Raw genomic sequence first — 144179 nt, 5'->3', positions numbered from 1 at the left:
TATATCCTCTTTCATTTCTTCCATTCTTGCTGCAAACAGTGAAAATGAAAATGTGGCTTTGATTGGGGTTTTTTTACCATTCCATGGGTTAAAATCTGCTAATCTCATAAATTCTCTTACAATGTCTTGTCCTTGTTCTCCTCCTTATAAGTCCGAGCTTCTCTGGCAAGACAGGTACCTGTGGCTCTGCTGAGTAAGAGAAAATGGACAAATCAAGACACTGGAGAAGGGCAGATAAATAAAAGGAAGAGTATAGTGAGGGACCTGAAGTAGAGAGAGAAGCTGGTAGAGATAGAGCTGATATAGAAATATATGTGAGATAGGGAGAGAAGTAAACTATATGGAGAAAGGTGAGGAGCCAGAAGGAAAGACAAAGAGAGGTAGAGAGAGGAAGATATATATAGAGAATGAAAGGTAGAGAAAGAGTTAAGGTTGTTAAGTGAGGTAGAGAGATATATTGATAGAGAGAAGGAAATGTGGTGTGATGCTAATGAGTACAGTATTCAAAGGGGGCGAGGGAGACACATCAGTAATGTAGGAAAATAGGTGGTTTAAAGAGAGGTAAAGGCAGTGATAAGTAGAGGAATACAGACACAGAAACTTGAGGAAAAGCAAAGCTAGAGAGAGCAAAATAAAAAGATGTATAGAAGAACAGGTCAGGAAAAGAGAGTGACTAGGAAGAGAGAAAGGTAGAGAGAGGAGTGATGGGTAGACAGAGAAATGTGGTGTATGTCAAAACCAGGATGTTGAGAAAGATGTGAAATACAGAAATAGAGGTGAGGTTGATGCAAAGGTAAACAGATTTGCGAGACAAAGAAAGTGTGATAGTGATAGTGCACCACACAGGTGGAGAAGTGTGGCTCAATGGTTAGAGCGGCAGACCCTGATGCAGAGGTCTGGCCTGGGACCAGGGTTCAATTCCCGCCTCGGCGGGTCTTGGGCTCAATTTCCTCGGACCTGATAATTCTCACCTCGGTGCCTATTCTAATCATGGGTCCCACTCTGCAACTCTGGGCAATAGCTTGCTAAATCTCCACAATGGCCCCAACAGCACTGGGATGCCTGGCTTCACCTTGGGGGTGCCCAGGAGTGGACATTTCACAGGGAAAAGCCAGGAAGGTTTCCACAGCGGTATGCGTTACAGCGCCACGACACCCATGGGTATTAGTGCGCTTTACAAGTACAAATTACATTTACATTTACATTTCATAAAAAAGTCAATAGGTAAAGATAGTTGCGGTGGAGTGTTGAAACAGAGAAAGAAATCCAGAGATATATATTTGTATATGTGTGCATGTAAGAGTAGCTACATTTACAGAAGAGATGAAGTGGAACAGGAGCAGAATGAGAGAAAGGGAAGCTGTAGAGGTGAGGCATTGGACGGATGATGAACTCAACTGAGGGGTTTGGTAGTCAAAGAGAGAGAAAGCCGTGGGGAAGAGAAAGGTGAGTTTATGTGGGAGATGTGAGGTACAAAGTGAAATGATACAGATAGGTAAGAGGCAGCTGAGAGGTAGACAAAGGGCTGAGAGAGGGGTAAGCTAGTACAGACATGGAGAGAGAGAAAGATAGAGACGTGAGTTATAGATAGAGACGGGGTTGTGTGAAATGTGAAGAAGATGGAGGAGAGATAGAAGGAGGCCAGATGGAAAAAAGTGGAACACAGAGAGTTGAGGTTGAGCAGTGGTTGGAGTGTGACAGCTATAGAGGTAGAGACTAATGTAAAGGCAAAGTCATGCAACAACAGTACAGAGAGATGAAGTCAGGTGAGGTACATTGGGTATATTGAGAAAGAGGTGGGGTAGACAAAAGAGAGTTAGAGAGATCTGAGATTGAGACAGTATGTAGCTTTAGAGAAAGAGAGAGCAGTTAGAGCGAGAGAGAGAGCAATGACACAGAAAGATTATTTTTCAACCTAATTTCCCTCAGCTGTCTGAGAATGCATGGGTTAATGCTGGGCAGGCCTAGCATGCACAATAAGGGCCAGATTTATCAACACTTTAAGTCTGTACAAAGTCACCAAAAGGGGCACAAACTTGTGTGCAGCGTAAGTTTGGGAATTACTTTCCAGCACAAAACTTGGTTTGCAATGGAAAGTTGCCTAAATGTGACATAAAGTAGTGCTATGCACTGCTTTGCATTGCTTTCAAAAAATGGAGCATTACTTGGGTCGCACATGGGCGTTCTCTCATTACCTCCCATTTTCCCGCAAAGCCCCATCTACTACATTGGGAAACTGCTTTTTCCAAAAAATGGCTACTCTTCCAGAACAAAACCTATGCTAGATGTATGCAAAAGGTAGCCTAATTGTGGGCCAACCCTTGGGAAGAGAACAGGTATTCCATATCTTAGTAGTTTAGTGTAGTTTGTTTAACAGTTTGATATCTTGCCAATAAGGCAATACAAACATTACACTAATATACATTACATTTTAAAGAACAACATGTTTCTTAAAACCTCCATTCATCGTAAGTACATTCCTTTGCACCTATATACATATACATCTATTATATACTGATCATAAATACAAAATATTCTAAATGCCACAAACAGGAATGACAAATTTCCTAGCTTTCGTAAGGGAAAGTTTCAATTCTATTAAGAACACGGAGGTGAGGATTAGGCCTTTTCTTTCCCCTCTATTTGACCAGCAGCCTTTTAATAACACATAAATAACACGAGGACTACACATCCCATGAGTCCTCAGTAAAATATCAAGTTCATGAACAACAGCAAATGTCCAATCAGGCTGCTCCTAACTCAATATCTAGGAATGGCCCTCACTGCCCCCCTCTTTCTTCCTGCGACAAGGTCGACAATGGAAGTTCAACCCTCTTGCTTCAAAGACTCTAAACCTATGAACAGAAAAAAAGGACCCATAAACACTGCTTGCGGCGACCGGCCAAAACATGGCATCTCTAAAGAATTTATAGCCTCTAAACAACTGTATAGATAATATAGCACCTTACATGAAACAGTCGAGAGACATGGAGAAAATCATTACTTACACCTCAACGTAGAATCCATCAACCCGGGTGGGGCATGAATTATCGTCGGAGGGCTAATCCGTCCCCTCTGTGTCCTTAATAGAATTGAAACTTTCCGTTACGAAAGCTAGGAGATTTTTCATTCTATTTCAGGACCCAGAGGCGAGGATTAGGCTAGTTTAAAGCTTGTCCCCTACTAGAGCCCCTATGGAGAAAACTGGCTTAAAGTAAAACCTCTTGAAGGTTGAGTCTGAAGATCAGTCAGCCACATTAAGGATATCCTCCAATCCTTCCTTACATCGGAGGAACAATTTCCAAAGGCTCGAATTGCATAGAAAGCGCCACTCCCAGTCTGCTATCTGATTGGCTACATCCGGAAGATGCTCCACTGTCACTGATACCTGGCGTTCCAGGCAGTACTCCCAGGAGTCCTTAGCTAGATCAGCCAGGGCCTTGGAACATGTTCCTCCCAGATGATTGATAAAGCAGACGGCCGCCACGTTGTCCATCTTTAGAAGGACACAAAATTGGGCCTGATCTTTGGTCCATCATCGAACTGTGAAGGTTCCTGCCATCACCTCCAGACAGTTGATATGCAGAGATCATTCTTCTGTGGACCAGATGCCACCTGTGATTAAGTCTCCACAGTGGGCAATCCAGTCCGAACCGCTGGCATCCAATTTGATTACCAGGTCTGGCTGTGAATCAAAGATGGCTCGACCGTACCAGGCCTCCAAGTGGGAAAGCCACCACTGCAACTCTTCCCTTGCTTCCTCAGAAAGGGGGACCTGTTGGGCAAACGTTAATCCCCTGGGAAGATCGCTTGAATCGAGGCCGACAAGAGGCTGACTACTCTAGCGATGCTGAGGAGCGAGGTTTGGAATTTCCATAAAATTTGCCGCACATCGTGGCAGATCTTGGCCATCTTCCTGGGAGGGAGAACCCTGATCCTCCAGTGGCGGAAGGTCTTGTGGGACTTCCGTCGGAGGGGCAGGGGGCTTGGCTCGTAAGAACGCCTGATTCCGCCTGTCGAAGGCGTCCTGGTCCACGCCATCTTGGTGGGGGCGTTTGCGGGGATTTGCTTCAGGGGGGAAGCGGTGGCCTGCTCTGGAGGTTTGGTGTCTGAGGGACCCAGAAGGTCTTCCCCCGGTGCAAGGGGTTGCAGGCATCTCCGCCACTGCCTCTGACACTGCCATGACAATGGATGCATCCACCTCATCACAGAACTCATCTGTGAGAAGGAAGTACCGCATGTCTTCCTCCTCCTCGTAGTAGTCATCAAAACTCTTCATAAGTATCTCAAGGGGTTTTGAGGCATGGAAGATGGTATCAGGTAAGATATTATAGGTGGCCACCCACAGGTAAGAGGGATCTGTGTGGCTTGGATTATCCAAAACGTTCAGGAAACCCCTTTGGGGGAAAGGTCAATATCTGTGGGATGTGGGAGGGGTAAGCCACTCTCTCGCTAAACCCCTGTATGGGGCTTATCAGGGCGATCACACTCCCAACCCCCCTGGGTGAAATGGCCTAGGCAGCCCAGGCAGACACATGACCTTTAAATCAATGGGCTTTAAACTTTAACCGCCTGGGAACCTCTGCAACTCGGCAGGGACAAATGCCCGTAATTTCCACCCCGCAGGGTGTAATAAAGATACCAGGCTGGCCAAGAAACTGAAACTTTCCTAGACGCGGATGAAGGAGCTCAGCACAGTCTTGAAGCTGACACACTTTCCATCCCGCTCTCGAGAGTAGTTGGAACATCCTAGAAAGGACAAAGGAGGCCCGCCATCTAGTGGACGGTCGACCACCGCGTACTCCGCTCGCTTTCTCAGACGCTAAGTCTGACTAGAGAAATAACGCCCACGTATGAGCGACAAAGCGCTCCCGTGCTTTCCAAACACGAAGCTGAAGCTTTTCGGCTGCAATGGAAAAAACCAAGTTAGACTTAGTCAAATATTCTATTATAGGCTATAAGGAACATCAAAGAGTCAGAGAGGCACTTATCTGATGCTGGCTGCCAGCAGCGAAGAAAGAGGGGATCCAGGGAGGGTCATTCCCAGATAATGAGGCAGGAGCCACCTGATTGGACATTTGCTGTTGTTCATGAACTTGATGTTTTACCGAGGACTCATGGGATGTGTAGTGCTCATGTTATTTATGTGTTATTAAAAGGCTGCTGGTCAAATAAGAAGAAAAAAATGCCTAATCCTCTCATCTGGGTCTTGACATAGAATACACCTACAGTATGGCAATATCCTTAGTCTTTGTGCAAAATACAATTGTTTTAGTGCAAAATACACAATTTTTTGTGCAAAATACAATTCTTTCGGTGCAAAAAATGCAAAACAAAATATTTTAAAAACCACAAACAGGAATTTACCTATAATATGACAACCCCCTTATTATTTGTAGGCCTGTGCAGTAAATTCCGCTCCACTCGTGGAATTTGTGGGCTTTTGGCAATTCCACGCTTCGTGGAGAACGTGGAATTGCCGAAAATTCTGCGATTCGTGGCGTAGTGGAATTTGTTCCTTGTTTGCGCTTTCAAATGCGTGTTCGCATGAGCAAGTTCGCAAGATATTTCCCCCGAGCACGCAAACAGTGTCCCCGAACAGGAAAGACGCATTGCGAACGGGCGGAACAAGCAATTCGGCGTGCCTGCGGAATTCTGCGTAGCTCCCGGAGATTTTCTACCGTTTCGCTGAACTTTGCATATCGCGACTACGCAAATTCGGCCCACCCCTAATTATTTGTGTACATTGGGCGACCGATGATGAACAAACCGGAGTCGCAACAAGGAGCATTACGGGAGCACAGAACAACCAAGCATCGACCAGCAAACGAGTAGCCTAGTGATAAACCTGACAGACCATATCCTGTCTCACACACAGATGGAAATCCTAGAGAAAGGTCTGGGTTTTGTACCCACTAGAAAACTAGACAGATTCAAACTATGCACAGAAGTGAATGAGTTCATCAGGAAGCGGAAACTAAGGGCATACTTCACCAACAGGGAACGAAATATCTGTGTGCAAGATGACACAGGATTATGACTGAAGTCAACATTCAAACCCCCAATGCTATCCTGCCAGTGGAAATCATAGCTTTCGAGAAGGCTGTGCTGAGGATCTAGTGGAAGTCAAACCAGAAGACGCCTGAGTGTTCCACAACACTACAAAGGAGCAGAAACGAGCAATCAAGGAGTTGGACAACAACAACAGAGATCTAATTATAAAATCAGCAGACAAAAGCGGGGCCATAGTCATTCAGTCAGCAGAAGCATACTGCCAAGAAAACATGAGACTCCTATGTGATAAAAGAAACTATGAGGCCCTGAGAGAGGACCCGACAAAAACAAAACGAATACATATTACCAGCATGGTAGAAGTGGCCCTCGCCCACGATTGGATCTCACAAAAAGAAGGGGAAATCTTCACAAACAAATCCACTGTTACACCATATTTCTATACAATACCAAAGATTCACAAGAATCTCACAGATCCACCAGGACGACCAATTGTATCAGGCATAGGGTCCATTTTGAAACCACTGTCAAAATTTACTGATGCCTTTCTGCACTCATAATCCAGAAGACAGATACTTTCCTGAAGGACACCAAATATGTCCCCAGACCTCTACAAGACAGACCATTCGACCCTGAAGCAGAATTCCTCAAGGGTTTAGATGTGGAGAGCTTATACACCAGTCCCCCCATGAAGAAACATTGACTATCATTGAAGACATACTGTTTGAAATCGATTGGGAATATTAAACTCTGATGAGGAACATCGTGATGGAGTGCTGAAAGCGGGCACTGACTAAAAACATTTTCCCGATTCGAGGACACCCTCTACCTCCAGAAACATGGGACCAGCATGAGGAGCACATTCGCCCCTAGTATTGCAGGACTATACGTACACCACTTGGAAAAACATAAGATTCAAATTCCTGACAACCCTTTCCTGTCCCACATCCGATTATGGAAGCATTTTATTGATTACGTCTTGGTAATATGAAATGGTAATGAGGAGACAGTACACCAATTCCTATCCTGGCTGAACTACCAGTTTATCCCAACCACGATGGCGGCACCGTGTGTTGTAGATTAAAGGATCATCACGTACAGCGGAGTGACCCTTGGAAAGTTGACAGCTTGTAGAAGAGACTAACTTGGATGTGAATGAAGACGCACCCCTGCCAGGGAGTCATAAGAAATAGTGATTGTACCCTAAATGATTGTTCTCCTGCCGCTGCCGGATTGAGCTTGCTTGTTGTTTATCGCCCTGTCCTGAAGATGCCAGACCTATTGGAAGACCGAAACACGACCGCGTCGACAGTTTCCATACGGAGGAGTCTTTATATGAAAATTAATTTTGGAGATTAATGCCTTGTGACACACTTTTGGATTTAGGTTCTGCAAATCTGTGCACTGAACCAGTGGTGTCGGACTACCTCCTAGTGCACCCCCTGGAGTTAATAGGAGGGCACTTAGCTGTTGCTACATTTGTTCTTTGAGGGTGAAAAACTATTTAGTTTTTTTGTTTTGCGTTTCATTTTTGACAAAATTGTTTGTGTTGTTTACTGTTGTACATAGGTGTGTATATAGATATGTATATAGTGTTGTATGATGTATTAAGCGTTGGCTAAACACTTCTTGTTTTGTAAGAGAAAAAAAGAGAATAAGAAATAAGAGAAAAATAATTTATGCTGATTACAAAAAAATAAAAAATAAAAATAAAATAAAAAAATAAAAAAATAAAAATGTGTAATCATGTCCCCGTGTATGAGTGATGAAGTACAGAATGTTTGATTAATTTCATAATGCACATTTGGCATAAAATGGGTGAATTAGTAGTCTCCTATTTTTAAAGAGCACCGTATGTGTTCCTCCTTTCTCAATTGTTCTTGTTTTTTGCAGGAGTGCTGAAAGTGGGCACTGACTAAAAACTTTTTTCCGATTCAAGGACACCCTCTACCTCCAGAAACATGGGACCAGCAGGAGGAGCACATTCGCCCCTAGTATTGCAGGACTATACGTACACCACTTGGAAATACATAAGATTCTAATTCCTGACAACCCTTTCCTGTCCCACATCCAATTATGGAAGCATTTTATTGATTACGTCTTGGTAATATGGAATGGTAATGAGGAGACACTACACCAATTCCTATCCTGGCTGAACTTCCAAAACGAGTATCTGAAATTCACGAACACCTTATCAAATAAGGAAGTGGTATCTCTGGATCTTAACATCTCCCCACATGGAAGAGAATTGAAAACAACAACCCACATCAAAGCTACTGCATACAACTGCCTATTGGTCTATGACAGTTTCCACCCTAGACATCTAAGGGAGAATCTCCCGTTTGGCCATTTCCGGCATTTAACGAGGAACTGCTCTAACCTTAAGGACTTTAAACAACAAGCTGGGGATTTACTTTACAAACTGATCAAAAGAAATTACTCCATTCAAGTCATAGACAAAGCAATGAAACAAGCCAAAAATAATAAAAGGGATGCCATATTGGTAGTGAGATCACAAAACAAAGAGATGAACAACCGATCTGTATAACCACCTACAACACAGCCTCTAACCAGGTGAGCAAGATAATCAATAGACACTGGCGGATTCTCAACTGCGGCCAGCTAGACTTCCCCAAGCCAATGTTTTCCCACACAAGAGGGAAAAGCCTAAGAGACATGATTATCCACACAAGACCACGTCAAATCAAGGACAATGGCATGACACAGACCTTTCTATCCCCCCTGACAGGGCACCACCCGTGCGCAAACTGATGTGTCTGCCATTTGACCGCCAACAGCAGTATTATTACATTCAACAATAATACCCATTGGTAACAACGGTGCTTCACAAATTGCAATTCAAAAAAGTTGATTTACATGATCACTTGTCCATGCAAACTATTTTACATTGGTATGACGACACGCATGGCCAGAACACACATCTGTGAGCATCGAAGCAACCTAAGATGTGGGAGGGCAACAACAAAAATGTCCGCACATTACATCGGAGAGGGACACACGATACAGGATCTGAAATGGACGATTTTAGAATACATCCCAAATGAATCCCAACTTTTTGAGAAGGAAGAGGGCTGGGTTTTTTATCTAGCGACTCACACAAAAGGTGTAAACCATGGTATACCATGAATCCCATTTGCCTAGAACTAAGATAAGCTACCACCAGTTCTGTAGGAGTCAATAGGCTGTTTTGGAGATATCAGTAATACCTAGTAATTGGAAATGAACAAGATTAGAGAATGGAGCCAGATGGGGCTTAGTAACAGCTTTAGTAGACCATGAGTAGGTCTCCCTACCCGTCACTATTTTTAGTCCTACTTATATATTTTTATTAGTTTTTTATTCTTTTCATTAATCGCTCCTTCTTTAAAAGTCTCTCTTTGGAAAATGTGGAGTAACACGTACCCAAAAATTCAGCATCCCTGCAAAAACAAAACAAAAATTTCAGTTCAAACAAAGAAATCTTTTTCAAACCTTCTGTCCTTCGTAAAAATATATATTGAACAAAATCAGTAGTATACCACAATATTTATGGTATACCTTGATGTGGTTTTCTAAAAAATACCAACTCTTCATAAAAACAATTTCATAAATACTGACTCATTTTTTTGTACCTTCATTTTTTTTGTAAGTTAAAAATGTTATCAGTCCAGCCAAGAGACAAGAACCGACTAAGGAGTAGCATTTCTCAAACAGGAAGCTGTGCCGCTGACGGACGGCCAGCTTGCTAGATACCGCAAACACGAGGACGCAAAAGAACGGAACCTCCTGGGGCCTCATTTATGAAGGCCTTGCGCCACTGGTACGTCACTTTTTCCCATTTTAAAAGTGACGCACCGGTGGCGCAAGACCTTCATAAATAAGGCCCCTGGGGCCTCATTTATGAGGCCTTGCGTGAGTTTTGCGCTTCCGATGCGTCACTTTTTGTCACGCATCGGCGGCGTAAAACATGCCTCCTGATGCGCACTATTTACAAAGTGACGCATCTAAGCAGATGCGTCACTTTGTAAACCCCTGCGCTACATTATACCTGCGTCAGGTATAATGTATGCAGAGGGGGGCGTTCACCCGCAAAAAGCCTCGTAATAGTGACGCAGTGTAATCTATGAGATTTCACTGCGTCACTTTTAGGACGCTGTTGCGTCAAAATCTTGCACCTGCCTCACAGCAGGCGTAAGACTGACGCAAGCCCTTTCACATGGGGCTTTCCCCATGTGAAAGGAAGCATTGCTGGAGTTGCGTCACTTTTGTGACACACTCCAGCAATGCGTCACTTTTGCGCCTACAGATACGTCAGAAATACTGACGTATCTGTAACTCCTTGCGACATGATGCGTCATATTATAAATATGATGCATCAATCATGTCGCAGGGAGAGCGCACTGAAAAGTGACGCATCGCTGTTTTCACGCAGCGATGCGTCACTTTTCATAAATGAGGCCCCTGATATTTAACAGGGCGGTTCCGGAATGTCAGCTGTCTTCCAAGCCGCAGGCAGGCTAAGTATACAGGCGAGGGTGCCGCTTTGACTAAGTTCGTACGGCATAGCCGATTCCTCCCTCCTTGACAACGAGCATTCGCCAGAAGGATTAACAATGATACTCATTCATTTTACCTTTACAAAAACATCTCGAACAATTTTGGCATTTTTCCTGTATCTTTCCATGTGTGACTACAAGCGTCCCTCTGCTCCCGTGAAGAGCTTATGGGGCATAAAGTAGATATTAATTATGCATGTTACACATAATGTATACCAACTACATTTTTAAAAAATCGGTAATTTATGCTAATCAAATCGCAATAGCTCAAAACATTGATGCATGCATTTAAGGAGTGTTTTTCTTCAGCTAAGAAAAACACCACAGAGTTTTTGATTTATGTTCTGTGTATTGTATTGTCTTGTTGGTTTCCTACAAGGGCAGCATGAGGCAGACTATTTTTATGGATCATCGTGCACTAGTGAAAAATATATCACTACAGTTTCCACAATTGGTGATGTGGTTTAACTCAATATAACTTTATTAACTGATTTAACAATGTGACAACATCCTATCTTTCCAGATCTTTTTCGAAGCAATATAACTATTAGATATCATATTGACATGAAAATTCTACACTCAACATTTTGCACTTGATTAAAAGTACCTTTGATAAGACCAATTTGGCGTTTTTGTTAGGAGTGGTGAAGGGATCAATTATTTTGGTCCTGACGAAAAGCCTTAGGGGATAGGCTTGAAACATGTAGACCAGGAGACATACACCCATTACATTGTATTTCTCCAGCTCTCCCCCTTTTAACAGTGGCGTCACTAGGGGGGTGCGGGGGGTGCGGCCCGCACCGGGTTACACCAACAAATGGGGTGACACCAATCTGCACTGCAGCCTCGCCTCTGCTCTCACCTTTACTGTCGCTCCCTGTGCAAGCTTGTTTCTCATGCTGTTCACACTCACCAGCGTATCGCAGGAGATCTGCAATGCTTGACTGCACTTTTCTTTGCTCACAAGGCAACTCTATAGCAGTCTAGCTCATCTGAGGGTGCATGGTTTCCTATTATTCAGTATCTTGCAGTCTTCAGTTTTCCAGTGAACCAGTTCCAAATTTCAGCTTGCTCTTCACTACAGTGCCACCTGTTGCTCGCACTCTTGTTTATACAAATCCAGGGAAGACAGATGGAGTAAGAGAGAGAGGGAGACAGAGGGAGCTAGAGGGAGTAATACAGAGAGAGGGAGCTAGAGAGAGCAAGACAGAGAGAGAGGGAGCAAGAGGGAGTAACAAAGGGAGAGAGGGAGCTAGAGAGAGCAAGACAGAGAGAGAGAGAGCTAGAGTGAGAAAGACAGAGAGAGAGGGAGCTAGAGTGAGAAAGACAGAGAGAGAGGGAGCTAGAGGGAGTAAGACAGAGAGAGGGAGACAGATGTAGCTAGAGGAAGTAAGACAGAAAGAGAGGGAGCTAGGCAGAGAGAGGGAGCTAGAGGGAGTAAGATAGAGAGAGGGAGCTAGAGGGAGCAAGACAGAGAGAGAGGGAATAAGAGAGAGGGAGCTATAGGGAGCAAGACAGAGAAAGAGGGAGCTAGAGGGAGTAAGACAGAGAGAGGGAGCTAGAGGGAAGAGGGAGCAAGAACGAGAGAGAGGGAGCTAGAGGGAATAAGAGAGAGGGAGCTAGAGGGAGCAAGACAGAGAGAGAGGGAGCTAGAGGGAGTAAGACAGAGAGAGGGAGCTAGAGAGAGCAAAACAGAGAGAGGGGGAGCTAGAGAGAGGGAGCTAGAGGGAGCTAGAGGGAGTAAGACAGAGAGAGAGGGAGACAGAGGGAGCTAGAGGGAGCAAGACAGAGAGAGAGGGAGCTAGACAGAGAGAGGGAGCTAGAGGGAGTAAGACAGAGAGAGGGAGCTAGAGAGAGCAAGACAGAGAGAGAGGGAGCTAGAGGGAGTAAGACAGAGAGAGGGAGCTAGAGAGAGCAAGACAGCAGAGAGAGAGGGAGCTAGAGGGAGCTAGACAGAGAGAGGGAGCTAGAGGGAGTAAGACAGAGAGAGGGAGACAGAGGTAGCTAGAGGAAGTAAGACAGAAAGAGAGGGAGCTAGGCAGAGAGAGGGAGCTAGAGGGAGTAAGATAGAGAGAGAGGCAGCTAGAGGGAGCAAGACAGAGAGAGAGGGAATAAGAGAGAGGGAGCTATAGGGAGCAAGACAGAGAAAGAGGGAGCTAGAGGGAGTAAGACAGAGAGAGGGAGCTAGAGGGAAGAGGGAGTAAGAACGAGAGAGAGGGAGCTAGAGGGAATAAGAGAGAGGGAGCTAGAGGGAGCAAGACAGAGAGAGAGGGAGCTAGAGGGAGTAAGACAGAGAGAGGGAGCTAGAGAGAGCAAGACAGAGAGAGAGGGATCTAGAGGGAGCTAGACAGAGAGAGGGAGCTAGAGGGAGTAAGACAGAGAGAGAGGGAGACAGAGGGAGCTAGAGGGAGCAAGACAGAGAAAGAGGGAGCTAGACAGAGAGAGGGAGCTAGAGGGAGTAAGATAGAGAGAGAGGGAGCTAGAGGGAGGAAGGCAGAGAGAGAGGGAGCTAGAGGGAGTAAGAGAGAGAGAGGGAGCTAGAGGGAGGACGACAGAGAGAGAGGGAGCTAGAGGGAGTACGACAGAGAGAGAGGGAGCTAGAGGGAGTAAGACAGAGAGAGTGAGACAGAGGGAGCTAGAGGGAGCAAGACAGAGAGAGAGGGAGCTAGAGGGAGTAAGACAGAGAGAGAGCTAGAGGGAGTACGACAGAGAGAGAGGAAGCTAGAGGGAGTACGTCAGAGAGAGGGAGACGGAGGGAGCTAGAGGGAGCAAGACAGAGAGAGAGGGAGCTAGACAGAGAGAGGGAGCTAGAGGGAGTAAGACAGAGAGAGAGTGAGCTAGAGGGCGCTAGACAGAGAGAGGGAGCTAGAGGGAGTAAGAGAGAGAGAGGGAGCTAGAGGGAGCAAGACAGAGTGAGAGGGAGCTAGAGGGGGTAAGTCAGAGAGAGAGAGCTAGAGGGAGCAAGACAGAGAGAGAGGGGGCTAGAGGGAGTAAGAGAGAGAGAGGGAGCTAGAGGGAGTAAGAGAGAGGGGGCTAGAGGGAGTAAGACAGAGAGAGAGGAAGCAGGAGGGAGTAAGACAGAGAGAGGGAGCTAGAGGGAGCAAGACAGAGAGAGGGAGCTAGAGGGAGTAAGAGAGAGAGAGGGAGCTAGAGGGAGCAAGACAGAGTGAGAGGGAGCTAGAGGGAGTAAGACAGAGAGAGAGAGCTAGAGGGAGCAAGACAGAGAGAGAGGGGGCTAGAGGGAGTAAGAGAGAGAGAGGGAGGTAGAGGGAGTAAGAGAGAGGGGGCTAGAGGGAGTAAGACAGAGAGAGAGGAAGCTAGAGGGAGTAAGACAGAGAGAGGGAGCTAGAGGGAGCAAGACAGAGAGAGGGAGCTAGAGGGAGCAAGACAGAGAGAGAGGGAGCTAGAGGGAGTAAGAGAGAGAGCGGGAGCTAGAGGGAGTAAGAGAGAGAGAGCGGGAGCTAGAGGGAGTAAGACAGAGAGAGGGAGTAAAACAGAGAGAGAGGGAGCTAGAAGGAGTAAGACAGAGAGAGAGAGAGAGCTAGAGGGAGTAAGACAGAGAGAGGGAGTAAGACAGAGAGAGAGGGAGCTAGAAGGAGTAAGACAGAGAGAGAGGGAGCTAGAAGGAGTAAGAGAGGGAGCTGGAGGGAACAAGACAGAGAGAGGGAGCTAGAGGGAGTAATACAGAGGGAGAGTGAGCTAGAGAGAGTAAGACAGAGAGAGAGGGAGCTAGAGGGAGTAAGACAGAGAGAGAGGGAACCAGAGGGAGCTAGAGGGAGTAAGACAGAGAGAGGGAGCTAGAGGGAGCTAGACAGAGAAAGGGAGCTAGAGGGAGTAAGACAGAGAGAGAGGGAGCTAGAGGGAGTAAGACAGAGAGAGAGAGGGAGCTAGAGGGAGTAAGACAGAGAGAGGGAGACAGAGGGCGCTAGAGGGAGCAAGATAGAGAGAGAGGGATCTAGACAGAGATAGGGAGCTAGAGGGAGTAAGACAGAGAGAGAGTGAGCTAGAGGGCACTAGACAGAGAGAGGGAGCTAGAGGGAGTAAAAGAGAGAGAGAGGGAGCTAGAGGGAGTAAGACAGAGAGAGGGAGACAGAGGGAGCTAGAGGGAGCAAGACAGAGAGGGAGCTAGACAGAGAGAGGGAGCTAGAGGGAGTAAGTCAGAGAGAGAGTGAGCTAGAGGGTGCTAGACAGAGAGAGGGCGCTAGAGGGAGTAAAAGAGAGAGAGAGGGAGCTAGAGGGAGCAACACAGAGTGAGAGGGAGCTAGAGGGAGTAAGACAGAGAGAGAGAGAGCTAGAGGGAGCAAGACAGAGAGAGAGGGGGCTAGAGGGAGTAAGAGAGAGAGAGGGAGCTAGAGGGAGTAAGAGAGAGGGGGCTAGAGGGAGTAAGGGAGAGAGAAAGGAAGCTAGAGGGAGTAAGACAGAGAGAAGGAGCTAGAGGGAGCAAGACAGAGAGAGAGGGAGCTAGAGGGAGTAAAAGAGAGAGGGAGCTAGAGGGAGCAAGACAGAGAGAGAGGGAGCTAGAGGGAGTAATAGAGAGAGGGAGCTAGAGGGAGTAAGACGGAGCTAGAGGGATTAAGACAGAGAGAGAGGGAGCTAGAGGGAGTAAGACAGAGAGAGAGAGGGAGCAAGAAGGAGTAAGAGACGGAGCTAGAGGGAGCAAGACAGAGAGAGGGAGCTAGAGGGAGTAAGACAGAGGGAGAGGGAGCTAGAGGGAGTAAGACAGAGAGAGAGGGAGCAAGAAGGAGTAAGAGAGGGAGCTAGAGGGAGCAAGACAGAGAGAGGGAGCTAGAGGGAGTAAGACAGAGGGAGAGGGAGCTAGAGGGAGTAAGACAGAGACAGAGGGAGCTAGAGGGAGTAAGACAGAGAAAGAGGGAACCAGAGGGAGCTAGAGGGAGTAAGACAGAGCGAGGGAGCTAGACAGAGAAAGGGAGCTAGAGGGAGTAAGACAGTACCTAGCGCCGTACATTTCCGACAGAGGTGGTCCATGCGGTAAGTCGTGAGGGGGTGACACCATGAGTTACCCGCACCGGGTGACACCAACCCCAGTGACGCCACTGCCTTTTAACAATACCAGCCACAGGATTTAATAAAGGTTAGGTTCCACATGGCCAGGTATTTTTTTAATGTAAATATAAATGTAAATGTAGTATACTTGTAAAGCGCACAGCTGCCCCAGCAACGGGGCGTCCCGGCGCTGTATAACTCTGGGGAACCCGTCCTGGCTTTCCCTGTGGGATGGTCCCTTGCTGGGAGTCCCCAAGGTGGAGTCAGGCATCCCCGGAATTGGTGGGGCCGTTGTGGAGATTAGGCAAGCTAATGCCCAGAGTTGCCGAGTGGAACCCCTGATTAGAGTAAGCACCGAAGCGAGAATTATCGAGTCCGCTGACCAAGGTCCACGACCCTGCCGCGTCGGGAATTGAACCCTGGTCCCAGGCTGACTTCTGCTCTCGGGCCTGCCGCCTCTAACCAGTGAGCCACACTACTCCACCAGTGAGCCACACTAATTCACATTCTGACCCTTCCACTCTCACATCACTATATAGCCCACACCTCACAAAGTGCTCCCACGTATTCGTTTGTCGTAGCACGCTCGTCCCGCAGTGGGGCGGGAAGAACCCGATGATGAAGCATACCACCAAGGGACCTTTTGGTGGGTGAGGGTTATTTTAAGAAACCCAGTGCTTCCCATAAATTAGTATCCTGAAAGGATAGTGAGAACAAACCTACAGGCAGACTTTCTTTGGTTATGTATATTTAGACAGGAGGTTGAGTCCACAGTAAACCTGACCTCTTCCTCCCCTTCTTTGTTTGTTTAGTAAAATACAATTACATCCCACAAGAGCAGTATTGGCTCTACCCGGCCGCACATGCGTTGTTTCCATAGTAAAAATACAATTGCACTCAACCTTCTACTTCTCAGAAACCATAAATTCACATAAACAAATATACGTAAAATGGGAGTGCTTAGGAAGTCCAACCATTTTTTTTATTTAAATTAACTTAATACAATGTCAGTCCAAATTCTTATTCCAATCTTGCAACTTCTTCTTTCAGGTCCGGTCAATGCACAATAATTGTTTGTTGAAGCCAAGTGAGTATTACTCTAAATTGGGCTTGATGTAGTGATCATTCAACTCCAATATTCTTCCCATAGATTTCAATATAATGCAGGAGCCAATGCATGATATTTCAAAGCAAACTTTTTCTTTATTATTTTCAAAATTCAATGGCAGCCCAGCCAATGCATTGCATCCCTAACAGGGACTTCATCAGGGCTGTAAACAAATAATACATATATGTATACACATACATACAACATCAAAATTGATATAAAAGCCAGCATGTGTAAATTTAAATTCACATAAAAACATACAATGGCTCACACTACCCACATAAAACATGAGTTGACACATATATTACAACAAAATGTTAAAACACCATTGGTGACCCTTTGCTGTTAGGAACTTATCCATTGAAACACCACACATCGCTTGTAACACTACATATTGACAATTGACAAAGATTTCAAGCACATATGATCATCCATCTTTAATACTTCCTTGTCGGAAAACTATGACCAAAGCAACCTTTGTTTCCTAGATAGTTAATATAAGGCATTCTATCCAAACATTACAAAATGGACAAAAGTAGTCAAACTATTAAGGTCCAATGTCAGAACCAAAAAGAGTTATCAGCTAACAACTCTCCCCAAAGTTTATTTAAGGCACCTAACAATTTATTTTCTTATTACTCACATTAGAAAAGTTATTGTTCTTCTCTCTTTTAGTAGCACTTTGCTGGCTTGAGATATCACGTACAAATGCAGGCGTAGAGTGAATGCATACCAGTGGGACCTGATGAGACCAGAAAACTGTATGTTCCAGCATAAGTTCCTATTTATATCTCATTCTAACATAGAGTACACATACCTCCAATCCAATATTGTGCTAAACTAAGGCACAGAAGTTTTGCAAATATTCTCTAACTATAAAACCTACTCAATTAGCAATGAGTATACTAATCTACACGGGTATGTTACAAAGATACCCTATTTGTGAAAGCCTTAATATATTAACAACAAGTATATTATTCCACAATAACATTAGCGATCGAATCTGGGTGCGACCCTGTCCGATACCTCTAAATTGAGGGATTTTCCGCCCTGTAGCATAGTTATTATTGGTGATAGGGGTATTCCTGGAGCCCGGGTGGCGGTGGGGCTGGGGGATAGACCGTCCTCCGGTACTTTATTGGGCGGTGTGCGGCTTGGCGGCCTGGATGGTTCGGCTGAACTTGTTACCAGGGGGCATAAGAAGCTTCTTATGTCTCTGTTTCCTGGGGAGACGTTGGCCCCGGGACGGGGAGGTAAGTTGACTGGGTTATAGCACCTCCCATCTTGCCCTGCTTGCGACGATGATGAGATCAATGTCAGCGCTGGGAATGCAGTTGGTAAACCTGGGGACGTTGGCGTTGCTCCGGTAGCACCAGGTGATCCCGAGAGTCCCCCCTCCGAAAGCCCAGGCCCGGGGTAGAAACCCCCCGCTCCCAGGGGGTAGAAAAGTTTTGCCTTCCGTCTCCTGGCTGATCTGTGGGGGCGAGGCTTTTCCTGTGCCTGCAGTAAGGTAGAGTTTCTAGTCCTCATTGTTTTTCCCTGTTTTCACTGTTGTTTTTTCCTGGTACGAAGTGTTCGCTGTGATGGTGTGGTAAGGGTTAGAGGGGTGGTGTATGGGCAGCCGTGAGCAGCGTGTTCTCCAATAAAAGGGGGGTCGCCGTGTAGAGCGGGTAAAGTTCCCCCTGCCGCTGTTACTTGACCCGCTGAGAAGCTGAAAAGCTGCCTGCTATCCCTGTCCCGTTAGGGCTGGCCAGGTGCTGGAGATCTGGCTTTGCGTGCACTCCCCCCCTGGCCCACGGCTGAGGCTTGCTGTCTTGCTAACTTGCTGTCTTGCGGCCTTGGTGTAGGCTCAATGGTGCCCAAGTCCACTTGCCCTCCGGCTCCTGCACCAGCACCTGTTCCTCGCTCCCCCCGGAGGTGGGCCGGCTCTCGGTTCTTCAGTTCGCTGACCTTGTTGCTTTTGGCTCCTTGTCGGCGAGGTGCTCGGAGGGCCAGCAAGGGTAGCTGAGGCGGTGTTGTGGCGGTATTGTTAATGCAGCGCTCGGGGCTCAGGGTGCAGCGCTCACACCTGCCAGTGGCGCATCAGCGGGGGGCAGTGAGGAGACCAAGGTGACTGCCCCACCTTTGGCGGTGGCGGTGTTGTTATCACAGCGCTTATGGCAACTTGTGGCAGTGCTGACACCGCCTACAGCACCTTGCTCCTTGCTTCTGCTCCTGTCCCGAGGCACGCGGGGGCGATGAGTGGTGGCGATGGTGGTGGCGATGCTGCTGACTCGGCGCTTGGGGGGTGCGCACACCTGCTCTCACGCCCGCCCGCCTGCCCCCTGCACCCTGCTCCTACCCCGCTCGTGGATTACCGTGTCTCCGAGCCGGCACGTAGGTCCAGTCACGGTCGCAGTCGGGCTAACAGCCGCGGTCGGACCAGCAGGCAGATTGAGGCGGATTAAGACCGGCTGCTGCCTCGTGCCCCTCGTGCCCTCGTGCTCCGGCAAGTCCGTGGGTCCGTGATCCGTAGTTCCATGCTCCTTGACTCCTTGACGAGCGCGGTGGGTAGGAGCGGCAGCCTCAGCGTCCGTCTCACTTCGGTAAAGATAGCGTTCTGGCGTTTCTGTCGCGACTCGTGAGCTCCCTCCAGTGGCTTGTTGGGGAAAACCAACAATAGATCCAATACTTCCAATATTGCTGTATCCTGAATATGTCTCACTGGGGAAGTGGGATATTCTCAATTGCAGCAATCTCCTGAAACTCCGCGCAAACTTTCCGGGTCTAGAAAAGATAAACACAACTGATATTGAGAGTGTGTCTTTTCTTACCTCAGGACCAAGTGAGATCAATGAGACAACAGAGCTAATCTTCACCAATCTGCCCATGGCAGAGGCCCTGAAAGGAAACAACAAGCAATTGGAAAACTGGGCATAAAAATCATGACCCAGCCTGAAATAAAATATCTACGATCTTGAAAATTAATGACCTTGTCATGTATTCCTATAGGTTCTGAATCGATCCCCCTATTCCTGACCCTATTCTGGTTAAACTAACTATCAAGTTAACTAACAGTCAGCCCATGAGGCAAGAAAAGCCCCCATGATGCAGATACCGTTATCTGACGCAGTCACACTACGGCACAGGAACGTGTTATCTGATTAGGTCATAACGCTTGAGATCTAATTAGACAAGCGACATTCCTCCAGCCCCTGATAAGGCATACAACGTTCTCATAACAAATCAAACCTATGACAACCTGGAAAATCCGTGCGGCCATTGTTTTGATTTCACAGAGAACTTCAGTAAAAGAATGTGCTAACGAGCAAGTCGTATGACATCTTTATTGACGTATCTATGTCCATCCTTACGTCAATCTCGGCACCTTTAAGGTATAAATATTGCCGATCTTGCCCTATGCAAACACACGCGTGGTGACGAGACGGAGCAGCCATACTTGCCGAAGCCCAGAAGCAGAGCAGACCCCGCTGGCAGCAGCCCCGCCTTCCTGACGCGCTGAGAGACGCGCTGCTATCTCTTGCCGAGAGACCCAGCACCGGCGCTTTCGGGCAGCCCTCGCAGGCAGCCTGGAATATCGAGACCAGAGAAAGAGATACCATTCCTCATTCATCCTAACTTCCAGGTACAGAACTGAATAACCCCTCACAGAGAATTCTTTAGTTATTCACTTGGCAAAAACAAACTTAACTTAAACTGTAACTTTCTATTCCCGCCCACGCATTAGACTTAGGTCAGGTACACGGGGTAGGCGTATTTAGAAACACCAGTTGAGTACGTTTAGTCAAATGTATATGTGTATGTAAATATATTTTAATCATTTTAAAACATCATATGGCTCAGAAACCATATCAATGTTTTTACAGTATTATTTTATACTATTACTTTTAATGTATGCACTTTACTTAACTATAAGTATTGCAATAATATCGATCAATTTCTCTTGTACGAGAAAAGAGACTGATCAATAAATAACACCTTTTTATTGAACACGCCCGTCTCTTCCTTTTCTCTACAATCTGATGAGACTAAGAATGCACGTACTGACTGAGTAAAATAATTGCCTTGTGCTCACACGACTCTGGAGATACACTCTTGATTAGGGGAGAGCAAAGTTGTCATGTTCTATGGTTGTCAGAAACTAAATCCCTTCTTGTCTAATCAGGGGAGTTAATTCTTTCCTGAACATTCGAGAAAGTTTCTAGCGAACTCTGAGCTACGCTGGCAAACCCAAAACTTAAGTCTAGTATCGACAGTAGTAGACCTAGTTAACGTCTGGCCTAGGCCTTTACTGCTGTAGGTATTATTCCAATGCGCAGAGCCTATTGGGAAGATAGGAACTACACTACATGGCGCCCAACGCGTTTGGAAAGGGTGATAAAACTAACGTAAGACATTTAGAGTAACTCAGTCGTGCTTTCTCACTCAGACCCCTTTTCCCAAATACTCCAAAGACGTCTGGAGTGGGTGAAAGGTAATATCCTCCAAGAACTCCTATGTAAGGTTCTTGGTTTAGTCAACGTTGAAGGATACACTGTTCCAAAATATTGTGCATCTAATCTTTGTTCCATAAGAAACCTGATCTGCAAACAAACAAAATAACCATCCTGACAGTAAAATGTCAGAAAGGGATGAAGAAAGAGAGGCAGTTAGATTAGCAGCTGAAATAGCAGCAGCAGATACTGCACTAAAGGATGCAGACGCGGATATAATACTCATTCCGGTCAGCAAAAGGAAATCTATAACCTTAAAACTTATAGAAAATGGACTGACACCTAGAGGTGGCACAGTCATATTCGTAATTGAGGCACACGAATATCGGCAGACAGAGGTATACTATACATGGATACATTTTCCAGCAGCAAATGCTGTAACAAAGTACTTCCACTATTACAAAATAGAGGTTCCACCCGACATTTACACTCCTTTCGAGGAGGTGGAAGTACCACTCAAATTCCAAGAGCATTTGCTCTTATTTGATGGCGCCCTAATACATAATAATCACATCACCAGGCTCGGTCCTTTAGGTAGACCAGGAGCAACGTGGCCGGTCTTAGCCGGATACACACCACACCCAGACATCGAAGGAATGTCTACTGGAGAGCTGTTAATACAGCTAAAACAATTACTAAAAATTCATAGACAATTAGTCCAGTATGTAATGCGGACTTCAACAATTCAGCCAGCGATTAAACTTCCACAGCTGACCCCTCACCAGGGGAACACAAATAAAATCACACCACAGAACATCCAATCCTGCCTAGGTAAAGTTCCGGCTAAACGGGAACAGATACCATTCTGGTTGGCACAGAAAATCACCCAAATAGAGGCGGTGTTTCCTGACACCACCCCGCTAGAAAAACACAGGATTCTGACTATATGTCTCCCAATGGGAATCGCACCACACATAGAGGACTGTGATACTTGGGGTACAGTCTTTGCTTCAATCTACACAAAAACGCACGGTGTTCCATCCATTTCGGTAATACCAGATGTGCTAAAACAAATTCAAGATGAATACGGTCCAGAACCAGCTTTAACTCTTGGTATGAAATTACTGAAAGACTTCAAGCAGGTCTCGGCTATATTATTAGCCAATATAAAAGGTGAAGCAGCAAACGTGGCGATCCGCCAGAGGTTAAAAGAGACAGATATAGCAGACCAACCAGCTGAAATTGCCAGAATCATAGAAAAATCTTATTAAGAACTAGGTAGAGATAGTTTAGGTGGAATACCAGTAAAACCGCAACTGACTGAAAGTCCAGAAAAAATATTTTGTAATAATAATTCACCAAAAAAGAACTGGGATGGAAACAAACAATCCAATCCAAAAGAAAAGAAATTCCAGTCCCGAGGAAGGTCTCCTAGGCGAAGGGAGAAATCTCCGAACCAGAGACACAGGTCACCCCAGAGTGACCCCTCTGGGAAAAGATATAACCTTAGAAATAGGGATAATATTAAAAAACCTGAAAGATATCAAGACATTGATACACGTCCCTCTCAATCTTTTCAGACTTCCTCGCAGAAATCGGAAAGAAGAGGACGATCAGAACAAAGAGAAGAGCACGCCAAGTCCAAAGACAAGGAACCTGCAATTTCCAAAAAAGAAGGTAGCCAGTATCAAGGTAGTTAACAATGCCGAGAATACTGAGGACACAACTGAAAAACGGAGAGTGGGCTCAGACAATGCTAGACAGCGCAGCAGAAGTGAGCATAGCTCGCAAAGTCCTTATGAATCATCTGGAGACAGTGGACACGAATGAATATCTTCAAGTGGAAACTGCAGACACCAGAGTTAGCAAACCCCACAAGATATACGAGATAACATTACGTATAGAGGGAGATAAGACTAGGAAAATAAGGGGACTATTTTGGGATTACCTCTCCAAGGGCTATGACATCCTTCTAGCTGAAAAAGACTGGCCACCAGAGTTTGTCAGGGAGTGCCCTCATGGCGAAGAAGTAATTATGCCTGCCTTCTCGAATCAAATCCCGATTCATAAAAAATACACACTTGCTAGAAAGTGGGCAGTGGCCTTAGCACCTGCTTTATATAAAAATCATGTAGGATGGGATGAGGATTCTCCTCCTCACAAAATCCAGTTAAAATCACAACCTACTGCACAAAGGCAGTACCCAATTAAGCAAGAAGCTAAAAAACAGGTAAATGAAATACTAGATCAGCTAGAATACCAGGGGGTGATTGAAACTTGCACCTCACAAATGAACAATCCTTTGTTTCCGGTCTCCAAACCAGACAATTCATATCGTCTAGTTTTGGATTACCGACACCTTAACACATGTTGCAAAACCTTTGCAGTGCAAAACTCACACAGTGCTGCACTAATGAATAACATAGTGTGCAAAAAATACAAAACAACCTTGGACATCTCCAATGGATTCTTTTGTCAAAACATAGCACCAGAGAGCAGATATTTAACTGCATTCTCAGTAAATGGCACTCAAAAGCAATTTTGTCGGTTAGCCCAGGGGTACAAGAACAGCCCGGGGGTATTCTCAGCGAGAGTAACAGAATTACTACAATTATATGATAATGAAGCATTATCTTATGTCGATGACATTTACTTAACAGATGATGACTTGGATACTCACTTGAAAAGAGTGAACACCATAATACTTGGGTTCGCAGCAGAGGGTTACAAATTCAACTTTAAAAAGTCCAGAATTGCCCATCTGACAGTCCTGTTCTTAGGATATGAGTTATCAAGTGAAGGTAAAAGCCTGGCAGACAATTTCCTAGAGAAATGTGCCGTAATCCAAGCTCCTAAAACACTAAAAAACCTACAGTCAATTCTAGGCTTCCTAAATTTCGGAAGAACATACATTGCAAATTACGCAGAAAGGGTCAAACCCCTTTATGATCTAATTAAACCAGACTTTAAAAGATCCAATTGGACTCAAACACACACAGAAATTTTGAGATCCTTACAAACAGACATGCTAATTAAAACAAAATTAGAAACACGTGATAACACACGCAATCTTGTGATTCGAGTCATCCCAGGGAGATGCGGATTCACATACCTGACCTCCAATGAGGGAGAAAAGGTACCAATTGCATTCAAATCACACTTGTACACTAAGGCTGAAATGAAATTTAGCCCAACGGAAAAAATTCTTACAGCAACACAGACAGCTATAGCAAAAGAACGAGCCCTGGCACAAGGTAAACGAATAGTAATCGTGACACCAATACCAGCCTTAGAGGCGGTAACAAAGGCAAGCATTCCAAATGCTAAAGCACTCCATCCGAGATGGATACAATGGGCTAACTCTCTTGCTGCAACAGACGTGGTGTACGAATTTGATCCTTACTTAAAAACACAAGAATTTCTCCAATATGAATTTGAATGTCCTCCGCCAACCGAAATTCTGCCTCTAGATCACTACGGCTGTATAATATATACAGACGGATCAGCACAACCCGCAGTAGGGGGTAAACAAGCTTACAGTGCTGCGTGCGCGATTGTTAAAGGTCGTTGGCACGAAGGGAAATTTAAACCAACCCTTACTAAAACACAATCCCTAGGAGATTGTACAGCTCAGCGAGCTGAACTACTAGCATTCAAGATGGCGCTTGAAAATACCGATCGAGAATTCCCCACACTCATAGTGTGTGATTCGTATTATTGCGTTCAGTCTTACAATGAATACTTGCAGATCTGGCTTCAGAACGGTTTCAAGGATGCGAAAGGTGGCACAATCAAGCATAAAATGCTATGGGAACAAGTAGTTCTTCTGCAAAAAGAACTACCAAAGACTCACGTGATACATACGCTGAGTCATCAACGTGATGGCGTTCACGTTGCAGGGAATTCATTGGCTGATGAGGCCGCGAAGGCAGCTGTGCAAACGGCTTCCGTAGCTGCCGTCACCCGGTCAAAAACAAAAATAGACAGCGAAATATTACAAGCTGTCAGCGCTTCAGAAAAGGATTCGATAGAACCACTCCCTAAAGGCTTTCCAGTAAAATACTCATACATAACTGATGCAAACAATGTTCCTTTTGCTCGAATCCCTGGAGTGGGGGATAGGGCAATTCCAAACATGAAACATAGGTTAGGACTAATGATAGCGGCACACGAAGGGCTTGCTTCTATTCATGCTGGCGTCTCAGCCACAGTATCATTATTAAAACAGAGATACTGGTGGCCACAAATGAGAAGACAAACGAGGAACTATGTTCTAGCATGTGAAATATGTCAAAAAATGAAAGTATCAACGGTGAGACGTCCAGCTCAGACGCCCCTTCTAATCTCGGATAAACCATTAGCCTGTGTTTATCTAGACCACTGCGGTCCCTTACAGAGGGATGGTAACTATAAATATATCTTGGTCGCAGTGGATTCATGCACGAGATTCATATGGACGTGGCCCCAGCCAACGGCTGACGCCAGAACTGTTATAAAAGATTTGCGAGTCTTTATCGGCACATACGCAATTGGCATGCTGCATTCGGACAATGGTCCTGCTTTTAGCTCTCGGGCTTATAAGGAGGCCATGGTCAGCATGGGCGTGCAATTGCGGTACTCTTGTCCATTTCACCCTGAGGGGAACGGAATTGTTGAAAGAAAAAACCGTGACATAAAGCAATCTATAACGGCAAAGATATTAGGTTCGGGAGCTGGGTGGGTCAAACATCTAATAAGTGTCCAACGTAGTCTAAATAACTTGCCAAGAAATTCTCTGAAGGGATTCAGTCCGTACGAATTATTATTTGGAACTAGAATGATTATCTCTGACCTCGACAGTCAGACTTCAGTGGTTAAAGAAAAAAGCTTTGATGTCAAAGACCGTTTGGCTATTTTGCAGGACTTAAACAAAACAAGAAAAGACCTGAGCAACATACAGTTGAAACAACAGCCAACAACCACTGAAGAATCACCACCTGTCCCAGCAAGACCTGTCTGGATTCCAAAAGTCGGGGATCTAGTCAGGGAGAAGATCGCGGTAAAGAAGGAATTTGGGCCTTCTTACAGAAAAGCAGTTCCTGTCTTGTCTGTCAACGGGACAAGATCAGTTGTACTACCGCCACTTGCTGGTAAAAAGGAGAACCGAGTTGTATCCATCGACCTGGTAAAACCACAACATGTGGCCGATAACAAACAGTAGGCCAAGTGGACTCTCAATAAGTAGCAGAACACCAAGGTTTGCTACCAGTACAGAGGTCCTAACAAAGAGGCTCATCACATTCGAAACGCCTACAGAAGAACAACAAGGACTATACAACGATGCAATAGAACTCAGACCTCTGAAAACCCAAATAAAAACATTTAGCAGAGACACACCAATCTATAATGAAGTACCAAGTGAAAATGCAAGAAACAAAATTCCTGAAGCAATTGGAACAATTGACAGAACTGCATCCGGCTACTTCATCAACTTCGATGATTCCTCTGAAAGCCTCAGTGAATCAAAGACACAGCCATCATCAAAATCCTTTAAAGACAAAGCTAAGGAACTTTTGAACCAACTGAAAGAAACATATCTGATTTCTCCATGGATTGAATTTTGGGTGGGTTTTGGTGCATTTATCCTCATAGTTTGGCTCATCATGGTATTAACTTTGGGACGCTTCATTGAGGGAAAATATGCTAAAATGGACACAGCAAGTCAGAACATCAACTTGGTCCTCAAACCACACACATCTTCACACGTCGAGAAAAGAGAACTTTCTTCAGCCAACTTCACAGCCAATCCTATACCTGGTGGGGTAGCCTGGGACAACACTGACTATGAAATTTATGGTCCGGTCGAGATCCTGAAATATCCACACCAAATCAAGATCTCCTTGAGTGACTTTGCAAAACCAAACTCATTTGCTGATGATTGGGACTTCGAAAGCATTAATAACATGATGTCTGACTTAGTAATGTCTGCTAAATTTACAAAACATGATTATTTGCAAGGTTCTACAAATTATGATAGTATGTATTGCTATAACCACTATGGTAACCATTTTTTACATAAATCTGCACAACCTAGAAATGTTTTAAATTATAATCAATGGGAACATTGTGCAACACCTCCAAAAGGGAGCTCAAGAACTGTTTACGACAAATATTCATATTTTTCAGGTTTTAACACAAGTAATGCTGAAACATTTTATTATAAATTGTCAAACAAGACAGGGATGAAAACCATGATAACCAACACAAAGTTGATATATTCAGATTCATTCTTCGAAGAAAAGAATACTTTAGGATTTAATTATTGGGACAAAACTGTTGATTTGAAAAGTGTTTGGGGTACAAAAGAATGGCAAGTACAGGGTTTAGAAGCTTTGTTTAGAGCTTGCATGATCCCAGAACAAATGATATTTTTAAATGACACTGTTCAACAAACCACCTGTCTTGGCCTAGCCAAAATCAAAGATTTAAATAAACCGTCTATTCCAAAGCCAACAATGTTTAGCAATAGCTCTGATACAGATGAAGAGATAGACGTAAACCATATATTAAACCAAAACAGAACACATCCTAATTGGAAACAATGGTTGATCTGGCCCACAGATACAAATAACTGTCAAGACAGATTCCTGAATAAAACACAGGGGTTCAAAATGACCAGGCCAGACCCTAGATATCCCCAAAGACATCACCCAGGGATAATAACAACCTACAGTGTGGGCAAATTATGCCTTCAGTGGCTACAAACTTCCACACTGCCTGAAATTAAGCAACACCTAACTTTACTTACTGATGGTGCTGACTTGCGTGATTTCATAATGGGACCACGCAAACAGCGTCAAAAGCGTTTCATAGCAGCCTCTGTATATGCAGCATACAATGAGGCCTGGAAGGTTAATCAAATTGAAACAGCAGAGAGAATACGGGAAATTGACCGTATTAATTTGGAAAAATCACTTTCTGTAGTGGACAATGGGTTAATGACTCTGTCCTCCAGAATTTTTTCTTTGGACAGCATTGTGTCGTCAGCAATCGATATATTATCGCAAGACTTACTGTTATTACAACATGGTCAGTCACAATTGCGTTCTATTGTACAGCTTGGCTGGACGTTACAAAATCTGCGTTCAGGCTATGTGCCTTGGCGTTTAATCAACACAACGTCACTATTCCAAATCTTTAACCTTACTGATAGACAAATCGGTATGGCGCAAAAGGGTGCTGATTATACAATCTTGAGCATTGAAAACCTAGAAAGATTACCAATGACAATGTCAGAACGACCTGTCAGTGAATGGATAATCCACGGAATCATAAATATTCCAATCTCAACCTTCAGGTTTCAATACTGCCAAAAATATATACAGGCTGGCATGTACGAGAAATTGGGAAAGGGGTACCTTAAAACAACTTGGAACCTGCCCTATTCGCATGCATGTGTCAGTAATAAAGGACAGAAAGTGTTTCTTAGTGGCAACAATTGTGCTATGTCACTAAGCGACACGCTTCTGTGTAACGGAATTAGTTTGCATGGAGCCTGTGAAGGGAATTCATACAACCTTTCATGTCACCAGCAAGGCGCACCTGCAACCGAAATAGAACCATTCTTTCAAAGACTCTATAATGGGAGTTACATTCTTATTGTAGACCGCAAATGTTGTAGTCTTATGCCCGGGACTCCTTATCTAGTCACTACGACTGCGAAGGTCAAGTGCTGTGGACGTTCTTTGTTCCCCAGCTCCTTTCCAGACAGGGAGGCAAGGGCATGGCCCAGTTTGAAAATTACTTCTATTCGAATAGATACTTTAAGCAGAATGAAAACAGTGCTTCTTCAGACGCCTACAAGGCTCACGTCATCAAAAGAAACGTATGATCTACAAGTCGCAAGGACGACTGCAGAGATACATACATTATTATCGACTAATTCCCCCGTACATTTCGCGGAAATCCTGAGCGAAATCTTAAATATTTCTGATACCACTGGGGTCTCAAAGGTATTTAAGACAGTATTTTCGATGGCATTAACACCATTCAAAGCCATACTGGGTATTTTTCCAGATTTCGTCCATTCGATTTTTGGCGGACTTCCCCTGATCCTGGGACTAATTGCAGGAATCCTATTCTTAGTCCTTATTTTTCATTATGGCAACCCATGTCACAGATCAAACTCTCGCGACAATGGAAGATACAATCCTAGCCATTGGATACCGGGACCGGATATCAAAAATCCTGGGACTATCCCGGCTTAGAGACCTGAACATGACTTGGTTTCTATCATTTCGACCAATGTGGCAAAGATGTGTTTTACCTGTATTGAGATGTCTGCTATGCGGAGAAGAATGCGTGTTAGACACCTGTCTGACGCTACAATCGGATGCACCAGTGGATGCAGATACATTGTTGGTTCCTACCAAGGTTCACGCTTTGTGCTGCCCTCAAAGGCTGCCAATCCTGATGACGGCATTCGTGGAGTCTTCACCACTACGATTGAAGAGTAGTGAAGTTCAAGATGAAAGCAGCATTAATCAGGTACGACCTTCTGTCAGCAATGCGAATCAGAATGTCAATGGAGACAATCATGCGCACGAATGCATGGTTACACCTATTTCCGACTTAGTGGAACTTTCCCATGAAGCTGTTGACAGTTTTTTCGAAAGCCTTAATGATATGATGTTCTCTCCAGAACAGAAATAGAGACTTTTGAGCAAGCTCGCACACGGCGTTCCCTGAATTCGGCCTTCAACTTTGAAAATAAAGTCACATGAACAATTTTTCCCACCAGTTTACGGACAACAATTTTTTAGCAGCCCCAAATTATTTTTTACAAAATTTTCGGGACACTTATCTTCTGCTTAAAGTAAGAAACTATTCCTAGAGAACTAAGATTTCTATTTTTAGATACTTTATAAACTTTAGTTGCCCGATGGTATGTTCACAAATATTTTATTATGTGATGAAATGGTCTCGACCTTTCTTTCTGTATAGCCATATTAAGAGCCATTTCATGTGTATTTCTCATATACCAAATAAGCAATAATGTCTACAAATGCGTGTTTACTTTAGCGTTTAATTCATAGCTTAAGTGCATACAATATATATGACTGCAATTTTTCAGTATATTTGAAAATTTCAAAATGCATTTATGTATTTTGGGGTGGTGAGGTATACACTATACTCTATAGTATGTTGTACTATGTTATACTATGCATAGATTAGTAAATATGACCATAGTTAGCGTGGAGTGGGTGTCATGTATTCCTATAGGTTCTGAATCGATCCCCCTATTCCTGACCCTATTCTGGTTAAACTAACTATCAAGTTAACTAACAGTCAGCCCATGAGGCAAGAAAAGCCCCCATGATGCAGATACCGTTATCTGACGCAGTCACACTACGGCACAGGAACGTGTTATCTGATTAGGTCATAACGCTTGAGATCTAATTAGACAAGCGACATTCCTCCAGTCCCTGATAAGGCATACGATGTTCTCATAACAAATCAAACCTATGACAACCTGGAAAATCCGTGCGGCCATTGTTTTGATTTCACAGAGAACTTCAGTAAAAGAATGTGCTAACGAGCAAGTCGTATGACATCTTTATTGACGTATCTATGTCCATCCTTACGTCAATCTCGGCACCTTTAAGGTATAAATATTGCCGATCTTGCCCTATGCAAACACACGCGTGGTGACGAGACGGAGCAGCCATACTTGCCGAAGCCCAGAAGCAGAGCAGACCCCGCTGGCAGCAGCCCCGCCTTCCTGACGCGCTGAGAGACGCGCTGCTATCTCTTGCCGAGAGACCCAGCACCGGCGCTTTCGGGCAGCCCTCGCAGGCAGCCTGGAATATCGAGACCAGAGAAAGAGATACCATTCCTCATTCATCCTAACTTCCAGGTACAGAACTGAATAACCCCTCACAGAGAATTCTTTAGTTATTCACTTGGCAAAAACAAACTTAACTTAAACTGTAACTTTCTATTCCCGCCCACGCATTAGACTTAGGTCAGGTACACGGGGTAGGCGTATTTAGAAACACCAGTTGAGTACGTTTAGTCAAATGTATATGTGTATGTAAATATATTTTAATCATTTTAAAACATCATATGGCTCAGAAACCATATCAATGTTTTTACAGTATTATTTTATACTATTGCTTTTAATGTATGCACTTTACTTAACTATAAGTATTGCAATAATATCGATCCATTTCTCTTGTACGAGAAAAGAGACTGATCAATAAATAACACCTTTTTATTGAACACGCCCGTCTCTTCCTTTTCTCTACAATCTGATGAGACTAAGAATGCACGTACTGACTGAGTAAAATAATTGCCTTGTGCTCACACGACTCTGGAGATACACTCTTGATTAGGGGAGAGCAAAGTTGTCATGTTCTATGGTTGTCAGAAACTAAATCCCTTCTTGTCTAATCAGGGGAGTTAATTCTTTCCTGAACATTCGAGAAAGTTTCTAGCGAACTCTGAGCTACGCTGGCAAACCCAAAACTTAAGTCTAGTATCGACAGTAGTAGACCTAGTTAACGTCTGGCCTAGGCCTTTACTGCTGTAGGTATTATTCCAATGCGCAGAGCCTATTGGGAAGATAGGAACTACACTACAACCTAAAGGAACTGCAAGGCCCCCAAGAACAGAATAACCAGAAAAAGCCATTTATGAATGACTTGATCCACTAAGTACCACCAGCTGAGTCCATCCTCCATGGTACCAAAGCGGCCCAAAAATAAATATTACTAACAATAGCTTAATTAAAATAACAACATGTTTGGGAGGGGGCATCCCCTCTTGCTCGATTAGAGGGAACATCAGCAAGGACTGGTCTTGGCTCCCACGGACCTTAAATCCCAGCCCCTAATACCAGCTCCCCTGTAAGCAAGGAGACCGTGTTATCTAAGGTTCAGCACCTTCCGAAAAACGGCTTGACCAAGTACAGAAATCCTATGGTCAACATTCAAAGATTAAATATCAAGACCTGGAACGTCGCAGGGATTTCAAAGCTCGTGCAAAACCCATTGACATTGGCATTTCTTGAACGTGCCCTCCTAATTTGCACTCAAGAAACATGGGCAAATAAACCTATACCAATAAGAGGTTACGCGGAATATTGTAAGCCAGCTATCAACAGCAATATATTCGGAAGACCTTCAGGCGGGATTTCTATATACATCAAGTACTCTCTGAAAATACACAGAAATAAAAACACCATCAAATATGTTTCTACGGGTACCCTGAAAGGCCTCTCCACGGTCAACGGCCCACTCTCAATCCTTTTAATTAACGTTTACTATAATTCCCATGGGCCGGGTGCCAAGGACAAGCTGACTCAGCTACTAAATCAGATAGAAACTCTGCTTTTACAGTTCACATCTATGGAATCTATTATCCTTGGGGATTTCAACACACACAATATAGGGGACACTGCAACACAAAGTAACCACTCCAGGCCCACAGGAATTTTTAATGCCCTTATGCAGACTTATAATATGACAACAGCACAATCTCTGTTTTTAAGGATCAAGCCAGGGGCACTCTTTGCTCCCACATACAATAATCAAACGACAATAGACTACATTTAATTAAGTAAGAGAATACAAAAACTCATGGTAAACTATACAGTGCACCCACGAAGTGAAAGTGATCATGCCGCCTTATTGATTCAGTTACACCTTACAGCAGATATACGTTACATTCTACGTTGCATTGGGACACCCAACAGGGAAGAACTGCATAAACCATTAAGATTAATCAAAAAGGGGCCAGCGCCAATTAACAAGTTCGATAATTGGGAAAAAACGTGGCAGGCTGGCAATTTGACGCAAACATCAGGGGAGTTATGGATGAATGGGGTCAGTTTGTCAACAAATTAGCCTCACTGCTTCGGAGATACACAATACACAGAACCCCCTAGATGCATCACACACTCTAGGATTCGTCCCAGCAATCAAGGAGAGTGCCAAACAAGTAAATGCCAAATTGAGGGCTTATCAGAAAACTGGATCAGCATCCGCCAAAAGGCTACTTAAAGAAGCTGCAAAAAGCCATTCGAAGCAGGTCTGGGCCGCAAAATGTGAATGCATAGAGGCGCAATGGCTGAAGATCTTCGATTTTCTGAGACCATGCTAATCCCAAGAGTTCTGGCGATACTTAAATAATTTAATCCAAGGAGCCACCAACAGAGAGTATTCACTTGATGCAGGTACCAGGGCCGCTCACGTGAAAACATTGTATAAAGAGGATCAAAGTACAACTTCTCTAAATAATTCCCTCAGTGCGAGGGAAGAAGCAGACAGTACTATAGTCGTACTGAAAACGTTGGATGACCGAGCTCCTCCAGGTAAAACCTTAGTTCGCACAATATTAAAAAAAGATTTGCCACAATGAGGCATCGGGTCCTAACGGCCTGCATGGCTCCCTTTTCAGGGCAGACACAGACTTCTGGACGGATAATCTGACCCAGCTATATGCCGAATGCAGGATTTTGGGTGACGTTACAGACTCCTGGAGAGGGTCATTGTTGCACCCAATATGTAAGAAAGGGCCAAAATCTGACCCAAAAAACTACTGTATGATTGCCCTACTGGACATCGAGGGCAAGGCCTACGCAAGCACCCTTCTGGCGGAACTATCAGATTGGGCCAGCACTGAAGGCCTTCTGCCCTTTTTTCAAACAGGGTTCAGACCTGGGGCATCAACGGTTGATAACATAATCGCCCTCTCAGGTTTCAGGTTTTAAAGTCTTTATTTCGATTTTTACATCATAAAAGACAACTAAAAGAATATAATAAAATACAGTTCTGAGTTTAAGAACATCATAATTACATAGTACAAATCATCATTAAGAAAGAATTAAACAATGTAATAAAGACCACATATACAAAAACTCATTAAAGAATTAAAAAATTAAACAAAACAAAAAATCAAGATGCCTGTAGCTGTTTTTCTCTAATAACCCATGCCCACCCCAGGAATTTAGCAACACCTACAACCACTGTCTCAGAGGTGGTGGTACGTAGTGCCCACAGCGACTCAACACTCCCTCGTACTTTGAGAAGGAGGCAGATGGGTCTAACCATTTGTTTCTTGGTGCATAATAGGCAGGGCATGCAAATAGAAAATGACCAACACTCTCCTTATGGTCGATACACCAAGGACAACGGTCATTAGAAAGGGCGGACCATTTCATAGTGAAAGACCTTAAAGGCAAGGACCCGACTCGAAAATGATGATACCGTTTTTTGTCTAATGTCTTGGTTATAAGGTCCCAATAGTTCTCAAGGAAAGGGTCTAATTTGTGGGACAGGAATCTACCAGTTAAACTGGTGGCATCTGAACTAGTAACAGACTCCTGTCGAACACAGGCCCAGTATAATGCTTTGTAGTCTTGCTTGGAGGGAAAGGTAGTAGACTGCGGAGAGACCCACAGCTGATTACAGCCCATGTCTTCTAAAATTGTTTTGACTTCACGCAACCAGGGTATGTTATCGGACCCCCAAGACGATCTCACTTTCTCTAATTCCCTAGCAAAGAGGCTTAAGTCTGGTGATGTCCACATGCGTCTCCACAGGGCTACTAACCGATATTGGGCCATCTCGTTGATTGGTGCACAACCCATATCCAAACAAAGTGGTTTTGTCGGAGTGGATTGGAGAAGTCCAACCAACTTTCGCAAAAATTTATTTTGAGCCCTAACCACAGATGATAAGTCCATAAACCCCCAGAGATCCGCCCCGTACAAAATTGCGGAGCTGATCTTAGTTTCATAGATCCTGAGGGCGGGTTTAACCCGTTTGGTTAGGGACCTTTTTTGCTCCTGCAGAAGAGAGCCAGTAAGACGTGCAAATCTTAGGTAAAGTGTGTCAACCTGTAGTTTCCAGCTGAGGCGGTGGTCCAAGGTTACTCCTAGATAGGTCATGACCTCTACTTGTCTAGACTTACTCCGTTCATGCTCACATAACTTTTAATTGGGCGACTTTTAGTTAGGACCATGAATTTGGTCTTGCTAACATTGATTTTCAAGTCGTTAACCAAGCAGAACTCCTCAAATCTATTTAATGCAGTTTGCAGGCCACTACGGGTCTTTGAGAGGAGCAGGGTGTCATCTGCAAAGATGAGCATGGGGAACTTACTCCCACCCAGTGAGGGGGCATCAGTGGGGGTATCGGCAAAGAACTTCACCACTTGGTCGATAAACAACAGAAAGAGCGTGGGTGCCAATACACACCCCTGGCAGATGCCTCGGGTTACGGGGAAGCAGTCCGTCACCTGCCCTTGACCTCCCCACCTTACCCTAGCGAAGTTGCCCTCATGTAATCTTACTACCAGGTCAAGCAATTCCGACGGCAGTCCCAGGTTTTTTAGGACAGCCCACAGTTTAATCCTAGGCACAAGGTCGAAGGCCGACTTCAGATCTACAAAGGCGGCATAGATGGATCCGCCGCCCAGCAGCACCACCTTCCAGTATATCAGAGTAAATCTGAATACTTGATCGATGGTGCTGGTGCCTGATCTGAAGCCGGCCTGCATAGGAGAAAGAATGCTTTCCATCTCCATCCAGCCCTGGACTCTAGCTAGGACCATCCTAGCGATGATTTTTTGAAGGGAGTCTATTAAGCTTATGGGGCGATAATTGCCCGGGACCGAACGGTCCCCTTTCTTAAAGATGGGAAGGATTTCCGCCCCCTTCCAGGAAGCTGGGATCCGTGCCCCCTTTGAGATAGCATTCGCTACTGATGTTATGTAAGGGACCCAGAGTTGGAGATTGATTTTAAATAAGTCAGCCGGGATGGAATCCATCCCTGGCGCTTTTCCACGCTGGACCAAGCGGATTGCAGACTCAGTTTCTAGGGGCGTAAACATTAACACTTGGTTATGAGTGGGGAGGGAAGTTTCCCACGTGGCTTGTCCGGTACTAGATTCTAAGTCAGGATCCAAAAACTGGCTGGAATAGAATTCAACCCATTCTTCCACAGACACATGGTTAGCAGGGATTTGTGAATCGGGGTTTCTACCCCCACTTCACTAGTTCCCAAAATTTGACCTGATTGGAGGAACTGCAAGCCTCTAAGAGGTCTAGCCAGTGACGTTCGTCCCACTCTTTTTTCGCCTCCCACTGAACTTTTTTGTACCTTAGACGTGCCTCTTTTATGTCACTAGTGATCCTAGATTTAACAGCTATGATTAAGTCGCTATGCGCGACCCTGCAATTTTTATTATACAATTTTTCTTGACAACCCTGTGCCCTCACCTTGCCTCGTGTTAATGGGAGGGTTAGGAGGGCCTTAAGTTTGCCAAAGCACTGTTCGTGTAGGTCACAGATCCGATCTAAGGCAGCCACAGCAGGCGATACTTTCAAAATTTCACTCAGAGTTGATGATACTACCTCTGTTATGCCATCTAGGAGGGAGGGATTCTCTACAACCCTTGACCATTTAAGCCTTCTTCTGTCATTGGTCAGAATGCCATCACCCGTTATATATACAGCAGAGGTAAGCCTGCCGGGGAAACCAGGAAGTCTTAGACTAAGTGACAGAGGGTTATGATCATTTTCGGGGCGAACCATGACTTCCATGTCGTCCAGAAATGACCAATATTCTATTTTTAAGAGAATATAATCTATTCTGCTTTTACTAACTGTTGGACTTGGGCCTTAGGGCAGGTTCACCCCTAACCTTTTTGCTTTTATTTTTGACCCTGTGTAGTGATTTTTGGGTCTCTGCGCACTTTTTCCCTGTGTCCCAGAGTAAAGTGCGTGCGTGTAGTATGGCTGGCCTGCCCTCCCATAGGAATGCATGGGGAATGTGTGTGTCCATGTTAGTTCCTGATGCGTTGGGAGTGCATGCTCGAGTTTAGTATGTATGAACTCGTGAGAATGAATGCTGCGCAATGGTATGTGCGGATTGTATGTGTCTAGAAGGGAAGTGCTACTTCTGGACATTGATGTATGTGTGCAGTGAGGGTGCTGGAGCGTGATTGGCTGGAGCTGGCTGGCATGCCAGGCTCCAGGAAGTCTGGATGGGTCTGCCCGGTGGTGAGTGGGAGATCAGCATGAGTGATGTGTGGGAGGAGTGCACCTGGGTCCTGGATGGGCTGGGTTTTTCCCCACACAATGCTGGCTCCGCCCCCCTGTGGTTTGTCTAATGACCCAAGCCTCCCCAGTGAATGAAAGGGGTGGTTGGGCCATCAAGGGTACTCCCAAGCCAGCTGCAACTGGTTTCCCCCCACCCTGCACCCTGAAACAAAGGATTTCACAGTATAAGAAGGGGCTGTGTCTCCTTACAATTTGTTCTCTGTTCTTCCAGGATCCTTGCCAGAGGGGGCTGTTGCTGCTGCTGGGCCAGAGGACCGCCACTTGGCCTGTCTCCCTGCCTGGAGACCCAGTGTGCTGGCTCTGGGCCCAGCCTTGCCCCCTGCCTGCCTCCAGACCTTGCTGGAGCTTTACTTTTACCCCTAGCGCTGAAGAGCGCTTCCTTCATGCTGCCTAGCGCTGGGAGCGCTTTATCTTTACTGCCTAGCGCTTGGAAGCGCTTATTTGCCTGCTAGCGCTGTGGAGCGCTCTATTTTGGTTATAGCGCTAGGAGCGCTTTATTTTCACCCAGCTCTGACTTCTGGCGCCTCGGAGTGCCGTAATTGACATAGCGCGCAGAGCGCTGTTATTTTCCTGCCAAGCGGCTGCCACGCCGCATTTGCCCATTTTTATTAATTGAAGCCGGTGCCCACCCGACATTGCCCCGTTGTATTTAATTATTTACAAGCCGGTGCCCACCCGGCATTGGCCACCCGTGATCACCGTCGCAGCCCAGGAGCATCGAGAACCGTTGCCGGGTCGCTGCCTAGTGCGACCCGGAAGTCCCGCCTCCGTATCCCCAGGGCCGCGCTGCCATTGGCGGCCCCAGGGGAAGTCAGGCAGAGTGCAGCAGGACAAGGCCAGGCGGAGAAGAAGTAAAGCAGCCGGCCGTGTCCCCGAGGCTCCCCGAGTGGAGAGAGGAGCCCCGCGCTGCGAGAAGAGGAGCCGCCCCGTCAGCGAGACACCCGGTGAGTGCGGGGCGGGTTCTCCTGATCCTTCGAGCGGCCCCAGTTGGCAGAGGGCCGCTCCAACGTCTGCCGCATTTCTTTGTGGGAGCCAAGAGGCTCCGTGGGCACCACTTCCTTTCGAGTCCCCCGTGAGGGACTCCAACGTGCCTGCCATTGTGTCCGAGCCCCGAGAGGCTCACAGGTGATGGTGTGCGAGTCCCGAGAGACTCGAGGGGCCAGTTCCGTTTTTAATAAGTCCGAGAGGCTCCCAGCCAGCCCGTATTTTTAATTAGGAGCCCCGAGGCTCCTGGGGGGCAACTTGTGTTTTGCGAGCCCAGAGAAGGCTCAAGGGGACACAGCCAGTTAGTCGATCAGAGCCCCGTGGCTCCCACGCTGTGTTCCCTCACCTGTGTTCTTGAGCCCACGAGGCTCCAACGTTTGCCTAGCTGTGATTCACAACTGTCCAGCACTTAGTGGACAGTTGCTACGTTTAGGCTTTGTGTGCTGTGCTGCCTGCGCAGCTTCCCTGACATTGAGACTCAGGGCATTCCAGTCCTTTCGAGGCCAGTTGGCCTGGGGGACATTTCTAGTATTGTGCTACGTGCACCCTGCGCAATTTATGATTTACTGCTTATATGATTTCTGCGCAAATGTTCTACCTGCACCTCTAAATGTGTTTTAATGTTTCATGTGCAATTGTTTGTTATTACCTTTGCTAAAAGTGACCTGCTTAGGTGATTCTTTATGTTTTATTCCCCTTTGCTAAAAGTGACCTGCTTAGAGGAATGTTTGTTGTTACCTTTGCTAAAAGTGACCTGCTTAGGTAATTGTTTATGTTTTATTCCCCTTTGCTAAAAGTGACCTGCTTAGAGGAATGTTTGTTGTTACCTTTGCTAAAAGTGACCTGCTTAGGTAATTGTTTATGTTTTATCCCCTTTGCTAAAAGTGACCTGCTTAGAGGATTGTTTATGTTATTACCTTTGCTAAAAGTGACCTGCTTAGGTGATTCCTTATGCTTTTATTTCCCTTTGCTAAAAGTGACCTTCTTAGAGGAATGTTGATGTTTTATTGCCTTTGCTAAATGTGACTTGCTTAGGTGATTATCTTAGGTTTCCTTCCCTTTGCTAAATGTGACTTGCTTAGGTGATGGTTTTCCTTCTTTAGGTCCTGATGATAAGGTCCTAGTTCCCTGCGTGATTTCCCTACAGTGTTTAGTGTGGCGTAGGAGGTATTTACCCTTTACCAGTAGTTACTGGTTGTATGCTACATTAACTATTTTCTGTGTTACAGTCATTATATGTTTATGTGCTAAGTGTTATACCTACAAGTGCTATTTCTAAAAAGTGCATACCCCTGACAGTGGTCCAGGTGGCCCTGTCCTGTACATAATCCCTTGTAAATCTTGCCCGTGCCTGTTGGCACATTGTAAAGTGTGTGTGTTATCTAATGTGTTTTTATTATTATAATACAAAGGCTATTTTTGGATATAACCTTGTGTGGAGTTTCCTTTGTGGTGGGTCTAGGGTGTTGTCGCTGGGGTGCGCGCGCAAACGCTTTACACATCGCCTCCGAGATTAGCCTTGCTGCTCGCGCCACCTTACCAAGAGGGTGAGCAGGGGTTGCCTTGGTGTGTGACTCCCTTGCCCTGACTTAGAAATGGTGATCCCTGACTGACCTTGGCGTGAGCGTTGGCCGGCCGGGGGTCCCGCTTCTAACACTAACCCCATTGTCAAAGGTGGGTTTGCCGGATTTATCTGAGGCCGTACGACCATTGACGGCTCTCAGACCACAGTCCAGACACAATCCCCCCAATGTAGTGTCGCCTCAGTACCCCTTTTAATAATATTCAAGGACAACATCGGGATGTTCCACACTGTGTCGTCCTCCAACCCCAGGTCCTCCCCCGCACTGAGCAAGGGTTAAAAGGTGCAGTTGAGGTCACCCGCTAAAATAAGAAACTTATCTGTCCCAATCCCCTCGAGGTACGAATCAAGTATGTTTAATATGATGGGACTACGCCCTCGAGGGCGGCCTCGAGCATAGATGTTAATAACTACAACATCGTGACAGTTTTCCTTACGTAATTTAATTCCCAGCATATCCGGGTTATCCACAACAATTTCCGCTGGCCGATAGCCAGCAGACTGTTTAACCCAGATAACTAGGCCCCCTGAGGCTCTACCCCTGTGTCCCTTCACTGCTGGTTTAAAAAAGTTCAGAAACCCTACCCTGTGGATTGGACCAGGTGCCCAGCTCTCTTGGAACAATAGGATGACATAGGTGTTGATGAACTCTACCCAATCCTCTGAGCCAAACGCCCCTTTAACCCCGCTATATTCCATGAAGCTAATTTTAGCGACACCACTTGACTAGAAGATGTTGTGGCGTTCTGAACACAGCGGGCCACTCCCAAGTTCTCACACTTAAGAGGGTGAGGGCCCCCCTCCAAATTAGCATCCATAATATATATTGGGGCTGTCCTATTCTCTATCTCCAGGGTACCTCTCCCCGGACTTGGTGCCATAGTACAGACTACTTCTGCCCCACCTACATAGTTGCTGGAATCATTCCCGCTTCCAGCAACAGGATGAAGTCAATCAATACCCTCTAGGCCAGAAAGGGATTCGAAGCGATTGTACAAAGTGGGAAGATACGGAGTAGAGGGAATTCTATCTGCATGGTATCTCCTAATGGGTCTTCTTGGGATCATACAAGTGGGGAGGAGCTCACAAGGTCAATGGGGAAAAAAATACCCAAGACCCAATGTCTGCACATCACCCAATCTACCAAACCTAGCTTCCCTGCGTATGAAGTCCACCACCCTAGGGTCCTTGAAGGATATGATAATACAATCCCCTTCTAAGTCCTTAGTACAGTGGCCCACCCAATCAACTCTTCGCACATTCAGTATGTCTGTGGAGGAGGAGGGAGGAAGAGGACGATGTTTATTTAACCAAAATACAACTTTGTTTTTGAGAGCCCCAAAGTATTCAGTTTGGTCCTCCCTAAGGGGTGCAACACCTGTTAGGACGATCGTATATGGGGTGGCTTCTACAGGAAGGTCTATCTATGCTTGGGGGACCCCGGTTTTTTACCTTTAGAGAGGGAATGAAAGGATTGATGGATCTACTCCCCGGTACTCCGTTACCTCTATTGGGCTGTGTAGATAAGTTAGAATCACCCCTCACAAGGGCTTGGGACTGCGTAGCCACAGCGGGCTTCAGGATACTTGGCTGACCCAACGGATAGGATTTAGAGCTAGCCTTCTTTGAGACCTGTGTAGTTTTCGCCAATGTGGGTGAGTTTACGCTATTCGCAATTCGGCCCCCTACCCTCGTCCCATCAGGTTTGTTTGGAGCAGGTCTTATGGATGCTGGCTTAGCGGGTACTATGGAAGACAACTTACCCGTGGCCACTGCTCCCTGTGATTTAGAATTACTAGGGGGAATGGAATTTGCCATAGCACTTTGTGGATAAACTAGTTTTTTTAAAAGACCAGTGTTGGTGTTAACAAGATTTTCAAGTGCATCCATTTTTGCGGTCATCAATCTTGTTCTTTCCAGAACAGGCAGTAGAAGAGTTTTGAATAAAGCTTCCATTTTACCCAACAAGCCAACATCGCTACTGTAGCACGTAGGACAAGGATCTGAAAGCCCAAAGGGATGCTTGGGGGGGTGCGGAGGATCATCTAAGACCAAGGCAGGGAGTGCAGTAGGGATCGCTTCGGGAGTGGTGGTTAGGTGAGATAGGCCATTAGTTTTTAAAATCTTGGTTGCACCTCCCCTCTGTCGGCCCTTGCGTCTCTTCCTCTTACGTGATAGGTTTCTCATAGAGTCCTCGTCCGAGGAAGAGTCCGACTGAGATTGGCTAGCCAGAAGCACACTACCCTCAGCCCCACTGCCTTGTGAATTACCGGGGTTGATCTCACTATCGGAGGAGATCAGAGACGAAACCCCCTCTCGATGCACGTCCACCGGTGCGGCGACCAGAAAGAGGCTAGCACTCGGTACCGGTGCATCTGGGCTAGGTATTGTAGCAATTTTGCCCAACAAGGAGCTTTTCCCACTGACTAAATCAAGATGCCTGTTGCCCTAGTGATAAAGGCGTCCAAGGGGCCAGAAACCACCCCCTTAGATGTCTGCAACTGAACAGTTCGTTCTTTTCCAGAGCGTAACGGCATAATTTATACCAATAACATTAGATGGGGATATAAATAGTTAATTAATTAATAGGCCAGATCAGGGGGGATGGCCCAACCCAACCTCGTCCGACCACGGACAGCCACAGACGGTCCCGCCCTTGTCCCGGGCTTCTCCCGGGACGCTCCCGTGCGCTCCCGCGCAGCAGAAAGCTGGAGCTGTTATGAGGGGTAGGTCGAGGGCGGGGGGCGTGGCAAGCAGGGAGAGCGGCCCAGGTGTTTCGGGTCAGGCTGTCAGGGGCTCCTGGGAGATGGAGTCCCTGACCACACCGCTCGCAGCCCTGCTCCTCCAACCACACAGCCCAATGCAGCAATGCACGAAGACTCAGCCCCTCCTCCTCAGTCCCAGCTCACGGAGGGTGCTGCGAAGCGGGTCCGGCGAGATGTGGGTCCTTCAGAGGCAACACCCGGGCAGAAGCAGCAAACCAATCCTCCGTCGACCAGCAGGTAGGCAAAGTTAGAATCCCCCTGTCATATCTAGCCCAACAAGCAGTCACCCACCAAAGCCTGCCGCTTTTTGCCTGTTTTATTGACTACTCTGCAGCTTTTGACGGTGTAGAACGAATCATCCTCTGGCAGAAGCTGGCACACTGGAACATCAACCCATCTCTATTACAAGCGGTTAGATCATTGTACTCACCAACCTGGGTAAGAATTAAACTCTCGAGTGAATTTGCTACAGAGAAAATTGACACGGACCACGGGCTAAAGCAAGGGTGCGTCTTGGCGCAGATGCTTTTTAATCTATATACCACAGATATGGGCCAAGCCTTGATTGGAGCTACACTAGCCACACCCAGGATTGGGTGCACCAAGATCCAACTGTTGCAATATGCTGACGACCTGGTACTCCTAGATCATACCAAAACTGGCTTACAAAAAGCACTCATGGCCCTTGCAATTTACAATGTCAAAAACAAACTGGTTGCCAACCCAACAAAGTCCAAAACAGTGATTTTTGGGCAGTATCCTAAAAAAAAACTGAAAAAAATGGAGGCTTGGTCAGCCGACTTTGGACTGCATACATCATTACAACTACTTGGGGGTTTGGTTTAGTGAAACAGGCCGTCCAGGAGTCCATCTCCACAAAATGCACATGAAAGGGAAAAGCATTATCTACGCCCTCTGTAAACTATATGCTACCTTACATATCCCTACAACAACGGCTATTCAAAGAGTTGTGAGGGCAAAAATAATACCATCTCTTAACTACGCACAACAGGCATTCCCTGGGAAATTTGCAAAAGATCTAGAAAAAATCCACTGTACATCCCACAAAAAGCTATTCTACTTACCCGCCTGCACCAGGAACTATCAGGTTTGGTTAGAATTCATCCGCAACCAACAAAAACTGAAAGAGATGGCCTCTCTGAGCAAATACTTCTACCTAACAATGGCAGCACCAGAGAACACAATGAAGGCTGTTATAAAAAGCATTTTCTTAGAACCCGGCAATTCTTGTTCAGCCTGTCTTGCCTCTACTAAAGACCTCTTGCAACTTGCAACAGAGAACTGGGACCCCAAGACAGTCAAGTATGCTGCTATCAACAGCAAAATAAAAAAACAAGTATGTTTACGCTCCCGTACCTTGGACATCGAATCACTGGCAACAAGAGGATTCCATGAGTCCCAAAGCCTCCCACATACAGAGCACAACTCCAAACTCCACCTTACGCAGGCCGTGGGGAGACAAGCCTTACACAGGATCTTAGCAGTCAGACTACATCATTTCCCCCTTAAAGAATTATACCCTACTGGGTTAGCAAGACCAGTGACTATGGAGTGTCGGCTCTGCAAATATAAACGTGAGTCTTTGGTCCACATCTTATTTTGCTGCCCGGCCCTGCGCTTAGCTCGCAGAATCTATCTCAGGCCCATCTTGCTACAATTGGGTACTTAAACTGAAAAGAAGGCAGCCCATCGACTTCACACTCTGGACACAGTGGAGCACATGGCTATGTTTGGTAAATTTGTACAATATACATGGATAAAGTTGATGGACACTCCCCCCTAAGCAATCAGGCAGCCACTCGTGAGGAGGCTGCCTATTATCTTTTATTATCTGACTGGTTTAAATGAAAGCGTTTAAAATTTATAGTAATTGCTGTGTACATAGATTCACCTTTTCATTATAGATTTTGAATTTTAGACCTTTGGATTTTAATTCTACTGTTTATCTTTTGATGTACTGTTCTTTTTTTTCTATTGTAATGGTTTTGAGTAACCACGCAAATAGTAATTCATTCATTCATTCATTCAGAATGTAATGATAGCAACCTCAAATTCAAACAAAGACTGCCTTATAAGCTACCAAACTCTTACATTTTGTTTCTGGAATTGACGTTCTAAGTAGGAATACAGTTCTAAAAGTGGTATAGTCTTATTGTAGTAGATGCATTATCAGGATTTTTGACATCATGCAGCCTACCTGAGGTAATGTCTTTATAATACTTTTCATATGCTAGTATGCCTTATATATCTAGAACTAGTTCTAATGATAAAGATCTCATGTACATAATATATTTATTTACATTAGTACAGAAAGTATAGAAAATAATATTGCTTAAAAAATTGCAGTGAGTGCAATGCACAGTGTTGCTTAAATGCAGTGACACAGTGTGCAGTTTTTTTCCTACAATCTTTTATGAGTGTTTCCCCCACTGGTCAATGATGATACTTTCAATAACACATCAGCTATAGTGTATGAGTATAGAAACTGAGAACAGTTAAAATAGAAGAAATTGTCATATAGTTACTGCTTATCTATATATTGTGTTAAGTTAGCGTGGGCTTATTAAATGTTTAAACGCCATTTTTCCTTTTGCTGCTTCTGCACACGACACTTACTTGTTGATTTAGCTTTCAACCTACAAGAGCGTTGTGATTTACATGAGAATAATATGTTATTGCTCTGATATCAGCTTTGCTTAGTAAACTATGTCTGTACAGTGAGTGCTGAAGCCTAAAAGATAACTCGACACAATTGTTGTGAAGTCTGATCTCCGCACCTTCATAGACATAACATAAGTGCAGCTCCTGCCAAATCCTGGCTTTAGGCGGGTTTTATATTGCTTTGCTTAGAGCACACATACACACTTGATGCGGTTTGCATGCAGAGAGAGCTGGTGGAAGCAGATGTGATCTCTTCATACTAGGATCTTGAGGTATGGGCCCGCCCTGCTAAAACCCAAAGAGACCTTTTTAGATATTAATATAATATGCTAGTTAGGGAGGGTGAGAAATAGGTGTTGTTAGCCTTATTCATTACAGCATGTTAGCATGCTGTCACCTTTTGCTTTCTATGGACTAGTAACTATGCTGATAACTCTGCTTCTGATAATATGTTTCCTTGTATTATCTAAGATACTGCGTTTGAGAAAACGGCTTTAGTAAATAAATATTTCAAATGTGCACGTGTCCTCATTTACTCCATGTTCTGGTTTGAAATGATTGTATAATGAAAGAGTGTTCATGTGTTCCACGTAACCTGAGGTATTGTAAGTTCATGTTCTGGTTTGTCTAAACATTGGGAGTTTGTTACGACCAATGAGACACTGTAGCTAGCCTGGTAAGTGGTTTTGGGTACTGAGGTGAGTTTTGGGTCACCCTAATTCACCGAGGTTCCAAATCTCTAAGCACAGTTCTGTGGGAGAACGGAAACCCTGCGACATGGCGCCCAACCATTGGTGGTCTTATATCATGACACTCAAGTAGTATATCATTCTAACCTTAACCCCTTCACTGTCGTTTCCGGACAACGGTAGTGTCGGAGAAACCTATTTTTTTAAATAGGTCTTTTCAAGCTTGAATCTTTCTGAAACGGTTTCCTTGAATTACTACCCAGTTGTGCTACAAAGTTTGCTTTCTTTTTCTAAGTTCCTGTGTTATCATGGCCCAGCCTGTGGACATCCCGCAGCATAGTCGCATTGCGGTGCGCAACCATTTACGGAATTTCCTGGTCCCATTGGAAGGCTTGGCTGTGGTTTTGGTAGTGAGTGCGGATGCAGCTTACACATACGAACTGTTTTATTCGTGGGTGACGTTTCCGGCTGTGGACGCTAATTCTGGTGTGTTCCACAACTACACTGCCTCACCTGTACCGAATGAATATACTCCGTACAGGGCACTGGAAATACCTATTGATCATTGGCAGCATCGCGTTTGGTTTGGTGGCGCCCTACCCCATTCGTTAACCGCTCCGAGGTTAGGTCCTTTGTCCATTCCAGGCGCAAATTGGCCTGTTTTGGCTGGATTTACTCCTCATCCTCAACGCGGCAATTGTACCCTAGCGGAGGTACGTCGGCTACATGAAGTTTCCGTTGCCGTGATTTGTGCATTAGTACAATACATAGGTCGTCATCTCCCGGGTGGACCCCCGGGGGGTCCGGCTCTTCCAGCGGAACATGGCGGATTGAAGCTCAATCCGGTTATGGTCAATGCAGTGTTTGGTAAGCAACCAGATGATAAGGATGACTTTCCTTTTTGGCTTGCCGAGAAATTTGACCTACTGGAAGCAATATTTCCTAACACGACTCCTGGTGAAAAACATAGAATCTTGACGATTAGTTTACCTAAAGATTTAGCTCCCGAACTCGTTGACTGTGAGAGCTGGGGGAGGACTTTTGCGGCTGTTTATACGCGGTGTTTCGGCACCCCGTCTATGGCTGTACTGCCTACGATCATTAAACGTGTTCAGGACGATCACGGACAGGAAGCAGCGGTTGAATTGGGTATGCGCCTGTGTGGCTCCTTTGAAATAGTGTGCGATCTCGTACTTGCTAATGTCAAGGGGGAAGCTGTGAACTTTCAGGTGTTTAACGCGTTGGCAGCTCTTCCCGATGCCGAAAAGCCCCGCCAGTTAGCGAGAATTGTAGTGGCTGCTTATAAAACAGTGGGTCGCACAAGTAAGGGTCTAAAATATTTTTCTGTCAAAGAGAAAAAACAACCGCAGGGGCAGTCTGCTCAGGCAGATGTCCAGCCCAAGTCCAAAAAACAAAATTGGCCAAAGAAACAGAATCAGGGGAAGCAGAAACAGCAGACTGAAGAATCTTATCCTGCGGCTCAAGTGCCTGCACCGACTGAGAGAGTTTATGACTTGCGCGACCCCGCAACGATTAAATCACCTGATCGATTTCAGGTTTCTGATCAACGCTCTCCTCGTTCCTTTCAGGACTCATCGGCTCTGAAGACCGGTGGTGGAGGAGGCGGAAGAGGAAGGGGTGGTCAGCAATGACGCGGCCAACCCCGCCAGACAGACGGCACAGGGAAGCAGGAGGACTCTACGCCAAAGAGACCGCAGTTTGCGAAAAAGAAAGTCACAGCATTGACAGCGCATTGATATGCCACAGATAGTGAGAACGCGGCTTCGGAATCTGACGTGGGCTCTGACCTTGCTGGACAGCGCGGCGGAGATTACCATAGTGAGAGAGGCCCTGCGTCCACTACTGAGGGTGACAGCGACTGATGTTTACGTTGTGGTAGAAACAGCCGATACACGACTTGCTCCCCCTGATAGACTTTATGAAATTGTCCTGTTAATAGAAGGTGACATACAACGTACCATCAAAGGGGTATTTTGGGAAAATCTTTCATCTACGTATGACATTTTGCTTTCGGAGGCTGACTGGCCCCCACCTTTTGTGCTCGCGGCGCCGCGAGGGGAAGAGGTAATCCTCCCGAGTTTCGCGAACACTGTCTCGAAAGAGCATGCGCAGCATTTTGCAGAAGAGTGGGCTAGGGCTCTAGCGCCGACTCTGTACCGCAACCAATGTGGTTGGGTTAAATTGTCCCCATGCCACGAGATTCCATTGCGGTCTCAGCCGCAGCCTCAACCTCAATATCCCATTCGACGTGAAGCCAAGGCTTCCGTCGCGGAAATCCTTGAACAATTGGAATATCAGGGAGTTATTGAAACATGTGTGTCACCAATGAATAATCCTCTTTTTACTGTGACCAAGCCTGACGGATTGTATCGTTTGGTATTGGATTACCGGCATTTGAACTCGCATTGCCGTAACTGTGCAGTACAGAATACTCACGGCTCTGCCCTAGTGGATAGTCTAGTGCGTAAGCGTTTTAAAACGACGCTTGACATTTCCAACGGTTTCTATGCCCACAGATTGGATAGCTTTAGCTCCCAATGGACCAGTTTTACATGCGCTGGGGTCCAAAAACAATTCCGGCGTCTCCCAATGGGCTATAAGAATAGTCCTGGTATTTTTACCGCCCGCATAGTGTCTCTTTAGGAGAGGATCGACCCAGATGCTTGCTCGTATGTGGATGACATATATCTCACAGACGACGAAATTTGGGAGCATCTGTGTCGTGTAAATTCGATTATTTGTAACTTTGCAGACATGGGTTACAAATTTAATTTTGCAAAATCGCACATTGCTGAGTACACAGTGTTGTTCCTGGGCTATGAGCTCAACAATGAAGGTAGAGGTTTGGCTCCTCACTTCTTGGAGAAATGCGCTCAGTTGCGCTCTCCTACAACCCTGAAAAAATTACAGTCTTTACTGGGCTTTTGAAATTTCGGGAGGACATACATTCCGGAATACGCCCAGCGTATCAAGCCTTTGTATGCTTTGATACAACCAACTTTTTCCAAATCATGCTGGCTGCCTGAGCACTCAGTCATCTTGCAATCCTTGCAAGCTGATCTGCTCGCTTCTAAATTCTTACTGACTCGTGATAACCACACCAACCTGGTGATAAGAATAATTCCAGGGACAGTGGGTTTCACGTACCTCACTTTTAATGAAGGAGACACAGTACCTATTGCTTACAAGTCTTAAGGAACGAGCTCTGTCACAGGGGAAACGCATGTTGGTTGTTACACCCTGTCCTCATTTAGAGGCAGTCACGAAAGCCAGTGTACCAAATTCAAAAGCTTTGCACCCTCGGTGGATTCAATGGGCTGCGTCCTTGACGTCCACGGATGTCACGTTTATTTTTGACGCCTCGTTACGGTCGCAAGAGTACTTGCAGTATGAATTCGTTCATCCTGCTTCTCTAGCTATGCGACCTTTGGAGGACTTCCATTGCATCATTTACACTGATGGTTCGGCGTAGGTTGCGCATGGCTCTAAACACGCCTACGTTTCCGCATGCGCCATTGTGGTCGGTGCCATGGTGAACAATGAGTTCCAGTCCAAGGCAGTACACACGCAGCCTCTAGGGGACTGCACCGCACAATTGGCAGAGCTTCGTGCTCTCTTACTAGCGTTGGAGTACGCTGATCCTAGTGTGACTACTCTTATTGTGAGTGATTCTTACTACTGTGTACAGTCTTACAATGAAAACTTGTTCTTTTGGATTCAGAATGATTTTCGTGATTCCAAGGGTAGCAAAATAAAACACAAGATGATCTGGGTTCGAGTGGCAGAGCTTAAAGCTACATTGCCACTCGTTTTTGTAATTCATACTCTCGGCCATCAGCGTGTAGGAGTCCACGCTGTCGGTAACTCGCTTGCTGATGAAGCGGCAAAATCAGCGGTGTCTACATACTTAGTTGCAGCAGTTACTCGGTCCAAAAGTAAGATTGATGATGACATCTTGGCGGCTGTTGCTGCCACTGAGAAGGGAGGTAAACATCCTACGGGGTTCCCTTGGAAGTACACATACCACTTAAGTCCCGAAAAGGTTCCTTTTGTGAAAATTCCTGATGTTGGAGAACGTTTGATTCCCAACTCGGATCGCAGGGCTGACTTGATTACAACGGCGCATGAAGGTGTGGTGTCTGCGCATGCGGGCGTCTCGGCCACTGTAACTCAATTACAACAGCGTTTCTGGTGGCGGGGGCTGTACAAACAGACGCGAGATTATGTCCTTCAATGTGACATTTGCCAGCAGATTAAACCTTCGACTGCTGCGCGTCCGCCACAGACACAGTTGTACATTTCTAATAAACCGCTAGGTTGTGTTTATTTAGATCACTGCTGTCCTTTTTCCTCTGATACTGCTTATAAGTACATCTTAGTAGCAGTGGATTCATGCACACGCTTTGTATGGGTCTGGCCCCATCGCAGCGCTGATTCACTGACTGTCATTAGAGATTTGCGTGTCTTTGTAGGGATTTTTGCCTGTGGTACCTTCCATTCGGATCAGGGTCCGGCTTTCGCCTCTAAGGCGTATAAGGATGCCATGACTTCGATGGGGGTCCAAGTCAAGTTTTCGTCTCCCTACAGACCTGAGGGTAATAGTGTAGTGGAGCGAATGAACCGTGATTTAAAGCAATCTTTGACAGCTCGAGTTATAGGCACTGGCAGAAACTGGCTGGCCCACCTCAATGGCGTGCAGTGTGCTCTTAATAATCTCCCTAGAAGGTCTCTTGGTGGGCGGACCCCGTACGAAATGCTCTTTGGCATCAAGATGTACGTCCCTGACCTTGACGGTCTAGACTGCGTGGCTCGCGCCACAACCTTTGACGTAGATGAACATTGCAATGTTTTACAGGATCTACAAAAGACCAGAGACAGTTTTGCAAAGGAACATTTGCCCTCCACATCGGATGTTGCGTTGCAGATCCCGGTAGTCAGCTGGCTACCCCAAGTTGGAGAACTGGTTCGAGAGAAGATCGATAACAAGAAAGAACTTGGTTCTTCCTATCGAGCTCCGGTTCCAGTCCTTGGAGTGAAGGGCACAAGAACAGTCATTTTACCACCGCTTCCAGGTCGTAAGGAAAACGGGTTTATGTCAATTGACAATGTCAAGATACACGGAATGGCCGATTCTTCTTAGCATGACACCGGCAGTCTCCTGTCCTTCCATTGTGAGAAATTCAGTTTTGGCCACTGCTTCCAATCTGGAAACTGAGGTGGCTATCGAATTGCCTGCTATTTCCAGTCCTTTATTAAGTACTTTGCCTGGTGCTGACCAAAATGAAATTGACTACACTTACCCCACTGACTTATCCATGCCTGACCTGAAAGCACGTTTGGCTACAGAATCCAGATTTTCATTTGACACTGTTTCCAATGCCTCGAAAAGACCCTCACGTTTTGCAGTTTATGCCAGCTTATTTAAAAAACATTTTTTGATTCCCCCTTGGACATATATTTGGCTGGTGCTTTTTTCAATTTACCTTTTTATGTCAATTGGGTTTGTGTTTTATTTTTTCCGGATTATAAATGGACACTATGTTGAGGAAAGAACATGCATTCGACATCTCAATGGAACTTTGGCCCCCCTTTCCTCATCGCATTCTGCACACAGACTGAAAAGAGACTTGACATTTGTTAACATCACTGCTTGGCCTGTCCTTGATGGGATAGTGTGGGATGCCGTTAGATTTTAAATTCATGGCCCTACTGAGGTTGTTAATGTCCCTACTGTGCTTAGAGTTAACATGGGGGATGTAGTGAAACAAAACATACGTTCTGATGATTGGGATGTTCAGGCCGTAGTGTCTTTGTTTTCTGATTTGAAATACTATGCTGCCTTTGATGCTGAGGATTTGTACTTAGAATCTGCTAATTATGGTGATTTGTTTTGCTTTCAACATTTTGGCAATCACTTCTTACATAAAACGACTTCCAGAAGGAATACTGTAAATTATACGCAATGGGAGCATGCCCCGCTCCTAAACAAGGCAGTTCAAGTACTTTTTTGAAAAAGTACACTTACTTTACTGACTTCAATCATTCTAATCCCGAGTCCTTTTATTTCAAAATGACACAGCAGCCTATGTCCAAGGTTAGACTTACGATACCAAATTATTGTACTCGAAGTCCTTTCTTGATCAGCTGGCTATTGGCGGCTATGAATTGTGGAAGGAAACTATTGACCTAAAATCTGTTTGGGGTTCTAAAAGCTGGCAGGTACAAGGCACTGAGGCTTTGCACCGTGCTTGTCTCATCCCGAATCAAATGTTGTTTTTGAATTCCTCTATTTCACAGACAACATGCTTTGGATTGGCTACTTCTAAAAAATTAAATTCTCCAACCATCCAAGAGTTAGAAGAATATTCTGGCTGGAGTAATTATACTCAGTTTTCGATTAGGGACTTATTGCTGAATTCATCCTTTAACATATCCAGTATGGATCCAAAAGGTTGGCTGGTGTGGCACAGAAGTGCTGATTCATGCCAGCACCGTTTTCTGGGTTTGTCTGATGGCTTTACACAGGTCAGACCTGATCCACGTTTTGAATCTGAACATTCTGTCACGACTTACTCAGTGGGCAAATTATGTCAAAATTGGCTGACACATTCTAAATTATCTGCAGTAAAATTACATCTTGCAAAGCTCAATGAGGATGTAGATTTAAATGATTTCATAAAAGGCCCGGCTAGTGGTAGATCAAAGAGGTGGATATATGCTGTTTACAATGAAATCTGGAAAACATCACAGATTGAGGCGGCGACACGCCTTAGAGCTATAGATCAAGCTAATCTGGAAAAAGTGCTTGCAGTAGTGGACAATAGTATTAACATGCTTTCTTCCCGCATTTACACGTTAGATAATATTGTGTCTTCTGTAGTGGGTATTGTGCAGGATGAAGTGCCTGTCTTGTACCATGGTCAAAATCAATTGCGTTCTATCATGCAATTTGCATGGCCCCTTCAAACACTTAAATCTGGCAAGGTGCCATGGACCTACATGAATGTTTCCTCTCTCTCCTTGCCACCTTTAATTTAACTGACAAGCAGCGCTTGCTTTCCATGTGAGATGCTTCCTTTTCTATGTTACATATTGAGAGATTAGAGTCCTTGCCTTTTTCTGTGGCAGAGGCCACCGCTGCAACATGGCTTATCCACGGTTTGATAACATTACCTTTTGCTTTGTATAAATTTACAAATTGTATGCGATATGTTGCCATAGGTCGATATGAACCATTAGGTAGTGCGTTTCTCCATGAAGTATGGTCACTTCCTTTTACTTATAGATGTTTGAAAGACGGCCAGGAGGTTTATCTGAATGGGGAGGAGTGTCTTGTAACCAGGACCGGCCGAACTTAGCCTGTGTTTTAAAAGGGACTCCAGTTCCTGCAATCACCCCGACTTTTACCTTGCTGGGAAACGGTAGTTATTTACTTTTAAATAATGAAGATTGTTGCGGGTTAATTAAAGGTGTTGCTTATGTGGTAACGGTAACTGAGCGTGTCGTTTGCTGCAAAAATGTGCTGTACCCACCCACGCATGGGAACGGGGATGTTTCCTCTGGCCGCGCATCCCAACCTTGAAAGCGGAGTTCAATGGCATGAGCAGAATAAGAGCTCTATTGTCCCAAAAAGAAGTGGCCTTGAGTTCGGCTCGAGAAACATTTGTGCTTCACATAGCCAACACCCGTACAGAGGTTCAAGCCCTTTTAAATACTGATTTACCGTTGCATTTCAGCGAACTGGTTCATTCTATCTTTAACGCTTCTTCGACGACGGGGCTGGCACACTTTTTTAAAATAGTTAGCAGTGGTCTCGTGACTTAATTTGAGAAAATATTTGGAGTCATTCCTGCTTTCTTCCATTCCATTTTTTCGAGTCTGTTTGGTGGATTCCCGGTTTTACTGGCACTAGCGGCAGGCGTCCTGGTAATTTTTTGTTTCCTTAACACCTAGCCTGCTAAGGCAATTCCGGCTGGGAGCTGAAATTTACAAAACCCCATATTACATGACGAGTTGACCTTGTCATGAGCACAGCTCCAGTGTGCCTCATGACGAGTTCACCTTTTCATTAGCATGGAAGTGGTTAAATATGGATGCCCTTCGTGTGCAAGAAGCCGCGCAACCCCTCCTGGCACTGTTTCGCAACAGGATGCTTGAATATTATGGCACACTGCCGCTTGCGACTTTAAGCACGGCGTTTGGATTATCGTTTCGATTTTCCTATTTCACCTGTGTCCAGCCTGTATTTTATTGCCTGAGCTGTGACTTTGACTGGGCCATTGATTTGTGTCTCAGCAAGACGGTTTCTCCTGACGTCGATTTTAATCAGCTGATGTGTCCCGTCGTGGCTCACGAGTTGGTTTGTTCTGGCGATAGGATTATGGCCTTGGCATTGATGCATGGACTAATGGGTCCTTGGAACATACTCGCAGCAGCGCAAGATTTCTTGGCACAGAGCTTTCTTGAAAACCCACCGAGTTGTCCTCTGATGGTGATAGAGGCTCCGGTAGTGGACGAGCACTTACTTGTTGATTTAGCTTTCAACCTACAAGAGCGTTGTGATTTACATGAGAATAATATGTTATTGCTCTGATATCAGCTTTGCTTAGTAAACTATGTCTGTACAGTGAGTGCTGAAGCCTAAAAGATAACTCGACACAATTGTTGTGAAGTCTGATCTCTGCACCTTCATAGACATAACATAAGTGCAGCTCCTGCCAAATCCTGGCTTTAGGCGGGTTTTATATTGCTTTGCTTAGAGCACACATACACACTTGATGCGGTTCGCATGCAGAGAGAGCTGGTGGAAGCAGATGTGATCTCTTCATACTAGGATCTTGAGGTATGGGCCCGCCCTGCTAAAACCCAAAGAGACCTTCTTAGATATTAATATAATATGCTAGTTAGGGAGGGTGAGAAATAGGTGTTGTTAGCCTTATTCATTACAGCATGTTAGCATGCTGTCACCTTTTGCTTTCTATGGACTAGTAACTATGCTGATAACTTTGCTTCTGATAATATGTTTCCTTGTATTATCTAAGATACTGCGTTTGAGAAAACGGCATTAGTAAATAAATATTTCAAATGTGCACGTGTCCTCATTTACTCCACGTTCTGGTTTGAAATGATTGTATAACGAAAGAGTGTTCATGTGTTCCACATAACCTGAGGTATTGTAAGTTCATGTTCTGGTTTGTCTAAACATTGGGAGTTTGTTACGACCAATGAGACACTGTAGCTAGCCTGGTAAGGGGTTTTGGGTACTGAGGTGAGTTTTGGGTCACCCTAATTCACCGAGGTTCCAAATCTCTATGCACAGTTCTGTGGGAGAACGGAAACCCTGCGACAAAATGAAATGCTCAAGTTTAATGTAACATAGCATTACAGCAGAAGAAATGAGTAGTTATTTATTTGTTAATATTAAGGAATGTATTGTTGAAATTGTAACTATAGTGTGTAATTTTGTAAATAGTAATAGTAAATCATATTAGTGTTTTTTATTATTTTCATACAGATGTATGCCACCATCTATTGGAGTATTCATTTCACAAATTACTTTTTTCAGCACTGTTTCATAAGATTACATTCTCAGGAAACACACCCAGGCATACACTAATACAACTACTCACACACGCCAATACAGAAACTGGCACACCCAGCTACACACAAATACAGCTACTAATACACCCAGCCAAACACTGATATAGCCTCTCAAATAGCCATTGACACACATACATGGCAACTGACAAACCCAGGCACACACTGATACAGTGTGTGACAGATCCAAGTACACATTATTAGACACTGACACAACCAGCAAACACAAATACAGCTAATGACGCAGCCAGCTACACTCTGATACAGAAACTGATACATTCATGCACACACCGATACTGCCACTGCCACACCCAGGCATTTAGTGATACGGTCACTTAGACATTCAGCTCAACACCGATGCAGTCTCTCAAACATCTATACACATAATGATATAGCCATGCATACCCAGCCACACGGGTACAGAGTCTGACACATCCAGACATACATTGTTAGACACAGGCACACCCAGACACACACCATTATAGCCACATACACATGCTGGCACATTTCAATATAGCCACTGACACACCCACACACACACACACTGGTACAGTGTCTGACACACCCCAGTACATATTCTTAGACACTGACACACCCAGGCATGAACTGATACCACAATTGACACACCCAGACACACTCTGATACAGAAACGATCACACTCAGGCACATACTCATGCAGCAACTGACACACCAAAGCACACACTGTAAAAATCAAAGGTTACAGAGATGTTATAGTTTGAATCAGATTTCACTCGTACAAAACCAAGGAAATTCAGCAGTTATTGTTACCTGAGCTAACTATAGCTCATTCCCCCTCAATTCTCTGCTTATGACCTCATATATTATATAACTCATGACATGGTTAGTGACATCATTGATGACATCATACACTGAGTGTAAGTGTTTTGTAACTGTTACGAGTCTTAAAGCTATTATTGATTATAAGCTACACCATAAGTTAAATAACTATTCTTTCTGTACTACTAATGAGTGATACGGTTTCTACCTTATGTCATACGAGTGGGTTCATGACTGCCTGGACCCGTGTGTAAGTGGCTGTGTGAGTGGGTGTGTAAGTAGCTGTATGGGTGATTAGGTGATTAAGTGGATGTCTGAGTAGCTGTATGGGTGAGTGAGTGGCTGTATTGGTTAGTGAGTGGTTGTTTGAGAGAGGGGTTGTATGGGTGATAAGTGGCTATGTGAATGGCTGTATAGGGGGATGAGTGGGGGTGTGAGTGGCTGTATGGGTAACTGAGTGGTTGCTTGAGTGGGTGTTTGGTTAACTGAGTGGGTGTGTGAGTGGCTATATCGGAGAGTGAGTTTCTGTGTGAGTGTCTTCATAGGTGATTGAGCAATCGTCTGAGTGCTTGTAGGGTTAAGTAAATGCGCATGTAAGTGGTTGTGAGAGTGTGTGAGTGGATGTGTGAGTAGTTGTGTGGGTGTGTCAATAGGTCTGTTGAGATGCTGTATGGGTTAGTGACTGGCTGAATGATTGTATGACTGAATAAGTGGGTGTGTGAGTAGCTGTATGGGTGAGTGTATGGCTGTATAAGTTGTATGGGTGAGTAAGTGGTTGTATGAGTAGCTGTATGAGTGAGTCAGTGGGTGTGTGAGTAGCTGTATGGGTGAGTGTATGGCTGTATAAGTTGTATGGGTGAGTAAGTGGTTGTATGAGTAGCTGTATGAGTGAGTCGGTGGTTGTGTGAGTGGCAGTATGGGTGAGTGAGTAGGTATGTCAGTGATTGCATAGATAAGTGAGTGGGTGTGTGACAAGTTGTATGGATTTGTGAATAGGTATGTCAATGTATCTGTGGGTGTGTGAGGGAGTTTATGAGAGACTGTATGGGTGTGTGAGTGATCATGTGGAGGCTGTCATTTGAGATGTCATCAGTGATGTCATTGACAATGTCATGCGTGATGTGGTATGTGAGGTCATAAGCAGCACATTCTGGGGCATAAGTTACAGTTCACTCAGGTAACTATGACATCAAATTTTTTATAGTTTAGTACAAGTGAAATCTGAGCCTAACTAGAAAGTTCCTGTCACCTTTGTCAGTGAATTTCCAAGTTTTTTTATTCTATTTCCTAACCATAACGTCACTGTAACCTTTGGTATGTTCAGTGAAATGCAAAGGTTTTTCAAATTGCATTTCTAAAATATTATGTGCTTCTAATCTTTACTTTTTTAGTTAATTTGTAGGGTTTATTTTGAATACTGAGTGTATTACAAATAATGGGCATGCACTCAGATCAGAGACCTTGATAAGCCTTAGAATGTCTGGAAAATAAACAAAATAATGCACCAATTGTATCGTGCTTGGGAAGACCAATGCGTGGCCAGACCACTAAGCCTAATGAATAATCATAACCCAAGAAAAGTTCCTTAGCGACATGGCTGCTGATGCTATAAAAAAAACTGTGAATATCCAGTCACTTCTATGTATACTTGCGTCCAGCATGAGGCAGAAGAACAGCGTGAGGAAAAGGTAAACTTTCAGTTATAAGGCTGAATTCAACTATTGGCAAAACCGCACATATGAAACAAATGAAAAACCGACATGTGAAACTTACAGTAAATGTCACAGAAATTGTGCTCCCTAAATCTTGTTCCAATATACTGCCAAACATATGTAAACTGCAACATATTGATAAAGATAATGAATAAAGCAAACACCTAAAACTGTGTGTTAAACTGTTTCTTGTTAAAAGTGGCCAGTAGAGTCGCCGCTGCATAAAGTCATGCTGCAATAAATGTTCTACATTGCAAGAATGAAGATATAAATATCTTACCAGGTTGAAGTTGTCTTTAGTGGTCTAGGAAACCAAGTTATACTGAGAAAAGCATGAACCATGTAAATAGCGCAAAACGAAGGCATGTGTAGCCTCATTCACTCACCGTAAACTAGAACGGTGTGCCGTGTGTTCCAACCTCTTGACTATATACAAAAGTATATAAAAAGAAATAGTCATGTACCTTGCTTGCTGCATGACGCATTCTCCTCGCTTCAGTCCGATGTTCTTCTTCTTTGTCTCCTCCAGGCTCGAGCGCAGGCTCCAGCCAACTCCCCTAACAAGTCCTGGTGCTGCTCTCATGCTGGTAACCAGCATGAGAGAAGCGCCACGATTGGAGAAAGCAGCCTCTCTCGGTGCTCTCAAGGGCACTGGAGCCCTGTGATTTCTCTAACCTTAGAGAGATTTAAAATATGCATGCCTGCCTGTACATCACAAGACAGACAGCCAAAGTGACATGCGCACTTTGAACTTAAGTGCTAGGTCCACCACTCTTCCATGCTGCTGCCACTTAGCAGCAATGCCTCCACCCCGTCCTGACATTTAGTTCAGGATTGGTTGGTAAAAACCTGAAATGGTAATCAATTAACTTTATAACCATTCTATTTTTCATCTCTCTGGCCTTTCAGGGGACATTTTTGTTAGTGGGGTTACGCTTTCCCATTCTAATGGAGGAGCAGCTCCTACTGAGGCCCCCACCATTACCTGTCAGCCTATCTAACCAAAATTATTTCTTAGTACCAATCACTCTATCTGCCCCCATGGCTTAATATGATTGCCATTGTATTGTTGTGTACAGTGAGCACAACTCATGATGACTAGATGTCAGATGCAACTCCTCCATTAAGGCGGAGGAGGGTCACCCCACAGCTCTGGGAGCAGTTTATAATGGAAAACTAAAATGATAATAACCAATGTTATTACCATTTTAGTTTTCCCTTCCTGCTTAGGTGTGGGGTGGCCCGGGCTGTACTGGGCAGAGCAGGGGCCAGGTGGTGGAGTGGTGAGCACACTCTAAAGTGCGCATGACGGTTTGGCTCACCATCTTGGGCCGTCATGCGCACTTTACATGTTCTCCACCGGCTGTAATGCACAACCTGGGTGAGAACATGCACAAGCTCTCAGTCCCTCTCTGAGAACTGATCCCTGGTGCTCAGACCAATCACAATCCTGCTGTAAGGCAGCGTAGAGACTCGCTAGGGGAGTCTGGGAGCCTTTGTGCTTCCTGGTTCCTTCTGTCAAATGAGGAGCCAAAGAGGATCGAGAGGCAATGGCCGTCCTGCAGGAAAGTGTTTTTCTAAAACTTTTTTTTTTCATTGACACACCCGCTCCCCTTCACTCTCCCCGCCAAGTAGTGGACACCACTGCTTGGCAGACGCCTTTTAAAAGTGGTATAGCAGGTTCCGGTCTGTACCTAAAGAATAGGTTCCCTATAAAAGAAATTATTTTCATGACATCGGAAACTGGTCACCCAGGTCACTGATCTTAAGATATTGAGGGGACAGGGGCCCTAATCATGCTCACACTGTGAATGTATTGTTAGTTAGTGACATGGTGATGAACCTGATCCGGCAGCACCAATCACCTGCACAGAAGTTTGTTTTATTCCTGAAAACCGACTCAACTCTATTGCACACAATTGAAAAATCTGACATTACTGAGAGGCTATTTGTGTTAAACCATTCCTTCACTTACGGTGCGCACCTTTATGCTCTTAATGCAGTGTCGGTTGAAGAGGCCACTTGTGTTTACAAATTACCCTTGTTACGGTATTGTCCTTAGGTATCTCAAATTAGTGAAGAAATTAGGGTACAATTGTTGCTAAACATTTTAGTAGTCTGTTGAATTTACCCCAGAACTAGTCGTAAGAGTACCTTCTGTACAGCACAAACAGCATCCATATTTAGGAGCGCATTGCTTGATGCCATTTTGAAGGCACAATTTACAGGAATGATCTGTACCAACCCACTGAAAGTACGTGTCGAAATGAAGCACTGACCTTCCTCTCGTTAGAGTGAACAGCGAAACAAACAATTAGCTGAGCCTGACCAATAAATGCTTTAGCAAGAGGTGAACACTGAAATTGGAATTATACCCATGTCGACCAGCTCACCTGCTAAGGTACAAGGACCCTATGCTACCACTGCTCATGGCGCTGTGATCTCGCTGTGCAGGCTTGCCTCAAAGAGGGTGACCACTGAAGCAATGGAATATATAAAGAGGAGCCTGCCCCAGATGTGACGTTACTGAAGGGGGTGCGCCTACTCCCAGGTGCTAGCACACCATGCCCACCAAGCCCTGAGGGGGCTAAAGCAGGTAATAGGGGTGTACAATCTGGCAGGGGGATGCTGTGCTAAGCTGCTTCCCGCCAACTTCCTGCCCTAAGTGTGGCGCAGGTATAACCCCCGCACTTCGCCCATTTCAATGTGCATGTCCCAACCTTGTGTCCCCTAATAAACAGCCAACCTGCGTTGTTATTATAGTGGTCGTTGTTGGCCGCAGTTTATTAGGATTACATACATAAATTATCTCGGTCATAATTCATATGACCCCTGATCATAATTATTATTTGCGAACTGTCATATTTTGGGTCATAAATAATATCCTTATCATGTCATACATATTACTTTGCGGTACATTATATGCACATACCCAGTTCGTGAATGGCACTGAAAGTTCTTTTGTTAGTTCTTTGTAGTTCTTTCTCTTGTCTTGTCCCTTCTGGGACCATCGTTTGTTTGGTCTCCATGCCCTTTGTGTGTGGGGGATAGCTTTACCCCGGAGTTAGGCTCCAACTCGCTACCCTGTCCGTCTCATTTGTGCCCTGCTATCTGGTGGGGTCTGGGCTGCGAGTGCCATCTCCATTTGCTACCCTCTCCTTTGTTCCGCCAACTCACCCTGCCGTGCGGCATCCCAAAGTGAGTGGCCCTTCTCCTACACACTGCCCTGTCGGTGTGTCTCCCTAACCAACCATTGTATCATTACTTCTCTGCCACGCCGTCAGGGAGGCTAACGTCCTCCTGCGGCTCCCCCCAATTTCCTTACGTCTGTTGCAACCTGCCAGGGCCATTGCTCCCCACAGGTTATCCCAGAAGACCCGTATCCCATCATGCCCATGCAGTTCCGGGCGGCCCGGGTGAATGAGCCCATGCCTGATGCTTTCCTGGCCGTTGGTCTCCTGGAGTTATCAACTGCCTTGTGCGACTCGGCCCCCGCTATTCTATTCTACTGATCACTTCAAACCATATGATGATCGTACTCCCAAAGCACTTGAATGTCCCTGTGAGGTCCGCCTGGATGTCCTAAAGGAGGAACTTCCTTCCCATCTGTGCAAGGTAAGTACCCCCAAGGTGTATTATCAAAATGCCCAGGTGCCAGGCTGTGTCCGCCTGCAGGTTCTGGAGGGCCGCTGGTAACTGATTCCATCTCATCCCTGGTTGCCCCAACCAGCGGATGCATATGCTCACTGGTCTTCCTGTCAATCTGTGGCCTCCCTGCTGCCACCAAGTCTGCATCCCGGACACGAACGAGTGGCCCACTACCCACACCACGCGGGGCATTTCCCTGCTGAAACAATGGCCACAAATGTCAAGCGGTCTCTTGTGCTGGTGGCTGCACTCCTCCCCCGTTATAGCCCCATTTGCAGCCCAGCCAGAGGGCTCTACAGTAACTGAGGTCTGATGTAGGCCCTGTATGCCCGGGACTGCCATCTGCCTACTGATCTTATCCCCGCTTCGGACATGCCATACTGTGCCGCTGATATTGCTGCGCCAATCCTAAAAGAGTGGGAGCCAAACACTGCTGAGGGTAGCCCGGCTTTATTGAGGGCCTGGCACATCACTGTTGTGAATTCAAACATGCTTAAGTGCCTCCCATCCTGATGTTTGAAAAGTGGGCCCTCACCTGACGGACGTGCCACCATGTATGCGAACAAGCAGCATACTGCACAGTAGCTGTGATCTTTGATGCACCTGAACTGCACTACCATTTCCTTGCCGGCCTGGTCCATTTTTTACCTCCTTAGTAATATCTCCACCAAGGCTACCATGGGTCTGACATCAGCGGCTTGGATGCACTGCCCCACCGGCCCACTCTTACTGGGTGACACTAGCTCACTGATTCGAAAGGCTCGAAAGAATGCTGTGGAGAAGGCCGCCCTAAAAAGGTGTAGCTCAAAGATGTCCCTTGTACGTTCCTTTAGTGTGTCCATAAGCTGGCCCAATCTTGTGAAATATATTGGACGCCTGTTGTCTGCCTTTTCTCCTTCGGCCCGCTTCCAACATTTCATCGCTGCTTTGAGGTATAGAGATGCAGTGGGGTCCTGTTCTGTGTGTATCTTTGTGAAATGGGCTATGGCCGCCAAGTGGGCCTGTGCCCATGTTCTGGATTTCTTGTTGGTGAATGCCCATAGGATAAATTGCTCTACTGCTCTTCGTGTCTTGCCCATGTTCTCCAGTGTCTGTATGCCCCCTATCTGCATAACTGTCACTATGTATTTTTTGTACTGTCTGGCCACCTCTGGCGCAAGGGCCTGGTTTACTAACACTGACAAGTCTATCCCGCCAGGCCCCACAGCTGTTCTGGGAAGGGGGTCATCACCTTGTTCGCCCCAGGGCCAATTCCTGAATCGGCTCATCTGCGCTCTTGACAGGGCATCCACCACTGCGGTCTCCACCCCTGGTACATGACGGGCCTTCAGGACCATGTTCCCTTCTAGCTGCAATTTAACCAATTGCTACATTAGTCTTAGTGTGTCAGGGAACTTCGCCGATCCCCTATTGATAGCCTGCACCAACCCCTTATTGTCTGACTGCAGTGTCAGTTTCATGTTCCTCAGCTCTTGCATTCAGGCTGTTCATGCCACTATTATGTGGAACAGTTCCAAGAATGTTACGTTGACGGTGATGCCCTGCTTGTGCCACCTGTTTGGCCATTGGCCTGCGCACCATTTATTACCCAGGATCGCCCCAAAACCTGTGCTCCCTGAAGCATCTGTAAACAGGGCTATATGCCTAGCTGTCACCCAGCCTTCTCTCCAGGTTAGGTAACCGTTAAACTTAGCCAAGAATGTGCCCCACATGAACAGGCCCAGGTTAATCCCCGCCCCGAGCTGGACGTGGTGGTGTTTGTGTGTGAGACCTGCTGTTAGCTGGGTGAGGCGCCTGGCGAAAACTCTACCTCTGGGGATTACCCTTGCCGCAAAGTTGCGTTTGCCAATCAACCATTGGAGGTCGCGGAGTGTTGCCTTGTTGCGGCCGCATAGGCCCTTTACTTCCTCCCTGAAATCTCACTTTTTCTTCTGGCAACCTGGCTGCTCCTGCAACTGAATCAAGCTCTATCCCCAGAAATGTGATCTTTGTGGCGGGGCCTACAGTCTTCTCTGCTGCCCGTGGGATCCCTAACTCCCCAGCTTATTCCTGGAATGCCACCAGTGTGTCGATGCATTCTGCTGACCTGGCAGGGCCTGTGAACAAAAAGTTGTTTAGGTAGTGAAGTTTCCCCCCTGTCGTGCAGGGCCCATTCCAGGAAGGTGCTGAAATGCTCAAAACATGCGCAAGACACTGCGCACCCCATAGGCATGGCTTAATCGATGTACACGGCCCCATCCCACTGGAAACCCAAAAGGGGAAAACTGAACGGATGTACTGGCAGGAGGTGGAAGGTAGACTCACTATCTGCCCTAGCCATGAGTGCCCCATGGCCAGCTGACCTTACTAAGTCGATGGCGTCAGCGACTGTAGCGTATCCCACTGAGCAAGCCTCTGCACAGATCCCATCCTTTACGGTAAACATCCTTTACAACTAAACTTTTCCCCCGCAGTACCTTTACAACGCAGGAATTACAACGCAAGTCGTTACAACGATTTGCGCTGGAGGGCGCTGTAGGATAGGGAATAGTTTAATTTACTATCCAAAACCTTCCCTACTATCCACGGGGACTGAAGTTGGAATAGTAAATTAAACTATTCACTATCCAGAGCCCCCCAACGCAAGTCGTTGTAATGACTTGCGTTGTAAAACCTGCGTTGTAAAGGCATGCGTGGAAAAAGCATGCGTTGTAACGACATACATCCATCATTTACTGACGTCCCCTTGGGGAAGGAAAGATGGTGGATTAATCTGAACTGTCCTGGCTCCTTTTTGGGACCCACCCCCAGTGGGGAGATTACCAAACCCCCTTGCAAATGTGGTGGCATGGGGCCCCTATCCTACCCAAGGACTTCTCTTTTTCCCGGTTTTTGTGGACTACATCCGGGTGCTGTTATGCTGATTTTGGTGGTTTGCCCCGTCTAGTGGAAGCGGGCCTTCAAATGGTATGATGAAACCCTCCTCAAACCCTTTCGCTAATACTGCTGCATCTGTTTTGTTGTGATATTTGTTGGCTAGTCTGTGAAGGTGCTATGTGTTGATAGGAGACCTGGCTAGCTGATAGTTGTGTAACCACTTTGGGTCCCCCAAAACATCCTTGCGTATGTTACTGTTTTCTTTTCTTTACTTATCTTTCTTGTCCTCTTTATGTTCCTTTTTGTGTCAGCATCCTGTCGCCGGGTGCTCCCCCCACATATGGAACATATGTGTTGGAATTTACAAGAAGAACCCCAGGTGCATTCTTTGGCATTGTATTTCCAGCAGATCACTGCTGGCCCGCTGGCAGGAGGGGGTTTCCATGCGTTGAATTGTTTGGGTCTATGAAAGGACTTGCCCTTTCCTTTGTAGAAGGACCCCAAAAAGGGCTGCTCACTTTTCCCTGCCCAAGTTTTCACTTCTTTAGCTAACATCATTTTATGTATAAAGCCAGACGCATCCTCCTCATTCCATTCCATTTCGGGTGTATCTGCATCTTTATCCTGAAACCTTTGTCATATTTCAACCATGCATCCCCTGGATTTGTGCCCCATGGATGTTGGCCTCGTATAACCATAAGTCCGCGGCGCAGCAAGGGAATTTTTCCACTATTATGCACACCATTATTCTAAATGTTTCCAGCCAGTAATCAAAATCCCTTTCCTTCCTCTTCCTTCGTCTTTCCCTTCTATCCTCATCCTTTTTGTCACAGACAGTCAGATCCAAACCATCTAATTGTATTTCTAGAAGGGAGAAGATATTGATAAATTCTTTCCTCCACGTCCTTTCCGTCACTGCCAAGGGGATAAGACTTGCTAAACCTGTGGCTCTTGTGGTCATTGATGCCGGACCTGGCGAGGTTCTGGCGTAAGCCTCTGCCACCAAAGCCCCTCTAGCTGGGTCGCTTGTTGCGCTTGCGCAGCCCCATGCCACTAAGGGGGATCTTAGTTCCTCCGTGTCCCCTGTAGGGACTGCCCTTGCAAGCGTTCTTGGCGCATGCAGCCTGGGTCTATCAAGTGCCAGGGTAACCCAGATACCCCTTCTGTAGCCTGATCCCCCGCGTTCTCAGCCCCCTGTGACCCCATTCCCTTGAGCAACAGGGGTGCCATTGATTTCAAGCATTCCTGTACAATTGCATTAATGTGCTCACCCCTTGTTGCTGTGCTGCTGGCGTTGCTGTAGGCTCCTGCCATCTCCGGGTTGGCTACAGGCAGCAGGTCTTTCTTCTGGGTTCTCCTCCTGGGTGCTTTTGCTTGGGGTGGTTTGGGCACCGCCCTCTGACTTCTTTTGGTTGCCCGTGCAGTGGCGTCCCCAGTTGCTTGGTCACTTGCGCCATCCCCTTCATCACGGTCCAAGTGTGGCTGCAGCCGGCCGGCCGGTCCCATTGACCTCTGATGCAGCCCAAATTTTCCTCAGTAGCTCATTTAGATCATCTGGCTGCCCCCCCTGAGCCTTGACCTTCCATGGCCCGTGTCTCTGAGCGGGGTGCTGCCGCCCTCCTATGCACCAAATGCAAATGATGTACTTAGCTTCTGGCCGGCGACCTTGCCTCTCCTGGCTGCTTGCACTTCTTGACTTGCAATCTGCTGGGTACTGGTTTCACTCTTTCTTTTTTTTTTTGCTATTGCCAATACTTGTTGGCCGCCACAACTCTACCAGCAAGAACCTCTCAAATTCAATAGTGCCGAAAAAACAGTGTTGTGCCTCTTTAATGCTCCGTGACTCAAGGGGCTGGGTCGGGCTAGGCATCTGCAACGTTACACTGTTGCCAGTTTGAGCCGCCCGGAAGCTTCCTGTGGGCGGGCCCGACATGGGCGTAGGAAGTGTGGGGGACGCGGGGGACATATCCCCCCAGATTTTGGAGTGGGGGGACATGGGGGACAAGGGTGGGGGGGACGAGGGGACAAAGGAATTTCCCCTCTCCCTTCTGTGATTCGCATGCAGGGCCATTAGCACGCGAAAGCGCATAATGGCTCTGCACTTGACTTGTGTCCTGCGTCAAGTTACCTGTGATCAGCTGCATGCCTGATCGGGCTAAAAAGGATTAGCACCCCCCCCTTCCGCCCCCTCTCCCTCGTCGTGTGTCTCAGGCTGGGGCTGTTCCAGCTCGAGTTGCTGTGCGCTCGGCTGGACAGTGTCTGGTGTCTGCCTCTGTCTCTGCTACACACACGTTTTTCACAGGTCTTTAAAAGACCATTTACATTCATTTGGAACTGGCTAAGAAGGCTTTGTTGTTTTGTTTACTTATTCCAGAACCCCCTGTGTCCCCACTCTGCCTATTCTCTATTCCTTACTTTTGTATTTTATTTTTACTGTCACAGTAGGAGATTGCATTTAATGAAAAGGCATCTCACAAGTAGGTAGGGATGCCACCTTTCCAAAAGAAAAATACCTACCATGTGTTGTTTGCAGAGTCTGCAAGAGAACTTTTTGTTGAGAATATATTGTTGCTTAATTTTATTCTTTGTTGTAATTTAGGGCCAGATGTAGGTAATTTTTATTTTCCGACCTCTTAAATACCGAGTCATACCGACTCGGTATTTAAGAGGTCGGAAAATAAAAATACCGAGATGTAGGTAATTGCAGATGTGCAATTACCGAATCGGAAACAGTCGGTAATTTCCGATGTGGTAAATACCGACCAGTCAATGCCCATGCATTCCTATGGGCTTTGAAGCCCATAGGATTGATTGGGCATATACCGGTCGGTATTTACCACATCGGAAAATACCGACTGTCACAAGGGTGCAGGGGGTGTCACTTTGACACCCTCTGGCACCCCCAAAAGAGGCTCGGGTGCCATGTGGCAGGCATACCTGCCCTAAGGGCAGGTCTGCCTGTCATATGGCATAGGTGTGCATGCACACATGTGCATGCACACCAGAAACGGTATTTTACCATCAAGTAGTATTTGATGGTAAAATACCGATGTTGTACTGCTTGTGGGACTCAGAAGAGTCCCACCTACATACCAATTGTCCGGAATCAGTAATGATACCGACTCGGTATTTTACATACTCGGTAAATTTACCTACCGGTAAATTTACCGAGTCTGTAAATTACAGGGACCTACATGTCAAATTGCTTTTACCGGGTGGTAACGGCCGAATTCGGCCGTTACCACCCGGTAAAAGCCTACCTACATCTGGCCCTTAGTCTTTAATGTTGGTTTTTTAGAGCTACGACACTGCTTTGTTTAAATCTTTTAAACCTGAATAACTATTTTCCTATGGGGGAATTCATTTTTAAACGTTGAGTGCAGTTTTAAAAAAGTACAAGCTTTTGTTGCACTTGTTTACTGTGATCATTACTGCTTAGCCACAAAATCAGTGTTTAGCTGTTGAAGTGCTTGCTCTTCCACATGCAAAGCGCTGTCACATTTTATGCTGGTTTTTAGTGCCTTATCGACAATCTAGTTTATGGACGTGCGGGCATTCTCTCTGGGATTTGCAGCTTGGAGTTCATACCCTGACCAATGAACTTCTGGCAATACCCCAATAATTTGACATTACAGTCTCAAAGTTTGGAAAGCAGGGGTGGGGGGGGCGCTTGACAATTTCTGCAACAATACGAGCTAGAATCAGGATAATTTCTCTCATTGTTGACCTCTGTTAAGGTTAGTTTTTTCTGACTTCAGTCACACTTTGTTGTTGATAATTGTTCAGAAGTGACCACAAGCATGTGTGAGCACTGTTAAAAGATTCTACAAAACCAGAAAATATTTTGTGGAGCACATATAAACATGTAGTACAGTTTTCATTGAAACGTGTTTGACTACTTTTAGTTATGTGCAACATATGTTCTGAAGCGGATATCTGTTGTTAGCAAGGCTTACATTTTGTAAATTCAAAGGGGAAAACTTTATTGGCCAACGATTTTCTTAGGATGCAGCCAGGCAAATGTGAACCTGAAACCATATTTTTGTAGTTTACCACAGTGGTGACCAGCTTGCAATTGATGCTTCAACTCCCGTTCGGCTTTGCATTTTTCTAGTGCAGGGGCTACAGCGTCTGGACCTGGCAGGAGTGCCTGTAACATGTGGGAGACCAGAAGACTATTTCTATGGCACTCAGCATAACAGTGTAAAGGATTTTGCTGATTCAATGCAGGCAAAGTACGGAGGGAGATTGCTGGTGAAAGAGTGCAAGGTCAGCAGTCTATGTGTGAAGTTGTATGGCGGCTCCTCTACTGTGGCACAGAACGGAGAGAAGGTCCCATCCTCCACCTGATACAGCAAAGAGAAAAGGATGGCACCCCAAACTGAACATCGGTGAGCAGGGTATGGTCCCGAGAGAGAGCAGAGGAAACTGGCAAAAGGAGGACTCTGTTGGGACTGGACAGTAGAATAAATGTTGTAAATGAACCCTTTGATTTCCCCTTTTGGCATCCACTGCCATGTTGAGAGAACTCCTGACAAATGGATTGGAGGTCACACCTGAAGCTGTTTTCATAAGATATACAAGTTTAGTAATTTCCTTAGGGCAATAAGGCAGTGCTTCACATTCCTATCTACTGGTACATAAAGCACTGTTCACATTAGGTTTGCAGTCAAATGTGATTGTTACTCTGTTTTAAGCCTTCTAACATTTAATAAAATAAGACCCATCCTTTTGGTGTCTCTAGAGTGAAGACTTTTTTTGGGTTTACTCTCGTTGATGACTGTTACAAAACACATTGTCCATGAAAATGATGTACAGGCACCCCAAACTCTGCAGAGCGATTACAAATCCATAATAAATGTAGATTTTCAGACGTAAGCAAGGAGCACCTACTAGGACGATTCATACTGTGCTCTCCAATTGAAACTCAGGAATTGTGTTCAGAAGCACCTCCAGACAACCAATGGTGCAACAGGTATGCTAGAGGATGCTTTAAGCCATTAAACAATAAAGGCAGTGTGGCACTCAGCATGACAACATCAGAGTCGAGGGTTATTTAGATCTGATGCCGTTTTGCTGGCGTTGTGCTGAAATGAAGGAGGAAATCAAGTGAATGAATTCCAGGGGGTCTCCCTTTTAGAGGTGCGTGTTCCCCCCTGTGAAGGTAATCCTCAAAATTGTCTTGGGATGCTGGGACCCTAGACATGGATGACTTATGAGTGTATAGCTTATGTATGTCAAGTAGGATGTGTGTGGAGTTTAAATGCTACATGAGCCTGTGGTCTCTCAGGGATCCATTTTGATTTCCTGTACTGGCGAAGTGCATAAGGTAGTGGTTGGAGAGAGCCTCAACATCATTATGAATTAAGGGTTTCTTCAATGCATTACTGAAGTCCTCTGAGGCGGACAGACTCTAAGCATTGGAATGAAGGAGACAAAGGTCCTTTTGGAGTGTTGAGAAACCCTTTCTCCCTCCATCTCCATACTTCCCTAACAGTGTTACCAACAGCACGTTGAGGGAAATTGAATGGAGAAGCCTCTCCATCTTTTGAGCCTTAGTTTTGGGTCTCCTCTGACAGGCAACCTCCCAGATAAGAAACCTCCCTGATATGAAACACCCAACATAGCCCTGCCCTCCTGCTGGCACTGAAGCAAAGGCTATGGCTGTAAGGAATACACCAAAGACAGGGACTGTCTGAAACAGCTCACAGAGCTGAGTTTGTCTTCTGACTTGCTAAATGTACGGGGCGAAACCACTAGCCAATGTGCCAGGCTTTCTCTGGAACCAGAATCTGAGGTCCCTCACCAGTGGAGAACAAGAAACTCTTCTGTGCTCCACGGTATGGAGTCTCTGACTGACAACTCCACTTTGCTAGGTGCTGGGAACAAAGAATGGAAAGTTCTGCAACCTGCACTCTCAGGCTGTGTTGTGAGGTTTTGATACACTGGTGCCCCTGCAACGTGCCCAGAAGCAGAATTGTGTGTGACGGCTAAGTAGTCACAAAATCATTTCATCCTGAGATTCCGCCCCCTACCCCCTCCAATAAAAGCCAACGTACCAGTAGCTGTGATTGGATTTATGTAGCGCTTGCTCCCCCTGGCAAGGCGTGGAGTGCTTTAAGACAAGTTGAATGCTACTCTGGAAAACAAGGTTAGTGGTTAGTCCAGTGGTTATTGTTAGTAATTGTGATTAGTACTGTGCTCTCAAGGAAAAGTGCATGCAATTACTCCATTTATTTTGTAATGTATTAATACCAGGTGGTGTGCTCATTTGAGGAGGCTCTGTGCTTTCAGGTGAATGGTTGGTGAGATAGATAAGCTGGTAGAGAATATTAATGTTGCATTACCGGTATCGGGTCTTTAGGAGGAGAGGTTGTAATTGATGACATGAGATATCAGCCAATTGCTGAATTACAATAAGAAGGATTGAGACAGACGGGCATGAGACAGAGGAGGCTATTCTCAGGAAAAGAAGGTATGCAGAGGATGCAAGGCTAGAAGAGGGTCACGCAGGAGAAAGAAAGGAGAGGAATCAAGCAAGAGTAATTTAATGTCAATTTTTCATGCAGGGTTGGGGAACATAGTGGGAGAAGGCTTTCTGAGTAAGAAATTAGTCAGAGAATGTAGGCTGTAGCAAGAAACAACATTATACATAGCGCTCCATATCTGAGGAAGATAGCTTAAACATGTGATTCTGAGTGCATACATCATTTAAACATTAAGAGTCCAATCCTGCTGTATGCCAAGCCCCGGGCAGCTTTTTAAAGCATAATCTGGAGTATCCCAAACTTGGTACATGGTCTGTACACTGCACAGGGGAGCTGGCACAGACAAAAGCGAAGTTATCATGTAAAGGTCTTTCTTCACTCTTCTGTAAATAGATTTTTTCAATTATTCAATAAAAATCCGTTTTTGTCAGTGGTTGAGATTGTCTCTCCAGTGTGCATACAGATTTATACCCTGTTTAATCACCTAATCCCATCCAAGTGTATGTTGTGTGTAACTATTGTAGTACATACAGTATACGTGTATGCAAAGCGGTGATGAAGCCCTTTGTGTTCCATTTGGACATCCCAAGCATGTTTCTGTGCACAAGTCGTGGGAGAAGTTGTTTTCCCAGACAGCCGAAGTGTATCAGGATGCAAAAGGAAGGCTTGATGTTTAGAAAGTCTGACAACATTTGTCAGTCTCAACAGAATAAACCAAAACACCTTGAGAAAACTGGCCATAAACCCAGATTTTTTACTGCAATCAGTGGTTGCTTTGACCCCCATTTGGATCACCTCTGTGATGCAAAGTGGAATCTACACTTTGAGTGTTGGGTTCCTGCTTGGGATTGAGCAATATCTCACACTAATGAACCCCCCAATCATCATAAGATACAGCGAAGCAGAGCCTCTTCATTTACCAGAGTTCTATAGCAGCCTTCCTTCAGAGGTACAAGTATGCGCACCAGAAACCGGGTCTGTCTCGGCCAAGTCAGTGCACACTCACCAAGTGGGACTGCCTTGCTTTGTGTGGATGACACACCACTAAAAGCCATTACCAAGACTGGGTCTGGGCTCACTGGCAATAAGGACAAGCCTCACAATCAATATCTATAAACCAACACGAGCACCAATATTGCCTAGCTATTTCCACAATGGATCAAAAAATGATCGCTCGAATTACCGATACCAAACAGTAACTCTCAGTGGTAGTATTTCTCCGGATTTAATCCAATACTTTTTATTTTTTTTGCATCAAAAGAACCATGTAAATGAGCAATTTTTCATTTTAAACATACACACTGTTTAAACTCCACATCACATAAATATAGACAATTTTTTACAATCAACCAACTTTTATGAAAGTTGGTTGATTGTAAAAAATTGTCTATATTTATGTGATGTGGAGTTTAAACAGTTTGTATGTTTAAAATGAAAAATTGCTCATTTACATGGTTCTTTTGATGCAAAAATAATAAAAAGTATTGGATTAAATCCGGAGAAATACTACCCCTGAGAGTTACTGTTTGGTATCGGTAATTCGAGCGATCATTTTTTGATCCATTGTGGAAATAGCTAGGCAATATTGGTGCTCGTGTTGGTTTATAGACACCACTAAAAGCAGCATGGCTCTCAACCTCGCTTACAAACAGCAGACCTGGCCTGCAGAGGACTGCAAAGACGGAAACAAGGTACAGTGCAAAAGCGGGGCATTGCAGCAATAACTTTGGAACACATCAATCTATATCACTATCCATTGGGGAGGGTCTACAGGGAACCACAAGGGGTCAACAGAGTACAACTCACCAGCCTTTCCCTCCCGCAAGAGTACATTGATGCCAGTGCCTTTTAAATAGCACAAGTCAGTACTGGCTGCCTTCTGCTTATGGTCTAACATTTATGTACAGTATTGAATTGTGTGTTGAGATAAAGTGATTTTTCCTCCAAGTAAACACCCTTGATGGACAATTATTGAAAACATACACACCCACCCACCCACCAACACACACACACATCCACCCACACCCACACACACACCCAACCGCCCCTTTCTCTTTCTATCTTTTGGTAGTTAACTTTGTTTCCAACAGAAAGGAAAAGCCCCAGGACATCAGTGATAAAAGCCTATCATTGCTGAAATCGGAGCCTGGTAACCTCTGATTGCCGTGGGATTCCTGAAAAATTTGCAATTGCAAACTGAACAGTTTTTTTTGTCACAGCACCTTTGTAACTGTAATTTAAATTAATTACCACACCATAGATCATTTTGTGGGCCCTACTTCTACTAGCACAAATGTAACTAAAAGGCTTCAGTCTGTAGCCAGGCTCTATACTGTACATGTACAACCCACACGTCAATACAATGCTGAGTTACTACGGGTGTCTAGGTATACATCCTGCATTCAGACACCTCACCCCTCATTCTCATCACTCACCCTTCACTTTCACGCTCACCCTGCACTCACAGCGATCACACTGCTCACCATGCACTCACACCATTCACCCTCCTCCTGCCCTGCACCCACATAAGAATACCTCTTACCCTGCATGCACATGACACTCCACTCACTTGTCACTTTCACTGATCACCCTGCACTCACAGCCATAACTCTGAACTCACACTGTTACTGTCTACTCGCACATTCATCCTCCTCTTACCCTGCGTTCACACAAGCACACCACTCACCTTGTACTCACAGCGACCACACTGCACTCATGTCCCTCACCATGGACTCACGCTGTTCTCCCTCCACTTACCCTGTGGTCACATAAACACACCTTTCACCCTGCACTTACAGTGATCACGCTGCCCTCACACTACTCATGCTTTTCACCCTGCACTTACATGAGCACACCACTCATCCTGCAATCATGTGCTACTTCAATCACCTGTCAGTCTCCCAGCTAAATTTGCAGTCTCACTCAAGCAAGCACATTTTTCACTAAGCATTCATTTCTCCCACTCTGCACTTTCACCCGCACCCAAACTCATTTGTCACAACATTTACCCTGCAGTCACTCCTCTCACCCTACTCTTCCACTGTCACATCGCTGACTGTGCACTCACATAGGCATTCCTGTCACTTACAAAGCTCACCCTTCACTCACATCTTCACACACATCTTCACTGACATCTTGACTCACATCCTGGCTCCCGTGGACAGAACATTATCCCTGCACTCATATCACACAAACAAGCACAGCACTCACCCTGGAGTCACACCACTTACCCTGCACTTCCTCCTTTCACCCTACACTCACACAGACAAACCTCTCAGCCTGCATTCATCAAGGCACCCTGTTCATCCTTCGTGCACACAGGGACAATAGTCTGCCGGAATACACCACTTACTCTGCACTAACTACACTCCACATGCACTCACCAGACACTCTCACAAATCACCCTTCACCCTTGCTACTCACCCTGCACCACACACAGGCACACCACTCATCCTATATTCACACCACCTTGTATTTGCTCCTATCACTGCACTCACTCCTCCCACCCGACACTCACATGGGCCCTCCTCTCACATTGCATGCATGCAGCTCACCTGACACTCACATTGGCAAAGTTTTCACCCTACACTCTCGCCACTCATGCTACATTCATTCACACTATTCACCATCAACCAGCACTTACATGAGCACACCTCTAACTCTACACATGTACACAATTTTACAATTCACATGAATCTACAAATATTTCTACAAAGGCACCCTTAAGAATACCTGTTCTTTCCGTGGTACTACATGCCTAATTAATTCCATCTACAACAAAGGGGCTGGTGCAAGAGCAGAGAGTGGACTGACAATGTGGGATGGCATGAGGAGGAAGACTAGGGCGGAGACTTTGGGGTATGGTGCTGGATTGAAAAAAGTGTGACCGCTTTAGCCATTCCTGGCTTTCCATTTACTACAATGCTTCATCCCAAGACATGTTGGTTTGTTTTTACATTGCAAGTTGGGTCTCAAAAAAACAAAACTGTAAAGTGTTACTGAATGAAATCCATGGTTGTCGAAGAAGTCAAGCATTTCATTAGGTCAGTTGGATGCTGTGATACTACATGTTAATACTGTAACTGCTTGATCCACAAGTGAAACCAAATTTAAGCCCTGCAGAGCTATTTTAAGGAAGTGAATTTTTCATTCATATCATACTTGTAACAAACATTGATAAATCAATATATCCCTATTTTGCATAATGTATAGAGAATCTGTTTTCATTAAGTTTCCCTAAAGGGTAAGGCAGGTATAGCAGTACCAGCAGGGCAAGCTTTTCTAACACAATAAACGCAAATCTACTAATTGAAGTGTGAGTGGCAGTGTGTGTGTGTGAGTGAGTGTGACAGAGTACAAAGGTACAAGAGTGCAAGAGATATAGTGAGAAAGTGTGTGAGAGAATGTGTGTGTGTGAGTGTTTGCATGCTATGCTTACAGAGGGAATTTTTAGAGGTACCCAAGACTATTGATGCTGTATCCATGGAAACTTTTTGGCACTGTCATATTGAGTGTACTCATTGGCATATGGGGCTGGCCCATGAAAAAATTAGGACCTTGGCATAGTGGAAGTTATTTCTGACATAAGACATTTGAAAAAAATCAGATTTACTCCTGAAAAAGCCAGGCCTCCTTGGTGCACCTTGAAAGTACTGGAATATTTTATGAATGCCTCATAAGGGTCTGCCATATTTTAGAAATTTGATCCCACAAATTTAAAAACATTGTCAGGGAAGAAGTCAACTCTCCCTTAAATCTTCTACAAGAAATCTGGTAAATTGTTTTGCTTGCTGCAATCTGGGGGAAGAATCCCACCCCACCAATTACATGGAGGTTTTTCCTCATATAATGGCTTTAAGGTTAAGTCTGACCTCGTTTCAGGAAATGCTTGTGCTGCCCCATTGCTGGGAGCTTGACCGGCTTTAGGGCGGTGTGACCTGTTGCAGCCGCACCTCACGTTGACTTTGGTGAGGGACACTGAGTTTAAAAATAATTTTTGGTTTAAAAGCAAATGAACTTCCTTGTGCATCAGGCAGTTTTCAGGCAACAATAAAAATGTCAAGATAACTCTAGTGATTAATGTTCCTACTAGTGAGGGTTTGAAATTTTGTCTAGTGAAAGTTTAGGCACATCTTAAAGTAGTGCTGAGGGTTAATGTGCCTGCTGCAAAGAACATGTACCATGCAGAACACAAAACTGAGTGAACTATGAGTAGAACTATAAAAAATAGACATGATCTTTCCACATTTGCTCTAATTACTTTATGAATGCAAATAACAATAAAGCATACTGTGACTATATTCCTGCCTTTCTCAATATTTTTCTTCAAAACTATCAGATTATATTCGTTTACGGGGCGTATGGTCTCATGCAACGGGCGATTTGTATAGGGACGCTGGAAAGTCCACAAGATTGTCCCTGTCCCCCCCAGAAATTTAGTGTCTCCTACGCCCCTGGGGCCAGAGTGCTACCTTTCCCCCCTAGTGCCTCGAAACACACCGCAGCTCTCGCCTGGGGCAATCTTGCCACTGCTGGCCGGTGCTCCGGTAGCGGGAATCCAAGGACCGGAAGAGTGAGAGGGCTGGCGGGGCGTGCAGCCAGCAAGGATGGGAGCTGGATTGTTCTCCGGGCCGCAAGTGCTGCTGAGGGCTGGCACACACTTTGCCAAAGTACCTCTGGGAGCAAGCAGATGAATCTCAGGGAGCCGCCCTCGCTGTTGCCCTCAATCACAGGAGCTGCGGGTTGGCCCACAAACTTAGAGGCAGATGGTTCCCGTGTTCTTCAGCAGCCGTTCACAACCCGCCTCCTCACCGTCAACAGGAGAAGGACAACCTCCAGTGTGATGAAAGGCAGCATCTCGGAGCAGGGCGCAGGGCTACCTATTCTGCTCCTGGGTGCTTTAGGGCGCCCGAACCAGATTCGGTTACGGCACTGGCCCCTGAAGCCCCCCTTTGGGGGCGGCCTCTGCGATAGTCATTGTTTGAAACAAATTGAGTTGAAAGCAGTGAGGCTTCGCAACGCCACACCCTTCAAATGATCTATGCATTAAAGTGGCTTTCCTCTCACCAAACCTGGTGTACTTGTAATATCAATATTTTTATCTGGGTTAGTATTTTGCAAAATAAGGTTTTTTTTAAGTCAACAAAAGTATGTTTTGTTTGCCCGGTGCATTTTGATGTAGTAATTCAAAAACCAGTCGTGTTTTATTTAGCCTCAAAATCTTCATGCACTGGTTGTTAGGTGCACTTAAGCAAAGTTTAGGTTGTGATATTTTCCCACTGGTTTGAGGCTTTTTTTAATTAAACGAAGCAGTGCACTATCTTCAAAATGATTTAAGAGTGTTCAATCTTACATATTTTTGTAGTGTATGAGTAAAGAGTTCCATCATCAATACAGATTTTTTTTAATGTATGCTTATTACTCCCACAAATTCATGAGATTAGTTACATATTTATCTCAGCAGAGAAGGTGGTACAATGGGAAGTGTGTATTCTGCTTGAAAATAGCATGCAGCCAAACTAAATGGACTTGAGAATGTCTGATAGACAACATTTCCTTACGGAAATATTCGTTTAGTCAATGTAGCAAATGTTAAGAAAATGGAAACAAAGATTTTTCAGAACTGTTGTCATGGTGGTTGCCAAGACAACTGTGAATGGAATGTTGCAGTGTAACCAAAGCCCTCCCACCAAGGCCACAAGAAAACAGTCGGAGTATCCTTCTGCCCACTAATCTGGACAATTAGCTGCTACTGGTGAGACGTTTGAGCCCTGGTCGTGTCAGATGGTTGAAGCCCCGGGCAACATTCCTGTCTTGCTTGGAGGAAGTACCTTGACATCATAGTCGTGAATGCAAGCATTATCGCAGGATTCAAAAGGATGTCCATTTAATGAAAAACATTTAAACAGTTGGTCTGTGTTTTTTTTCTAAATAGTAAAAACCATTTCTAAAGATTTCCCATGTCACCAATGCTTTGTTTGGCACTCTCAAAATGTTCGAGGGAAAGAAAGTTACAGGAATCGTATCTTTCGGGAAAGGTCTTATGATTTTTGGTGCAGCAGCTGCTCCACAATCTGGAAATGCACACACAATTCAATTCCGCATTGCAGAAAGGAGCGCCGCTGTGTATTTGCACATTTTCCCCCTTTTTTTCTTCACAGGATATTTTTTACCGAGGTTAATTTAAGCCCCCTCCCCCACAACCCCCTCGGTTTCGTGTTGTCCAGCTTCCCTTCCCCTTCGGGTAAACGTCTGCCAGAGAGAATGCTCACATACTAACATAATTGTGGGCACTCACAAACTTTAAAGGCGAAATACGGCATTTATTTATTTATTTATTGCCATTTATAAAGCGTGACAAATACCCGCAGGCGTCTCGGCGCTAGACTATTTGCATAGATTCAGATCGATGTAATTTGCTCCGACAAGTTACCTTGAACAAACATTTGTTACGGCATGAACAAACATTACAGCCCCAACCCCAAAAGTTGAATTTACGCCTTCGAAATATCACACAAATTTTGGGCCATATGTATCAAGCCAAATTGACTTCGCAAACGCCGAAATTCGCAGAATTTTGGCATTTGCGAATGCAATTTGGACTAATGGTATGCATCAAGCAAATCTGCTTGAAAAATAGAGAATCGCAAAATAGCGATTCCTTATCTTGCGATTGCTTTTAAGGAATCGCAAATTTTGCGATTCCTTAAATGCAATGTAAGAAGCCAAAAAAGTTAGCAAATTGGCCTTAAGGAATCGCAAATTACCACCAACTTCTAGTTGCGAATTCCTTTCAAAATGCATATTTTTAAAATTTTCTAAGTGCCATGTGACGCACATACATGCCCTTAGGGCATGAATGTGCGCCACATGTGCACCAATGCCGATTTCAGGGGTGCAACAGGGTGTCCTTTGGACACCCTGGCACCCTTGAAAATATTCACAATTTGCGATTAGCAAATTGCGAATCACAAATTTCCCCTTCATTCCAATGGGCCTCCTGGCCCATAGAAATGAATGGGAAATTATTCCTTAATTGCGATTAGCAATTTGCTAATCGCAATTAAGGAATTTTAAGAAATCGCTAAAAAGAAGCTAATTTCTACATACATACCATTTTGCGATTTCTAAATAGCGATTCCTTAAAAATCGCTATTTAGGAATCGCAAAATGGAATGTTGATACATATGGCCCATAGTGTCAACGTTTGCAAATTCCTTGCAGGCAACGTGTCTCACCCAAAACTGGCAGTTTATCTAAAATAGTTCTGGGTTTTTCATATTTCTACGCTGTAGAGCAGTGCTTAATTTGTAAACAAAAAAAACAAGCATTGGCATAGCCAATAGGTCTCGCCTTTGGGACCATGTAAGTAAAAAAAAATAAACTGACGTGTAAGACTTCACGTTTACATTTACTGCATCCTAAATACGAAGGTAATGTAAACGTGAAGTCTTATACTTCATTTTGTACTTACAGGGTCCAAAAGGCGAGAGCTATTGGCTATGCCAGGAGTCTGAAAATGCAGAGTCACAATTTCCTCTGATGTCACTTCCTGTGATACATATGCTAATTAGAACAGCACTTCTTTTTATCAGGACTTGTGCCCAAAACACCCCCCTGCCATATGTTATATAGTGTCACACAACATTATCATGTGCCACAACATCCCACACACCTCCTTATGATGCAACTACACATCAAAACTAAACCAAAACAGACACTATAATGGCACACATCAAATTCCACCGACGTTCACAACTTTACACTAAACCACTTCACAGCATCTATCACCACTCCAAACTTCATCACACTGTACCACACCACTCATCGAACAATATATTGATTGGTGATACTTCTTTCAACAACATTATACTGTAATTTGGAATAAAAATCACATTCTCAACACAACTTGCAACACTACACTACACCACACCACATCATATCCACATACACACAACATACTAAATCTCATAATACCACGTACCACCGCACCAGATCAATCAACAGCACAACAGAGTACACCACCCAAGACCAGGTCTTTCCACCACAATAAAACAAATCCGCTTTTCTGTTCCCAATGTACCCATGATAGACTTGCTAAAGATATGTGAGGAATTAAGATCTGGTATCACTTCCTCTGAGGTCATTGGCTGTGGTGCCACTTCCTGGGAAGCCGCACGTGAGGTCACGCTCTGTTATGTCATACACTGTGATGTCACTCGACATGATGCCACTTGCATACTGCCACACTTGGTTAGTCCCCTCATCTTTTTTTTAGGGCTTATGCCCTGTAGGCAAGCCATGAAGAAAGGATACAGGTGCTGCTATCAATAGGGGGCAGCAATATGGACAAGCCCAGTATTTACTCAGAGACATAAAACAAGTACATGGATCAGTGGATTCTTATAAGTAGGGTGTCAGAAAGTAAACCCTCACTCAACAGATCTTACACACAGTGCTAGATGGCTACGTTTTCCGATTCAGTTTCAAATGCAGATTTTCTCTAATTCCTAATTAGAAAATGAACTGGCCTACATTTTTGTTTGTGTTTATGTCCTGTTTCTAGGCGCTCCGTTTCAGAGCCTTTATACAGGGCGACGGCTTCTAAAAAGGCGTCAATGTTATGAGAACACGAAGATTCCATGAAGATCTGTACGTACTCCTCCCATGCGGCTCGTGCGTGTACGGAGCCCCGCCCCTCCAGTGTGACACAAACAAGTTATCTGCTATAATAATGTTAGACGTCTGTTTTTAATTAGCAGCAAAATTCGATTCCTCTTTGCAAACAAATGGCCTTAATGCACACCCTGTTCGCCAAGCGCGCACAATATGCGCCCCTCTCGAGGTGCCCCACCCCAAACCCCGGGTCTCGACAGTCACTTGGCAGTGCCCAGGGGTACGGACGCCACACCTTCGACTCTGGGGGAGACACCAATGAGCAATATTTATTTTATTGTATTTATTGCTTACATTTTGCACCCATTGTAATGCTTCCATAGACCCCTGCGCACGTCACACGGCCCTTCCGGGACTATTTACATTAATACCTTTATCAGGTTCATCTGTTATACCCCTTGGCCGGCTAGTCATGATGCGGATATGTTGGATGTCCTTGCGCGAGCCACAGGCCGAACCTATAGCGGGGAGGGCCCCTCAGGGCTCGTGAATGTGGCAGCACTATCCCCGGTCCCACCTCCGCCCCCGGGGCAGCAGCGACAGAACACGCAGGGACTGGCTCCCCAGCGGAGTAGGGTAGCTCTCCAGGGGAAATGGCGGGGCGTTGCCAGTACAAGCCGGTGACCCTAAAGGTCCGGTTGATCTCTGGTGCTGGTAGTGTCAGGCCAGAGGAAGTAACCGATCCCGCCCCAGCCCTACCAGCCTCATAAAGGGCCCCTAGAATGTCAGGCATATAACTCCCAATTAGGCCTTGCCTTAGTATCAGTTACCATTTATGTAGTCCACACAACAAACTCCAATGCATCTTGCCACTTTAACATCAAATTCTTATTCCTATAAACTCACAGGTACTTTTTATCGACTTCAGAAGGATGACGGCTGAGCCAGTCCAACTGTGAGTCAGCGTGCGTGTTGCACGCCGTTGTGTGCAGCAGTTGCTCAACCAGCCGGACTATCTGACTTGCTTGATAACCCATATTGATTTCCCCTTCCCTGTGAAGATGTCTGGGCAGTATGTCAGCCTCGCTGCCTGCTCTCCATGGTAGCTGTGCCGTGCAGGCTGAGTGGGGCAGGCGGCCTTAATGTGGCGCGATAAGTGCCCGGCGTGCTAGCCAACCGGGGCCTCCGTCCGGAACGCAACTCTTTCTGAGAAATAATGCCACAGATCTGAAAATATTTGTAGGTGTGAACTATGACTCAGGCAAGGAATAATTTCTTAGGGTTTGTCTGATAGACTTGGAAAATGGGAGAGGGCAGTGTGTCATCCATGATTAAACATCCGGGCCCCTATGATTAGTGAAAGTGGCAGCAGGGGGAGGGGGCATGGGCGATTTCCTTTCGGGAGTGTGCGACCATATGGCGCCACCATATGGTGCTGCGCTCTCCTGAAAGGAAATTGCCAAGATGTGCACGCGTTGCATTGCAAGCAATGCAACGCTTGCACTTCTTTGCTGAAAAAAGCTCTGCCGATGGCATTAGGTCTCCTCCTACGCAGCGCATGCGCGCTGCGTAGGACGAGACCTAATAAAGAAGTGCCAGGGCTCTCCTTAGGAGACCACTGCAGCTTGCACCACACATTGCCCCAGCTATGCTGCCAATGATTGTAACAACACAACATACTCTGTAAAGTGTGACAGTCAGACTACTCCAGGCCCCCAAAGCTATAAGAATGGCTTGGGGTACATAATAGTCGTTTTTAATGTATATTGAATTAATAATTAACTGCTGTTGTGGTAATCTCTAAATTAGCCAAACAGCACCACCTCGTGGCAGACTGTTAAGCCCCAGTGTTGAAAATTAAGTGCCAGTGCCAAGGACCAGAAACCACGGGCGCAAATTTAGCACTGCTGTAGAGATGTGTGCAGCATAACTGTGCGTCAGGCACCGCCTGTCAATATTGGGTCATTTGGCTTTACAGTTATCAATTACATTTACAAAATATCCTGGATTTGGAAAAACGCTGACATCACTTCGCCCTAACCTGCCGAGGAGGACATAGCCTTCAGTTAGACCACTCTCCAGCCAAACGGTTTCCTCCGCCTCTCCGGTGCCACCCATTTCTGTACACACATACGTCTCTGCGCAGGCGTAAGAGTTGTATTTTTACACTCAAAAGCTTATGATATTTCTGTGGCTCAACGTCACTGGGCAGCACCATATAGTGTGGTAGCCTGCCCTTCTGAGAAACCTGAAAAGGACCATCCACGCGGTGGATTAGAGGCTCTGTGAGCCGTTGCTGTCAACCCGTGAGCAGAGAGCTCTCTTCCACTCTCTGCTGCCCTTCTTTCACGCATTTTAGAGTGCTGGATACCTTATAGTTTAGGCGCTACAAAAAATGTTACGGTTTAGACTGTAAGCGACCAAGGTACACTGTAATGTGGCAAAAATGCCGCTGCCGCGCGACACGCAGGGGAGCATGGGCGGGACAGCGCCTTAGTCCCACACGACGGGCGAGCAGAGCCTGTAGCACGCAATCCCTATGAGCCGCCCTCCCTGCTAACAGCCATTGGGAGGGCTCACCTGGGGATGGGGGCGGTCCTTGGAGTATATAGCAGGCCCAGCGTATATGCTCGGCCTCTCTTCCTGCGCGTGGTCCCCTTGCTCTGCGCTGATTAGCGTTGTTCACCTACATCATTTCACATAGATTTATGATCACCTCTTTTCTACAAATTGTCATGACAGGCGGCAGTCTCTCTACGTGATGCTTTGTGAATCGCCGCATTTGCATCGTTTGGCGCGCCGTTTCCTTTACCCTCTTTCCCTTTCTCATTCGAAGGATGGTTGTTTTGGAACCGCGTTCGGAAGTTTAGTTGTACAAAACGGAATGAAGATCTTCGTTGTGGTGCCTTTGTTTTGCAGCTGTTGCGCTTGTTGGCGTTCTTTTATAGGTACTACTTGTCGGTGCCTTGCTGTTCAGAACTGACAAAGCTTGTAATGCTTCCATCATACCTCACGAAGCAATATGTGTAGCCATTGTTGTATTGCATCAGCCTTGCGATTCTCAGACTCTAGCACGTCTGCTCGATGGAGAGCTCTCTATGTAGCTTGCTTTCACTTAGAATATTAGAACGATGGCCTCGTCAATTTATGATGCTCACAGCAGGGTGATGAGTTTGTTGGGACTTTTTAGCGTTCTTATTTAATGTGTGTCTATTTTCCTGAGTATTGTCTTCCACCTCGTGATTATTTTCTTTTAATAGGTCTTATTGCAATATACTTTCATCCCGTAAAGTCCCCATTACCTTGATCGGTCTCTTTCAGTTCATTTAGTCTATTCAATGACAGATTATAACGAATCAAAAGCGTTGTGTGCGAATGAGGTTGCGGCCATCAGTGGTCGCCATTTTGAGACAGACGGTGGTGTTTGGGGGAAGGGGAGTGCCCAAATGGCGCCGCCTGTTACGTGTTGGCAAATGTTTATTGTTGCACACGGTTTTCTGTTCTTTAAAGGGAACTGCTTCATTATGGAATATAGCACGAGTTGCGGAAAAGATCCAAGTATGACCTGCACATTCGTACTAGTAATAGATGTTTAATGACTTAATTTGCACCTTTTAAATTCTTGAAGTTGGTAAGTGACACCGGTCGTCATATCATACATATATCGGGTTTCGATAGCTTGATACTATAGCTTACAACTCTACTCCAATGCAGGTAGTTAACTACAATGGTGGGGGTAGGAGTATGTCATCAGCATAGCATGGGATAGAACTGGTCTAATAATATTACAGCTGTCTACACATTGAGGACAGAGTGATCTAATTAAAATGGGGATGCAAGGGACACTCGCTATGATACTGGACCAAAAGGCCAATTCCAGCCAATAAGAGCCCCGTGCCTAGTTCAACTCTCCCCCCCCCCCCAACTTTTGAAACACAAAGACAGCATTTAGCACTTTAAATGATGGAGTGGAGAGAGCCCTCTTGGGATTCAAACGTCTACCCACAGGGCCAAAACTGATAAATGCACCCACTGAGTAGTCGTACCAGCTCAATGTACGGACGTAATAACAATATTTAACTGTTTAAAATAACAAATTTGGACAATAAAGTAGTCTATATGACTGATAGAATTTCTGTTAGCTATCTCTCATTGTCAAGGTACAGAAAATGTTTCTTGCAGCTTAGCTTCGCCTGTCAGTTGCCATACCTGATGCAGTTTGTGAACATGTCCTGGTGCAATCTTCTGCAGTATCCTAAAAATGGTTCAGTCCCCTTGTTATACTGGACAACCAGAGTATTGCAATTCCTTAGTGCGGAGTCCCAGACACTGCAATCCCCAGACAGTCAGCAAACCAGCCTATCAAGGACCTGGAGACTCCGAGCACCATACCAACAAGTGACTGCAGACATTATGTAACAGCATTATGTAAAATGTATCTGGTTGTACTAGCAGTGCACCTACATGCTTAGTAAAGGATGAGAGACCAAATGGCTCACCCAAAATGCAATGGTCACTATCAGGCTTAAGCATCTGAATAAGGGGCTTAAATTAAGGCGTTACAACGGTAATGGTGGGTTCGGAGGAATGGTGCCTCTGTGATGGATCCCGAAGGTGATGTGCGGGGGTAACTAACGCCACAGGTAAACAAAATACATGAGGTAGCTAACAGTGCATTACAGAAGGGAAAAGTGACAAGGGGCAGGGTACAAGAGAAACGAAATACAATTGGAGGCGAAATGCCGTACAGGGACAATGCGGCAATAAATGGCAAATGTTCCACAGGGACTCAAGAGAGGCTTCTCGGTGACTTGCCATACTATATATAAGTCCAGGCACTGTAAGATTCCAGATGTCTTTGTCTGTCCCTTGTCCTACCCAATTAACGGGCATACCCAGCGGAGCAAGTAAAAGTCAACAAATATGTCAATTTTCAGTAATATCCTTCGAGTACAGAATGAGGAAGAGTTGAGTAATCAGACTTCAGGCGAGCGAAGACATAACTTCTAATAAGAACCAGAAAGCGAATTCTGATTGTTAAATTCCAAACTGGGGTAATAGTAAATACTTAGAACCCCTGGAGTGGCAGTACCCCTATTATTTTGGGCCAGGCGAAGGGAGTGCAGGTCCAGAGCCACCCAAATACGCAAGGGGGATAGGTGGAAGGTTGCAACAGGTTAGGAGTAGGCGATTTCCCGTGATCTGAAGGTGGCACTCGCAGGGCCAGTTCACCGGAAGCGAGGGAACATGCCGCAGGATGGTCTCCGGACCCACGCAGAAGTTAGTTGAAGGGAGGTCTGGGTGGTACCATTACAAGAGAAACGGAGGGGTACCACTACAAGACAGGGTACACTTGTCTGGACTGGGGGTGAACATATCCCTCCTGGATGCACAAGTGGTACGAAACAGCGGTGTGAAGTAGCTAGGTGGGTGGGGGGCTCTGTCATCGATGGGGGCCTCCTCCAGAGCTGTGGCGGAGTACAGGGCGATCTGGAAGCAGATGGACAGTAGGGGTACCTCTGCGGCAGAAGGATACAGTCGAAATACCTCTGCCTGGCACAGTAGGGTGCCCGAGCCAAGAACTTGGAGCCGAGGGGGTTCCATGAAACAGCGACGGCGCCCCGTTAGTCCTTCGGGCGGTCGGGGGGCCTGAACCGACCGGGGGTGTGCCTTATTGCTCCGCCCTGACAGGGGGGGCGGGAGTATAACGAAATAAAATGGTAATTTACTGCACCGTCAGAGCATCGACTCGCCGTGCAAGATGGCTCCTTAGGCATGCGGGTCAGCGAGGGGCTGCCGCATTGGATCGCCTGTAAGATGACCCACCTATCAGCTACCTGTTGTGCGAAATAAACCTGCAACACTGTTTCCCACAAATATGTCTCATGTTTTCTGTGGTATACAAGTGTTAATGTGCGCAGAGCGGAGCGAGCGCTGGCGGTGTGGGCACTATACAAACTTGTGTACCTTCCGGGCGGTAGCTCTGGAAACTAAAAAAAAACGTTCTTCTTTTATATGTATTCGGTACTGCAGAACAGGGTTTGCAGTTTTCAAAATGTTTAAAATAATGTTTTAGAGTGTCCCCATTGTCAATTGACTGGGCAGGCCAATAAAACCTTCAATTCCGTTTACCACCCAAACAAACATATATATATAAACCACATTCTATACACAGAGCGCTAAACCCATGCCAGATTTGTGCAGTATTAGCAATGATTTTGCGCAAATTCTATTTTTCATTGTAAGGGTGCATTATAATCACACAAGTAGATTGCATCCACCCATAACCCATTGCGTGAATCTAAGTGTTAGGATCTTGCAATGTTATAACATGAATGTAATGTGTGTAGGCCAAAATGGAGAAAATGGGGAGAAGTAACATGGAAGATCAAATCTAACCAGCGAAAAACATTAACTGAAACGCTCATGTTGTGTAACTGACAATCATTTTCTTATTGAATATGCTTAATAATCATGTCATTTTATATGTAAATGAAAATATTAACTGTATGTGTCTCAAATTCTATATATTGCATAATGTCCATGTTCTATTTCTCTTCTTAGCTGAAATTTGTAGGCCTGAAATGCATTCTCCCTGGAAGCCCTTGCATTAGAAATTAATAGTTGAATTCCATGTGCATGTTAGATACTGCTCTTTCTCATGTTTGTGCTGCAGGTGGAAGTAGCACCCTTGTTAAAATAATGTATTTGTTCTAGGAGTAGAGTGAGGCAATGAGAGAAGAGGATAAATTGAAGGCTGATGCCGATAAGAGAAACTGTTGTACTTTTTCACCATACAGGGCCTGGGAATCAAGGTGATCTTGTTACCATTCAGGAAAATTGTCATCCTGTGGAAAATTACCTATGAGAATGTGGCCTGGCCGGAAGGTGTGACCCGAAAGGAATCCTGCACCTGTGATGTTGCTGTATTGTAAGTAGAGAAAGGAGCAACTTCTTCTATGCCTTTTGGAGAGACAGTATCTTAGATCGGGCTCTGTCTCAGTGGCTTCATGCTGCTTGCCCCAACGGAAGTGGAGAGACTTCTAAGGAAGACTCCACATGCTGACACCATAACCGATCCTGCCCGCATAATGCTTAAATAGGGACGTCACGTTAGTGCTAGTCTAGGGACAGACTAATGCTGTATTTCCATGAATCTTCGATGCAGGGGAATCTGGACTCTTGTTCTTTAATTTTTTGCATCCTGATTCTTGAATAAATCATCTTGTGTATATTGCGCTGCATTAACTTGAATCATAGATTTGGCTTTATATTAGTCTCAATGTATTGCTACACCTTCATCTTGAGGTGTCTCTATGTCCAGTTGTTTTTGGGTTTGTAATAAATTAACTAAGCTCATTTAGTAGTCTGTGATTCTTAATGGCCCTAGAGAACCGTGACCAAATTGATCATCCTTGTTAACCATTTCTCTTCTCTCTATGCTCTCATTCTGAGAAAAAGTACAATCGACTCGAGGTTCTAGAGCAGATCTACACTATGCTTATCTGGCTCCTTCAGTAACAAACACATTATCACCCTGAGAGCCTATTTAAAAAATCATAAAGCTTGCTTCTGCTCATTAGTTTTCCAGCTGAACTCAAACATGTTCATTGTTAGAAGAAAAGCCACCTCCCGACAAGTACACCCACTGTCTCATGCACCAGAACTGTTTGCCTACTTCTCTGGCTGTCAGATTCCTTCTGATAGTGGTGTGTTTTGGATACAGAGGTGGCAGCCTGATTAGTCCACATTAATTTTTTTAATTTAAAATGCCATTTTATTTTCATATTGATCTATGACACTTTGTCACAGATAAAGTTGGCCCACATGGACAGCGGGGTGAAGGGCTGCGGGCAGCGGTCAAAAGGGTTTGCAGAAATATTAGCAAGTTTCCTGATCAGTTGGTTTTCTTTTGATCTAGTCCTTTGTAGAATTTTTCCTTGAGGTTGCGGAGATGGTCGGCCAACATCTCAATGCCTAGATCTATGTAGAGATCTGCTGTTCTCGTGAAGCAAGGAGCACCTGTTGCTATCTGTAAGGCTTTGTTCTGTAGGGTCTGCAGAGGCTTCCGATATTTGGGCTGGCAACCTCAAAGCATATGGCATTGTTGGTCGAATAATTGCTTTGAGTTCGGGCACCTTGCTCCGCATGGACATTGACTTTGCCCTCAGAAGTGGGTACAATTCAGCAAGTTTGGTAGATGCATTCTGTCAAGTCTTCTCGATGTAGTTTCTCCAGCTGAGTTTGGAGTCACCTAGTTCAGGATGGTCCTCCTTTTCAAATGTCCTTTCCAGTCACAGCCTTCTTGTAGAGCTGTCTCTCAGAGCAGGGTTGTCTCTTGCCAGGAGCACTCATAACAAAGACAGAAAGAGGTGTGGGGTTTCTGCACCAGATCAATAGAAAGTGTGATAAAGGAACACAAACGCAGCACTTTATCAACCACCCCAGCATTTTCACTGTTTGCATTTGTTTCCAATATTATCTTAAATGACTGTGATATTGAGATATTGAGGTTAGTGCTTCCTCCAAGCGCTGCTTAGGGCTCTCAATATTTCCATATATATATATATATATATATATATGTATATATATATATTTCCATATATATATATATATATATATATATATATATATATATATATATATATTGAAGCTCGATCCCTCCCGGTCCCGGGTTGGAAAATAAACACACGGGAATCTTAGATTTCCAACAGCAACTTTACTTGCACAGACGCGTTTCGGAAGCTGCGCTTCCTTCCTCAATGTAGTTACATCGCACCGCGCTTGTAGGCGCCATTTTATTTCCCAAAACACACAGGTCAAAGTGTGGGACATAGAAAGAGGACTGGCGCATGAGCGCCATACTGTTAGTACAAAAAGTCATAAGTACTAAGACGATGTTATATCGATTTTTACAAAATAGCAGATCTGTAATAGAAACATGCATATTAAGAAAAACAATGAGAAACCTCATTCTCAAATTACGCCGTGAATCGGCAAATGTCCTCTCATGTTATCACATTTGGGCAGGAAACAAAAATCTTGCCGTGGATCGGCCTATGGCAATCATTCAGGTTGCCCTTTTTTTTAGATTCCCAAAGCCCATTGCTTGATACTGTCCCACTCAATATGTCCTGTGTCAATCATTGGAATATTAAAGATAAAATCTTTTCAATGTCACTAACAAACTCTTACAAAATCCACAAATATACATACTTGAAGCATTATGTCCATTTCATAGAAGGAGATCATCAATTACTCTCATAAGTTATACATCATCTATGGTGAAAACCCTATAAGATAACAGAGTGCAAATTCATGTGAGTCACAGTTTCATATTGTTTAACTGCCTAAATGTACAGCTAATTCCTCCCCGCAATTAAGTCCTTCAGGGGTTTTAGTCTGACAATCTATGATATGTCGAGATTCTAATCTGCGCAATTTCTGCAATTTATCTCCTCCCCTAATGTTATCAGAAATTGCGTCCAAGCAATAATACTGTAGAAGACTTCTGTCGCTATTATGTTTGATGGAAAAATGTCTTGCGACTGGATATGAGAAGTCCCTATTTGCTATGGCCCTCATATGTTCCAGAATGCGCAATTTAACGGGATTGATAGTGCTCCCTATGTACTTGAGCCCGCATGGGCATTTCAGGCAGTAAACCGCAAATGGCGTGCTACATGTTAGAAACTGGTTAATTTTCTTTTGTCTACACCCTATGATGTCATATGTATAGACCCTTTTACTATTGGCACAGGCCTTGCAACGTGCCGCAGTGGTAATGCCAACACCTATGGAAACTCTATCTCAAAGATTGAGGGTAGTGGATGTGGAACAAGAGGCTCCGAATAGTGGTCTGAAATTAAAATCCAAATTTGTACCACCAACACAAACTGATATGATTGACACTTTTTCGGAACTGGTGATCAAGGATCTAAGAAAAATGCGCATGAAAAACACAAAAACACGTGGGAGAGACAGTAATTTAACTGAGAAACAACTAGCAGCATTGAAAGTATTGGCTGCTGATACTTCTATCATTTGTAAACCCTCAGACAAGGGTGGAAATGTTGTAATACTGTCTCGGGAGGAATACATACAGGAAGCCATGCACCAATTGCAAGATAAGACCTGCTATGAACCAACCACCAAACAACGATACCAATCCAGTATCGATGAGTTGCACGAATTACTCAAGAAATGGCGGGATAAACAAATGCTGGAGATTGATGAATATCTTTTTCTTAAGACAACACATCCAGTTACCCCCACCTTTTATTACTTACCTAAAGTACATAAGAGGATGGACTTGCCACCAGGACGCCCCATCATTTCATCTATGGGCAGTCTTACCGAGAATCTCTCAAAATTCTTGGATCATTTTCTTTTTGAAATTGTGTTGGGTCTGAAATCATACATCCGCGACACTGCTGACTTTATTGAGAAAATTGAATCCATTAACTGGCACTCAGGCTATTGTATATTGACACTTGATATCACCAGTCTTTATACGAGCATTGAGCATGCACAAGGACTGAGGGCGATTGACTATTTTGTAGGAAAAAGACCTTTGAATTATGCCCAACACAATAACATGCTAATGGAGCTAATCGCATTCTGTTTACATAACAACATTTTTTTGTTTCAGGATGCTTTATTTAGACAGCTCTCGGGCACGGCCATGGGTTCCTGCTTCGCCCCCAGCTACGCGAATTTATTCGTGGGCTGGTGGGAGGAGCAGGAGGCGTGGACACCAGAGAAGGCACAATGGTCCAAAAATATCGTCGCATGGTATCGTTACATAGACGATTTGTGCATAGTATGGAATGGCTCAATTGAGACAGCTCAACAATATATTGCAGTACTGAATGATAATAATCATAACCTGATTTTCACCGGCCAGGTTAGCACTAGTGCTGCAGTATATTTAGATCTTAAAGTAGAAGTGATGGACAACAAGATCAAAACTTCTCTATATAGAAAGCCCACAGCGGGAAATAGTACGCTTCATGCGTCCAGTAGTCATCCCCATAAACTCATCAAATCAATACCCTATGGTGAGCTTTTGCGGTTAAAACGCAACTGTTCAACTAATGAGGATTTTGAGCTGGCGGCAAAGGAGAGTATTGAGAGATTTGAAGTCAGGGGGTACAATAGGACATTGTTGCAAAACACCCTAGACAGGGTTAGGATACCTTTGAGAAGCACCCTGTTTTCTAAAAAACATAAACCCATGAATGATAAAGAGAAATTCAGGATGGTCACTCCTTGTTCTCAGGACTGCCAACAACTCAGAATTATTCTGAAGAGGCACTGGCACATCCTGAAAAATGATAATATCATAGGGAGTGACGTACCTGAAAATCCTCTTATCACCTTCAAACGAGCTCGCTCTTTGAGAGACATTTTGGTACAGAGCCATTTGTCACCAATTCCAACTAAGACAGGAAAGCTTAAAGATGCAAAAGGCTTTTTTCCTTGCGGACGTTGCAAGGCCTGTGCCAATAGTAAAAGGGTCTATACATATGACATCATAGGGTGTAGACAAAAGAAAATTAACCAGTTTCTAACATGTAGCACGCCATTTGCGGTTTACTGCCTGAAATGCCCATGCGGGCTCAAGTACATAGGGAGCACTATCAATCCCGTTAAATTGCGCATTCTGGAACATATGAGGGCCATAGCAAATAGGGACTTCTCATATCCAGTCGCAAGACATTTTTCCATCAAACATAATAGCGACAGAAGTCTTCTACAGTATTATTGCTTGGACGCAATTTCTGATAACATTAGGGGAGGAGATAAGTTGCAGAAATTGCGCAGATTAGAATCTCGACATATCATAGATTGTCAGACTAAAACCCCTGAAGGACTTAATTGCGGGGAGGAATTAGCTGTACATTTAGGCAGTTAAACAATATGAAACTGTGACTCACATGAATTTGCACTCTGTTATCTTATAGGGTTTTCACCATAGATGATGTATAACTTATGAGAGTAATTGATGATCTCCTTCTATGAAATGGACATAATGCTTCAAGTATGTATATTTGTGGATTTTGTAAGAGTTTGTTAGTGACATTGAAAAGATTTTATCTTTATTATTCCAATGATTGACACAGGACATATTGAGTGGGACAGTATCAAGCAATGGGCTTTGGGAATCTAAAAAAAAGGGCAACCTGAATGGTTGCCATAGGCCGATCCACGGCAAGATTTTTGTTTCCTGCCCAAATGTGATAACATGAGAGGACATTTGCCGATTCACGGCGTAATTTGAGAATGAGGTTTCTCATTGTTTTTCTAAATATGCATGTTTCTATTATAGATCTGCTATTTTGTAAAAATCGATATAACATCGTCTTAGTACTTATGACTTTTTGTACTAACAGTATGGCGCTCATGCGCCAGTCCTCTTTCTATGTCCCACACTTTGACCTGTGTGTTCTGGGAAATAAAATGGCGCCTACAAGCGCGGTGCGATGTAACTACATTGAGGAAGGAAGCGCAGCTTCCGAAACGCGTCTGTGCAAGTAAAGTTGCTGTAGGAAATCTAAGATTCCCGTGTGTGCAGTCCTTATTTTCCAACCCGGGACCGGGAGGGATCGAGCTTCAATTTATATAGCGCGAGGCTCCGACGCGCTTGGACCGCACCCGTCTACAAGAGTGCCACCCATTTTGGGGCAGAGAGCAAAGATATATATATATATATATATATATTGTGGTTCACAAAGCACAGTGAAGACTGTGCCGAAGCACTCCATTCAAGTGGCACATCAATCACTTGAGCCATCGGGTGTACTTGCAAAGAATGGTATTTATTTCATATCGGTTCCATACACAGATACATGAAACAGAATTGGAGGGTGGTGACGGCTCGAGTGGAAACCCAGAAGACACTTTAGTTGAGGAACATCTGATTTTGGACCGTACTGGTGATAGCGGTTTCAAACCAAAATCTATATTCATACCGCAAATACACTGCGATACCATTAAGATATTTTAAAAGGGGGTGAAAGATGAGTTGAAAAAGCTCAGTAAGAGTAAACCCAGTAAACACTATATTCTGACCCCTGAACAACAATCAGCGATTAAAGAATTACAAGACAATATGTCTATATTAATTAAGAAATTCGATAAGGGTGGAAATATTGTGGTTTGGCCTATACAGATGTATTTAGATGAGGGGAACAGGCAACTGAATGATGTACGTAACTATGTTAGAACAAACAGAATGCATTATGAAGAAAGTAATGAACAATATATAAGGAATTTGGTTAAGAGGAAGAATGTGCAGCTTTTAACAAATGAAGAATTAAAAGTTTTATACTGTGAGTATCCTAAACTGCCAATAATGTATATGTAACCAAAACTTCATAAAGACCACCGTAAACCACCTGGAAGACCAATTGTTTCTTCCATGGGAAGCCTGTATGAGAATACCTTGAAGTATATAGATTTTTTTCTAGAGATCGTAGGTCCAATCCTTACCTGCATATGAACGTGACACTGGAGATTTTCACGGACTTGTGGAAAATATTGTCGGGGGAAGGATATGTTGTTAATGAAATTGGACAACAATAGTTTATACACTTGTATACCACACAAATTGGGTATTGAGGCTTGTCGGTATTTCTTAAAAACATGTCAATTATCATACTTCATGCACACTGAAATGCTCTTAACTATGATTCAGTTATAAAACAGGGGTTGACCCAATGTAGTCAAAGGACCTGGGTATTTAGCAGTACAGACAACAAATGGTCCTAGACATAATTTTACTAATGAGAATAATCATAGCATTCGGTCAATTTAAATGACTCAAAACCCAGATTGAATCTGTTGTCTCAATAGCATAGAGGATATTAGCCCACAGCCTAAAAGAAATCTAATTACAGTAAGTGCCAAAGAACCAATGAAACCAAAAAGGTCCTCTTGGGACGATTAATTTAATATACCATATAGCAATGTTTGAAAATCAATCTAACTATGTACATATATTTACACAAATCATAACGCAAATTACAATTTTATAAAAAGAGGAGACGTGCACAGAGAAAGATAAAGTGAGTGCTCAAGTGAATGATCAAGAGGATCAGAAAATAGTGTAGATGATTTATATACAAAGAAATAATGAGCCTGTCCTAGGTAATGCTTGTAAAAAATACGTCTTTTTTACTCGCTAAATGCTATATACAATTCCTTGGTCCTTCAATTGCACCGTTGGCAATGGGGTGGCCAGGAAGAGAGAGGGGGGGACAATGGACAGGGATTAGTAGGTACAGGCTCCCAAGGGGGAATGTCGTCGACGTTTCGACCCAACCATGAAATGGGTGGTTCAAGTCCTCAACAACGGGTCTTCATCAGGACGGAATGGGAAAGGGGAATGTCTCTCAGAGTGCACGTCAAATAGAATTCATTGGGCACCTGTAATGATAAATAAATAGCGGGGCTAAGTATCACTATAACTTATCAGAAAGGGTCAACTAATGGCCTGTGTAAAAAAGCACTCACCCTTCAGTGGTGCCTTGGCAAGACAAAGTGCGTCGATTGATCCGCACCCACAATGTTAAAATATCCAAAGTTATACTGCAAGAACAAAAAAGAAGAAAGGAGGTAGCCATTAGTGCTACAACACTATTCTCTCTTTGTAATAACTCCCCAACAGTGAGAGATTAGACAAAGTCCATTTAGTAATTGTAATAACTCCATAACAGTGAGAGATAAGGCAAAATCCATTTAGTAATTGCCAATTGTCTGATAAATCAATATCTCAGTCAGTACGTGAGAAACAAACTTATTTGTATATATATCCAAGTACTCATCTGGGAGGTCTATACTCTATACATAAATTCTTTAAGAACTGTTCTCACAATGTTCTCGCAGTGATCACTTACCCAGTACGTGTGTACACTGCTGTTATTCAAAAAAAATCTTTTTCAAGCCAAACTGACACTGAATGTCGAGGCGTTAGTTCGCTGGTTTGGTTAAATTTCGGGCAAAACAGACACACAGTGCTGTAGAAGAAATGAGACAAAATACGTCTACATTAGGGCGATGCCAGCAAGACCCAAAGCTATTACAACTTCGGGCCTCCATTAAAACACACGAATGCTCCGTATTTACATACCCCGTTTTTTCTGAGGGCGAAAGATATTGTTTCTTTCGTCTCACTCTGGCTCGCTGAGTGGTGCACAGCTTCCCTCACCGATCCGCGTTATGGAATGCGGAAGCTGAATCCAACGCGGCGTGCTTGTGCTCGTAACTAAGTAACCAACGCGCCTACGTTGTGGCGTCCCACTGGTTGCTAAGAGATCGGACATTTGTCGGGATGTTCATAAAGAAGCGGTATTCCGCCCTGGAAGGTTTAAGCATAGCCTGTCGAGGCTATTTATTATTATGTAAATGTCTCCAAAATTAAAAATAATAATAAAAACGTGAGTTAATCCTGGAATTGCACCTTAATTAAGTACGTCTGTATTTGTATTAAAGACGGTATGTCGTCATTGGAGCCTATGACTATTTTGATGAAGGGAAACAATGTGACTTATATACATCAATTAAATCACAAACAAACATTGTAAATATTCAAAAAGTGACATATATGAACAGTTACAATAGAATCATAGTGCATATATTGCAAAACATTTACAGCATGCGCAATACATAATAGAAAGATTAACGGGTACAACCCTTGATTACTGATGCCAGCCAGGTCAGTCACAACACTGGCGCAGAGGCTTCAACCATTATAGAGCGTTGCCATCTGTCTTGTTATTTCCTCATATTCATTGAGGCCCTTATTCACAGTATCAAAAGTGTGCATCCACTTACACTCACGCACATTTAAACAGTTTGAAAAATTGCCTCCTCTCACATTGACAGTAACCTTCTCCAATACCCACCATTTCAGACTTTCAGGTGTGTGATCAAAATTTGTAAAGTGTTCAACCAGTGGGGCCCCTTGAACTCTACAGCGGATCCTGCTGCAGTGCTGGAGGATTCTGGTTTTGACTTTCTGGACCGTTTGACCTATATACCAAAAGTCACAGGGGCATGCAATCACATATATCACTCCAGTTGAATTGCAGTTAGTATGTTGTTTCATTACATGCGTGTAGTTGTTGTGAGTGCATGATTGTAATTCCTGTGTTAGTTGACATGCTTTGCATGATCCACATTTATGGTGGCCCAATACAGGTGGTGTGTTCCATAATGTGGACTGGCCCTCCCTGGGTATTTTGGGTAACAATGATTGGACTACATAGTCCCTCACACTTCTTCCCTTCTTAAAGGCAAACATAGGTGGGGACATGATCCCTATATCGTCCGCCACCAGGTGCCAATGGGTACTTATTATCTTCTTGATTTCTGTGCTCTTTGTATTAAATGTGGTGACACATGTTATCCTTTCATCACTGTTATTAACTTTAGTTTTTGGTTCCAACAGAAATTCTCTGTGGCAAAACCAGGCCTTTTTTCTTGCCTTTTTCAACAGTCGTTGTGGATAGCCTCTCTCCAACAGGCGCTCCATAAGTGACATGGATTCATTAAAAAATTCCTCCTTATGGGTGCAGTTCCGACGCAATCTCAGGAATTGACCATACGGTAAATTGTCCCTGAGATTGCGCGGATGATGGCTATTGTAACGAAGTAGAGTATTTCTCTCACTCGATTTTCTATAGAGGGTAGTGTGTAACAATCCATTTATCCATTTATGGAAATCCATCAAAGTTTTTTCATCGCCTGATGATTTGGGAAGGCGATGAAAAAACTTTGATGGATTTCCATAAATGGTTAAACCTACGCTCTAAGGATATACAGTTTACCTTGGAATTCAGCAAGAAGAAAATAAATTTTCTTGATATCAATATAGTGGAGGAGGAGGGATTGTTACACACTACCCTCTATAGAAAATCGAGTGAGAGAAATACTCTACTTCGTTACAATAGCCATCATCCGCGCAATCTCAGGGACAATTTACCGTATGGTCAATTCCTGAGATTGCGTCGGAACTGCACCCATAAGGAGGATTTTTTTAATGAATCCATGTCACTTATGGAGCGCCTGTTGGAGAGAGGCTATCCACAACGACTGTTGAAAAAGGCAAGAAAAAAGGCCTGGTTTTGCCACAGAGAATTTCTGTTGGAACCAAAAACTAAAGTTAATAACAGTGATGAAAGGATAACATGTGTCACCACATTTAATACAAAGAGCACAGAAATCAAGAAGATAATAAGTACCCATTGGCACCTGGTGGCGGACGATATAGGGATCATGTCCCCACCTATGTTTGCCTTTAAGAAGGGAAGAAGTGTGAGGGACTATGTAGTCCAATCATTGTTACCCAAAATACCCAGGGAGGGCCAGTCCACATTATGGAACACACCACCTGTATTGGGCCACCATAAATGTGGATCATGCAAAGCATGTCAACTAACACAGGAATTACAATCATGCACTCACAACAACTACACGCATGTAATGAAACAACATACTAACTGCAATTCAACTGGAGTGATATATGTGATTGCATGCCCCTGTGACTTTTGGTATATAGGTCAAACGGTCCAGAAAGTCAAAACCAGAATCCTCCAGCACTGCAGCAGGATCCGCTGTAGAGTTCAAGGGGCCCCACTGGTTGAACACTTTACAAATTTTGATCACACACCTGAAAGTCTGAAATGGTGGGTATTGGAGAAGGTTACTGTCAATGTGAGAGGAGGCAATTTTTCAAACTGTTTAAATGTGCGTGAGTGTAAGTGGATGCACACTTTTGATACTGTGAATAAGGGCCTCAATGAATATGAGGAAATAACAAGACAGATGGCAACGCTCTATAATGGTTGAAGCCTCTGCGCCAGTGTTGTGACTGACCTGGCTGGCATCAGTAATCAAGGGTTGTACCCGTTAATCTTTCTATTATGTATTGCGCATGCTGTAAATGTTTTGCAATATATGCACTATGATTCTATTGTAACTGTTCATATATGTCACTTTTTGAATATTTACAATGTTTGTTTGTGATTTAATTGATGTATATAAGTCACATTGTTTCCCTTCATCAAAATAGTCATAGGCTCCAATGACGACATACCGTCTTTCATACAAATACAGACGTACTTAATTAAGGTGCAATTCCAGGATTAACTCACGTTTTTATTATTATTTTTAATTTTGGAGACATTTACATAATAATAAATAGCCTCGACAGGCTATGCTTAAACCTTCCAGGGCGGAATACCGCTTCTTTATGAACATCCCGACAAATGTCCGATCTCTTAGCAACCAGTGGGACGCCACAACGTAGGCGCGTTGGTTACTTAGTTACGAGCACAAGCACGCCGCGTTGGATTCAGCTTCCGCATTCCATAACGCGGATCGGTGAGGGAAGCTGTGCACCACTCAGCGGAGCCAGAGTGAGACGAAAGAAACAATATCTTTCGCCCTCAGAAAAAACGGGGTATGTAAATACGGAGCATTCGTGTGTTTTAATGGAGGCCCGAAGTTGTAATAGCTTTGGGTCTTGCTGGCATCGCCCTAATGTAGACGTATTTTGTCTCATTTCTTCTACAGCACTGTGTGTCTGTTTTGCCCGAAATTTAACCAAACCAGCGAACTAACGCCTCGACATTCAGTGTCAGTTTGGCTTGAAAAAGATTTTTTTGAATAACAGCAGTGTACACACGTACTGGGTAAGTGATCACTGCGAGAACATTGTGAGAACAGTTCTTAAAGAATTTATGTATAGAGTATAGACCTCCCAGATGAGTACTTGGATATATATACAAATAAGTTTGTTTCTCACGTACTGACTGAGATATTGATTTATCAGACAATTGGCAATTACTAAATGGATTTTGCCTTATCTCTCACTGTTATGGAGTTATTACAATTACTAAATGGACTTTGTCTAATCTCTCACTGTTGGGGAGTTATTACAAAGAGAGAATAGTGTTGTAGCACTAATGGCTACCTCCTTTCTTCTTTTTTGTTCTTGCAGTATAACTTTGGATATTTTAACATTGTGGGTGCGGATCAATCGACGCACTTTGTCTTGCCAAGGCACCACTGAAGGGTGAGTGCTTTTTTACACAGGCCATTAGTTGACCCTTTCTGATAAGTTATAGTGATACTTAGCCCCGCTATTTATTTATCATTACAGGTGCCCAATGAATTCTATTTGACGTGCACTCTGAGAGACATTCCCCTTTCCCATTCCGTCCTGATGAAGACCCGTTGTTGAGGACTTGAACCACCCATTTCATGGTTGGGTCGAAACGTCGACGACATTCCCCCTTGGGAGCCTGTACCTACTAATCCCTGTCCATTGTCCCCCCCTCTCTCTTCCTGGCCACCCCATTGCCAACGGTGCAATTGAAGGACCAAGGAATTGTATATAGCATTTAGCGAGTAAAAAAGAAGTATTTTTTACAAGCATTACCTAGGACAGGCTCATTATTTCTTTGTATATAAATCATCTACACTATTTTCTGATCCTCTTGATCATTCACTTGAGCACTCACTTTATCTTTCTCTGTGCACGTCTCCTCTTTTTATAAAATTGTAATTTGCGTTATGATTTGTGTAAATATATGTACATAGTTAGATTGATTTTCAAACATTGCTATATGGTATATTAAATTAATCGTCCCAAGAGGACCTTTTTGGTTTCATTGGTTCTTTGGCACTTACTGTAATTAGATTTCTTTTAGGCTGTGGGCTAATATCCTCTATGCTATTGAGACAACAGATTCAATCTGGGTTTTGAGTCATTTAAATTGACCGAATGCTATGATTATTCTCATTAGTAAACTTAACTATGATTCAGGCATGTCCAACCAACAACTTATTTTTATTCAAGCATGTGATCTATCGTCAGACCCAGTGAACAGCGATGGGGACCTGCTGCGCCCCCAGTCATGCAGATCTCTACCTAGGCTGGTGGGAGGAGCAGGTGCCTAGTAAGATCTATGCCTTTTCCTAACACGTCATCCTCTGGGCCAGATACATTGATGATGTGCTCTGTATCTGAAGGGGTTCCGAAACAGAAGCTATAAGATCTGAAGAAACCATAAATTACAATAAATTCAATCTGAAGTTTACGAGTACTATTCACGTGGAGACAATTGAATTTTTAGATGTGGCATTGAGGGTGAATGACAATAAACTGGAGAGTAAACTGTTCAGGAAAGACACTGCTGGCAACAATTTACTGCATGCAGACAGCTGCCATCCAAGAAATCTAATCAACAGCATACCGTATGGTGAGCTATTAAGAGCCAGAAGAAATTGTAGCTCAGATACTGAGATTAGGGTATAGATGGAAACAATGGCAACACGTTTTAGAGAGAGAGTATACCCTATTAAGACAATAAACCAGGCATGTGAGAAAATCAAACTAGTCAATAGAGTGGACTTATTGAAAGACAAAAATAGAGATGACAACATAGAAGAGCCCATACAATTTATAACAACGTATAGTAATCAAGCTTGGGAAGTCAGAAGGTGTCTAAAGAAATTTTGGAATATTCTATGTACAGAGGAAACCATAAAAATATGAGGGAGATAATCCTAAAATCACTTTCAGGAAATGTACAGCTTTAAGTGATATGTGATGCAGTAGTACTGTACAAACAGTTGCGGATGATCAGCAGGTGAATGTTTTTTTTTACCTGTAGATCATGTAAAGCATGCAAGCATAGTGTCAATCAGAAACAAATTGAGTTATCTAAAAATCAGAAACCGTTTTTAATTAATCAGCATCTGACATGAAAATCAGATTATTGTGTATAAGCATTGGTCTCTCCATGCCCATTAATTTACATCTGAAATATTGTTCACCAGGTGAAAAAATGTATCCTGGAACACAGGAGAGCTATTGTAAATGAAGACAAAGAGTATCCAACAGAAAGGCATTTTAAGGATTGCTCATGGTACAAATGTTAGTCTGTTAAGATACTGTGCACTGGACAGAATTCCAATCTCTGAAAGGGGGGGATAGAATAAGAGAACTCAGATGATTAGAATCGAGGATAATTATCAAATATGAAACAATGCATCCCTTAGGATTGAACAAGGACGAGAAACTGTCTGTCCACTTGGGTTGAGGGTAGAACGGTGATAGACAGAGATTGTATTGTCAAAATGAATTGGGTGCCCCCTGATGAAGTTTGTATTTTAATTTATGATAGGTGATCATTGATCAGTACTTGTTTTTTTATATTGTAGGAGACGGAGACATCATCTTCATGTGATGTGAAGGAATGCAAAAGAGCTTAAGATATTGATGAAGTTTTGTAGAAGGCCCACTGGGGCAGAATTGATAATTATGCATAACTTATATGGAGTATGGGCGTTTAATATTTGGTACAATGATGCCTCAACAATGATAAGATTATGCTCATGTATATGATATAAGCCCACTGGGGTGGTAATAGGAAGATGTAGGGAGAAATATGTCCTTCACTGTTTCTTGTTTCATATTGTCTAAGTTGAAATGGTTCAGTATTTATGTACCGATTGGCCTATGTGACAATACAATATGCATTTGTGGGCTCTTAATGGTTTGAATATGTTGAAGGCATATCATTTGTATGTTTATGGATAATAAGTCACCACTCCAAAATGGCCGCCAATTTGCACAACCTCTGATGTTGTGTAGTAGTCCTACCTTTATTTTTTTGTAATGCGATTTGAGCATTATATGGATTGTGGATTTATAAACTTTTACTGACCCGTGAGAAAGGAGCGGCTGCTCCGAAACGAGTCGGGTGTTTTTTCCATTGACAAATAAACACCTGAATAACCACACTTATGGGTTTGGGCTCGGTCTTCTTTGTGGAAACACTTGGGAAATTGACCATATATATATATATACATATATTAATGCGGTTTCTGTCGAAGCAGAATGTCTCTCGCACTCCCAGCAGTAAAGGACAACTCAATTCCAATCTGGTAACTTTTGTTTCATTTATTTTCCACAGCTTGTTCTAAACATACTCCTCAACGCGTTTCGCGGCACCACGCCGCTTTTTCACGAGGCTAAGTATATATATATATATATATATATATATATATATATATATATATATATATATATATATATATATATATATATATTACCTACTGGCGGTCGCCAGTAGGTATATATAGTTAGGATTTTTTCTCTATGGGTTTTTTGAAAATTCTATGTCTAATAGCTTTGGCGTTTGTGGACGGAATTGGCTGAAATTTTCAGGAAAATGGCACATTTTGTTTCTGAGCAGCCCCTGAAAATTTTGGGGGGGTTCGTCAAGGGGGGGCCGAGAAAAAAGGGGGGTCCCAAAACGCGTTTTTCCCATGTTAATTTCCATAGGGCGGTTGGCCTCACTTTTAGCCCGAACGGCTGAATGGATTTGCACGAAACTTGGCAAAATTGTAGGGACTGGTAGCCCGATGTGCCTTTTGTAGGTCTCAATATATGTGCTTCAGTGGATTTTGAGAAATTAATGTTCAAAAAAAGATATATATCTGTAGCAGCGGACTGGGCAGCGCTCCGCTACGCGTACTTTTCGCGCAACGGAGCTTTGTGAAGCGAAGCTGATTGGTTCTCCGGCGTCTGTCAACATTCCAAACAGTCCGTAGCGGCCACCATCTTGTCTCTCGGTAGGATCGAGAGACAAGAGGAGGCCAAAGCGAAGGGGCAAATGACCATAAGGGGGCATAGTACATTGTCGCTCACCCCCTAGGTTTGATGTGGAGGTTTTAAAAGGGCCCCGCGGGGCAAAAAAAAATAAACATAATAATAATCGAACAGCTGAATGGATTTGCACGAAACTTGGCAAAATTGTAGGGACTGGTAGCCCGATGTGCCTTTGCTAGATCTCAATATATGTGCTCCAGTGGATTTTGAGAAATTAACGTTCAAAAAAAGGTATATATCTGTAACAGCGCACCGCTTCGCGTACTTTTCGCGTTACGGAGCTTTGCGAAGCGAAGCTGATTGGCTCTCCGGTGTCTGTAAACATTCCAAACAGTCCGTAGCGGCCGCCATCTTGTCTCTCGGTAGGATCGAACAGCTGAATGGATTTGCACGAAACTTGGCAAAAATGTAGGGACTGGTAGCCCGATGTGCCTTTGCTAGGTCTCAATATATGTGCTTCAGTGCATTTTGAGAAATTAACGTTCAGAAACAAGATATATATCTGTAACAGCGCTCCGCTTCGCGGAGATAAAATTATATGTGTATTACCTAGCTGTTGCTAACACCAGTTAGCGACGGCTAGTAGAAGATAGCGACCATCTTGGGCCCCACTTTGCATGTGAGTGATATTTATCACTAATGACATGCAAAGTGGGCATGCCAAGATGTTAGCGACTGGAAACAGTCGCTAACATCGCTATCTCCTATTATCAACTTTTGGAAATATTCGAGATAAGGGCGAATATCTCCAAAAGCTACCACCTGCCCTGAGCAGTTCTTAGCCATGTTATCCAATGGGAGGTGGATAACATGGCTAAGAGCATTAGCTCGGTAATGCATGAATATCGCTGAGTTTTCAGCGATATTAATGCATTGCGGTCGTTTTTTATCGTATTTCCGATAAACCTTGATAATAGCAAGGTTTATCTGCGATAATTTCTGACGGTAAAAAAATCGTTGCTAAGCATCGTTAGGGATAAATATCGCTTAACTTTGGTAATATGCCCCAACGTCTGTTAACGTTCGATTCGAAGGAAATCAGGAAGTGTTGAAAAACATTGTCTGCGCCATCTTGTCTTTTTTCAAATGCCACACTTTTGTCGTGCACGGCAGCCATTTTAGATGCCTTGACCAGACCCACTCTGTGCACGCTGTCGATCCTTAGCATGGCTCCCCACCCTCGCAAGCATCTCCCCCAGGCAGTGGTCACCCCCGCTCTCTGTCTTATGCATGGGTAATAAACCTCCCCCATCTGCGCTGCTGTTCCCTGAGAATCACACCCTGTGCCCGCCCGACACCTCCCTTTCGCCCTATTCACTACCGCACCCTCTGACACTCCTTTTCCTCTGTGTCCGATTGTCCAGGCCGGTCCTAGGCTATCAGCTAGCCCTGCAGATGTAGTTTATGGCCACAGCTGTAAAGAATCACCCCTCTTCAAAGGAGTTATAGTAGATCAAGGCCCACACTCGATGAGATCCGTCACAGCAGAAGCGTTGCTATTATCTGAAAACCATCCTGTATTGTGATTGGGGAGGGGACCGAGCCTGAAGCGGAAGATTCCAGGGATGACTGTTTGTATATCAAAGTTTTTACAATTATGTGTCACATTAAAAATATATAGCACTCCGACAAAGTAGTAAGATTATAAAACTTTAATAATTTATAAATATATACAAGAAAACAAAAATAGTAATAACATATAAACATTTTTAGGGAAAAACAACGAAGTAGCGGTCGGCTGTGCGAATAGTCCCAACGCAGCACAACGTCCAGATTTCCGGCGTGGGGCGTCGCGGGGGGTGGGTCATCAGTAGCAAACTGTTGTGCGAATAGTTCCAAGGCAGCAGAACGCGCCGAAATCTAGATGACACGAAAGTGATGTCTAGTAAGTTGCCACCCAGCAAATAACGGCATGGGGCGTCGCGGGGGGTGGGTCATCAGTAGCAAACTGTTGCGCGAATAGTTCCAAGGCAGCAGAACGATGGCACCAAGGTGATGTCCAGTAAGTTGCCGCACTGGTTTTGGTATCCTACAATGCTGCTCCGAATAACGGCGTGGAGCGCCCCGGGGGAGGCGGCGTGAACGGGCCTCTCCAGGTGGAGTGTCATCTGTTGTAGTGGGGCGCCCCTTTACCGTTTCAGTTGCCATTCCGTCCGTTTTTGGTCCACTGTGTCAAAAGCCGCAATTCAGCTGAGTTGCGCCCACTCTTGCGGTGCAGCGATAGGCGGCTGTCACAGGACTCTCAAAATGGCGGCAGGCTGTTTCCTTTTTGGGCCTGGTCCACTGAAATGGCCCTGGGACACCTTGGAAATCGGACGCTTGTCTGCTAGGTCTTGGACCCCATTCTCGAAAGCGTCCCCTCCGCCTTGAGAATTCATCAAAAGTTTTGGGGGCTCCGACTCCTGCAGGCTTCTGGTGGGGAGCGGCTGCCATGATTGCTCGCGGAATGACCACGACGGAGCTACGAGATGGTGGTGCTCTCATGCTGACGCCAGTTTCAGTCTGAAACATCCAGAAACAAGGTGGGGCTTTCATCGTTTGGGAAAAAAAAAAGTTTTCATCCTATGAAAAGTGTTGTTTTTAGGTCACATGATCATGCCTTCCATCATTAGGAAACCAAAAGTAAAATGAACCAATGAAAAGTTTTATAAACAAGTCACATGACCTGTTATGCGGCATAGGGTATAAAATGCGGAGAAAATACGTTGGCACGTGAGGCGGCGTCAGTAGCGGACCGATGTGCGAATAGGCCGAAGGCAACACAACGCGCCAAGTTCCGGATGGCACCGAGGTGGTGTCCAGCAAGTTGCAGCACTGGTGTGGCCATCCTACAATGCTGAAAGTCGGCGTGGGGCGCCCCGTTGGCCTGTGAGTTTGCGTCAGTAGCGGACCGATGTGCGAATAGGCCGAAGGCAGCACAACGCGCCAAGATCCGGATGGCACCGAGGTGGTGTCTAGTAAGTTGCCGCACTGGTGTGGCCATCCAACAATGCTGAAAGTCGGCGTGGGGCGCCCGGTTGGCCTGTGAGTTTGCGTCAGTAGCGGACCGATGTGCGAATAGGCCGAAGGCAGCACAACGCGCCAAGATCCGGATGGCACCGAGGTGGTGTCTAGTAAGTTGCCGCACTGGTGTGGCCATCCTACAATGCTGAAAGTCGGCGTGGGGCGCCCCGTTGGCCTGTGAGATGGCGTCAGTAGCGGACCGATGTGTGAATGGGGCCGAAGGCAGCGCAACAATATTTTCTACTATATTTCCGGAGTAGAAGACACCACAAGGCGCTGAGATGCCAAGATCCGGATGGCACCGAGGTGGTGTCTAGCAAGTTGTGGCACTGGTGTGGCCATCGTACAATGGTAAAAGTCGGCGTGGGGCGCCCTGTTGGCCTGTGAGATGGTGTCAGTAGCGGACTGATGTGTGAATGGGGCCAAAGGCAGCGCAACAATATTTTCTACTATATTTTCGGAGTAGAAGACACCACAAGGCGCTGAGATGCCAAGATCCGGATGGCACCGAGGTGATGTGTAAGTTGCGGACCGATGTGCGAATGGGGCCAAAGGCAGCTCAACAAAATTTTCTGAAGAGAATACACCACAAGGCGCTGAGATGCCAAGATCCGGATGGCACCGAGGTGATGTCTAAGTTGCGGACCGATGTGCGAATGGGGCCAAAGGTAGCGTAACAAGATTTTCTGTATGGAAGATACCACTAGGCGTTGAGATGCCAAGATTCGGATGGCACCGAGGGGATGTCTAGCAAGTTGTGCCACTGGTGTGGCCATCGTACAATGGTAAAAGTCGGCGTGGGGCGCCCTATTGGCCTGTGAGATGGTGTCAGTAGCGGACTGATGTGCGAATGGGGCCAAAGGCAGCGCAACAATATTTTCTGACTGACACCACAAGGCGCTGAGATGCCAAGATCCGGATGGCATCGAGGTGATGTCTAAGTTGCGGACTGATGTGCGAATGGGGCCAAAGGCAGCGTAACAATATTTTCTGTATGGAAGATACCACTAGGCGTTGAGATGCCAAGATTCGGATGGCACCGAGGTGATGTCTAGCAAGTTGGTGTGGTCATCCTACAATGCTGAAACTCGGCGTGGGTCACCCCATTAGCCTGTGAGATGGCGTCAGTAGCGGACCGATGTGCGAATAGGCCGAAGGCAGCACAACGCGCCAAGATCCGGATGTCACCGTGGTGGTTTCATAGTTGAGAGGCACTTCATCTGCAGTGGGGCGCCGAGATCCGGATGGCACCGAGGTGATGTCTAGCAAGTTGCTGTACTTGTGTGGTCATCCTACAATGCTGAAACTCGGAGTGGGTCGCCCCATTAGCCTGTGAGATAGCTGTTCTTTGGATTTGGGCCTGGTCCACTAAAATGGCCCTGGGACACCTAAGAACTCGAACGCTCGATTTTTTTTTCCTTTCCTGTACATGCAAAAAAAGGTAAATGCCCGGTATGTTACACGCTTCATCTGCCACGATGAACTCTCCAGAGGAACCGAAAAAATATATAGTTGTGGTAACTATACCATGCATCGTCATATGGAGAGGTGGCACCAATTAATTATAGTGCTGCATAAAAGAGAGATTTGGAGGAGAACCCCTGACCTGCTAGTACATTCATTAAAGAAGTGGCACTGAGAGCTTCAGAGGCAAGGGAAACGGTCCCAAATATTTAGAAGAACTTTGGAAAGATTAAAATGACATGTTTAGATTGTGGTAAATTAATTTCATGTGGGCAGATGAGTGTTACTCTAATAAATACAGCATATGAACATCATCATAGTCGATGGTTGGTAGAGACATTTTGACTATATCCTGGACCTGCCTGTCCTCGCCCAAAATGGCGCCGGAATAAATGGGACTCGTAACTCCTTGTTGTGTACTGGTTGCACAACCTTGATATCACGAGATACGTATGCAGTTTTGAAGCACATGGCGGGCGGGGACGAGAATTGATTGAATATTTCGACATCCCTATTGATATTAAGTTCTGATGTGTTATTGATTACTGTACTGTTGAAAATTCGAATTAACGTCACCCATGGTACTTGCCCGCAAATGTATATCTAGATAATTTTATTGTAACTGGCCCTGTCGTATTTTAATTATAAAATGTACGTCCACCGATTCCGTAGCTGTTAGACACCTTAGTTTTTGCAACCTAATGGCCCGCCCGTTACGTTCCTCTACAGTGTAAATGTCTATTCATCATATACGATTACAGTTTGCTCCGTGGCAGGCCCACGTGGTTATAGGCTCGTATTTGTATAATGAAATTTTCACAATAAAGGTTTTTAAAAGAAAACATGGTAGTAGTGTATACATTGGTAAAGTTTTTAATAATAGTCACTGTTTTAGAATCAGTAAAAGGCAAGTGAAATAAAGCAGACCAATTACATGAAGGGTAAAAGGTATAATACGAAGGAACGCAGTAAAGATAAATGGTCAAGGGCTGTTGTGTTTTCTATTCCTGCAACATAAAGTGATCGATAAGAATCTCATATTCAGGCGTATCGGCGACTAAGACAGCAGGTCGACCCTCTTTTGCTCAACGGCTCCGTCATGGGACGAAGAAACGCTCTTTTTCTCGAAAAAAGAATATATTTTACTTGCAGGACAGTTGTAAAATTTCCGGGAAAGTACATTAGCCTGGAACATTATAACATATATTTAAGAGAAAATAATGTTCGGAAGTAATTAAAAGCGTAATTTTTAGGTGATATGACCAAGGCTTTCATCATTAGAATAAGAAAAGTAAAATGAACCAATGAAAAGTTTTATTAACAAGTCACATGACTTGTTATGCTTACGTTACGCGCTGCGCGCCCCGGATGACTTCCGGATGCGCTAACGCGGCGCGTCATATGACGCATTACGCGACAACGCAGGTCCAGAATATAGTCAAAATGTCTCCACCAACCAGCGGTCGAAACACAACCCCTTTCAGCAGGCTAAATAGTTCTGTTAAATGACAACAGAAGGGACAGGCAACAAGAACCATCAGTCAAAGAGGGGAGGGCTAGTTCTTCTCTACCGGGTTACATTGGGGCGCTACCGGAACTGATCGAATTGGTAGTCTACAGTGTTTCTGGATGTTTCAGACCGAAGCTGGGGTTAGCATGAGAGCAGCACCATTTCGTAGCTCCGTTGTGGCCATTCCGCAACCAATCATGGCAGCCGCTCTTTATCGTTATTTTGGGCGGGGTGGGTGGCGGAGCCGAGCTGTTTTGCAGCCATCATTGTGTGGAGTTCAGTTCATCTCACTAGTTTTGTATTTGTCATGAGGGGTTGTTCCTAATGTTTCTATTTTAGCGAGGTCAAAAAGAGATCCCATTAGTGGCCTACTGATTTTGCTCGATTCCTTTTCTTTTTTTTTACACGATTTTTCGTTATCTGCAAAGACTAAACAGAGTATTGCGACTCTGTGTTTGTTTGTAAATAGAGAATGAACCAAAGAGAACTAATTCTAAAACAGTAAATACTTGGATAACAATCAATCAAATGGAGAGAGAAGCAGGCACGACGGATTACAACGGGGGCAAAGGCCTGCGTTAACTACCTTTCACTATCTGCAAAGAGAGAGTACTCCTAATAGAAATGAGGGGGGGGGGGCACCATTCAAAGCAGATCAGTGTGCATAAACACGAAAATGTTTTCACTTACCACGTACTTGACATTCGACAGCTTATGATATTTGCTATTAAAAAACCATTGAAATTCACTTAAAAAACCATAGGTTATAGACCATATATAGTTAGGAATTAGCATTTACAAAACCTTGAAAATTCACTGAAAAAACCATAGGTTATAGACCATATATAGTTAGGAATTAGCATTTAAAAAACCTTATTTTACTCACACAAAACCATTGAAATTCCATATATAGTTAGTTGCACTAACTATATATTGCGCACCCGCAATCCACTGCTGATCATGTCACATATTACATCATTCATGACATGGTCAGTGACATCACTGATGACATCACTGATGACATCTCAAATGACATCACTGATGACATCACTGATGACATCTCATTTGACATCAATGACCACATCACTGATGATATCATTCATGTGACAATACAATGCATCTCCTCACATTTTAATATAACCTCTGTTTCACCCAGTGTTAAATACAGAGTATAATTTTTGAAACCATTGACACACCAATACTAGTTACTACATACGTACTCACTGATTCCTACGTCTACACACACATTCACTCATTCACCCATACAATCATTCATACATACAATCACTCATCTTTACAACACTATCATATGCACTCATACACCTATACAGACACTCACAGTCTGCCACTCATCCATGGGGTTACTCACACACCTAATCAGTCCTGTAAAGAATCAATCACACTTCCATTTTCTTGTCTATACAGTTAAACATAGAGCACCTTACATTTTCAAACATATACTAACACATACTTACTTTCTTATACAATCATTGATACAAGTACACATTGATCTGCACAGAGTCACACACCTCCCAGCCAGCCACACACACACTCAGTCTCCCATACAAATACTTGGACAATCAATCAATAACCCATATAGTTAATCATATAGCTACTGATCAACACATGCAGTAGTTTACAGAACAACAGACATAATGATGCACAAATTAAGACAGTTTAGTCACTAACCCATGCACTCAGTGAGACACATTTAATCACTCACTCATACATTCAGTCATGCACCTACTAAATCCTTCGTCCAGACAGTTATACATCTACTCATTCTTCAATATCTAAAACATATTTAAACTTTACAGAAACACACAGTCACTGGATGATGTCATCAGTGATGTCATCAGTGATGTCATTTGAGATGTCATCAGTGATGTCATCAGTGATGTCACTGACCATGTCATGAATGATGTAATATGTGACATGATCAGCAGTGGATTGCGGGTGCGCAATATATAGTTAGTGCAACTAACTATATATGGAATTTCAATGGTTTTGTGTGAGTAAAATAAGGTTTTTTAAATGCTAATTCCTAACTATATATGGTCTATAACCTATGGTTTTTTCAGTGAATATATATATATATATATATATATATATATATATATATATATATATATATATATATATATATATATATATATTTATTACCTACCGGCAGTCGCCAGTAGGTAGTTATAGTTAGGACCTATTTTCCATAGGAAATCCGCAACATTCTATTTGCAATAACTTTGGCGTCGATTGACGAATGTTCGCGATATTTTCAAAACTCGTGGGGCGCTCCGGTCTGCTCCTATCCTAAAAGTTTGGCGGTGAATCATCAAGCGGGGGCCAAGAAAATGGGGGTCCCAATACACATTTTCCTCATGTTATTTCCCATAGGAAATTTTAGACATGGATACAGCCCGGAATTACACCACATTTTGCAAAAAGGTAGCCCTTGAATCGGAAAGCGTCCTTATTTTCAATGGTGTAAATCCGTTCAGTAGTTCCTGAGAAATTCAAAAAATAGTGGTGTTATAGCAAAAAATGCTGAATGGAATTACACCAAATTTGGCAAAAAGGTACTGGGTGGCTCAGAAAGTGACCTTTTTAAAAATGGTGTAAATCCGTTCAGTAGTTTTTGAGAAATTAAGAAATAAAGCTAGTGATATCTATGGCCGCAGTGGATCCGCGCACCCTGCGCGCCCCCTGCGCGCACCCTCTCGATCACGAGCTTCATGTTATTTGGCTGTCAACATTGCAAACCAGGAAGTGTTGTCAGAACAATAAATTAGGAAAACAAGAGCGCAAAACACAGAAAGGGAGCAGAGTAGAACTACCCTGACCCCCTAGGCCTGCTTAGGGGGTCCCACAAGTACCCCCAAGGCCCCAAAAAATAGTTAAAAAAACAAATTGGCAAAATCCGCACAGGGTGCGAGGTTCCTGCCGATAAAAAAAACAACGAAGCGCCGGATCCCGCGCTTCGTTATTATTTCTGGAGGCAATATGTTTTATGTAATAGGGGGGCCAGTTGGGCCCCCCATCCCCAAAGACCACCACCGCTGGACCTACAGAATGAAATGGGTGGGAGGGCTCAAAGTGCCCCCCAAGCCCCGGGGTCCGCCACCCCTGGGGCTTTATTTAAATATTTGCAGGGGCTTACGGACCCTGCAGCTCCAGGGACCGCCACCCGGGGCTTGTTTTAGTAATAAATAAACTACCTGTGTGGGGGGGGGCTCGAGCCCTGGGGCACTAAATGTTTAAAATTGGGGCTCTGTTATGGACCCCCAAGCCTGGGGACCACCACCCCCGGGGCTTTAAATAAAGTGGGAGGGGGGCCGCGCTGCCCCCTCCTGGAGCCAGTGATGGCCCTGGGGACTGCCACCCCCCAGGGCCAGCTTCTGCAGTGTCCTGGGGTGCCCACTCCCGGGACACTGCTGTTGCTATGGCAGGGCGGGAGCCTCGTGGTTCCTGCCCTGCCATAGCAAACTTGGTTTGGATTTTGGAACAGAGAGCTGGGAAACATGCTCTCTCTTTCAAAATTCAAACCAGATTGCTTTTCCACATGGGGAGCTGCATGTTAGCAGCTCCCCATGTGGAAAAGGAATGTCGGCTCCCAAAGGATGCAGGGAGCCGGCGGGACTGTGGTGTCATTGGGGCTCCCCCCACGGTCCCCAACATTGTGTATAGGCCCCGGGGAATGGGGTCCACGGGGAGAATAGAAGTTAGTGGTAGGTGCTCAAATAATGTTTACGGTAAAATTAGGAGTCGCGCACCCAGCAAGGCCCCTAGTACGGCCCCCTGGTGTGAACGCGTTGGGTGCGCGACTCCCAGCGTGGCCGCCTGGTGTGAACGCGTTGGGTACGTGACTCCAAACGTGCTGGGTGCACGACTACAAGCAAAAAAATGTAATATTCTTTAAATATACATCAAGCTTATGTGTTTAGATCTTAGGTGGCTCTAAAAAGAGCCCTTGTGTTTGTTGAGAGATTATTTTTACCTATAAGTAAGTACCTATGCAGAGTCTAAAGTTGATGAGGAAGACTCTGTTACCCTCATCTGTAAAATGTACACCATCTCTCCTACAGATGCCATCCATATTAAAACCCAGATTGTTGTGGTAAATGGACCCCATTCTATAATCTCGGAGATAATCAGAAACAGCTTTATTGACAAGTTTCCTAGCTTTCTCAATCTGTGGACAAAATTGATTGGACCAGTTCCATTTCTGTGTTTGGCATATGTTAGAATACACAAAGGCAGTTTGGGGGAAAAGTGACATAAATTTTCCAAATGTGTTCTTCATAAGCATTCCCAGACCTACCCCAGTCAAAGTGCCTAGGTCATTGCCACCACAGTGCACAATTATGAGGTCAGGGTGTTGGAGATGCAAAAAGGATTTAACGAATGACATCAATTTGTGCCACTTTAATCCTCTCTGCCCAATCCATTTAGTGTCTACATTTGGCAAAGCTAGGTCTTTGTCAATACCTCTGTTCTCTGCATACCTTTGGCTCCAGAAAATATAGCTGTCTTGAAGGGAGGTCTGGATGCACTCAGAAGGTGTCTGTATGGGAAATGGGCAGTTTGAAATGTAAGATTTTTCTAAAATGGAGGATAAGATGCAGTTTTTAAGAAAGAAGAGAAATAATTGGCTGCTGGAGAACATTATAGACTGAAAAGGAGGGTGCATGTTTCTGTGTTTTTAAAAGCATGTTTCTTATTGGCTAATAAAAACTGTTTCAAAGGAATATTACATTGGATAAGCTGATATTTAGAAAAGTCAAGCACACTTGCTGTTTGGATTTGCAACATTGTGTGCTGAACTCGTGACCTGTGTGTTCAGTTGAGCGTTCCATGAACTGTTACTATGGTAACAGGCATTAAGCAGAGTGGGGGTAAGGTTGAAAGTGATATCAATTGGAAAGGGTTTAAATGTGTAACCAATAGAAATGTGTGTTAGCTTTTGAATTAATGTGGTAAATAATGTGATTTGATATTTACATGTATATGTGGGCAGAATGAGAGGGAAAGTGCACGACAGACATTCTGTATAAGAAAATCTGGTGTGTGATTCAGATCATTCTTATTCTACTAATCAATTTGAAAGGTGAGGTATTCATTTGTGAGGTGTTGTATGTGGTGCTTTTGTTTTTAATAAGACTACTGTGTTTCTCCTGCTAAAGTCCAAGGAATAGTCTTGCTTGTCTAGAATCACACTGTGAGTCTGTGTGAATTTGGGCAACCATTGTGAGAGAAGCATTTGGTTACTTCATGTGTTTGCTGACACATAACTGTTTAAAAACCTATCCTGTTGTCAACTTTTAGTAGTATTAGAAGCCAGTCATTGCTTATGCATTCGCAGAATGAGTCTGGCATTCACACTATAGTGCAGTGGTGAAATGTATAGAATGTATGCAGTAACCTTACCCCTTCCAGACTACTGAATCTGTTTTGCTTAAGTCCAAGGAATAGTGTTGCTTGTCTAGAATCACACTGTGAGTCTGTCTGCATTTGGGCTACCATTGTGAAAGAAGCATTTGGTTACTTCATGTGTTTGCTGACACATAACTGTTTAAAAAACAATCCTGTTGGCAACTTTTAGTAATATGAGAAGCCAGTCATTGCTTATGCATTTGCAGAATGAGTCAGACATTCACACTAGAGTGCAGTACTGAAATGTGTAGAAGGTATGCAGTCACCTTACCCCTTCCAGACACACAAGTCTGTTTTGCTAAAGTCCAAGGAATAGTGTTGCTTGTCTAGAATCACACTGTGAGTCTGTCTGCATTTGGGCAACCATTGTGAGTGAAGCATTTGGTTACTTCATGTTTTTGCTGACACATAATTTTTTAAAAACATATCCTGTTGTCAACTTTTAGTAGTATTAGTAGCCAGTCATTGCTTATACATTCGCAGAATGAGTCAGGCATTCACACTAGAGAGCAGTAGTGAAATAAGTAGAATGTGTGCAGTCACCTTACCACTTCCAGACTAGTGCGTGTGTTTTGGTACAGTCCAAGGAATAGTGTTGCTTGTCTAGAATCACACTGTGAGTCTGTCTGCATTTGGGCAACCATTGTGAGAGAAGCATTTGGTAACTACATGTTTTTGCTGACACATAACTGCTTAAAAACCTATCCTCTTCTCAAGTTTTAGTAGTATTAGAAGTCAGTCATTGCTTATGCATTCGCAGTATGAGTCAGGCATTCACACTAGAAGGCAGTAATAAAATATGTAGAATGTGTGCCATCACCTTATCCCTTCCAGACTAGTGAGTGTGTTTTGATGACGTCTAAGGAATAGTGTTGCTTGTTTAGAATCACTCTGTGAGTCTGTGTGCATTTGGGCAACCATTGTGAGAGAAGCATGTGGTTACTTCATGTCTTTCCTGACACATAACTGTTTAAAAATCTATTATACCCCTTGCATTTCTCTAGTGACCCATTCAGCACCATGTACTAATGCATTCACTGCACCAAAAAGCCAACCACTTATAAATTCACCCAGTCTTTCTGTTTGCAGTACTCTAATCATTCAGTCAGTACACATGTACTCATGCAGTGACTCAGAGCTTTAGCACATAGACTGCTTCAAACCCCTATCCACTATGCATGTAGTCCTCTAACCACCTACAAACTTGTATTTCAGGCCTTTGCATCCCCAATCAGTGTCCTTACACTCCAGTCAACACCCTGTCACTCACCTTGCACTGCTCTAGTGACCCTTTCAGCACTATGCACTAATCCATTCACTGCATCAAAACACAACCACTTATAAATTCAGCCAGTTTCTCTCCTTGTAGTTCTCTAATCATTCAGTCAGTACCCAAGTACTCATTAAGTGATCCTGGGCCTAAGCAGACAGACTGCTTCAAACTGCTATCCACTATGCATGTAGTCCTCTAACCACCTACACATTTGTCTTTCACACCTTCAATTCCCCAGTCAGTGTCCATACACTCCAGCAAACACCCTGTCATTCCCCTTACACTCCTCAAATGACTCATTCAGCACCATATACTAATGCATTCACTGTGCCAAAATCCAACCACTTGTAAATTCACCTAGGCATTCTCTTTACAGTACTCAAATCATTCAGTCAGTACCTAACTACTCATACAATGTTCTAGGCCTTAACACATACACTGGTACAAACCCTTGTTCATTACACATGGAGTCCTCTAACCACCTACACATTTCTCTTTCAGACCTTCAATTACAATTTCAATTAGTGATTATAAAAGAAAGTGCTTAAATGTTTTTGTTTAGTAATACAAAAGTTTAATTTATAGATTTATTTAAAAAAATTATATATATTTATTTTTTACAGATATTGTTCATCATTAAAATAAACTCATCATGCCTAAAAAATCAGCAAAGACAAAAGAACAGGAAAAGGACTATTATTTGAAGAAAATTCAAAAACAAGTATTGGATGACCAACATCATGTGGGTAAAAAGAAAAAGTCTTCCGGTGAGACAACAAAAGAATTCATTAAAACACTTTCGAAAGCTAAAAACAGTGTGCAGATTGTGCAAAGTACTAAGAATGCTTCAACCAGAAAAAAAGAATATGAATAAAAACAAAGGAAAGAATGGAAAATTATATTCAAAAGACACAATGTATGGTAAAAGAAGGCGAAATCAGTATAAATAAATCAGAAAAAATATTTTTTTATATTAGAGTTGATTTTAACTTGCTAAAAGATGAGAAAAAATATTTAAAAAAGAGCACTATGTTATAAAAAGGAAAAAGCATATTGAATCCATTGTTCAAAAGGCTTTTGAATTAAAAAGGAAATGATTCATTTTAGTTTTAAACAGAATTCGATCACTAGATAAACCAATCCATTTTATGAAGGCCAAAAGTAAGAAGAAAAGTGCAATTAACAGAACAAATGTTTGTGATTTTTTATGGGTGAATGGAAACACAGTTCAAGTTCAGAGCCTTTCTTTAATGAAGAGAGTTATTTTCAGACCAATAATTTATTGCATGCAGTTGATACCAGTGGTCGAGCTTATGAGGTTAGAAATGGTTGTCCAACTGAGAAAGAGAAGATGGTTCCCAGATATGTAGAAGAAGTGATAGTTGATGAAGTTCTAGGGAGACGTCCTACAGCCCTAGTGTATATTTGGGATCGCAGTAGATTTGTAGTATACAATAGGAATCTATTGATATTTTACACAATTTCTTACGAGAATATAGTAAAAAAAAGTGTTCAACAAAAGATTAAGATGTTGCAAGGAATTGATCCTTGCAAAGTGAGAAAAAATACTGGTTTGCAAAGTCATTCTCTGGCTTGCCTTTCTAGAAAAGTATGCCAAAGTGTTTTTCATCATTTCAGGATGTTAGCAGTACATCATACTCAAATGCGGAAGTTAGTCAGAAGATTGTATTACGCAAAAAGTCCAGCACTAATGTTAAATGAGTTGAACAGTGCTCTTTAGCGTGGATCAGTATCAGAAGTGAAGAAGGTTTGTGATGAAATTGAGTTTTGTTACTTTGGTCCTGAACAAGAGAGTGCAGAAACTGACACATTAATAGAAGAAAATGTTGAAGAGAATGTGCAACATACTACTACAAAAAATTTTGAAGAACAAATTACAAAGTTTAAGGTGATTTCAGGTGAAAGGCCAAATTATTCTTGTATTTGTTGTCGGCGAACTCACTATAAAATCAGATTAGGAGTGTTGATCTGTATTTAAAAAGTGAAAAAGAAAATAATGATAAGTGGAAGGAATTTGCAACTTATTTGTTGGTAGAGAATTGTTTTGATTTGGGTTCTGATCAGCGTATTTATAAATATTGTTATAACAAATTAGATGAGAATAAAATGCCCGCTAGAGCTGTCCACAATAATCTAGAGTTGGTAACTATTCCTCCAGAACTGATAGATTTAAATACCTATGAGTCTATTCTGATTCAATGTGTGCACCCATTTCAGGCTACTGTTCGTATGGAGCCTAAAAGAGGTAAATTGCCTCCTACAGATTTACAGAGAAGATTAAAAGGAAGAGTTGTATATTTACCTCTAGATTTAAAGAAAAATATTGAAACTATTGGTGTAGAGAATGTAGAAAATGAACCACTAGTTATTCTAGTTAATGATGTTCCTACTAAGAGTAAGAAAATCTGGCAAGAGTTAGCGGATGTTAGGAAAGTGCAAAAGGCAACATTGTATCTGATAAAAAAACAATGAGTACTATAAAAATGTGTATGTGGGAGAAGAAGAAATACTTTTAGGAGACGATACTGAAACGTCAAGTGGTCAAATTGAAAAAGTGGACATGTCCAAAAGTGAAGAAATCTACAAACATTATAGTGTACATCCACTTCATTCAAAAGAAGTTATAGGGAACACTATCAAATTATTCCAAATGAAAATAGCAAAGGAAAGTCCCATTAGTGCATGGGAAAAAAGTTTGGATGCTCGTTGTTTTCCGCAGTTGTTCCCAACAGGAAAAGGTGGACGATATGATGAACGATCAGTGCAGATTCCTGCATCTGAATATAAGACAACAAGATTGTATACAGAAGATCCAAGATTTCGACAATGTATCCATTATATATTTCATCTTTTGTTTGAGAGTGACTTGTCTGGACTTTCATATGCAGTCAACCACATATTGAAAACAGGAGTACATCTTCAAAATGTTTCAGCAGAGGAATTTATGGATAAATTACATAAATTACATCAGAGAGAAGATCATTTAGAATCTCAGCTGAATAATTTGATGGCATTTCAGAGTGGTACTAATGAGTATTGGTACCGTCGTCATGGAGAACTTAAATGTATGCTAAGGAAGTTAGGGACTCCTACGTGGTTCCTTACCCTAAGCTGTGCTGAATAAGCTTGGGATGATTTACTTGAATTTCTTCGAGAGGCAAATTCAAATATAAAAGATATTGAATATAAGACACCTGGATAATTGTGCTCTTGGGATCCTGTTAATGTATTCAGATATTTTCATCATAGATTTGAAGCTATGATGTGTTTTAGCTGAAATAAAAAGAATCCTCCTCTTGAAGAAGTTGTGGATTTCTATTGGAGAAAGGAGTAACAAGCTAGAGGTGCTCCTCATACACATATGCTGATATGGATCAAGGATGCACCCAAATTCGGAACTGATTCAGATGATACTGTTTTGTCTTTTATTGAGGAATATGCCACATGTGCTATACCAAAAAGAACAGAAGAAAACAACTTAAAGACAACAAGTCTTATGATTCCAAAGTCATCGAGGTGCAAAATACTGTCGACAAAAGTACAAGTCTACGGAAACGTTTTATACCAAATGTTGTTTTGGATTTCCGCGTCCTGTACTGTCCAAAGGAAGAGTAAACAGTTTTATGTCAGCTATGAGACATACCATCACTAGAAAATCTCCAAAAAATACATACAATTTGAGAAGAAGTGAAGAATCAAAATACATAAATGATTATAATCCAGTTATTCTCTCAATATGGAATGCTAATATGGATATTCAATATGTTGCGGGTAATTCCATTGCTGTTGCCCGGTATGCGACAACCTACATTACAAAATCAGAAAAGACGGAATTGAAAGAAATGTGGGAAGAAATTTCTCATGAGAAGAGTCTTAGTAAGAAATTATACAGTTTCAGTTTGTAGAAGTTATCCCATCGAGAAATTGGAGCGTATGAATGCTCAGATAGGTTATCATCTGCAAGTTTATACTCAAAATCTAGAAGAATCATTTGGGTGAGTCTAGGTCTTGCTGCAATGTGAAATCAAGTACTTAAATCTGTACAAGAAATCGAATATTTAGCAGAAAAAGATTCGGAAATTACAGATATTGTCAAAACAAACATGTTGGACACATATTACCCAAATAGAAGTCATCATCTTGAGAACATATGTCTCTATGCAATACTGCAAAATTACACTTTTAAATGGAATACTGTAGAAAACATCAATGATGGAAAATATGCAGTGATTGGATCCAAAGGATGTTTGGTGAAACGAAGGAAAGGACATTTGATTAATCACCGAAAACTGAGTTGTGACACTGCTGATAAAAGGGAATATTATTATTTAGCACTTTTGCAACTGGCGTACAGAATTAAAATTACTTGGAGATTTTCAGAGCTATGAAGATTCCTTTAATGCTTGTAAAGATACCATAGAGACAGTTCTCGACAGTCAAAGTTCTGCACCACCGAGTCAAGATCCACTAGGACAACCAATTCTTGAAAATAAAGCGGCAATCACCATGAATGAAGTGGAAACAGCAATGCATCAAGTTCAAGAAGATATTATGGTCTTAGGACATTTGGAAGAACAACTAAATGTTGAACAAAAAGAAATATATCACCAAGTGAAACAACAGATTGACCAAGGATTTCTTCATGAAAAGAAAGAATGCACATGCACATCATTTCAACCTATCCGAATGTATGTCAGTGGTCAGGCTGGAAGAGGAAAAAGTTTCAATAAAGTATTGATCAGTTATCTACAGAAAACAACTGACTCACATTTGTCTTGTGTTGTAACTGCTCCAACTACTCCAACTGGGTTGGCAGTACACAAATTAAAAGAATTACATTGCATTGTTTACTTATGGTACCTGTAGAACATGAAAACAAATTGGAATATCACAAGCAATCGGGAGAAGCTTGTTTTGAAGTCTCAAGAGTGCTAAAGAAAATGAAACTGCTAATTATTGATGAGGTAAGCATGGACTAAAACTTAGTGCTTGCTTTTGTGCATTTAAGAATGCAGAAAATTCTTAAAACAGAGTACAATGTCTTATTTGGAGGAAAACATGTCATAGGTTTTTTAGATCTACTGCAACTTACTCCCGTAAAAGGACAACCAGTATTTACAACACTGTGCATGAAGACACCAGAAAGTCTTTGGGTAGTGTGGGAAACGTTAATATTTGGTTATATTTTTAATACAAAGAACTCATTACAAATATGCATCAGGCAAATGTTGTTGATTATGGAACTATTCTTCAAGATATAAGAATTGGAGTACTGACAGAACATGGAAAACAAGCTTTGCAAAGTCGACTACTTTCGAATTTGTTTCCAAATGAAAATATAGTTCCTTGGAAAATATATATGAAAATTGCAGAAAATAAATCTATAATCTACTTAATGCCAACACTGCACGAGTGTTCTATATTCAATGAACAACTTTTGAAGCTAGAAAATGAAGAAATAATAAAAATGGAAGCCATTGATAGAGCATGAAGGAATCACTATTATTTTGACTTTGAAAACAAAAGTGGATTCTTTAGAAAAATCGATATCTAAAACTGCTGGTTTAGAAAATAATCTATATGTAGGTATAAACTGTCAGGTAATTTTAAGGCGTAATTTGGATGTAGAAAAAGGTTTAGTTAATGGAGCAATGGGTAAAGTTGTGGATTTTGTTAATTATCAAAATAGAAATGGAATAAAAATTTTAAATATCAAATTTGATCAAATTGAAGAAGTAAAACAAATTGGTCATTGTTCAGTTAATTTGTTGCTTGTTAAAGATTTATATTTCCGTAGAAAACAGTTTCCACTTTCTCTGGCATATGCAGTCACTATTCATAAATCTCAAGGATTACGTGTAGGCAGTACTTTGGTGAACATTGGACATACTGATAATAATAATTCTTTATTGTTTGATTACTTAAAACTTACAATATTACAGGTACAAATACATATACTATAATTTAAAACCATTAAAACAGGTAAATAAAAAGTACATTACAACTTACTAAGCCTAAAATTGTATGGCTTAGTCTCTCAATTTTGCATTTACTCTCAATAAAAACTTTACAAAGGCAGAGTTCATACTTATATCATTAGAGGGCAGACACCTTATCAGTGTGTGCCTGCATGTCCTTATTCCTCGTATATTAAAAGCTGATTTAAGTATGTTTTTTCTTTCGATCTGAAGACCAGGACAGATACATAGCAAGTGGACAATATTCTCCTCACCGCTTTTAAACAGTCTGCATAGTGTAGACCCCTCCATTTTCATCCATGGGGGAAGATGACTTAGGCCCGGGAGTATACCAAATCTTGCTTTAATAAAAATGTGCTTATGTTTTTCTGACCAAGGTATTTCCAAATACTCTTGTACCTTCTTTTTTGTGAACCCATTTATAATTGGCCATGCATGTTTTCTTATTGCCAGTATATCTTTATCTTTTACCAGCGACAGTAGGCTTGCTGTTCGGTTAATTATCTTTTTGAATGATGCCGTGCTTATTGTGTTATTCCAAATTGGCATGATAGCAAACTCTTATAGCGCCTTTTGAAGATAATTCCAGGCTGATGACTTCGCAATGTTATTTATTTCTTGCCATAATAACGGAGACAGCTGATTATCCTGATCATTTTTTATCCGATTCCATGTTTTAATAAATTGGCCCATTCTTGCATAGTACTGGTTATTTAATCCAAACTCTAATCTAATTTTTGCAGGAGATGCATTATTTGGGAGATAAAAAAGAGATTTAAAAGTTTTGGAAAGAGCATTATTTATTATTACTGAATCTTTCCCGATTAATGCCTCACTACCATATGTAAGAGTCCGAAGCACTTTTGCTGCTATATTCTTTAAAAGGGGACGATAAGTGAGATTTCCAAGTGATTTCTGCAGGATCCTGAACACTGCCGTCAACGCGTTTGCCTTCCTTTGTATGTCCAATTTTTGTGGGCTATAGTTTCCCTTTTCATCGAATAATACACCCAAATACCTATATACTTCGACTTGTTCAAGTTGGGTGTTCTCCATATACCATTTGTTTTTGTGTTTTAAATTTACATTTTTAGTGACCACCATGATTTTAGTTTTGGTTTCATTTATCACCATTCCGTTTTCCTTTGCGTATAAGAATATTCGGTTAATTAGATGCTGTAATCCCACTTTCGTTTGGCTTAAAAGGATGGCATCATCAGCATATAGCAGATTAGAAATTTGTTTGCAGGCTAATTGCGGCGGGTGTGCGTTTGTTTCATCCAGGAACACTGTTAAATCAGCTAGAAATAAATTAAAAAGTTGGGGGGGCAATACACTTCTCTGCTTAAGACCTACGGTTGTTGGGATTTCTTTTGTTAATGTTTGGCCATCCCCATCCTCACTGGGACCCAAGTTTTGTTGTAAAGAAGTTGAATCAGTTTTATTAATTGAACTGGAATATTGTTTTGCTGCAGTTTCTTCCATAAGAGCTTTCTTTGGACTTAATCAAAGGCAGATTTAAAATCTACAAAACATAAATACAATGGCTGTTTGGCTCTGATTGATTTGTCGATTAATAGAGATAATGCTAAGATGTTTGTTGTAGTTCTGAGTACTCTAATAAAGCCGGTCTGGTTCGGAGGCAATACCTTATTTTCTATTGCCCATTCATTTAGGTTGGTAAGCAAGATCCCTGCAAACAACTTAGAGTCTGTGTCTTGTAGAGCGATGAGCCTATAATTTTCGGGGAGTGTCCAGTTTCCTTTTTTATAAATAGGCATTCAGGTATAACGCCTGTCTGTACAATTTCTTTAAAAAAGGTATTGTGACCATAAGTCCGGATTTTCCTTATAAAGAGCAAATGGCATTCCAGTTGGTCCAGGCGCCCCATCTTTTTGTTTCTTGATTAATTTCGTTAGTTGAGTTTTTGATATATCAATTTGACCTTTAATGTCATACTCAGGTCTATTTCTTATAGGCTGGGTTTCGTCCTTTATTTTTATTCTTTCTTTTAGATTTAGATGTTTTTCAAGGAATCTAACCCATTCTTGCTCCGATAATGTTGATGATACCACCAATTTATTTGGTCACACTAAGCCATTTATGATTTTCCAGAATTCTCTTGAGTTTGTTTGATTGCTTGCAAAGAATAATTTTGACCAAAGAACGTTTTTTGCTTGATTTTTTTCATTCCATATTAGTTTCCTCAAGTTTTGATTTACATTTTTTAATTTACTTAGTATTTCATCATTATCCGTAAAGTTTGTAATTTGTCTTCTTAACTTATTACGAGATCTTTTCAATTTAGTTAGTTATTGTATATGGAAGATTTATATATGGCTTCATTTCCTCTCCTTGCTTTGTTTGATTTATCTTATTTACTCGCATGTAGATTTGAGGTTTGACCAAATTACGGGTAAAATGTATCCACTGTTCAATTGGTGACACCAACGTTGTGTCATTAAAGCAATTCTCTATAAGTTTCTGCACCAGTTCATTCATCTCATCTTTGTTCTGTACAGTCCAAATACTTTTCTTATGGTCGATCGTTCCTATCTGACCCTGCACAGATTGGAAGGGTTGATGTTTATTACTCCTAATGTTTTTAGTGATTATCTGCTGACAATGGTCACTGTCTGGAACCTTCCTCACTTGATATGAGGTGATATTACAAAAGATGTTAAGTGATTCCATCGTGTAGTCAATCCTTGTCTTCACATTATGAGAATGGTACATTTATGCTGGAGGAATGTCTGACTTAAATCTCCCATTTAGTATTCTTAAACCCATCACTTCTATATATTTAACAAATTGTGTTCCAATTTTATTTCGTGGGCGATTTGTGTCCATTGCTAGATCCTGATGAGGGATAGCCCATTGGTGATCTTGTGACTGCATAATGTCGTCTCTGATAAAATGTGTTAATAGATTCATATTAAAATCCCCAGTCACGATGTAGTCTGCTAAGGGTCAACCAACATTTGTTCCAACAAACAATTATTAAGCGTGGCACACAATGTTTCTCTACTACTTTGTGTTGGATGTATATATACAATAATCAAAATTAAGGTCTTTGTCTTCTGATTAGTTGTTTTATAGTCCAACTTGACTATTAAGATGTCGGGGCTAATAGTCTCCAATTGCTCCTGCTCAGCCTGTAGGTCAATAGATATAAATATTGCTAGCCCCCCCACTTGGACGGCCATATTTATGAATTTTATTTGCTTGTTCAAAATAACCTTCATAGCTCTGTAGTATAATTGGATTGGTTTCCCATGTTTCCTGCAATAGGATGATATGACATGTATGAGGGATAGAATTTATGTGAGTATTGTAAATCTTACTTCCTACACCGTTTATGTTCCATGAACACATCGTGAATTTTCCAAAATCTTTTTCGTTCTTTGTTAGAACAGTAATTATATTCCGTCATAAGTCCTTATTACTATGTAATGCCAGAGCAATCCATTTTTCATTTATTCCTGATGGTTTTTCTATTTTTCTTTGCAATGGTGTTACTTCTACATTATTGACAGATCCACCCAGGGCATTTTTTAATAAGGTACAGCTTTGCATGTTACACTTTACCTTCTGTGCCTGATCTAACTCACCGATAGGTGGTGTCGGGTAAACCTTGGGTGCTGGCTTACTAATTGCTATGCCCCAGGTCTTAAATATTTGCTATTCTTTTAATACTTGATCTGCTATTAACATAGAATTTAGAGTAATCAATGTTGATGGCTGGAAACCATCCTATTGGTCATAAATCCTATGGAGTCATCATCATCATCATCATAAAAACTTTATTCGATTCGAAGAGAATCATAAAAGTATACATTTTGAACATACAAATTGACAAATGGTATTTCATATCAAAAAGGTTCAGACGCACAGCATACAGGAAATCATAAGCACAACATCAGTAAACATTATATTCTATAAAAACACAGAGTTCAATAAAACATCTAAAAAACACAATCTAACATGTATAAAGTGCACAGTGCGTTTTTAAGTTACAATATCACATATATAAGTTGGTTAGCCTCTCACACTATCCAACCTATTTTTACAAACTTCTAGTTGCATATTTGCATCTTCTGTCAACTAAAGAGACCGAAATAAAATTTACTATAAATTGTCAAACTACAGCATCGTATGTATCAGTGGGTTAACCTCTCACGCCAACCCACTTGGTTCTTGCAGGATAGCTGCAAAATGAAGAACAGATAAACAAAAAATATATTCATATAAATTATAAATTTCATGATTTTCAATTTATTTCAATTTAAAACACAAGGTGTCAAAACAGAAATCATATTATCAATAACGATTCCTAATTAAAAGTGCCAGTCTAATGAAGCTAAGCATAGTGCTACATATAGCAGCAGTATGTAATGATCTTAAATGCTCAAAACCTTCTTTAAAATAACAAGGTCTCATTTCCCTTAGAATGGGTTTAATAAATCGGTCTCTTGGAGTCTTATAGAGAGTGCAGAAAAGTACAAAGTGCCAAGTGCATTGTTGAGCTTCATTATCACATGGGCATGGAGGTAGCCTCTCACACCAACCTCCTTGCTTCGGGAAGGCAACTAGAAAGTGCAGTGTATTTAATCGAAATCTTGTCAGATAAAAACACCATTGTGTGTATAGTAAACAATAGATAAAATTGGTGCTGTAATTTACTTGCCTGGTGTAATGGTAGTTCATCATTTTTTGACGAACCCAAAATATTACGGTATGCATTCTTAATTACCATCTTTGTATCTAATTTCATAGAATATGTGTCATCATAAAAGTTTCCAAGGCCAATTTTATAGAAAGTTTCCTTCACATAACACAACCATGAGATCTGCATGGCATGATCCAAATTTACACAATCGTTTAGGATTTCTTTTGAAAGCTGCAAATCCTCTGAGGACCACATTTTTCCCCATAGGAGCAATGGGGACACATGGATAATATCACTCACAAATTCTAAACCCCACTCATTATGACAAAAAATGTTTGGAGAACTAATCGAAACTGATAAAAGACGTTTTAAAAACTTGTTCTCCATAACTTTTAGTTGGGTGCATTTATGGTATCCCCATACCCCCGCCCCATAGGTCGCGACAGGCAAGCATTTAGATTTATACAAAGTCTTCAATTCAGCAATATGTTTTTGGCCTAATTTACTTGCAAAACGAAAGAGGGCCTCTATTGATCTCGTGGTCTTTTGTACTTGTGTCGTTATTAACGGGTCCCAGCTCAGAGTTTTGTTAAAAAGATTTCCCAAGTAGTTAAAATTTGGGACCTTTTCAATGGTCAAATTATCTACAACAAACCTACGAGTTTTTGTTCCGCTTGGACCGCAGACCATTGTGAAAGATTTTGTAAAATCGACCTTAAGGTCTAAACCCAGCATAAATTCATTAAAAGCATTCAAACATGTTTGCATACTGTTTGCAGTTATGGTCGTTAACACTCTATCGTCAGCGTAGGACAATAAAGGTATTTGTTTGCCTTTTATTTTAGGGAAGTCTGAAAATTTTTCCAATAAAAAAAATTCTAAACCATTTCTATAAACTAAAAACAAAAAAGGAGCCAGAATACAGCCCTGACGGACACCTTCGGTTGATGGGATAGGCCTTGTCTTTTCACCCCCAGGGCCATATCTGATGGCCACTGAAGTAGCAGCATGCAATCTGCGCAGCAGGGTGACTAAGGATTCCTCAGACCCCATAGCCTCCATTAACAACCACAGTTTCTCCCTGCACACAGTATCGAAGGCACTGGATAAGTCCATGAAGGCAGGTGTATAGAAACACCCCTGGCCTTCATGTATTTACCCATGATCAGGGCCAAATTGAGACATTGCTCCGTTGTCCCCCTACCCTTTCTAAACACATACTGTGAGTCCACAATAAGGCCACAGGAATTTGCCCATATTTCCAGATGGGCCAAAATTACTCTCCACATTAACTTGCAGGAGGCGTCTATTAAAGAAATTGACCTGTAACAGCAAGGGTCGCTTTTTTCACCTTTTTTAAAAATTGGCACAACTACTGCCTCTTTCCAGGATGACGGGATACGCCCAACAATAATTGCCTTAAAGACATTAAGAAGCAATGGCGCCCATACATCAACATTATATTCAAAAAGATCCAATGGTACAGCATCAGGACCTGGTGCCTTGAGGGGAATACCTTTTCTTAATGCCTCCTCAACTTCACCCAGAGAAGGTGAGAGGCTGAGTTGTTGTGCAGTTTCGGTATTAAAGCCAATTTCGTCCTCACCTCCATTTGTCAAAACGGCACCCTTCGGGTAAAAAATTCTAGAATAATGGGTCTCCCAAGTCTCCCCGGTTATATGGGCAATCATACTTCTTTTTTCATTACTGAGGAAAGGGCGATTTATTACCTCCCAGAACAATCTACTCTCCCTCAAATCAGAAGCTTTCTCAAGGTCATTCCAGGCTTTCTTTTTCAATTCCAATTTTCGTTTGTCAATGGTGTCCTTATAATTTCTCCTTGCCTTTTTCACCATTTTCTTATCCCAAGGAACTTGGCGTAGTGCCTTCTTAAATAATGTTTGTGCTGCGGAGCATTCAGCATCAAACCATTTATACTCCCGGGTATCGCCCTTCCTAGCAGGTTTAAGAAGGTATGTGGCCACACTCCCACAAATATCTTCAAAATTCTGGATTATCAGTTCAGGCTCACAGGAACTCGTTAGGCAAGTATCTACTTGAAAATATTTGGCTCCAAAAATCGTTTCCTCCAACTTTTTGGAATCAACCCTATCCCACTTTAACCTAAGACCTTGATTTTGACTGTATTTCATTGGTTGTTCAAAGGACTGCTTCCTGTCAACAACAGTACTCAAAAAGGCAAACAAGAGGATTATGATCACTAGCAGGATTTACTTCTATTCTAAAATCATCAATAAGTTGAACATACCTACTAGAGACCAATACAAAGTCAATTACACTCATTTGACCCCCAGTCCCTTGGAAGGTTGGTGTCGGCACCAATGAGGTATTAGTTGACATTTCTAGCATACAAAAATCGTTCATCACAATAATATTATTCAGTGCATCTCCCTGTGTGGTATGCTTAAAATGTGCCAGTGGTTGCTCGTTTGTATCAAGTAAACCGCAGACCTTGGTCCCATTTTGAGGGCATGAGGTACAATTAAAATCCCCTAACCACATAATACACAGGAGTGAAAAACTTTCAGTCACTTTAGCTATTTCAACCCGTAAACCGTCAATAACAGATGTAACATGAGTGTCAAAGATGTTATGATGCCAGTTAATTAAAAGCAGGGGGACAGAAAACAAATTTGTGATCAAGATCAGTTGATACCATGGGGAGACCACTATTTTATGTGTTTTTAGTGAATTATATTTCACCGAAATAGATGTCATCAGGCCACCCTTTGCTCTCCCTGACAAAGAAGGTTCAGCATGAACAGTAAATGAATGGTATCCATCCAAATTTTGGTTTGTTCTGCTCCAGGTTTCTTGGAGACAGATGATGTCAAAAGTTTTTATGTATTTCATTCATGCCTCATCCCTCAATCTTCGTGAGATACCTGCTACATTCCACGAGATTATGCGGAAGGCACGTCTGTCCGATCGATTACTTATTATTTCTGGATGTTTACTTTGTTTACTTATGATAATCCCTTCCCCCATTTGATCAGCATCTACCATATTGTGATTATCCTCAGGATCCATAATCAATACCCCCATGTTATCTGTATTTTTGGACAACTGTGGATCTCTATCTTCCCCCAAAGGGTCAATAAATATTATGCATTCGTTAATATCCTCAGGATTTAGTGAGGGAACAATCGTATCTTGAACATCATTTCTTATTGAGGTCCCTACTTGTAGTCAGTCAACCTCAGATAATGTGCTCAGGGGCCAAAACGATTTGCATGATACCATGGCGGGCACTCTGGTTGCTGATTTACTTTATATTGGCACTCTGTTCTTGCTAGATTGGATTGCCATATGGGGGGTGATGAAAGAATCCCAACGGTAGAATCATGACTTTTGATTTCTCCATGATTTGGCCAAACATCCGATCAATTATGGCTCTTGCAAGCCCTGGGGTCCTAAAAGTTAGGACTATACAATCCCCCTCCGATGATTTCTTACTTGGTCCAACCCATCTGACCCTTCGAGCCATAATGAGTTCAGAAAATAAGACATTACTATCTATTCCTGTCTTAGCATTAATGAAGTGCAATGATTTATTTCTCAGAGACAACCAGTCTTCCCCTTCCCCTGATGTTAATGGACATACGTTTGCTAAAACAACAATATATGGTGTAGCTTGGGGTGGCAAATTTAGGGTGGAGTCTCATCTGTCTACATGCAAATGACGTGGGGGACCTTCAATGGCCGCGTTTTTTTCCCGTCTATCCTCTTTTTGGGTATTTCCTACCCCCGATAGTTTGTTCTTAGGCATCCCAAGCTGTGTCGTACTTTGCCCTGAGCAGTCCACTGTGGCAATTTCCCCACTTCTGTTTTTAACCATTTGTTTATTTAACCCAGACCTCGGTTCAGCTTGTGGTGTACAATTATTTAGTTGTGGACTCTCCATATAAGATAGCCGGTTTTCCCTGTCAACTAATTTAGTTAAAATGGGTTTTAAATGGGCATTCATCTATACTTTCATCTTAGACCAGAAATGTTCCTCCGTACTCTGATGCATAGTGAATGGAATCTGTGTAGATGTAATATTTGTCATGGGAGAATCATGGTTTTCAGTAGTTAAATCTAGTCTTGGCTCAGTGATTTCTTGCGTGCCTTTCTTAGCCTGAAGTTTAGGTATGTAATGTTTACGAGGCTTCTTAGTTATCTGGCCCTTTCGTTTTTTACTCATAACAGCAGGGCTACTTCCACTTGTCTGTTTGGTTTTTTGTGCCCTTGTTGTAACAGTTGATTTGTTTCTTGTTATCGGGGATTCTGAAATCTCTTGAATACAAGGAGACTCTGGCAACGATGAGGGGCACTCGTTAAATTCTGGGATTCCACATGTCCCTCCTCTAAATTTAAGCTAGTAATACTAGGGGTACCATGACGACTCTGATGCAGTTGCGAATCTAATGACAACCTGTGTTCAGTCAATTTGATTTCATTTATATTTACCGAAGTAGCTTTTACTAGGAAGGCTTCCAGGGTACCTACTACCCCTTTCCCTTTGCCTTCCTTCGGTTTATTAATTTTCGCTAATACAAAATACTGTCTAAATTATTCAACAATAAAGACGCCTACATAAATAAGCAACATACAGAGGTCATAAAACATGCAATGGCCGCTGCCCAACACAGTTTTGATAAAATATGAATTTCAAACCTCTACACACAGTTTACGCCAAAGTCTTACTTCATATTGTGAAAATAATGTTAATAACGTAGCCCGGCCCGGCCTTTTTGGCCCCTGAAGGCCACAGATGGCCCGCCCTTTGCCCGCGCTTAGCCCGGCGCCGCCCGCGCGCGTCCCACGACTCGGGGCTCTCCTCGATTTTTAAGCGCCTCCGGGCGCGGAATAGGCGTGGGCGGCTTCCTGCCGCAAGGGTCCCTGAGTAGTGTAGTCCCCCCCCTCTCTGCGGCCGCGCCGGGATGTCAGGAGGCTGCGGCGGCGGGGGGAGACCAGCGCCAGGAGCAGGGAGCCAGGAGCTGAAAGCGGGGAGTCAAGGGGAGTCCAGGTCAGTCCCCAAGGTTTAAAATAGAGCACCCGCTCCACCGGGACTCTCCTCGATTTTTATGCGCCTCCTGGCGCGGAATAGGCATGGGCGGCTTCCTGCTGCAAGGGTCCCTGGGTAGTGTAGTCCCCCTCTCTGCAGCCGCGCCGGGATGTCAGGAGGCTGCGGCGGCGGGGTAGACCAGCGCCAGGAGCAGGGAGCCAGGAGCTGCAAGCAGGGAGCCAAGGGGAGTCCAGGTCAGTCCCCAAGGTTTAAAATGGAGCACCCCTATGGCTTGGATTGGATTGGCCTTGCCACTATGGAGTCGATATCTTTACTCGAGATTTTAGCTAGAGACGGGATTGATTTAAATAGTCGAAGAATGTTCCCTCTATTTAATATATCTTGTTTGCCTCATGATTCAAATTCTGGTTTGAAAATAAGCTGTGCCTTCTCATTTGGTAAATGTTCTTCATACCTATCTATTTCCGTATTTTGTATAGCCTTATATGTAATTTGCTTTACCCCCTCACGTTTTTCAATGACCAGTTGATCCCAGTCTGGTAGTTCTCTTTTTATATCTGCGATTTCTAATGTAGTTCTTCTGCCCTCCTCGTTTGCAGTGAATCTCCTATGATTTTCGGTTTTTTCGTCAACATGTTGGATTTGTTGTTGGCTTGTTTTTATAATTACCCTAAGTGATATGCTATCATCCCATACCTGAGATCAATATACGGTCGGGTAGGTATAAGTTTCTTCCTCCTCTTTTTCCACTATCCTGTCTTTAGGTTCAAGTGGGCTTGGTATAATCTTTTGTTTTGCTGACTCTTCTAGTTGTTTCCTTTTTATGAGCACCGGCACCTGCTCTATGTTGAACCCATTTCCAGTTGACTTCATTTTCTTCTGATTATTACCTTCCTCCGTTTTTTTCTGTTCATTCCCCGTATGCTTTACCTTGGCTAGCATAGTAGCTGTATTCTTTTGCACACTTATTTGTTCAGTAGATATTTCTTTTTCAAATATAGCAAAGCATTTGTTATTCCTACTCTTTGTTATAGGTGAACTGTTTTCTTTTAAGTCATTTTCTTCTTCCCTTGATGCTTCATTCCATGTTTTGTTTCCATGCATGTCTATAGATGTCAACAGTTCTTCATCCGGTTGTTTTACTACACAATTTAGCTGTTTCACCTTTTTTCTTGCTTTACGTAATTTTTCTATGACGTTTTGACATGGTAAACACGGGGGTATCTAGGTCATTGGAAGTACTGTGTTTAAAGAGAGTATGGCTTATGTTGCTTTGTCCTGAGTCAGAACTTCATCTGGATTATTTTTGATTGATTTTGATGAGAGAAAGATTATTGCCGATGCCAACTGTGTAAAAGAGTATAATAGGTTAAGAAGAGCGTATGCTCTTAATTTAGGTGAATATCCTGTGTTTGAAGAGCGTGTAATACGTCAAAAAAGAAGATATGAGAATATCTGTAGTGAAGTTATAGAGAAGAAAAAAATCAAGATAATGTTGAGATTGCAAGCAAAAAGAAAAAGGACACTATTGAAGAGATTGTTGGTTATCAGTTAGAAAATAGTTCAGGTATCAAATGCTATGCTAATGTAGTGGTCAATGTTGTTTTTTTTCTTTAAAGTTTGCAACTGCAAATATGGAGAATCGTGAAAAAAAGATTTTGTTCCTTGTTGCATTCTGTTTATGAAAAATTGAGAACTGATAAAAGTAAAATGCAAAGCATTTCTGATACTCGTAATCTTTTGGATATATGTTCTGGTTCTACACAATTTACGCAGAATACCCAACAAGATGCTCAGGAATTTCTAATGTAAATGCTTGCCGTATTGGAAAATGAAGGAATAGAAATTAAAAACTCTTTTTGGTCTTTGTTATAAATGGGAACTTCAATGTGAAAATTGTATGTTTCCATGTAGCACTAACATAGATACTGAAAGATTTATATATTTGACTTTACCAGACTGTAGAACAGTGTCTTTCAACAAACTAGTTAAAGCAGCAAATATGTATGTATGTAAATAGCCATATTTTGAGCATTTTCCTAAAGCTTAGGAGGTTTTTACATGATCGGATTTCCAACGGAAGGGAGTTCCATAATCTGGGGGCCAGAGTCGCAAACCTGCGTCCGTACCTAGGAAGGATGCTTTTGAAGAATTGGGGACTGCGGACGTGGAGGGACTTAAAAATAATACAGGCTGTCTTAAAAGCAACGCTTTGGGGGATTGGGAGCCAGTGAAGTTTTTTTAAGCAGGGGTCTGGCAGATTGCCAACGTGGTTGCTGGTGAATCAGTCTGGCCGCCTGGTTCTGGACCAACTGAAGGCATTTGCTGAGGAAGAGTGGAAGGACTAGGTAAATAGAATTGGCACAGTCCAGGTGTGATAGTACCAGGGCTATCACAACCTGGATCAGGGCCGAGTAGGTGAACATGCAGCTGATCTTCCTGATCTTGCGGAGCTGGAAGAAGCAGGAGGACACAACCGTGCCTACTTGAGTCTTTAGAGATAGATCATTATTGACGATCACCCCTAGGCTTTTTACCTAGGGAGATGGGATGCGCGGAGGGCCAAGATCTGTAGGCCAATAATGTGGGCACCAGAGAGTTTGGCTGTTCCCCTTCAGGACTAGCTCAGTTTTGCCAGGGTTCAGCTTCAGATGGTTGAGGTCCATCCACTGACGGATGTGAAGCATTGTACCCTGGAACTCCCGAATTGATTCAGGGGAGTTGTCTATTGTGAAGATCAACTGGAGATCATCCGCATAGTTAAAAGTGATAGTTTTAAATTCCTTCAGGGACTGGATCAAGGGTATCAAATGCAAGCTGAACAGTAAGGGGGACAGTGAGGGTACCTGAGGGACTCCACATGTTGTGTGAAGTTTGGGAGCAGTGAAAGGGACTAAGCGTACCGCTTGAGTGCGATCACTGAGAAAGGACCTGATCCAACTGTAAGCGGAGTCGCGGATGCCGGCCTATTTGACACGGTCCAATACGATGGCATGATCGACCGTGTCAAACGCATTTCCTCGTATGGCATCCAATACTGCTAAACAATGACCATCTCGTTGGAGTGGGCAGGGCGAAACCCTGCTTGATGGGGTCTAAAATACAAAGTACCATTTTTGAAACCATTGACCCACCAATACAAGTTTCTAAAAACCCACTCAGTGATTCCTAGGTCTACACACACATCTAAACACTCATCTATAAATTGACTAAAAAACGATGTTACAAATCAATAGAACACTGTCAAATGCACGTATACACCTATAGCAACATTGATACCCCAGCACACATCCTATTCACTTATACAGCCATCCTACTCACTTATGTAAGCTATTGATCACACTTACATTTACTCAGCTACACACTTATACAAACACTACTTCATTTGTATATACAGATAGTAACTCGTACTTTGCGTCTTATAAAATCACTATAACAAGTATACAGTCATCCATACAGTCATTTACACAATCATTGACACTTATGTATAGTTTTTTTATATACCACAACTGTCATACACAGTGCCTTTTATTTTTTCTACTTCATTGCACAAGTATCACTAAGAGATATATTTGCTCATCAACACAGTCATAAACATACTCACTCCCTCGAACAACTGTTTCCACATGCTCTCTTAACCTCATATACCTAGTGAATCAACTATTTATAAATCTTTGCACAATCACACCCCCCACCCAACTACACACACATCCCCCCCACCCAACTACACACACATCACTATCCCATACAAATACTTACTTAAACTAATCAATACTAATATATACTTTATGTAGCCTAGTAATCAACTAGCAGCAGTTTACACACAACCTGACAGACTGATACAGATATTCACACAGTTTAGTCACTTTCTAATATATTTAGTAAATACTATAAATTAGTCACTTAACCAATCAATCACACTGCTACTAAATCCTCCATCTAGATATTTATATATCCCACTCATTCTTCAATGCAGATTGCTATATATATATTACCTACTGGCAGTCGCCAGTAGGTTATATAGTTAGGATTGGCTACCATAGGAAATCTGCAACATTCTATTGGGAATAACTCTGGCGCAGTTGAGGAATTTGTGTGTAATTTTCCAAAATTTTGGCCAGCTCTGCTGCGCTGCTTCACTGAAAGTTTCGGAGGGATTCGTGAAGTGGGGGCAGAGAAAAAAGGGGGGTCCCAAACGGATTTTCCCCATCTTAATTTCCATAGGACGGTCTGGACAAGTCTACAGCCCGAACCGCTGAACGGAATTATGCCAAACTTTGCAAAATTGTAGGGACTGGTACGCAGATGTGCCTTTGCTATATTTGGTGAAAATCCCTCCAGTAGTTCCTGAGAAAATCAAAAGAGAATATATATATATATCTTAGCAGCTTACGTGTAAGCTTACTGTAAGCTTACCTTTCCGAGCATGAGCTGCATTCTGATTGGCTGCCAATGTCTGTCAACACTCCAAACCAGAAAGTGTTGGCAGCCATCTTGTGCCTCAGTAGACTGAGGCACAGGAAAGCAGAAAAACAAACATGTAGACTCAAAAAGGGGGCAGGGTAGAAGCAACCTGACCCCTTAGACCTGCTCAGGGGGTCCCACAAAAGAAAAATTGTTTTCAAAATTCAAATTCTTCATCCAAGAAGTGTTGGCAGTCATCTTGGGACCAATATACATGATCATACATATACATATACAAAAGCATTGTAGTTAATAGAGGGTTTTCAGGGACTTTAGTTAAATTATAAATCATTTGTTGATGGTACCATACTCATTTAGGAATTTTGGTGTATTCTAAGGTGATTTACCATGTGAAAAGCCTTCTGCTGGGATATCATGAATCATGTTTGAAGAAAACTATTATCTCATGCTTTTCCTACAGTGGTTTGGAAGGGGATCTATAAGCTAAACTGAAAGCATATTTTCTGTAAATTCACATTATCTTTCTCAGTCATGTGAGAATGAAGTCTGACATTCTCAGTAAAACATGTACAGAGACTTTCAGTTGATTCCTTTGTGTTCTAAAGAACAACTAGAGTGCTAACAGTCTTACTTATGACAAAACTATGGCACACCAGAAGCCATCTTGATTGGAATGAAGTGGTAAGTCTGAAAACATTTAATTTAAAAAGGAACAAAATGAGGGGGTTCATTTTGACATAGAAAGTATGATTAGTGCTTCTGAAAGAAAAATTAGGGCACATTTTGAGTGACTTCTCAAATACTCTTCTATTTCATTAACAATTCTGACATGCAGTCTCCCAAGATGGCCACCAGAGACAAAAGAGCCCAAAGGTAGCCCAAATATCACCCAGATATAGCCAAGTATAGCCCAATGACAGAATGGTCCCAGAGTGTTCTAAAGAACAACTAGAGCGCTAACAGTCTTACTTATGACAAAAGTATGGAATCAGAGATGAAGTTGTACAAGGAAGAGTTTCAGATAATCGCAAGGAAATAGAGAAGTTAAGTTCAAGGGATAGAGAGCTGGATGAAAGAGTAGAGAGGCTGGAAAATATGCAAAGGCGCAATAACTTAAAAATTCTTAAAGTACCAGAAGGGAAGGAGGGTTCGGACATAAAGAGTTTTGTAGTACAGCCTATTAAAGAAGGAAGTGCCGTTAGTCGAAAACAGAGGAAATGCTGATGCGAGATATTCAGCGAGTACATCGTGACCCATTTAGGTTGAACCTAGATCGCGCCAAACCAAGAAAAAATCTTGATTATTTTGGGACATATTCTGTAAAAGAAAAATTTTTGACAGCTGCTCTTAAGAAAAAGACTATAATGATAGATGGAACGGTAGTGGATATCAGGTCAGATTTGTCCCCAGCCACAGCAAACAGGCAATGGGAATTAGGAAAACGATTGATACCTTTAAGAGAAATAGGGGCTACGGCTCAGTTAAAATTTCCTGCCTTTTTGAAAGTGATGTGGCAAAACAAGATGTATACTTTCCGCACAGTTGAAAATGTAGACGCCTTTCTGGATAACACTCAGGTTGGATAAGAGTAGAACACTGACTATGTTTAGATAAACAGTAAAAAGAGACACCACCACTGCGACATCCACTGGCCTAGGCCATGGGAGTTATGGTTGGGTTTTCCGGGGAGGGGAGAGGGGGGGGGATAGGAAAAGTAGGTTGTGGGGGGAGGGAGGGGTAGGGGTAGAGGAGGGGGTGGGAGGGGGTGGGTTAAGGGAGAAAACAAGAAAAATATTCCTCAAGAGCTGCCTTACCGTCAAATAAGTAGTTGGGAAATATGGCTAGCGTATTATGAGTAGGATTACTAATAAGGAGCTGAGGTTCCTTACATGGAATGTGAATGGTCTCCGGTTAAAATGAGGAGATTATTAATTTTGAAATATTTAGAAGATTGTCCAGCACAGGTGATTATCCTACAAGAGACCCATTTAACTGAAAATGAAAGTAAGGAGATTTTCAGTACTCAAAAGTGGATTGCTAATGCTATTTTTACATCTCAAGATTTGGTTACGAAAGGGGTGGCTATTTTGATTAGGAAGGAGCTGATATAGTAGTTGAAATAAATCAGTAGATAGAAGAGGAAGATGGGTGATCGTTAAGTTAAGATTGGCAGGGGAAGCTCTTGTTATAGTTGGTTATTATGGCACGAATGTAGACGATCCACAATACTAGATAAAAAACCGAAGTGAGTTGTTGGAATTCTCAGGCAAAATAATTATGGCTGGAGATTTCAATACAGTATTAGATTGTAAGTTGGATAGAACTGGTAATGACAGGGCAATAGTAAACAGCAAAATGACAGCAAAGTTAAGGTCAGTTATGGCACAGCAAGGGCTTTGTGATATTTGGAGATTTAAAGCTGCACAGCAGACAGGATTTACCTTTTATAATAAAAAATACAAGCATAGTTCACGGATAGATTTTTTTTTGGTGGACACTAGGTTGAAAGAGCGGGTCACGAAGCTAGAACATATAGGGGCACATCTATCAGATCACTCAGCTGTGAGTCTAAACTTAAGATTGGAAATAGATGAAATGAGTTCTGTCTGGAGACTGGATCGAACAATTTTAGCAGATGAAGAATTTCTAGAAGCGTTTAAAGAGGAGATACGAGTCTTTTTAGATGTGAATGTGGGTTCAGCTAAGGAGGATAAAGTATGGGAAACTTGCAAAGCGTTTATGAGAGGGAGAATGGGAGCTCAGGGGGCCAAGAAGCGGAGACTGTATCATAGTTTGGTTACTAATCTGGAAAAAGAAATTTGAAATTGTGAATCTTAGTAGAACTGCTCAGGGAGGCAACATTTCAGAAGAGGCAGTTAAGAATAAGCTTTAGATTTAAAGATACAACTTACGGCAGTACTTGCTCAAAGAGCTAAAGAAAGATGGGAAGCTAGTCAGTTGGCACACTTTTCATATGGAGAGGGATGTGGCAAGTTATTAGCGTGGAAAGCTAAGAAAGACGTCATACGTAATCAAATTAAAGAGATTAAGAAGTCGGACACAGGGGAAGGCATAACAGAAAGGAAACAAATTGTAGAAGCATTTTATGACTATTTTGAGAATGTGTACACAGAGGATCTTTGTCCAAATAAAGCAGAGATAGAAAGCTGGCTACCCTTAGTGAAACCACTTTCAGTGGATGATATGCGGGAGTTACATAAGGAAATTACTCAAGAGGAGGTGAGGAAAGTGATTAAGGAGAGTAAAAGAGGGAAAGCCCCTGGGCCAGATGGCCTCCCAGGAGAAGTATACAAAGTCTTAGGAGACACAATTGTTCCCACATTATGTCATTTGTACAATAAAATCTTTAGAGGGGAGGTAATAATACCAAGCTCATGGAATGAGGCAACTATTATTCTAATACTTAAACCAGGGAAATCACCAAAGAGTTTGGATGCTTATAGACCTATCTCACTTTTAAATTGTGATTACAAATTCTTCTCTAAAATACTAGCGGATAGACTCGGTAAAATTATGCATAAATTGATCCACGAAGACCAAAGGGGTTTTATCAAGATGAGATATCTAAAAGAGCTTACATACTCATTGATAGGAATGATAGATATAGCTTCCAATTATGAATATCCCTTGGCAGTGATCGCGTTAGACGCTGCCAAGGCTTTTGATCGAGTTAACTTTACATATTTAAAAACACTCCTGCAATTTCTTAACTTAGGAGACAAATTCACGCAATCTATTTTTTCTTTGTATTGCTCACCAACATCGCGTGTATTGGTTAATGGGACTCTCACACACCCTATCAAAGTAATGCGGGGCACCAGACAAGGATGCCCTTTATCACCCTTGCTTTTTAATTTATATATAGAGCCTCTTGCCTGCAAAATTAGAGCTTCAGAAGAGATACCCCCTTTTGTTGTGATGGACTGGTCAAAGAAACTTGGATTATATGCAGATGATATTATTGTTTATTCCTCAAATCTGGTCGGTTCTTTGGAAAATCTAGTTAAAATAACAAAGGATTTTGGAAAGATCTCTGGTTATCAGTTAAACCAAGACAAGACTGAAATAATGACCTGGAATCTTAACACAGGAGGGGTAAAAACTACAGCAGAAATGAGATACTTTGGGGTCAGGATTACACAAAAAATTGAAGATCTGACAAAAACAAATTTTGATAGGGTCAAAAAAGAAGTTGTGGATACCCTAAATGGATGGAAGAATCTACCTCTTTCAATATATGGACGATCTAATCTTGTAAAAATGGTGATTGTACCGAAAATTACTTTTTTGTTTGAGACTATCCCGTTGGGTTTTAAAAAGGAATGGCTGGTTAAGTTACAGAGCACGATAACATCTTTTATTTGGGCGTCAAAGGCCTCTCGGATTTCATGGAAGAAAATAAGGAGGAGAATCAATAAAGGAGGGTTGGCGGCCCCAGATATACAAATTTATGCATGGGCTTTTTGCTTAAAAAATTGCAGCATGTTGTTGGGTACCCTACCGAGTTCTTCGATTGGCGAAATGTTTGGAATTTTGCTGAAAAGGTCTGGATATCATGATTTTGGTTTTTTGTATAAGTTTGCAGACCCTAAATTTTTTAAAAAGGTGAGACTTAAGACTTTGAGAGACTTGGCTGAGATATGGTATAAAATTAGAAGAATATCAAAATTGCCCTACTTTAGCTACATGGCTCCAATATGAGAGTCTCCTGGTGCTCCATCCTGGACAAAAGACGCCCTAGCACTGCATCTGAAAAAGGAACCTGCTCTGCAAAGGTGGAAAGATTTGTTTGAAGATGGCAAACTTATAACATGGGGTTTCTGCCAGCAAATGTGGGGTCCGGTTTTTTCAAAATATAAATATCTACAGATCCAAAGCTGGGCAAATGACTTGGAAACAGAGATCGGAACTGAAAATGAGTTTGAGTTAAAGTTGGAGACAGGGATCTTTAAGAAGGAAGTGGCCTTTTGGTACTGGCAAATACTAGAAATGGAAGATGGATCATTCGTTTTGCCAGAGACCCTGTGGATGGATAGCTTGCCAAGGATCGCGACAGAAAACCAATGGCAAGTAACTATGTTCATGCTCTACAGTATTGTTAAACCTGCAAACCTAAGGCGAAACCTTTTATTTACCATTCACAGGGCATATTGGTCTCTGTATAGACTTTCTAAATTTAAAGATGGAGGAATTGTTGGATGCCCAAAATGTAAAGCTCCAAATGTGGATGATTTGCATATGTTTGTGTCCTGTCCAAAAATCAAGCAATTCTGGATAGATGTAAGTAACTCTCTCTCCAAATCTCTGAACCAACGCATTGAGGTAAGCCCTGAATTAATTATTACGGGGAGATATGATTTAGAAAATAGATTTTTGAATAACAAGGTTAGACTTATTTTTTATGCTATGTTGCTAGCACGTCGAGAGATATGTAAATTATGGGTCTCACCACTTAGTCCTAGTTTAATGGATTGGATTCTAGCTATGAGGTATATGGCTAAGCTTGATATTTAAGACCGTTCTAAGAGAAATAGAGGTTTTTGGATACCCTTCCTGTTATGTTTTGGTTGAATTATTCTTATGTTGAAGTCCGATGATTAAGCCCGTGCCTGTCTCGCTGGTATATGGTTTTCTTCAGGACGATAAATAGAGATGGAGGAGGACACACACATTGAGTCAGGTGGCCAAGAGGGATAGTTCAGAGGAAGGCCAGACTCAAGAATATGTGATGTTCATGCCCCATTACTCTAAACCAGCCTATGAGATAAAAAGCCCAGTGGTGGATTAAGATAGAAGTTTTGGGTGGCGAGGTGGCAAATGAGGATAAAAGAAATCAAAAAAAAAAAAAAAAAATGAGGGGGTTCATTTTGCCAATAAAAGTATGATTAGTGCTTCTGAAAGAAAAATTAGGGCACATTTTGAGTGACTTCTCAAATACTCTTCTATTTCATTAAACAATTCTGACATGCAGTCTCCCAAGATGGCCACCAGAGACAAAAGAGCCCAAAGGTAGCCCAAATATCACCCAGATATAGCCCAAGTATAGCCCAATGACAGAATGTCCCAGAGTGTTCTAAAGAACAACTAGAGCGCTAACAGTCTTACTTATGACAAAAGTATGGCACAACAGAAGCCATCTTGATTGGAATGAAGTGGTAAGTCTGAAAACATTTAATTTAAAAAGGAACAAAATGAGGGGGTTCATTTTGCCATAGAAAGTATGATTAGTGCTTCAGAAAGAAAAATTAGGGCACATTTTGAGTGACTTCTCAAATCCTCTTCTATTTCATTAAAATAATTCTGACATGCAGATTGAAACATGCACTTTGAATACCAGCAGCAGACTTCCCTGGTGAGCAGTAGCTTTACTACAGTGATATAATGAGCAACTAGAGTGCTAACATTCAGAATTTATGGCAAATGTTTGACACACCTGAATGCCTTCTTGATGGAACCAAAGTAAACAAGCATTGAAAATGCAATAGATCTCGCCCTCGTTTAAGTTAAAGCCATTCTGTTTGTAATGAGGTGGCTTTTTAGCTTTGCTTTTAATAGTGTTTTTCAAACTTTCATGTAAATAACATGCATATGTATGCATATATGCATATGTATGCATGCATTATATTTGTATTTATATAGATATGCAGATTATATATGTTTGTATATGTGTATATATATATATATATGCCATCTCCAGAACACCAGCCAGATACACACACGAGCGGGTGCACACAAAACGGCGGTGTGCCCGTTGAAGTAATCGATGCTTCTAATTTCCAAGGATATTTAATCCATAAAGAACGTAGCACACGTTTTCATATTGTGAAAATAATGTTAATAACGTAGCCCGGCCCGGCCTTTTTTGGCCCCTGAAAGCCACAGATGGCCCGCCCTTTGCCCGGGCTTAGCCCGGCGCCGCCCGCGCGCGTCCCACGACTCGGGGGCTCTCCTCGATTTTTAAGCGCCTCCGGGCGCGGAATAGGCGTGGGCGGCTTCCTGCCGCAAGGGTCCCTGAGTAGTGTAGTCCCCCCCCTCTCTGCGGCCGCGCCGGGATGTCAGGAGGCTGCGGCGGCGGGGGGAGACCAGCGCCAGGAGCAGGGAGCCAGGAGCTGAAAGCGGGGAGTCAAGGGGAGTCCAGGTCAGTCCCCAAGGTTTAAAATAGAGCACCCGCTCCACCGGGACTCTCCTCGATTTTTATGCGCCTCCTGGCGCGGAATAGGCATGGGCGGCTTCCTGCTGCAAGGGTCCCTGGGTAGTGTAGTCCCCCTCTCTGCAGCCGCGCCGGGATGTCAGGAGGCTGTGGCGGCGGGGTAGACCAGCGCCAGGAGCAGGGAGCCAGGAGCTGCAAGCAGGGAGCCAAGGGGAGTCCAGGTCAGTCCCCAAGGTTTAAAATGGAGCACCTCTATGGCTTGGATTGGATTGGCCTTGCCACTATGGAGTCGATATCTTTACTCGAGATTTTAGCTAGAGGCGGGATTGATTTAAATAGTCGAAGAATGTTCCCTCTATTTAATATATCTTGTTTGCCTCATGATTCAAATTCTGGTTTGAAAATAAGCTGTGCCTTCTCATTTGGTAAATGTTCTTCATACCTATCTATTTCCGTATTTTGTATAGCCTTATATGTAATTTGCTTTACGCCCTCACGTTTTTCAATGACCAGTTGATCCCAGTCTGGTAGTTCTCTTTTTATATCTGCGATTTCTAATGTAGTTCTTCTGCCCTCCTCGTTTGCAGTGAATCTCCTATGATTTTCGGTTTTTTCGTCAACATGTTGGATTTGTTGTTGGCTTGTTTTTATAATTACCCTAAGTGATATGCTATCATCCCATACCTGAGATCAATATACGGTCGGGTAGGTATAAGTTTCTTCCTCCTCTTTTTCCACTATCCTGTCTTTAGGTTCAAGTGGGCTTGGTATAATCTTTTGTTTTGCTGACTCTTCTAGTTGTTTCCTTTTTATGAGCACCGGCACCTGCTCTATGTTGAACCCATTTCCAGTTGACTTCAT

The sequence above is a fragment of the Lissotriton helveticus genome, chromosome 11 (genome assembly GCF_964261635.1).
Source record: "Lissotriton helveticus chromosome 11, aLisHel1.1, whole genome shotgun sequence".
Lineage (NCBI taxonomy): Eukaryota > Metazoa > Chordata > Amphibia > Caudata > Salamandridae > Lissotriton > Lissotriton helveticus.
Note: the sequence above shows the minus strand (reverse complement) of the source record.